Genomic DNA, 144179 nt, shown 5'->3' on the forward strand with positions numbered 1-144179 from the left:
CAATTTCCAGCATTAAAGTTAGGTAACAGCAGCCTGGGACAGATGTTATGATCTCCTGTGCTCACATTCAGAGCTTCAGCCTTGGCTGCTAGAGATTGCTGATGCCCAGCAATGACACATCTGTCTTGAGCTCGCATCTCTGGGAAGTCTATCACTTCATAGCGAGTGGATGTTATTTCTGTATTTCCCCCTATTTTTTATTTTGTAGGTGTGACGGATATGCTCCTTCCCCAGCTCATCCTGACTTCTCACACGTAGCCCTATTCAGGTGTTAACTACCACATTATCTGATCCTGGTAGTTGCCCCCCTGATTTCTTCCCCCACTCAGACATTAACCATCAATAATAGTCCTGATGGCTGCATCCTCATGGGGAGATAAGGCTAATTGTGTGTACACCAGCCAAGAGTCATTTCTGAATTTAAAGAATGACTATCAGTCAATCATCTTATCCCATAAATACAGGGACAGCCCAAGAGCCCATTGAGCTTTCCTTGCATGGCGGCGGGCTGCAGGCCAGGATCTCCCCTTGAGCAGGGACGCCTCTCAAGGATACTCCTTGAGGTTAAGAGATCCTTCCCACTACAGATTCGTGTCTTTGAGGTTGAGAGATCCTTCCCACTATAGATTTGTGGTAAATGACTATAGCGTGCCTTTCTCTTTCTGAATTTGTAAACCTTACTTTGTAACTGTGCATAAATCCCTTAGACATAAACCATTGACCAGGTCTGGGACTAGGACTGGATCCAGCTGCACCCAGACTCCTCTCAGAAGGAGTTTGGAAAGCAAGGGGGACCAATCTGAACCTCATGACCCAATGGGAGGGTGTCCTTGATAATTCTGTGTGTATCTTGAACCTCCATGCAGTAACTAATAAGTGACCTTGCCATAGAATCTTGTGAAGCCATTGCCATTATCAATAAAACCTATTCCTATTTCTTTCCCAAGAGTGAAGTGCATTGTGTCACTCACCCCCACCACCACTTGTTCTGTGACAGTAGGGGAGAGGGAGAAGCATAATTCATTCAAATCGTATGTTATATTGGAACAGAGGAGTGAAGTAAGTGACCATTTCCTCTTCATTTGATACCCAGGCCACTGTATTGCTTACACTGTTTTTTCCTTTAAGATATCTCCCATCCGCATTGTAGGAAAATCCTCTCTTGAATCAATATGAGTTTCAAGTGCCTGGAGGAAACTTTCCTATTTACACTAGTTTCTTTTTTTCCATGTCTTACGACAGCATTTTATTTTTCAACACTTCAAAAAATTTTTCTGGTTGAAACACACGGTTTCTAAGGGTGATCTCTCTTTTTGATTTTTGGATCCTATTTTATATGTGATTTCAAAGTGTCACAGAGATACTATGGATTTTGTTCATATTTTACACAAGGAAAAACTGAAAACATTCTCTGGTATTATGAGCTTCCATCACAGAACAGATATTTTTCACAGGCAGTATGGACACAGGATACATCAACAGTCACAGGGATAAATCTTCTGATGAATTCACACCTACCTTTTCCTTAAGTAGAAGAATACTATGTACTTTTATCAGTGACCAGAGAAAATTGTGTCCAAAAGTGTCAGAAAACCCAACACAAAACACTTACATATTTCTGTAAGCCTGTGGCAGACAACCAAGGAAGCTCTGACCTGCCAATATACCTCCTGGAGAGCAAGGCAAGTGCCGGACACTGCTTCTGGAAAACAGCTTCCAATGCTTGCATCTTGTGCCAAAAAAGGAAAGAATAGCATAGAATAATATAATACACTGGAACCTCACCTAAATATTTCTTTGTTACTAAAAGTACTCTATGAAAACATAGTAAACACTGGGAGGGGGAAAATATTTCTAAAGAAAAACTCAGGTGTTGCAGAGCAATGACTTGCCTACTATAAAAAAATGGACTTGGATTCTCCAGTATGTGTAGACCCACAAGTATTTTTTATTTTGCTTGTGTTAATTCAACTTCCAAACATTTCAACAAGCCAATGGTTCCTACAATGACTTGCTGTCTCCACTGAATATATTCCTAAAATGTGCTTTGGTTTATCTTCTGTGTTTTCCACCTACAGGAAAATATTATAATCTCTTTTCCCAGGCACTCACTCTGTGAACTAGAAAAGGCAGATCCGACACACCACCAAGTCAGTCAGATGCACTGAAAGGATTTTTTTTTTTAATTGAATCTTGAGGATTATTTTGAGAATGAGCCTCCTTGAGAAGACTAAGCAACCTTAATATATACTGGCTACACATAAAGCTACTGCAGCTAACTGAGCTGAAGAAGTAGCTGGGCTATGATAGTTCAGTTGTTACAACAGACTTGACCTTAATTTATTTTTAATTGGAAAACCATAATGTTTTTTAGCTTAGCAACTGAAGAACTATGTGTATGTATGCACATGCATGTATATGTATATAGTATACACACACATATACATGCTATATATGTGCATATACATACATATTTATCAGTTGTGTGTACACATATGTATGTATACTTTGCAAATACACACACTAAATAAATCCTCCACATGTGGAAGCCAACTGTGACATCTGATTTTTTTGTGTAATATGTGTAATTGTGTGTAATAATACATATATATATGCACATATATATGTGTATAAACTAGATATCACTCCATATTTACTTCAAACTTCCCTAAGAAGATTGTGACTCTCAGAGGTATCAAGTAAATGGCTGAGCTCCATACACCACGGAACTTTCACTGAGAAATTCAGTTCCAATACTAATACCTTGCAAATCTGTATCTTCATGCCCAAGTGCATACATCAGTATCTAAGATGCAATAACAATAAATCACTGTAGTCAAGAAGATAAATTTTAAATCCATTTTGAAAGGCACGAAGAGCTGAAGTCCTTTCCAAAACTCACTATAGTGAATTGTAGGTCTACTGACAGCAACAGGCATTAGAACATTCGTGGATTTTTTTAACTCATGTTCACAAAACAAGTTGCTACTAAAAAAAGGCCAGAAATTCTTGTAGTGAGAATCTATTGACTTTTCCTCTGCTGAGTCCAAGCTCTAGTTTTAAAGAGTAAATGTCAGTTAACAGAGTTCCTCATAACCGCTTCCAGACAATATCTGACACTTAGATAGTGATGTGATTTTCAGTGAGTGGTATGAGCGGAATGCTCAAGTTTCTGTATTCATCAATACGGGGGTTTCTCCACAGTTTGGCTGAAGAGCAGGACAAAGGGAGGGGAGACTGAGTGGAGCCATGAGCCGAGAAGGACAAAAAGAGTCATCTGCAAGGAGATGGGGGCCTTTACAAAGGAGGGAAATAGGGCAATTGCCCCACATTCTTCAGCAAGGGGGACAAAGGAGTTGGTGAGCTCAGGTGAGAACAGATGGCGGGAGGCCGGAGTTCGGTGTAGGCAGGCCGGGAAGGCTGTAACTTCTGAGTACCTTGGCCAATGGGGAAAAGGAGAGGGCGTCCCTCTGACGTTTCCCCTTGGTCGGGAAATTAGGATAAAAGGGGGGCTGCGTCCCCCAGCAATCTGAGAGACCCCACAGGGATATGCCCGGTGGACTCTCCCTTTATTCGAATAAAGTTTTAGGACTCCTCTGTCTCCTTTTTGGACATTCAGTTCTTGACAGCGAGATTTTCCGCACAGGTATTTTTTATCTGGCTGCAGATCAGCACTGTAGCACCTCACAGAGTTTATAGGGGCAGTAAACAGGAATATCTCCTCTGTTGATCATTCCTCTGGTAATACTCAAGTTTACAGCATTCATTTAACCTCTTAACTTAGAAGCAGTTGAAGGACTAGGAAAATATTCATAATTTCAGCTGAAAGATCCAAATAAGTTATGATTTTGAACCTACATTTTACTCTATCATCCTTGTATGTCAAATGAAGTGAGAAAGTGAAAGGATGTGAATTCAAACAAATTCTGGCTTGACAAAATGTTACATGGATAATAGTCTAAATCGCAGGTCACTAGGCTAAAATGTATGCACCATGGGATGATAGTCACTTACTAATAGTTTCTGGCTATTTGATCGTACAGGACACACTTCCCAAACCATTTGTCTTATTTTCCTCAGTGATCTTGACACAAAATATAGGATGCTAATGAAGGCTGGATCATGAGACAGAAGGACCAGAACACAGGAACAATTCGGCTAGAGTTGGAAGAGCAAAAAAACTCTGAAATGTAGTGGTACCAGGTGCAAACTCATCCATTTAATAACTAATAAGCTTATCTACTTTGAGTAGAGGTCCCTTCCAACCTGAATTACCTATATCTCAGGAGTTCATCAGCTAGAAAAAGCAGAAAAAACAGCTAGAAAAAAAACAGAACTGGGTAAAACTAGAATACCTCTATGGCTTTTGTATATCCTGCACTCTATACTAAGAATATGTGAGCATGTGAACATACTCCTGAGGATGTACCAGTGCCACTGAGGTGCACATAGCCCCTTACCTAGAATTATGGTAATATTTTTAGGATGATTCATTCACAAAAGACATGAAGCAGAGAGCTGTGAGGCTGATGATTAATAGAGGCAGACTGGAAGTTACAGAAAAAGCCTCAGTCAGAACAAGAGTTTTGAAGCAACCCTCCAGTAGGACCAATGCAGTGACTGTAACATTTACAAAGTGAAATCTAAACCTAAGCTATGGAGAAATCAGATAGGCTAGACATATTGAGATATTTTTGCCAGTCAAATGCATAATGTTAAAATTTTGATTCCTTTTGATGAAACTGAAATGTTTGGATGTTGTCACGGAACAAGTGGTGGTGGGGGGTGAGTGACACAATGCACTTCACTCGTGGGAAGGATCTCTTAACCTCGAGGAGTATCCTTGGGAGGCGTCCCTGCTCAAGGGGAGGCCCTGGCCCATAGCACGCTGCCATGCAAGGAGAGCTCAATGGGCTCTTGGGCTGTCTCCGTATTTATGGGATAAGATGATTGACTGACAGTCATTCTTTCAATTCAGAAATGACTGTTGGCTGGTGTACTCACAGTTAGCCTTATCTCTCCATCAGGATAGGGCCATCAGGACTGTTATTGACGGTTAATGTCTGGGTGGGGGAAGAAATCAGGGAGGCAACTACCAGGAATGTGGTAGTTAGCACCTGAACAGGGCTACAGTGAGAAGTCAGGATGAGCTGGGGAAGGAGCATATCCGTCACAGATGTAGAAGGAGAAAGTTTCTCACAAGTGAATGCATGAAAATGAAATATTCTGAAACTTCTGTATTTTTTCTGATGTAGAAGAATGCGTATATGTTACTTTATGCCACAATGAAGCTAAGTACCGTGATTTTCTATAAATCAGGAATTCTGGCTTTCTGCTGCTGCTGTTCATTGCGGTTGAGCTGTATTGGAGATGGAAATTTCTATGATCTGTAGAGTCATAAATAAGCATTGTGTGAAACAAAATCCAGATCTTGGAGGGAAAACACTGAACCTTGATAACGCTCAACAGAGGCCACTAACAAAGTAAGGTTGTAAAACCCGGATCCCTGAAGAAGAACGAAAAGCAACATGTTATCTAAACCAACAAAGATGTAGTTCAAAAGAAGCAGGAACTCCTGTTCAGGCTGATTTGCTGCCAGCCTGACTACAAACTGCTGTCTAAGGAAGTTTGAAGGCCAAAGTCACTGTGAGAACCAAACTGGGGGGATGAGACCCCCTTCTGGAATTTGTGCAGGTGCAGTCCTAGAAGGATGATATAACAGAAGGGCGGAGATTTACCCACCCCTGGGTGGCCTCCTGGCACGTACTGGCCCTACGTGACCAGACGCCTCAGGGAATAAAATACGAAGGGCAAATTTGGGGGACGGAGACTCCCAATATCGAGGCCAATGTTGTCTCCCATGGGGACGCCCGCTATGATTGAGAGCCTGCCAGCCCCTCCAGTCTGCTACCTTGGAGAAATGCGTGGTCTCGTAATTCTGCTGGCAAGTATTATTCAGTAAGTAACTTTTTCGTATTCACATGTACTAACCAATTTGTATTCGTATGTACTTGTATCTATGTTGTGTTAATTAAAGGCATCATTGCTATTAAGTCTATTTTTTGTCCTTGGATTGCCAAATCCTGAGCCCATCTGGCACACAAACGTCCTCAGGACTTGCTCTCTTTTGTTTCTGCTTCCCCGCAGAACACCTCCGAGAAGATGTCTCCCCTCAATCACAATACCATAAATCTTCTTGGGAAAGGTTTCTTGAACACTCACTTAAACTAGTATGCACTAGGGAAAGTGCCTAGTAACCTGCAGGTGTTTGAATCCTCAGTGATGCAGCACTCATAAATAAACACTCCAAGACTGGACAGTCTGAGTATGATGTTTCTAGGTTCCAGTGTCCACAAATGCAATCAATACTTGTTCACACGAGCAAAGTCCTTCCAACAACATCGAATAATCTGAATGACTTACTTGGGAGAGAAAATTCCACATTTCTCAGTTTTTTACTTCATACAGTAAGGCAGTGGGTATCTTCCAAGGGTCATCTCACAGGCTTCCAAACTCGCTTTAGGGGACAAATGTTTGCAGTCTGCTGGGCTGCCTGATATGGCAGAGGCTCAACTTGACCAGCAGCAGCTCAAGCACTGCTTCCCTCTGCCCTCCCATGGGGAAGGACACCACGTAAAAAGCACAACTGGGCAGTGGAAACACCCCTCAGGTGCAAGTACCCTTCGGGGAGATGCTCTTCCCTGTCATATGCTACACTGACAACTTGCAATTGCTCTAGCTACCACCAGTTCCGTAAAAAAAATTTATTTTGCCTTGAATGTCAAGCATATTACCAATCTCTGATAGTACGAAAACAGAAAAAACACAATTGGAAAAAAAAAGCCACTTTGCAAGCTTTGGTTAAGTTCAATACAGGATTCTGCATTAATTTAAGAAAACGATTTCAGATGCTAATGGGAACAGTGCCTTTGCTCTTTACGTAAAAGCAAGCAATACACCTTATTAGCAAAGCATACAATGAAAATTACACATAGCTCGCTTAAAATGAACAAGGAAACAGCAAAACAAACATTACAGCTAGTTAGCCAGCAGTTTGAGCTTTCCTGTAAACCTGCTTCCTCTGTGCTACAACTGCAATCCTTGGGGAGAAACAGTAAAGGGTATGGTATAACATAATCCAGAATTATGCTGTTTTGCTTTGGTGGTACAAACTTTTTTTTTAATTATTGTCAAATTATAGCTCCAAGCCAGGTATACCAGTTAAAAAAAATGCAATTTTCACATAAGCCAAATCACCCACATGGAATGATTTTTTTAGGTGAAAGTATCATCTTCTGTAAAATCCTGGCTCCGCTTAAACCTGTAGGAGTTCTACCCTTGAATTTCACCTTGATTTTAAACTAGGAGTTGCATGGCAAGGTAGGTGAAATCACTTCCATAGAAAGTTCCAACAACGCTTTTTCTTAATTTATAAAAATCTGATATATGCTGTCGCTAATGGAGCACTTTGAGCTAAGACATGTAAAAAAGTACACAAGCCAAGGAGATTCACACACATTTGAAGTAAAAGCCAGCCACATTCTTTCAAACCAAATACCGTGTAGGTAGGCTGCATGTGAAAATTTTCACAGTAATTTACACCTGACCAATAACTATTAATGCCTAACCCTGCTCCCACTGGAGTCACCAGATGCTTTGTAAAAGACTTCAGTGGTGGCAGGAATATGATAGGGCACTTAAATAGTAAACCTCAAATATTATAGGTAATTTTATTCCTATTAAGACTGATCTCTGTTTAAAACCACTTGAGATTCCATCAATGCAAGCCACAGAAAATTACTGGAGTTTCTTTTCAAAAGGAATGTACAACCTTTGGGATTCTTATTAATTTATAATATCCGAGGTACTTTTGTTCCTGTTTATGGGATTATTGCTGGTCACCTTCCTGAGACTTTAGAGACCATAAAAGACAAGCACCATACCTATTCTCTAATGTATCATATCACAAATTAATAGTTTGGTCCCTTTCTAAATGGATCTCTTCCCACAATGACACTAAAACACAGTGATGGATCACAGATTCCAGGTGGTCCGACCGGCCCCGGCATCCCAGGACTGCCACGATCTCCGTCTTTACCCGGCTGCCCACGTTCTCCAGGACGTCCTTCCTTGCTCATACCTGGGGGACCTTCAGGACCTTAAAAACACACATGCAATAAACAAATATGTTATGGAAGATGCATTAATATAAAAGCACAGGCAAATACAGACCCACAAAACCCCTGCTTTTTGGTGAAGAGCAGTATCCAGACAAAGAGAACTTTGTTCCACGGAAAAGACACTTCTTGTCACAAAGTGCTTATATGTTTGTATTATTAACATGTTACCTAATCAAGAATTTAAATTAAAAAACAAACATTGAGAAGACTTTGAATCCAACTAAAACTATATTTTAAAAGGCAGCATAAAAATCTGCTTTCACACACTCTTTAGACTGTCATTTAATGTGAAAGCCCGGAGCATGAATCAGAGTCCTCTGATTTCAATTCTTTCTCCAGCTTTGGATCAGGTCCTAACACTCAGCTCTGTATTCTGCAAGAACTCACTGCTGGTAGGAAGAGCCTTCACCGAGCAATGGTCACCAGTACATGCACATATCAGGATTCAGTTTTCAAATCAAACAGATAGTGCTTTGTCAAACAGCACCTGACCCAGTGTACTCAAAAATAGGAACTGCTGTTGACAATCTCTAGAAGACCTACCCTACATTAAATACTGTTCTACAACAATTTAAAAGACATATGAGAGACAGGTATTAGGCATTAAAAGGCAGAGGGTAATTAAGATGTGTATAACCTATTGCATTTTTTCCAAATTACATTAACAAATTTTATAAAATACACTTTTTAAAATATTCCAAATCACTGAATCTGCACAGCTAAACCAACCCTCACCTGGAGGACCAGGGGGACCTTGGATTCCAGGAAACCCAATTCCTTGACTGCCTTTTGCTCCATTTTTTCCTGGAAGGCCTGTGAATTAGCAAACACACACATGCATATCTTTGCACTCTAAGAATATTTTGTCTGAGAATTTAAGAAGTCAGCATTTGAGAAAAGTTATTGAATAAAAAATGTAATAATTCAAAAGCAAATCATGGTATCTAAAATAAGCATTTCCTTGTAATCTGTAGAGTATAACAGGCTTCTTAACTATCCCCATTTCTACTAAATTAAGAGTCAGTCAAAATGGCACCTATTAAGGAGATAGATAGATACTATACAGTGAAAGAGATGAGGGGAATTAATAAAGATTTTTGTTAAGTGTCTCTGTCTTTTCACTGGTAGAATCTTTAAGAAGTTCAGCACTGCAAAGTTTAAGAAGTATGAAGGAGTGTAAGATATTCACCACAACCACATGAAATACCAACTACAGAGACAATTTTCCCAAGTGTTCAGCTGGATTAAAGTCTCCACCAAAGAAGTGCTAAGGGAAGCTAAATCTGTTCTCTTTCACGCTAGTGCAACCCAATGAATTCAGTTTCTTTGTAGGAGCAGTAGCCAGAAAGATTATTCAGTATCTGTTCCAGAAAAAAATTATGGGGATGAAATAATGCAAAGAATACAGATAAATTATCATCAAACCCAGAGTGAATTTGACATTCTGAGTCACAGTTATTTACCAACTCTTTGCTGTCTACCTGTGGTATATTACTAGCTAGCAATGATTTCCTAATTACTTTAATGCTATAAAAAACATAGTGGCTGCTGGAGCCAGAGTTACCAAACTTCAGACTTTACTTGTTTTCCCTGTACAGTTCCAGACTGCATACGTATATTTAAGCTTTAACTTGCAAATAAACAGAAGTATTCCCACAGAAGTGGGAATGCTCATATGATTGATTTACCTAAAATCATCAACACTAGTTTAGTCATTGCTAATATTATTAAAAAGAAACCAAAATTTTTAAGAAAACCGTAAGGTAGAGGGCAAAAAGACTTGTCAATTAAAGGAGAGAAGGAGAAAACCCAAGGAAATTAGGCAGGCACTTGCTAGAAGTTAAGTTATAGAAGAGCACTGAGAAAAATCAGGACAATATAAAAGTATCACATGCCAGTATGAGCCTATAGGGCAAAACAGGCAGTAAACGACTGGTGAACAATACAATCATTATAAAATCCTTTAAAATAGCATAAAAAGGTAAGGTTAGGGAAAAAAAAAATAGAAATCATGGAAATGCATTTTGACCCATGCGTAAATAACCTATTTGATCCAAAAAAAAGAAAAGTTCCTGTGATGATTCATTCCCAGCCATTCCCACCATGGGCTCTCCCTCCATGCAAAGCCAGAAGTGAGGAACGGCACCAGGACCCAAGCAGACGGTACCTCTCATCCCACGAGCACCCGGGCGGCCTGGAACGCCGGTCAGACCCGGAACACCGTCATTTCCTGGCAAACCGGGAAAACCTCGAGGTCCTTCTGGGCCCCTTGGGCCTGGTGGCCCTGGGAGTCCTGGGGAAGCACTTTGGGACTGACAGTGATTGCAGTTCTGTAGCCTCCCGCTCTGCAGGATGGCAGGCAACTGGGCTGGGAAATCCAAACAAAAACTGCTTAGAGCCTCATGACACTCAAATGTCACAGAAAATGCAGAAGTATCAGTCCTCCAAAACAGTACAACAAAATCAGCTTCCTCTCTGTAGAGGAGATAATCCCCTTAGAAAACAAAACTGGTATGGAAACTGTGATACTGTAATATATGTAAATAGATAGATAGATAGATCAGTGATAAATCAACACTATTGATCTTACTTTCAAGAAAATATATTGATAGTTATCAGGAAGCCTCTTTAGCGCTTTAAGCTAGAAAGACCCGTAAAGAAACTGTGGAACTCACTTCTTAGTACATCTGAACACACCTGCCGAATAAATTCTTCTGAAAATTCTCGTGCCTGAATTGGACACAGAAGTGTTATAAAATTAGAGATCTTGCATTTGATTTTTTTTTTTAATGTTCTGAAAATGGTAAGTCTGATGTTCACACATACAGGTTTTCCATCAGATCCAGGTGGTCCTGGGGGTCCTCTGTCTCCTGGCTGACCTCTGAGACCAGGAGGTCCAACTAAGCCCTGGATACCAGATTCTCCTTTTTGTCCGTTGATGCCTCGAATGCCGGGATCTCCCTTCTCACCTTTCTGAAATCGAAACCAAGAAAAAGTCAATCGTGTCTTCCACAGGTCATTGGGAAGCCATGCAGCACCAAGCAAATAAGTTCTGAGAAAATCTGCATCGATCATGTTTATAAAATGAATACAATCAAGCTGTCATTGAAAATTAACTTGACACTGATTATTAGGACTATTTCACTAACATGTATTGAAGATGCCAGGTTATTTAATAACTATTTCCGATATTTGCCAAATATATCTAGAAATAAATAGTCATCATGGATAATTTTAAAAATCTTTAAATACCCAAAATTTAATCTTAATCCGATCGTTTTTGCTTATTAACTAATATAAAATAAATAAACAAACAAAAGTCCTTATACATATATAGTGAAGAAGGCTTTATTCACTTTTTCACATTGAATTATCTAAGTCATTACAGTCTATTAAAATTCTTAGAAGGTTGAAAAAATTACAAGTGAAATTCCAGCTCCACTGAAATCCTTGGCAAATCTCCCTTTTATTGTAATAGTCAAGAGATAAGTAATCAATAGACAAAAGGAAAAACACATTTCATAGCAATTAGATTTTTTTTTTCTCCTGACCTCAGTTACTCTCCATATGATTGTTAACAACTGCAGTTCATTTGATTTGCTGAAAAAGCTTAAAATAATGCTGGAAAACATTTTAGTATACCTTCAGTAAAAGCAATGATTTGTCAATATATAGAATTGCCCACTGTAATAGTTGATGTGGAACTCTTTCACTAACTTGGAGCCAACAAACTGCAGCACAACACAATCTGGTACAGGCTAGGTTAAAGTTAGTATACTATCTTTTCTCGCTGGTAATTTTTTTCCTTACATTTTTGCACAGCTTCTGCATGGTGTTATCAGCAGTTTTAATATTTTCCTTTATCCTTTCCAACTATTTTATATGGAACTATGGAAACAAGGCAACAGGATTACTGTACATAATAAAGAAAACTTATTGGGGCAAATTATGGAAGGGTAAGAAGGACTCAGGCACACATTCTTCATAGACTTACTCTGGATTTTAAATTATGTGATTTATATTATTATATTTCCAACTATCTATCTATGTGATTATTTCTAGAATTCATAGGTGGACATTTGGGCCAAGAAAATATTTCTAATAGTTACAGGTTACTATTTGTTTTTATTTTGTGTTTACAGATAAAAACTAAATTTACATACAGACATCTGACTTGCAAATTGTTTCATTTAAAATAAATATTTAAAAAGGTAGAAAATATTAAGAACCTTGACAATATTGGGAAAATGGCACATATTGTATAAAAATATTACAGGCAGGAAGCCAGTGTATATAAAAAAATCAGTACGAAATGCTGGAATCATCAATACAACTGCCTGGAGAACTTGCCAAAAAGCAAATGAAACGGCTGAGGGAACATTTTCTGGAGAATATTTTGATCTTTTAATGGTCAGTCCTGTGGGTGGCCTTGTTTGTCGACCCTACCTACTGGCTAAAGAAAATAAAAAAAGATTTCAGTAACTGCTGAGAGTTAAATACTAAATAAACATTTTATTGAGGAGTAGTTTATGGAATCTGATAAGTTAACACATGGCATGTTTTAGCATTTAGTAAGAATATTCTTAACAGGATTTTTCAGGAGAAATATCCTATGCTGATGATTACATTTAGAGGCGTTAGTGTAATGATGCAAAATTAATCTTTAAGTGATTTGGGCTATAATTAGTGAGGCACCTTAGACAAATGGTAATTTTAGGTATTCAGTAAAACCGCAGAGGCTTAGAGGACAATTTACGAAATTAAATGCAGAAACACATTTACTTATTTTTCTGAGTTGAGCTTCCAAGGAATATGCCCAGTTACTGATATATGACAATACATTATGAAAAATGAAAAATAATTGAACCTAGAAATCTCTACATAAAGTTGAAGCAGAATTACATTAATAGAACTGTATGCACCCTGATTTCACTTATGCTGGAATTAAAAAAAATAAGGAAATTAATCATTTAAATTCCAGCATTCTAACTACATGTAGCATGAAGATCAAAAAGTATATAAAATAAGAAGTTGAGCCTTGTAGAAGACTCTCAGAAACCAACAAATGTAGGTTCTGACAGGGGAGGATGCTCCAGATATGCTTCCCGTTATATGTAACCCTTCAAGTTTCATGCTGAGTTGAGTATAAACCTAATAAGGGAGCAAGAGCCCTGCGTGGGATTTTCTGAGTTGGTCTCACCAGACAGAATTCTCTAAAAAAAGATGTAAAGGCTTCACTGTATTCCTTTTTTTTTTTTTTTTTTTAAATTATCTATGAAATAAAAGCCAAAAACACTCAAATAGCACAGCTGTGGAAATCCTTCCCACAGGCTTTTCTGGAAACTGAAAGTGTAACATACCAGCATAGTTCAAAAAGAATTAGACAAGGTGATGAATGACATTAAATTCAATGCTTTGGATGTAGTCATTAGTGTAAATGTTCCTCCCCTGCTGACTGCTAAACCTAGTACAAAAGAGGAGGGATCTTCTTCAGGTGTCCCGTTCCTTACATTTGCATTCTAAGCTGTATTGAATGCTACTCATACTGGACTAGATGGGCCATTTTGATCAAATATTCAGTATTCTTCTATGAATTATTTCCTATTTTCAGTGAACTTAGAGCTTCCAGATTTTTAAAAATTCAATTACTTAGTTTCTTCAGCCAGCTCTTGTCTTTTTTATTCTTTTAAAAGGCAATGCTTGGCCTTAAAATTGCTTTTTTTAAAAATCTTGCATTTCATAAACAACATATACTTTATCTCTTTTTAACTCTTGGTTTTTCTCTGCTCTGATATTTGTCACGTCATTTCCCTTAGAGTGCAGAAATAAAACTATGAACATGTACTTTATAAATCATATAATCTGCAGGAAAAAATACAATACTGACGTAATTTTGTTATTACAGTCAAAATACATACCTCCCCTTGTTCTCCACGCAATCCTTTTGCTCCCTTTGGAAAGTAATACAAAAAAAATATTAACAAAGCTAGTTATGTGGAAACAAAAATATCATAGTTTGATATTTTTGTTTTTAAAAACAATCACGAGTGTTAATTTTAATGTCTCCACAATCCCTATTTCTACAAAAAAAAAAGCAAATTGTATGTAAGGATTTAAAAATATATCCTGATAAGTTAACACATTTGTAATACTTTTAATATCATATACTAAAGGATAAGTTGGGAATATATCGTACATTATATAAACTATATACTATAGTTAATATATAAGAAGTGAATAGAGAAAGTGTTATGAACTCAACAAAATACAAAAGAAATAAAATTCTGTGGTCTATCTAAAGGAGACTCTGGATTCTATTTTTTTAATATTGCATTACTAAGCAGAAATCAAGCTCAGAGCTTTTGAAACGCAGATGTAGCTTGTATGCCAGAGGCTGTATTTTGGCCAACAGCTCCAGTGTCCTTTCTGCCAACTAATTCAGTGGGGTCACTGATCTTTCAGATCCACAACAGGAAGGCAGCTCAGCTCAGGCTTTTTTTCACTTTTCTGATAGACTCTTATGGGCAAAGGAATCTGCATTACATCTTTGAGAAGTCTTGAAGCTTTCAGAAACTTGGGGAAGGACTCACAAATATCACTGTCTACCCAAACTATCTGAATGAATAATTTTTCTGGTTGTTGGCCAAACTAGATAAGTGTGGGGAAACAGTCTTAGATTAAATTCATAGTATTTTTTCAGCTTTCTCAAAAAAGCTAGAAATAACAATTCAGGTTGTATGATTCTACCTGAAAACAAAAAGTTCTTTCACTGTCATTTTATTTTACATTTAAAAAAATAAATATATGCAAATATGCTCACTATTCTCAAAATGAAAATAAAAATTGTCAAATGTCTGAGTAGGATGTTACATTTGGTTACAAAAAATTGTTGGCCTTTTAGTTTAGTTTATTAGTTTATTTATACTTAGTTTTTTCTTTTTTTTTTTGAAATTTTCTGCTCAGCTTTACCACCTGACATGTCAAGGTAGATGCCCCCGCGAGCAATAACGCCAGGCTAACACATGACATAGATGTTCTGCCCCTTCTTCACTGGAATTAGCCCCTCCTGGCTAGACTAGCAGCTGTATCACTGTCATAATTCTGAAAAGCATAACTGTGACTTCCTTCCAAGTCTAGCTTTAGCTATGTACCTCTAATAAATACTTTTCTGTTTAGACATGACATAGATTATGTAGTTAACAAGTATTTATAAATACTAACAGTTATTTTCTGCGGTGCAACCTCATAGCCAACTATGACACAATCAAAATACACTGGCCCAGAGTTAAAAGAAAGAGAAATAACTGGATCTCAATGTTGCAGCTGAAACAGGAAACATCCATAATTTACAAGCACAGAAGGTGTCAGCGATGCCTCCCACTACTACAGAAAGTAATTAAGTGTATAAAATTGTAGCAGGATGCATGCAAAACCTTAATATGTAGAGTTTAACTCATAACATTTTCACAAAAGGCACTCTGCACTGTTACATATTTTATGTTACTTGCAGTTGTTTCCCCCATGATGGATTTAATTACATAACGTAAGAAAATTCACTTTTGTTCTCCTTCTCAAAACATAATCTCCAATAACCAAAGAACCACGTTGGGTGGAAGGTACCTCCGAAGTTGATGCTCCTGCTCAGGGCTGATCCTGTTGCAGCAAGCTGCTCAGGGTCATCTCTAGTCGGGTTTCCAGTGTCTCCAAGGATGGAGACTCCACAGCCTCTCTGGACAGACGGCTCCAGTGTTTGACCCTACTCACGGCAAAATGTTTTCCCTTGCATCAAGCTGGAATTTCCTGCACTCCAGCTCGCATCCATTTCCTCTTGAACTGCCACCACACACCTCTATCTTCTCTACAAACTTGCTGTATTTGTTATTTTTAAAATATTCATTGTTTTAGTCAGATAAATACTTATGTTAAATACATTTTATCTGATGCAAACAACTATCCATGTTGATGGAAGCAATCTTATGAAACAAATCTGAATTTTGGCTCTCTTGAGCTATTTTAACAGTACCTGAAAGCCTGAGATTCCTTGTCTTCCTTTCTCTCCTTTCTGTCCCTTCAGGGAAAAAGAAAAAAAAAAGTCTTAAAACATACACTTATTTGGGAGGAATATTTAACCTATTGAAAACACAAAGAGGTAAATCCTCTAATCTCATTTTAAATTGAGCTCAATGAATCCACATGCTTATTTTCTTGAAGAGCTCAGAGTAGAAGAGAACCTGTGCTGGGAAGATGCAGTTTCCCTGAACACACAGAACAAGTTTAGCAGCCAAGCAGTGACAGGATACTCTCTTTTTCTTGCATTAATCATAGTTTAGATAATCACCTTTGATAGCAAGATAAATAATTCGAGAATATTTACATTTTGGAATAATTTGATAATATTCAGATTATTTTTGAGTATTTTAAAATATGTAGATAGTGCCCTTGGCTATAATGTCATAGGCAGGTGGAGGCAGAGTAGTTACTTGGGTTAGGAGAGCTTATAGGTGCAGCGAGCAGCCTGTCACCAGGCCAGCCCCAGATGGGGCAAAGTGACATCCCCATGTCCCGTGCAGCTGCATGGCCATAGCCATCTTCAACCATATCTTCCAAGCAGTTTCATTTTTAAAACTCTCTTGAATCAACCTTTATCACCTAAATTAACACTGTTGGCAAATTATTTTGATTAGACACATAGTTGGTATACCTGGATCCCGCTTTCTCCTTGGCTTCCTTTGTCCCCCTGTAAAACATTAGAAGAAAAGCCTCCACTGTAACATGGTTCATCCCACAGACTGGTTGTCTCTGCTCTAATTTAATTCAGTAATACAAGAGAAGCATCTAATAGCCTTTATTTATGCTGAACGAAAACAAACTACTTTATCCCTGTGTACACAACATGAAAGTCCTGAGTATTGTAATAAGAAAGAAATCTATTATCCAGAGAGCTGGTAATACTCACATACCAAGTTAAAATTAAAAATACAACAAATCCAGCCAGCGTTCATCCAATGATCGCATGAGAGTGTACATACGGAAGAAGAAGGTTAATTTTTGATGGATTAAATTTAGTTTGGCTGCAAAGCACTATGTATGCCTGCCTTTACCCCACAGAGAATGGTGTATAAATAATTTCTGTAACATTTACTACAAGCCCATTAAATGTCTAACTTATACTTTGCACAGTAAAGAAAAAAAAACAGATTTTTTTAAATCAGTAAAAAATATTTATATTTAATCAAAACTGTGCAATGACTAAGTTTTATTTTCAACCTGCTCCTTTTGACTTTAATAGAAATTTTTATTGTACTTAAACTTACTGGGGTGTTAAGCAATGGAATGGTGCAAATGGAACTTAAAAGTCATGCATCCAGGTTTACCTAATCGCCTGAATACCATTTAATTGTCAGTGGAAAGGAACAGACAGCTCTTGAAAAAAGTGCATTCCAATTAACAACAGACATGTAAAATACATGTGTGGCAGGTGCCAGTCTCTCCTTATTACTGAGAAGGAAGCTTAACATTATGACCTGACCTAACTTTGACATCTTAAATGAGTGTGGGTCTTAAAAAAGAGCAAACCCAGAAACAAGAGTTGGATCCATGGGGGCCATGCAAAATTGTTTCTCGAAAAGAAGCTGGGTGGATGTTTTGTTTTGTCAGTTATCTAAAAAGAACCAAATGTGTGTGGGGGGGGTTGTTTGTTTGTTTTAAGAGAGAATATTTAGTTAAAAGCAGAGACAAGATTTTTACAATGGCAAATATTTTCTTGATCAAAAGTACCTCAAGATAGGAAGGCATTTATGCCAACTGTATTTGGCTGTATTGTACTTGAATATAATTTACTTGTACTGGAATATATTTATATAATTGTACTTGAATATTATTTGGTTTTGTTAACATAAACTATAATCGAAGGGCTTCACTCTTATTGTCATATGCCTAAACTGTACTTTTTGAAACGTCAGTATTCATGAGTTGCAGCTTCAGTTAACCTGACTTGCATCCCCATATATGCTTTTTTTTCACAAAACACACCTTTCTCAATTTAAAGTTTAACGATATTTCACACAAAATCTCCCTTCTTAAAATTAGTGCATGCCCCTATCTGACCTCTAGATATTGAAACTGAGCATGTGTTGACAATGGAACTAATTAAACTATTGTTAAGATACTGGCTCAAATTCCATTGCTCTTCCAGTGGTTTCAGTGCATTGTGAAAGACCTCTGTTGGTGGCCACCAACAGCAACCCCCTGCACACACAGGGTCACCTACAGCACATGGCACAGGACTGCATCCAAGCGGGTTTTGAAGATCTCCAGAGAAGGAGACTCCACAACCTCTCTGGGCAGCCTGTTCCAGTGCTCTGTCACCCTCACTGTTAAGAAATTGTTCCTTAAGTTCCTGTGAAACTTTTGGTGTTTCAGTTTGTGGCCATTACCTCTAGTTCTGTTGGTGGCCACCAGCAAAAAGAAGCCAGCACCATCCTCCTCACTGCCTCCCTTGAGGTACTTATAAACACTGATTAGATCCCCTCTCAGCCTTCTCTTCTCCAGGCCCAGCTCCCTCAGTCTCTCCTCATAGGGCAGATGTTCCAGGTCCCTGATCATCCTTATAGCTCTGAGCTGGACTCTCTCCAGCAGCTCCACATCCCTCTTGTACTGTGGAGCCCAGAACTGGACACAATACTCCAGATGCGGCCTCACCAGGGCTGAGTAGAGGGGCAGGATCACCTCCCTCGACCTGCTGGAGATGCTCTTCTTAATGCACCCCAGGATCCCACTGGCCTACTTGGTCAGGAGGGCAAACTGCTGCCTCATGGTCAACTTGTCGTCCACCATGACACCCAGGTCCCTCTCTGCAGAGCTGCTCTCCAGAAGGTCGGTCCCCAGCCTGTACTGGTGTCTGGGGTTATTCCTCCCTAAGTGCAGAACCTTGCACTTGGCCTTGTTGAATTTCATGAGGTTTTTCACTGCCCAGTTGCCCAGTCTGTCCAGGTCCCTCTGGATGGCCGTGTACCCCTCTGGGGTATCAGCTATTCCTCCCAGTTTCCTATCATCAGCAAACTTGCTGACGGAGCACTCTGTGCCTTCATCCAGGTCATTGATGAATAAATTGAACAGGACTGGACTGAGGACTGACCCCTGAGGGACCCCGCTAGCTACAGGCCTCCAACTAGACTCTATACCGCTGATCACCACCCCCTGAGCTCTGCCATCCAGCCAATTCCTAATCCCCCTCACTGTCCACTCATCTATCTCACACTTCTGGAGCTTGCCCAGGAGGATGTTATGAGGGACGGTGTCAAAAGCCTTGGTGAGGTCGAGATAGACGACATCCACCACTCTCCCCTCATCTACCCAGCTGTTCATTCCATCATAGAAGGCTATCAGGTTAGTCAAGCAAGATTTCCCCTTGGTGAATCCATGCTGACTACTTGAGCACCTTCTTGTCCTCCATGTGCCTGGAGACAACAGCCAGTATGAGCCGTTCCATCACTTTTCTGGGGACGGAGGTAAGGCTCACTGGCCTGTAGTTGCTTGGATCCTCCTTCTTGCCTGTTTTGAAGGCTGGCCTGACATTGGATTTCTTTTTCTCCACAAAAGACTTTGTAGAACAGACTTTGCATATATAGTACTTGCTATAAGAAGATATAATACAAAGATCATATCATTATATGTGTATATATCATACACATATATACAATACCATTATACCACTATAATTAATAATGAAAAGTCCACTAACACCTACTTTATAACATTTTTATTTTAACTCTTTCTCTCTTTTGGTCTTTCTTTCTTCTCTATGAGGGGTGATTGGTTTTCTAGAGCACAAAACTTTCAAAATTGACTATTGTCCAATAATAATGTTTTATTAAAAAAAAAGGTTTTCCTTTAATAATGATCTCTTATAGGAAAAGCACTTCCAATAATACCTGTAATTAGTGTAAAACCATAAAAAAAACCCTCTTACCTTTATACCTTGTGTGCCTGGGATACCTGGGTAGCCTGGTTCTCCTGGAGCACCTGGTCCTCCTAGTTCTCCCTGAGTAATACAGTAACTCCGTAAGTATCAATGATGTCGTGTGTAAGAACAAAAATTGAATGTTTTTCAAGATCACTTCATATGTTTTGACTATAATATTCTTAAATTATAGAGTGTAGGATAATTAAAATGTCTGGAGAACTTGGGAAGGGATGCTGAATACAGATAAGCTCCTTATTACCACAAAAGATGATCCTAATTCTTCCCCTAGTATTCAAGTACCTATGTATTGTAACTAAGAAGTAAATCACACAAAAGTATTTACTTTCCATCTCTCTGTTAACTAGAATACTTCCAGATTCATACTTACCTTGGCTCCTGGTAATCCTGATTTGCCCTGTATTCCAGGTTCACCTTTATCACCCTATAAAACAACGTAAGAGAGCAGCTGATGCATCAGTATGTTTTGTCAAATGTGGTATGAACAGCGAACATAGACATGGATGGGAAATCTGCTCTTAAAAACAGCCACAGCAAGTGACCAGAACGATAAAGCTCAGTCCTCATTCTGTAAACCTGAACTTTCAGCCCTCTTTTAGGAAAGGCATAATGATGACAAAACAGATCTTGTCTCTGCTCCCTTCCCATTTTCTCTGCCCAGTCATGCCATATTTGTGTATACTGACTTCACATTTCCATCATCTCATTTAATAAAACTCTCAAAAACCTTGAATTTGTCTGAGCCAAAATATATGTTTACATTTTGCCTTTTATTGAAGTGTATGTATGTTTATATACACTTATATTTGCTTTTTATTTGTTGTGCATTTATCATTAGGTTTCAATAAAATCTAAGAATAATGGATTTTTTGACATTTTTCTGTAAGAATTATTTAAATACATCACTTTTTTGGTACAAAAGCATTATTCTTCCCAAAATATAATTTTTTGTTTATTTCATAAATGTTCAGTCTTCTTGACAATGGCAAATAATGGCAATAATGTTTCCTTCAGCATGCAATTTTAAATAAGCTTGTACTTTGAGATATAAAATGTGGTATGTGGAAAAGGAGATAGATGTAAATACAAAGTTTGGGAAATTGAATCTATTTTCATAAACATTCTCCAGGACATAAAATTCACTGCTTACTAGCCAAAACTCACCTCAGATTAAATTAAAAGGTTACACTAACAGATAAGGATTTATAGTGTCTATTCTAGTATCTTAACAGCAACTTAAATCTTGCTGTAGCTGCAGTGCAATCAATTATGTGACATCTGAAATACATTTGGCTCCTACAATGGAAAACGCAGCCCGTAACTTTATTTAACACAATTAAAATATAAATAAATGCAGCACAGGCCGAAAGTTCTGATGCGTACTGAGAACGCCCTGGCTGCTAGCATGGGAGAACATTTTCCAGGACCGTGCAGCTCAAACGAAATCTCACGACCATCTCTGGAGGAGTTGCAAGCTTCATGAGATGCCAGGCACCATTCACTAAGCTATATTAAGCTCTCTTGGGCATAGGTACTGAACTATCATATTACGTAATATATGGAAAACCACATGGTTACTTTCCAATATTCTATATACTGAATAACTAGCTGCAGAACTCAGAATCCTAACAGTTTGTCATCGACGAAGGCACAACAGAAACAGCACAAAAGCTCACCTTAGGCCCAGGAGTTCCAGGTAGGCCAAATGAGCCTTCTGGTCCCATCAAACCCTATTTATTTTTGAAAAGGCAGAGACATTTGTAAAACAAGCTAGAGGAACAATGGATTTAGTACAGTGTAAAAATATTATTTTTCATATATATGACTATAATGAAATAAACAGATAGGAAAGACAGTTTTGCACAGTACATAGGTAGGCCTTCAATGACCAAAGGAAGTGTAGTGACACTTCTGCATGAAGGGAAAAAAAAAAAAAACACCTAAGTTTAGTGCTTCCATAGCTATAATTGAAAGTGACACAAAAAAGAGCTGCTTAGTTTCCATTCTCAGTTCCTCAAAGCAATGCAAGAACAACTTGCATTTCAGGGCCCGCTTACAGCTTTCTGACAGTGCCCCTCTCAATTTTGTGAAGCCTTCACTCCATCTCCAAACTCTGGGGCTGTTTAAGGAGAGCAGTTAACTTGGGGGCCACACTGTCGCTCCATCTGCAGAGGCTTCAGAATTGAATCAGTTCCTGCCATTTCACATGACACACAACCCCTTGGACTCTTCTGATGGGCAGGTGTTGGTAAATGCACATTTAGCCATCTTTGGTCATACATAAACTAAGAACTAGAGGATATTAAATATCAAAAGCTTGGGTTTCTTTTTCCCTTTTTTTTTTTTTTCTGTTTAAAGTTACTTTCAAGTATACTTTAAAAAAGAGGTCATATTTTTAGTCATACTATCCAAGAAGGAATTCCCATTTTTATTATTTTGCACATCTGCTGTTAATATACGTCTCCCTCATCACTTCATCTCACTTCCTTTGACTCTAGAACTCCATGTGTCAACAAAAACAATGTACTATTATTGTTTTATTTGGATGTGCATATACACTATGAAACCCGATCTACTGTTAAAGTTTATACACTAAGATACAGCTTAAAATGCAAGCATACAGAAAGTCAAATATTTAAATAAGGCCATGAAGTTTAATTTGTTAGAGGTTAAGATTTATCAGTGCTTCTCGTCAGTATTTCCAAGAGCCACTGTTATTTTTATTATGTAACCTAATTTCTGCTTTCATATATATGTATACAAAAACTCCCACCTTCTATTTCATACGAAATGTCAGGAACTATTCAGAATATACCATCAATGACATTATCCCAGATCTTCTTCAAATGTTATGTGTGAGGAAAAATAAATAAAAATATAGTAATTTGTTACAAAGACTATATTTTTTTGCCAAAGTTTTGCCAAAAAATGAAAGAAAAACAAAATATTTGGAATATGAGGTAATTTGTTTTACAAGGGTTTTAATAAGTATTTCACCAGTTTCATCGTATTTCAACCATGAGGCAACACAGATAATTCAGGCTTCTTTCTTGCTGTGTTGCAAGAAGCTACTAGATACCGAAGTATTTACTTTCCATCAATAAAATGAGCAACTTGCTCTTGGGAACACAGATATAGGGTTGTGAGTGCACAGAAAAAAAAGTATCAACAACAAGACTAAAACTCAAGTAATTCTCTGCTAATTGTCCTGGGGTTCAGACTTTCCCATTCAGACAGTTATAAATGAAAACTCCATTGAAATGAAAACCTGGCAAATCAGAAAACAGACAGTATAACCAAGGCCAGGTATACATCTGCAGGAAAAGGAGAAATGAAACCCAGCTGTCCCAATTCCTTTCTTCACTTTAATTACTAGGCCATATTTAATGCATTTCATTTAAAATTTACAGTAAGACAGCTATATTGAATCAGCATCCAGCAAAAAGAAACTCTCTCATACAATATAGGAATAGCTTGAGAACATAATTTGAAACCTATGGCATACAAAATTGAGACAGAAGAGTATGTCGTGAACAAAAATAAATAAAAATGCAAGGACAGAAGTGTTACCTCCCCATTTTCCAGGACTATCATTATTTATGCATCAGATAAATTAACAAATTACTGAAGTTGGCAACATATTAAGGATACTTATTACTGAAGAAGAACTTGTTACTAGGGAATTTCCCTGAAGTATTAATAGTGCATCCACAAGCTTTCCATCTGTTTTTTTTTTCTGGAACCAACATACTCAGCGTGACTAACACAAGGAAAATCTCACTATCCTTTCTGGTTGAAACTCCCTCATGACATAAAAAATATTCATATATTCCATGCATCAATTTCCTACTTATTTTATCAGGTGACAAAAGATACATTAAAATGAGCTGATAGAAAACATTAATAAATTATTGCAAGTGTACTACAGAACCAGATGTTACTTATCTAAAGAATATATGAAGCTGAATGGTTGGTGAATTACTGACTAAATAGATATCCTTTGAAATCCCACAAGGTTCTATCGTATGTGCAGTCTCACTTTAAGTATTTTGTTCAGGTTTGCTCAGGAAGAAAAGGAGCAAATTTTTCCACTGATAGTCCAAAAAAAAAAAATCAGAGGTTAGAGACCAAATGTGCATCTGTTAACAGTAGAGAATGCTTATACTAAAGATATGGTGAAAGGTAGAGAGAGAAGGCATGCTTTGTATTGTTCCTCTCTCAGGTAATGTTTCTGCTAACAGTGATACAGAGAATTGTAGTAACTGGTTCTTGAGGAAATGTATTCTTCCCAGAGGTCTATAGATGGCAGGAAAAGTCCTCTAAGATCACAACCATACTTGCTTTATACAGACCAGATTTTGACAGTTGTCATGCAATGCTCGTGTATGGTAGAGGTGGGAGAGGAAGAGCTGATAAATGGAATCAGTGTAGATGAATTCCGTGAAGAAATGTAGATCGGCCCTCTTTCAGAGCGTCACTCACTGTCCTGCACTAGACCTTGGAGATATAGGCATGGATTTATGTCCAAAATAAGCCTTTCAGGGCCTTCCACTTCACAACTGGAAAGCAGCCATAGCAACCATCCTCTTTTGGAATGGAGGCAACCAGGCCTGACAGGTCGTGAGAGCAAAAGAAAACTCTCTATTGATGAAGCATCTTCAAGGGGAAAGGTCTTGAAAGAAGGTGAGACAGATAAATTAGAACACAGCAAAGTGATGGAAGCGAATAGGACAATCTCTGTTAGTGATCTCCAAAATTCAAGAATCATAGCAATATTCTCTCACCTGATGCCAAAATAGCAAGTGGCTTAAAGTGAGAGTAAAGGCAGCAGAGAGAACAGTTTGCACTCAAAATTTTCAAATCTCAAAGTTGACACAACTAACAATCTACATCTGCCATTTGACATCTGTTACTGATAGATATATAACAACTTCTAACATAACAGCTTCTAAGGATAGCTTCCTTATTCAGGGACAAAAAAAAAGTCAGTGCCATCTGCACCCACAAAGCAGACTTCCACTTCTAAGACACTCAGTCTCCTCTTCATATGCTTATTCCTAAGGATTTTTCTGAAGCTCTGTCCAGAGTATTTTCCCCTTGCTACTATTTAAGTCTCTTTGCTTAGTCCATTTTATTTTTATTGCTTCTTTTAATTTTCCTACCATTTCAGATAGACTGAATGACTAATGTTCTAAGAACAGTTTCTGCAAAATGTTTTATATCTTCATGTGCTAGCTCTGTGTTAATGTTTTAGTTTATGTGTTCACATGGTAGACTTACTTATCAAAATAATGCTATGAAAGTATTAATAGGAATCTTACACTTTTTATCCACTTAGACCTTAGAAAGCTGATCACCAGCATGACCAAAATAGAAATGACAGATACATTTGGACTCTACTTCCAAACAAGTATCTTTACCCCACTGTTGTCATGCATCAGAATACTTGCACATATCAGTGAGCTTTGAATCAAGAGCTACCTTATTTTTCCTACTGACAGGTTGTATTCATTCCGTATCCTGAATACAATGACATAAAATTATTTGCGCTTCCTGATCATAACAGCACCAACATTGCTTACAGTTTCCCCTGGAGATCCTTTTGCTCCTGGTTGTCCTGGTGGTCCAATTTCACCCTGTAAATATTTTTCAAAGTTTTAGAAGATTCATTTTGTTGTTTATTTTTGATTTTTTTTTTCACTAATGCATTCCTGGAATCACAAAAGTAAGAATAATGAGATATTTTCAAACATTGCCACTATGAATATTCTCCCTTCAAGGCAAGCAAAACCCATAATTTGGAAACAGCATATGCACTGTAATTGTGGTTTAAACTACTACTAATACCTTTTGTCCTTTTGCTCCTTGATTTCCAGGGATTCCAGGAATTCCCTGCAGGAAAAAAAAAAAAAGGAAAAAAGAAAAAAAGAAAATCTTTAAAGTATGTAGAATAGCTTCTCCATAAAACAATATAGTGACAAAAATATGTCCTTACGAATTTTAAATTTGTGGTTCAAAAATGGGCAGGAAATAGAAAAACATAAATAAAAATAAAAAGTTTCAGCTGCAAACATGCAAACCCAGGGGTACAGTAACCTGCCCAGGGTTTTCCTTCAACATGAAAGTAACAGATAGGAATAACATGACACTTATTTCTGTAAGAATCACACTTGTGCAACACTGGCTTGGAAAGGGTAGCACAGTTATTTTGCAGTTGACACCTGCCTTCCTGATACTAATGCCATCCATTAGAAAGAAACTGTGAGGTGTTCAGTGGCACATGATTGAGCAATGTCACGAGTCAGTGAAATTCCAGTTCTTTACTGAAAAATGAGATCAGAGGACATAACAAAATCAACCAAAAAAAGGCCTAATTTATGACTTTCACTCACATGTATAAAAAATCTTTTCACTAAACTACTGTTCTTCTGTCCAAACTCATATTAGATCTTTTGCACAAGCCCAGAGATAATCAATGGGGCAAAATAAAAATTTCTGAAATTGTAATACAACACTCTGAATTCCATATCTGCCAACAAAAATCTCCCAGAAGGCAGCAACCCTTTCTACTGAAGGGATGTACTAAAGCCATCTGTGGTTACATATCTGCGCTAGTTTCAGGGCAGACAGAAGACTACTTCACTCATACAATCCTGAGAATGATTTATGATCACATAAGTATGCCAAAGAGAAAAAATACAATGTTTTGCTGAGCTGTGTTGAATGTTCTTGCCTAAAAGGAATCACTGATACAATTCATTTAACTTTATCAACAGCAAAAAAGAATAAAATTCAAAGAATAGTAAAACTAAGCCACTAAACCAAACTTTCTTTTTTCTTTTGATTGATTCTGCTTAAGTGAACAGAATTTAGGCCCTTATTTCAGTGGGACCAGCTCCAGACCCTTAAAATTCTTGTATAGTTCACTGGTATTCACTCAGCTAAGAACGAACCTATCGCTTACACTAATCTGAGTGATTCCCAGAGTACATGGGGTGGAGATTTTCACAGTTATTCACCACATGCCATTTGGCACTGAAGAAGGAGAATGAAGTGGCTAATTTGGTCATAAAAAATGTTCTTTCCCCATGAGAGCTACTTTCCTGTATAGCTTCCATGGTTCAGCAATTGTAAAGACTAATTTCTGCAGGATCAAGTCCAGCATGCTTAAAAAAATAAATTAAATTTCCCTCTCAATATGTATTCCCAATCTATTACTTCCTTATATATGGTATAACACCTGGTCATGCCAATTAGAATTACTTGCACTTTTCCAAAGGAGAAGGCTAAAAAGTAGGTTAGCTATCCTGAGTTTCTTCCCTAACTCTAGGTTAAGCCAAATCAAGTTTTGGAAATGTATTAGAAACCTTGTCTCCAAACGGAGAGAGGTTACACATGGAGTACAAGTCTTCAGAATCTGAGCAGGCTTTTCTTTCCACCATGAGTAATAAAACACTTTTCACAGGAAGTTCTGTTTATTAGGGTGACATAGCACTAAATAAGCCATCAAAGAAACCTTACTATAATGATCAAAAGATGTATTCTTATTCTAACGCATGAGCTGAAACAGTTTTATTCCATTTGCAAAATAAAAATGTATTTTTTGTGAAGTGTATATTGTAACTCGAATTATCACAAATGCCTGTCTTTAATCAAAACTTAATACGAAACAGAACCATCATGCAATTTTTCTGCCATTAAGGGAAACACAATGCTTGGAGCTACTACAAATGGGAAAACTGCCACCCACTGGGAGTAACAGAATAAATGCTATGGAATAATTCATGATTCACTGGTCCAGGAAAAAAAAAAAATCTGCCTTTGGGGATGTCCCTTGCAAAACTATCAGGCAACATTTTGTTCATATGAAAGAAAAAAGGGGTGGCAGTTCTAGATTCTCTTTTCTTCCTCTGTTCAGAAAGCTTATTTTAAATGGTTCATATTTATCATAAATTCAGTTATAACACCAATAAGATTCAGCATTTAATTTGTAACCAGAATAGCTAAAAACCAAAGAATCCACTGAATTTTAATGATTTCTGTCATTATGCATGATTTAGACCACTTTATGCCTTCGAAACAGTTAATTTGTTGCTCCTCTTCTTCTACAAATTTCATATAAATATAAATGTTTATTCACTACTTTCCTTTTTTTTTTTAAGTTACATTTATTACAAGCCTGTCTAGTTCCTTAGCTTTTCCAGAGACATCAGCCTGACTTCCTCAGTTAACTCTCTCAATTATTTCATTTCCTTCAAATGCCTTCCTCTTTCTTCCGAACTTCTCCGCGGCTGAGGTTGTGCCTGGGAATTGCATGATCACGTAGCAGTCAGCCCACCAGCTAAGGAAGATCACTGGATTATTCAGACACCTCTGTCCTACCCGTCTGCCCTCCCCGCAGTACTTCCAGCCCAGCATCTCCCCCAGTCCTGCAGGCATCCACTGTAGGGACCTAAAGTGACACCTGAATGTCACAGAAACCAAAACAGCCACTTCAATAGCAACACATATACAATTGAGTATAAATATGTGGTTTTATCCCAACTTAAATAATTTAAATAAATCTTCCATTATTTGATAATACCTGGCAAATATTATGGATTTAACTGTAGAGGGAACATAGTTTCACAGTTCCTGGAAAATCTTTCTGTAGCTTTCACTAATAACGTTGTCTATTTTTGTTTTTGGATGATGTTAAACAGCTGGATTTTTTTCCACGCTCTTTTACAATAAATCCATTAAGTAGGCTGCCTGAAGCCTTATGTTTTCAAATCAACTAGATGTAAGCATTTTTATCTAAGGCACAGCTACATTTCTTAATATTTCTTTCCCACTTTTTCTAGCCAGGATTATAAATTATTTATATCTCCCCCTATGCTTAACTTTATGTCCATGAACAGTAGAAGAAACCATGCATAAAGACTTCTTCTGGAACAAAACAAAACAAAAACTATTTTATTCCCCAAATGGATATTTATTGGTCTATTAAGTTCTTTATTTTTTGCTACTCCATTTAATATCCCCAATCTTTTCAGTATCTGATAGTGCTTTATTTTTTTGTACTAGTGTAAGTGGAAATTTCTAGACTACAGCTAACAAATCAATTATCATAAAACTCTATCTCTGGAAGACAAAAAAAAATCATAGACAAGTTTCCAAAAGCTTTTCTGCTATGAGCAAGCTCTTTTACAAACAGCTCCCCAAGGAGACTGAGGCAGCATTAGTATAATTCTCTTCAAGGATCTTATTTTCTTATGGCAGGTATACAAAACCATACCCTTTTAGCATATTGCATTAAACCAGTTCTCACTGAATACAGCACATCTGGACTTATTTTGTAATGTGCCAGACATTTGACAAATAAGGTCTAGGACAAATCATTACAGGATAGATTTTCAAACCATCCATTCTTCTTTCAGCATCAATACAAAAATGCCTGAAATAATATCAGCTTTCTCAATTCAAAAGGACGTGATTTTAAAAGTTATTTTATGATGAAAGACAGTATCTGCTTTCACAGTTTATTTTAGTGAGAATGTTCTTCAAAGTTCTTTTTTAGTCACTCATTTAAATTATACTTATTTTCATACACAGATCCATTAACAGTGTTTAGAGACTTACACATTACAGTTGGCTGCCCATTTACACAAGGAAAACTGGATCACACAGACTCACAGAATGGTTGAGGTTGGACGGGACCTCTAGAGATCATCTAGTCCAACCCCCCTGCTCAAGTGCTGACCCCCAGCAGGGGCACCTGGAAGCTGGAGCCCACGTAACCCTAGCAAGGCACAAAGACATTGCGGGTTCGGCCTATAGAGCCCGCAGGCTTCCCGCGAAGGTTGCCCAAAAGGTGCTAATTTCACCCTGTTCTTTTTTCAACAGCTTTACTGTTATTCAGGGTCAGCCACAGTATTAGGCTTAAAACAAATGAGAGGCAAGTCTGCGGCTAAAAAGATGACTTTTCCACTTTATATGAGTTCCTTCAGTTATATTGTAGTTTACAGTTTTTCAGTTACATTGCTCCTTCCCCTCTGAAAAATCTGCAGAAAAATCTGATTCTGGGAGGACACTAACAGAGATTACATAAATTACATCAATACAATAAGGTTCTCAAAATATATCTATCTACCCAGATATTCCTATAATCCCTTTAAGCACCTGAAAGTGCCTGAAACATATGCCTGTTTATGCACGACTATTCTTTACTTGAACAAGCACTATTGATGCTACATGAGAGGTCTACTACCAGCACAGGAGTAAAAAAAAAAAAAAAAAAAGTACAAGTGGTATTTTGGATAAAAATATAAAGATACAAAAGTCCAGGTACTTTTTGCAGCAAATCTTTGATATTTCTAATATGATGAAAGAGAAAATCGCTGTGGATAATAGATAAATGAATACTCTTTCTCTGGAGAACAGCAAGATGTATGTTTAAGAAATATGATGAAGTTCCATTTGCTATTACCAAATAATTAGAATAGATAGCACTGAAGAAGAATTGCAAAAGCAGTCCTTTTTACATTTTTTTAATTTATAAAATTATGTAAGGGACATTTTAGAAACTGGCTAACATTTCTTCACTGCAATAAAACTCTGCATGTCAAAAGGGAGATTTTAAACTAGCGCAACATACTTGGTTATGCTTGGATCTATTACTATGCTTATAAACCAGCTGCAGCGGAGGAGGAATGCTGGTATGTAACCTCCACCAGCACGTGAATTAGTAAGAAAAGCACTAGCATATCCACAGAAAGGTCACTACAGCATACAAGCATAAAACAGACCACTTTAAGTACTGCTTGTAGCTATTTATAGTATATGCCATTTATGCCCATAATAGGCTTACAACAGCTCTTTAGAAGTCCCTTTCAAGTTTTTTTAGAAATCGCCTCCGTGAACAGAACATTTATAAGATAGTCTTTAATAAATATCAGTAGGGTATGCAACCTTTTTTCCTCTTGATTTTCCAGATTGAATTACCTGATTTGAAAAGTTACTAACTGCAAAATTGCTGAAAAATAAGAGATCCTAAGTCTCTGCAGGGAAAATAAAAATAAACAGATAGTATGTAATGACAGAATATGAATAATCTAGTTGCATGCTCTATGAAGATAGAAATTTTAAAATCAGAAATCAGGAGAGACAAAGTGAGAATTCATTGGGAGAGAACTGTTTGACCTTATAATTCTGAAATGCAGGAATTATCCAAGTTGCATTAGGTCAGTATGTCCAAGTCGTTACAGCATTTCTGTGGCACCTATCCAAACTGAATTTATTGGGAATCTTTCCACAGACTTCAAAAGACTTTGGATCAGCAACTATGTTGTCGTATCTTACATAATTTTCGTCATCTGGGAATAGTGGAGACTAGTCTGCCTGAAGTTTCAGAATTCTTGAATTACCTGTTTCTTTACGGTGTCATTCTCAAATTTATCTTCTAAAAAGCAATTAACTCTGCAGATAAGGTGTATGGAATTAATTTAATTAAAATAACTATCAGATAGAATGTTGAAGATGAGTTATGTTGCAAGTTAGTTATTTAAAAATATATACACCTAAGGCGAGCTTAAAAGTAATAACTGAGGGGAAACATCTGCATTTAGTCTAAAAAATGTAGTTAAGCTTACTACAATCACTGAGTAATTAAAGAAAGATTATTGAAACTATTGTGTGTCAAAGCTGTCATCACCCCCTTTCGCAGTTGGCAACAAAAACTAACAACACGTGTTATAGTAGCTCCAGAAACTAGAAAGTCATCAGAACTCTCCTGGTTTAGGGTAGGATTTGCAGGGAAAATATTAGTCCTTGTTGCTTCCCTCCTGACTGTGATGCTGCCACCTTTGAGGAGTAAGTTACTGGTGTTCAGAGGTCAGCAGCTACCTCTGACACATCTCAGATGAGCGGAAAGGCATGAAAATTAAACTTGAAGCTAAGAATTTTGACTGACTGAAACTAACCAGCTTGCTGAGTCTCCTGTGCTGATCACTTCTTTCTTTAGGATTTCCTGGAAGTCATTTCTTCTAAATGCATTACTTTGAAAGCGAGTGCTATTTCATAGTGGGCCCATTTAAGGAAATATAACATTTTATGAAATATTTTATACTCTACGAAGTATTTCCAAGAGTAGTATTAAATCTTACACAAGCCATGATCTGTTCAGCACTAACAGCCCTATTGCATATATGCATACTATAGAGTCTTCAATTTGTTTTCAACTGCAGGGTCAGAAGTATTTCATAACTATACAAACAGAAATAAAATACGAGTGTTGAATAAATGGTATCTTAATGGTCAGCTAAAACTGGTACAAAAGGACAGAGTATCTTATCTATATAAAGTGCATCAAGAAAAGGCTATCATAGTGATCACTGAAAAGCAGGTATGTGCATATGTGCAGTGTTAATATTTTACTTCCACTTATCTATCATTATACTTTTCAATCAGCATTAAAGCCGAGTGAATAACCATTGAAATATTAAGTAACTAGTGCTCCTTCTTTTATTTTTTAATGAGAAAGATAGGACTGACAAAGTAATCACACATGGTATCTTAAGTATATGTATATATATCTATCTTGAATATAGTCTTTGTCAGAAACAACTCAGCAAATAATTTTTGGTGACTTTGACCAATAAAAGCACAAAATTAGAACTACTGTACAAAAGACAAACTGAATAATACTTTTCTTTCTGAATAGCCCAGTATACCCTCAAAGCTGCTGTCTACTAATCTGTATAGTTAACATATAGTTAGCATCTCATAAAAAGTATTATTCTCTACACAGAATTCCTTTCATATTTCCACTGAGATGCAGTATAGTGTTAGGTCTTTCCCTCCTCAGGTTTATTCATTAGAATGTAGGGATAGAAGCATAACAGAATGCAACTAATGTGAAATAAAACTTGTTTCAGCAGATAAATAGATGCAGATCATTATTTTTCAGAATTTCCTCAAGTCTCAAAATATTTGCTCATTTATCTTTAAGTGAATTTAAGAAATGACCATCAATGATAAAATTTCTGCACATCTGTGCCTAAGAGGAAAGCTGCTCCATTAGCATCAGCTCTCTGTATTTCTTAGTAAGGAAGTACAGGTTACTGTTTCCTGCTATTACTATCAGGCTGGCAGGCATCTGTTCTGACAACAAGTTCTCTTAGGATTGCCTGTTCACAAGATAACTCCTTTGCTAGCAGTTTTGTAGTTGGTGTATGTTTTTTCACAGTCCCCTATGCAAAGACAGACAAGTGAGGCAAAACTGAACATAAAAAAGATTTAATTTAATTCTGAAGCACCTTGCCTCAAAAAGATGTTTCACAAGAGTCCTACTAAAGGGAATTCGATGGTAGGGAAGAGATGTGGAAAACTGTATATTAGGGATGAGGGGGCAATATTATATGGCACAGAAGAAAGAAAATGTTTTTTGTTCTTCATACTATCACACAGCTCAATCAAATACATTCCTTCCTCGGACACCTTTTCTACCAATCGCAGTACGGATACAGATTCTGTAGGATTACAAATCACTTAAGATGTGGCTTCCCAAAATACTGGCTACTTGGCTATATGACTTTGTATGTCCTATTTAAAAGATTTCTGCTTTTTAAAGCAAGTACAGTCACTTTTGTGGTATGAAGCTTTCCATATCACTAGTGTATTTGGAATAGGTGACTTAGAATTCTGCCCCAGCATAAGTTGCACATTTTGTTGACCTTAGAAAAACACTAGAAGTTGATCTAGATCCAGACTACCTAAGCATTTCAGAACAACCAAGTGCCATATGAGGAGGATCCGTGTAACAGCAGGAGATGGGTCAGAAGCTGCAAGTCAAGCTAACCTGTTGTCACTGTCACAAACAAGAGGCCACATGTGAGGCCCTGCGATGTGACCTAAAAATAAAGTTCAAACTCCACCACTTTTTAAGTGTTTGCAGCTGTATTTTGTTTGCAGCTGTATTTCTGGAGAAAAAAAAAAATGGGGGGGGAGTAAACTTTGACAGTTGCAAATGCTCAGACCTACTGCTTGTGGCAGAACAGCATAGACGAGGCATCGGCGAGGGCTACGGATCTCATGCGAACGGTGCCCAGAAGCACTCGGCTCAGAGCTCCCTTTGGCAGAACAGCAAATACGAGGAGCAAAGTCATCTAACTGCTGCCATTGAAAGTAAACTCCGACAAGATTCACTACCTACATGAAAAAGAAGAATCAGGCTGAAATTAAGCCCAAATGGATTTTGACTTTTTTTTTTTTCTATCATTTAGATAGCTGGCCTCTTTCTAATAAGGCTGTTATTTGTATTAGGAAACCTCAAAAAATTATTTACCTAAATGGTATGTCTTGCTAAAGACATACAGCTAGCCATCAATGACTGAAGTGACAATACAGCAGCACCTGGAACATGGCCCATTTTTGTCATTAGTAAGCTAACCCTGATTACTAGCTTGACTAAATGCAAAGTCAATTATTCTGCCCATGCTGTTTTTTGTGACCTAAAGTGGGCAGGAAAAAGAGGATGGTCTGCCTAGCTTCAGTTCCAGCTAGTACTTTTGAGGGAAAACAACCACATCATTTGGAATTACTTACTTAGCTCTACAACCTGTTTTTTCCTGCTCACAAATTTGGTGATTAATAAGAGCAGTAGTATACCAGAAAGTATGTTGGGCAGAATAACCAAGCTAAGAGGCGCAAAGCAATGTGAGATCAGCTGGGCTGCATGCTGCATTCTGGACAGTTGTCTCTTAATTGCTGTCTCAGGGTGCAATCGATTTGCAACCAGGGCTGCTCTGTTATTTGCTATGGCAAGAAAGATAGTCAGATTGCTATTTTTAAAAAGGCCAACTTTAAGAATTAGGCTATGGCTAACGTTCATGTGGCTGAAGGGAAGCAAGACTGCATGTATGTTTCTGTGGGCAGAAGTATCCATGGAATTCACTGAGAAGCCCCCTGTCCCAACAGGTGCAACAGCATCACCCCAGGTTTGTGTCCACCTTACGCAGCCTGTCTGGCTATAAAGGGTGAGGCAGATCAGAGATCAGACCATCTCTCCCACTCCCCTGGAGAAGACCCCACTGAATATCCAAGTGAGATATGGTGCTAGAAAACGGGCAGGAGGAAGTGCTGACACGTTCCCCATCAGAGACACAGAGGAACAGGGCTGCAAGTGACACCAGGCACCCCGCGCAGTCCCTACCACAGCACAAGGAAACACTTCTCAGCTCTGCTACAGACTTTTCCCTTTGACTTGCCAGCCTATTACACACTTCTTTCCGTATCGGCCCATGTCTCATGGCACGAAAGCCAACCAGTCCCTCCTTGGGCTGCAAATCCCAGCGGCTCAGTCTGAGGAGGGCTTTTCCCACGGCCCGAGCATGGCTGCACACAGATGTCCCTGCTCCTGCTCCAGGCAGATGGTGCCCACACTGCACACGTGATGTGGTGCCATGCCAGCACTGTGACACAGCATCGGACCGGGGGGCCAACAGCTCCTGCTGGCCACCCCTACACAGGCTTTGCACTCTTCTAAAGAAATCCCACCAACTATAAGTGAAGCCTCTGCAGTGCAATCTGCCTTGCCCACTTAGTACTCTGCAAATATGGTGTAGATTTTTACATATTGAAAGTCTTTCCCTATATTATTTTATGGTTATTTTAAACGACCCTGTAGTGATTTTAACATTTTAAAACTGCCACTTTGTTTCTCTTCAGAAAAGAAGTGTGTAATATAAATAATTTACATTTTGTTTAAATTGTATTATTAAGCATTATTATTAATTTTAAATCAAAATCTAACTCTTTAGATAAAACTCAGACTTAATCAAAACCATGCTGTTGAAGTATTAAATATTTAGCATACTCAAGCTTATAAATCCCTTCTTCCTATTTATTAAACTAATTTTTAAAAGTTAACTATGATTAACTAGCATTCTTTAATGAAAAGAAACATAAACAGACTATGTTGAAGAATACATGTCTTGCTACTGTCTTAACAAATTTGTAAAAAGCAGTATACTATAAAACCTTCACTTGCATTTTATTGCTTTTATTTAACATTTGCTTTCAGTTTTTATTACATGTGAAGATTTTATGAAGAGTGTAAAAGGTTAATACATCTTAGCACATCACATGGTTACTTGGAGCTTAAAGAGAAGAAAAAACAAAAGCCAAGTGAGGAATTATGTGTATTCTTCACTTAAGCCAGCCGAGTGGGAAGGAAACCTCTTAGGAATAATTGCCCAGTATTTTGCAGTGTATTCACAGTGTTCTTAGGAGGGTTTGGTGAATAAATAAATAAACTAAAGGAAAGAGCTTGAGCATACTTTAGTTTGGATTGCTATTTCCATCTCTGAGCCAGCAGAACACTCCACCAGGTTTCAGTACCAGATAATACATCTTGCTTTTCATAAGGTGTCACATTCAGTACTCCAGAAGTTCCTGAATGCATTTTCTCATCTTTTGGTGAGAAATGCAAGTCATCTGGAAGGCAGTGGTTCACCAACTGAGCTCCATTTACCACTCGTGGTCTACAGAACAGTTACTGGCGGTTTGGAGACAGCTGGCTCTTTCTCAGTGTTCCAAGATTTCAGCTGTTTCTACAGATATCTTGGCTCCGTTGCATAAAGCAAAGCGTAGTGGCCTGAAGGAACAGCTGGAAACAACGAGGACCCAGCCTAGCTACTACATACAAAGAAGATCTAAAAGGAGCTGCCCTGAAGAGCTGTCTGAGCACCCACAATGCCTTGGGAAACAAGCAAAACAAAAAGGCCAGCAGCATTTTCACCTGGTAAAACCAGAGAAGACCAAGACAGCATAGAGAGTGTGACAAGATGCAAGGAAGCAAATGGCCAAGAAAACTGGGCAAAGGGGAAAAAAGGATGGTAGTCCGTGAAGAAGACAACCCATAGCAATTGAGTAAAAGGATATATCCCATATTGCAGAAAGGAGAATTAAGAATACCCATAAGAAGGCAACAGTGGGATAACTTTATACTATATATGAAAAGTGGTATGTAACAGGAATATATTTGAAAATCTTTTCTTAAAAGGCACCTTTGACTTCAAACACTTCATTGCATTCTTTTACAAAATGAAAATTTAAAGATGAATAACAAGAAAGAAAAGCACAGTAATCAATTCAAAATCAGAATGAGTGAGATACGAAGTGCAGCATCCATTAACAACAAAACAATATGTAAGGGTATGTCAGCAATTTAATCACTTACAGGTTCTCCTCGATGTCCCTCTAGTCCTGGAGATCCAGGCTGTCCAACTTCTCCCTTTAAAATGAAAAAATACTGTTAATATGTTATAAAAAAATTCTTCCCATGAAAAAAATTGAATTCAAATAGTAAGTTTTTATTCAAAATAATATTCTAATAAAACGGAAAACAAACACGATAAGGGCTTCTTCAAAATCTCTTGAAATATTTTGGAATACGGTTTTGTCAATTCAAAATTTTCTCATATATTGTCCAACCAAAAGCTGTTAAACAGTTTGCAAAAACAGATCAAAGATCATTTTCTTTTGAAATCTGGGAAGAGTGGAAAGGCAGTAATTGGTTGAAGGGCAAATGACAGCAATAAAATGACAATATTAAAAAAGAAAAGTGTGGCAAGTGTGAATGGAAAATTATAGATTTTAACTCTGCTGGGAAATGAATCAAACTTTACTCTTTGAAGTAATAATAAATGGGAACAAAATGACTATAAAAGGACTAAGAATACTTCATCCTCTCAAAATTTTGGCATTTTGTGCAAAAATGTCAGGAGAGAAAAAAAATCTGCATAATTCTTAAAATCATGCCCAGAGATTTGGTTTCACGACAAAGCAAGCTATTGCTCTGTAGTCTTTATGCTTCAAATAAGGTTTAGCCAAAGTTTTGACAAATCTGTTTATAAGATAGGTTATTCTCAACTATCTAGTTTGCCCAAACTCTCAAACTAGTTTAAAATCATCATTACCAGAAAAATACCAGAAATTTGTGGTTAAATAGCAAACTAATCACAGAGTGCTTTGGTACTGGTCTATGACCATCCAATTCTGCTTAATGCTGAATGTTTTATATACATGGTTTTGCTCCATGCCAGCTTGCCCCTTCCAAGAAACGTCCAGGCGTAGGATACTTGAAGGATAGCCTAAGTAAGTCAGGCATTGATCTCTAAAGGTCATGTGAATGAGGCCACCTTATTTTAGAAGCAGAAGCCATGCTCTACTACCATTCTTCATGGGCAGTTTGTAGCGTTTTTTTGTTGTTGTTATTTTTTAATAACAGTAGATGTAACCAATGACACCATACAGTCTATTGTCCTAAGAGTTGGTACAACTAATAGTCTGAAAAATACTTCAAAACTCTTCAAAATTACAGTAGTACCAGACATGATCAAATCACTATGGTCTTACTCAAAATATACAGACCGTCCAAAAAAAAAAAAAAAAAGAAAAATTATAAAATAACTCCAGAGATGGAGTACATAAAAAATGGACAGATGAATGAATACATATAATAAACTGGAAATAATTCATTTAAAATAATAAACTGGTCTTGAAGCCACAATGGGTAGCTTCTGAGTTCAAAGCCACACTTTTTTTTCCCACATTCTTTCTCAGAACAAATACTGTAAGAGAATAGGAAAGCTCCAGGAGAAATTTCCTTTAAAGGCAGCCTGTTTGTTACTGCTTTGAATTTGATTTTGAAGCAATTGAAGCAGTTTTGAATTTGAAGCAATATTTTATAGCAAGCAGATGCTAAAGTCAAGCTGACAAAATATTTGAATGGAGAATACAGCTTCTGTTAACTACTGTATTGTAATGAGTATGGCATAGTTTTATACTACTGTATTTGAATTATGTAAAATAGTCAGGAGAAAAATCTTTAAGTTTGAATATAGACTCATGCAGCCAACAGACTATATAAATAACTCGATATGGTTTAAAAGGATAAATATAATTTAATATACCCTCCAAATTCATGCTTTATCAATGTAATACTCCATCACTGATAGTTGATACTGTCATTATTATATTAAGAAAAGCATCTAATATATCCAGTATAATAATTATATTATTATGATCAATATTATATTATTATGATCATATTATATAGTTGCTATTATTATTATTATCATATTACTATCACAAATCTAATATCTAATTCTTTTTCTTCTTCCATAAGTACCAGAGGAGGAACTTCTCCTTCCACTTAGCAGAGCTATCTGCACACAGACACAGGAAATAAAGACATTTAGATGACATGCAGGTGATCAGGCTCCCATAACAGCCTACAGTAATCTAGCCAACACAGTCTGTGGATCCTTGATCCATCTGCTAGGTCAGGAGCTCAATTCATTGCTCCCACACATGGGCATTTGATCATATTTGAGATACCCAAAGTTGGCCTCCACTCCCACTCCAGAAAGGTGCTGGTTTTCTGCAGCTCTTGTGTCAGATTTGGTAGCTCCTATAGGGTTGCTTTTGATGCTCTAAGACATCTCAAATGGCACTTCAAACCTGTCTACATAGACAACTGGGCCCTATGAGTCGTCTTTATCTGAGCTGAATTGCCCTCCAGACTCCACTGATTTGAAAGGTGATGTAGGTATTCGCTATACCCATAGGAACAGTAGAATTTGGGTGTTTAAGACTTCTCTGATTTCCATTCTGAGTATACAATGTATTCCAGATTTCAAACAGAATTTATTATTCCGAGTGCACTAGGATGTATTGTCTTCACTCGACGTATTTACATACCTTGAAACCAGGACTTCCCGGCAAGCCATCTTTTCCACTTCTGCCAGGGTCTCCCTGTGGCAATAATTAACAGTCATCAGTAGATGAACTAATAAATTAAAATTAAAGGCAAACTGCCTTTACAGAACTTACAGATCGCCCAGGCATTCCTGGAAATCCTGTATCACCTTTCTCTCCTTTTGAACCCTGAAAAATCAAACAAATCAAATGTTTACGTTGAGAACTCTTAGCACATTTAGTCAGTAATTCATATATGTTATTTCCTTGTTTTGGAAGTTTAATGAAGATATGTTTTGTTCTTTACACAGAAAGCAGTCTAATAATAATTATTATCTGTTACATAACTGTAAATATCTTCTAAAATATAGAAATGTGACCAGAGACCCTCTTTCAAATTGCCTTAGACTCTAGACCAATAAAAAAATGAAGAAAGTGTAAGGATTGGTAAAATTAAAGCCACACATTGGTCAACCTAAATATCATCTCTTATACATTGCTTTATATGTCATTTTTCATAACATATAAAACAATATATTTTTTCTAGCATGCTAACATTACTACAATCATATACTTCCTCTCCTTTCCCTCCCTTTCTTTCTCTCTCTCCCTCTTCTTTTTTATACAGTGCATGTACATGGCTATATATTAAAGAGCTCACACTTTTTTTAATATTCCAAGTATACAAGTTCCTTATTCATAAGGATCCATAAGCATATTTGTAATCAAAAAAATATATTTACAAGCAATTTGTATTAAATGGAATTATATAGATATGTTGACAGAAGAAAGAAAAACTTTCCAAGATATGTGTATAAGATGAGCAGGAGAGTCTAGTATTAGTAGTTAAAATATATGCATTGTCTTCAGTTTAAGTTTTTCTTAGTTAGGACTACAGAATCAAATTCTCTATGAATAAAATCTATTGTAAAATATGAATAATGTCAATAAAATGATGTCATTTTCTTTTTAAATTTTTTTACTTGCCTTTTTGCCATATATTCCCGGTACTCCTTGATCTCCTTTAGGACCTCGTTCTCCCTAAACAAAGTAATATGTGTGAATGAGTTAGTCTAAAAATATAACTATTCATATAAATATATATATATAAATATATATATATAAAATATAGAAGACCTAAAACAAACTGGGCAAAAAACACCATTTTATATTATAAATATATGCACAAGACATTAAATGCACATCTTGAATTTTCCAACCTCTCCTAAGGGAAGAGGCCAGAACAAAAGATGAGCCAAAGCACTTGGAATGCCTCACCACTTCATATAGGTAGACACATAAATTCAAATTTAGTTCTTTGAAAAGTACTGACTTCAAGAAAATTATATAATTAATCATTTCATGATTTTGATACATTATATATGATGAAGAAGATTTTATGCGGTATTAAAAAAAGTTTCAAATTCATAAAGACACTCACAAAGCAAGACAAAATGAAAAAAAGAGCAATTTACATTGCTATTGATAGATTGATTAAGGCCCATGTCTTGAATGACCTTTCAATTCCAATTCAGCATCAGATCAGATTTTACAGATACAGATTTCATCTGTTACAGATAATACACTAACATTATATAATATAATATAATATAATACTATTGTATAAACTTATTCTTTTTTAAAATTAAATTATAAAGCAAGGCAGATACATGAATACCATAGCAGAGTTATGTTATTTAATTTCAACCTTTGGTGCTGGCATCCCATGTAATCCAGGAAAACCAGGAAGTCCACGGTCACCCTAAAATAGCAAGCATATTTGAAAAAATTATATCTAAAATAACCATATTAGGATAACATTCATAACTCAAATGCTCAACAAATAGTGGAAACACAGTAAGTGTCAGCATATCCGGTATGCAACACTGGTAAACTGACTGAGGAGAGCTTGTTGGTCTTCAGGTAATTATCACCTTATTTGACTTTGAACATTCTGCAATCTCTAACATGTCACATGGAGCCTAGCCTTATTTTCCCAAATAGGATCTTAAGATACTTTTCCATGGATAAATGCTGGATTCTTAGCAGCTCATATGGCTACTACAAGTTCAAAACTAAGATTCTGTGATCTACTTTTCATCATAGACATCATAGAATGCTTAAGGTTGGAAGGGACCTCTAGAGGTCATCTAGTCCAACCCCCCTGCACACGCAGGGTCACCTAGAGCACATGGCACCGGGCTGCGTCCAAGCGAGTTTTGAAGATCTCCAGAGAAGGTGACTCCACAACCTCTCTGGGCAGCCTGTTCCAGTGCTCTGTCACCCTCACTGTCAGGCTTTTTGGAGTTGTGACATCTCTACCATCCATTTCTCATGTCTCAAGAGCAGGGAAATTCGCCAAGATCAGGATGTCTTTGCTTCTACCTCTTCCCCAAAACACCTCAGGCTTAGTGACCTTATCAAATTTCTCACCAGCTTACTCTAGATGAGTAATTTATTCAATATTAAGTACTTTTTCTAAAAATTGAACAAAATAAAACCAAAATAAATTATTAAACAACTTCAGGCACTTTGATAAATGAGTTCTCATTTCAGAAGAAAGCTTGCACTCTGTAAAAGCAGTTGACAATGGAAAACACAAACTGAAAAATCAACCCAATCCTTTTGGGAAGCTTCCAATAGCTATTAAAAATTAACAGATAGCTCTGTTTATAAGATCGGTCTTTCTATTCTCCTCAAAACTGTCAGTTGTCAGGAATCCCAAAGCTTTTGCTGTTGGTACTGGAGATATTTATCTAATGATTTGCCTTCAAACTCCCTTGAGCTATTATAGCAGAAGGCTAAATTATAATTTGGCACTACCTGGTTAGAAACAATAAAAGCAAGATAAGTTGCTCTTTTCAGTAAATGAATTTATTTCAGTCAGGACACAGGGTCAAACTCCAAATAATTTTAGCCAATCACAACAGTTTCTCTCTGTTAATATCTACTGAATTTTTATTGTGCAATAGTTTTCAATTTGTTTAGTATCTTTCAAACATAAGAAAAGAATATTAAGTTATGCTTAAGATTTTGTTTTTCAAGATCATATTTCAAGTTTTGGCCCAAAGGGCAACAGGTAAGACCCCTCAGCAGCATTTATCAAAATCATTCAATGCCCAAGCAGATTTGGAGGTCTGTCACATATTCACAGGAGACAGATACATGACCACAGAAATGACAGCTTGTCAGCTAATGCTGTGAGACATCTCGCTCAACAAGTAAGTTCTGCAAACAGCCAATGCAAATGGAATGTAATTCCAAAAGTCAGCAAAGTTTATTTATAAACTCGTCATGCTTCCGTTTCTCCTTATTGCAAGAAGAATGGAGCCCTGATTTCTGTTGCAAATGGTGGTATTGGACAGACTGAAACACTTGGCAATGGAAATAGTTTTAAATAGTTGCTATAGAAACTTTACAAGCAATGGGATGAAATTTAGAAAATTTAGGCTGAATCATCAGGAAAAAAATTCTAATGGTAAGACCTACTTTACCGTGGAAGTTTTCTAAAAAAGTGGTGGAACTCCCATTTCTTGGCACATTTTAAACAAGGCTGGACTACACATTAGGAAATATTCTATCTGTCAAATCCCTGCACTGCCAGAAGAATAGTGGTTTTCTTCATCAGTGATATCTTACTCTCTGCACATGGCCCAGTACTGACTGATCAATTAGATTAATGTAAGATTCCTAAAGCACTGGAACACATGAACACATTTTTCAGCTTTAATCATGCATTAGAAAATTCTGCTGAAAAGGCACGAATTTAAGGACCTGCCTTTAGGAACATCAGAGGAAGGAAATTCTACAGTAAAATTTGTTTGGAAAGCAAGCGTTTATTTTACAAAGAAGAAACAATAAACAAGATTGTATCAAAACGTACTTTAAACTTTTCTAAATATACTTTTCAAAGGGAAAAAGTGTAAGAGAGCATGAGGGAAGAGTGGGCATAGATAGTCACATGTCAAGGAGACCTGCCAACAGCCAGTGGCTAGTTTATACATTGTGTATATGGGAGATCCAGATTCAAGTTCATCCTTGATTACCAAAAGAGACTTATATATGAGCTTCCACATCTGTCTTCCACAAGAATTTTTCCAAAGAACACTCTGGTTTCAATTAGTCAGTATTTTCTGATGAAAAATGCCATCCAAAAATTGTTACATAGCTCATCTGGATGATCATTAATAAGGTCCAAAAGAGATAGAAAGTAACTATTCTGACAGATGTCTGTATCACCCTTCCAGGTAACAATATTTAGATACGCTTTCTAAATATAAATCATTCAGTGCAATAAAGGTGTAACTGGCAGTGCTAAAGCCTGCATAAACTTTATTAAATAAGGCAGACCAGATGCAGAATTCAAATAACACCCTAAATTTAGAATTCTTATAACCTCTTTATTAGCTTTCTAGCAAACAACTTTCACAGAAGCTTCATATGGAAACATGGAGACTCTTAATTGTACCATCCAAAAAATGACAAGAATAACATTTGTGTTTTTGTTGTTGTTGCTGTTTTATTTTTGTTTTCGTTTTTACCTTAGCCCCATCTTTCCCTGGCTCTCCCTTGATACCTGGTAAGCCACGTGGTCCCTAAAAGAGAAAAAAATGAAGAATGACTTCAAATACTAACAAACTTTGATAAGAAACAAGGCCACAAATCTAAGTATATGACAAAGACTGATGTGTCATTCTCAGTGACGAAGGGTGGAAATCAAGAGGGAATTCACAGGATTTGCTTTAGACTTCTAGACTCGAGGAATGAAACAGGAACTTACTTGAACTCCTGGTGTTCCTGGGATACCTGGATTTCCTGCTGATCCTTGATATCCCTAATGAAAGGAAATGAAGACTTGTAAGTTGTCATAAGTTATATTCACAAATACCCAACATCTATTTAAGGAAAAAAATAATCCTCCTAGTTATTAGAGAAACTGGCCTTTTAGGGCACAAAGTTTTCAATAGCTGCTATCAGAATCTTATATTTCAGATTTAGATTTCAGTTGAATGAAGCTTTCACCTCTGCATCTGAAATCTGCAGCCTCTATTTTTTATGCAAAGTGGTTTTTTTCAGGCAGCAAGAAAAATGCCTTTTTTATATTTCAGAATTGTTACATGAGAATGTAACAAATATATTGTTTTATTCTCCATTATAAGAAAAGAACAAATTGACCCACATACTTTTTTTTTTTTTGGATCTCCACAAAAATGACTAAGGAATGCCAGGGCTTTTAAAGGCTTATTTCGAGGTACAGGAATAAGCTTTAACAAACAGCGTATGTTCTAATACATTATGCAGCCAGTTTTATAATGTCTTTAAATAATAAGCATTCCATTCTGAATACCACAAACTTAGCTATGAACTTAAAGGCATGTAAGAGGCTACACAAACTGAAAAGTAATTTGAATCCCTGGGACTAGAAAAAGAAATAATTTGCAAGTTAAGGAGGGAATTTTAGGAACCCTTCACTAAAAATCAAGCAGAAAGAGAGAATTTTAACAGAACCTAAAATATATGCTGGTGAATTGCATAAATGTGTGTTCATCTTTGCAGGGAGTCATTTTTTTCTACACAAAATGAGCAGTGTTTTAGAGGAACCTTTTAATATGAGGAGGTGATTGAAGAAAAGGGGGGTTAGCAAACTCCATCAAAACACATATGACTCCAATGGACAAAATGAGCTACAAAGAAGTGTTATTTGTGTGTGTGAAAAAGACAAAAAATGAAAAAAATCCTATAAAATTCTGAGGGTATTTGGCTCAGACCCTTTAATAGGCAGCTCAAACTAAATGAAAACTTTATTTAATTTTATAAATGTCATAAAATGGACTATGCAATTTCAGGAATCCCAGAATTTTATTTGAACTGAAAGAATTAATAATTCCATTTTTAAATGAGTTTTCAGGCTTAAAGGAAAAAATAGTACAAAGCTTAATGGGCATTTCCACACTTGTACAAGCAGATAGCAGTACCATTTTATAAGGGAGGCAACTTGGATGCCTGGCTTGTTCCTTCTATCAGACCTGACTAGAAATAATAAATACAGCTAAAATTATTTGCCATGCCCTCTTCCCAGAAGACGTCTGAGCAGATGCCCGGAGAGGCAGCTGGTAATGTTTAGCACAGAAGTAAACAGAATTCTAGATCTCTGTCATACATGGATCCTTTATCAGGCATTTCACTCCTCCTGCCCAAGGCTGCTCTAGCAAAACCAGCTTTAGCTGTAAACGCAGTAGCATTCCCAGCTTGCTTATAAGCCTCTTGAGTAGCTGAAACAATCCACTAAGCCAAAAATGCCTTCTTAAAAGTTTGTCCTTTTATTTCTGCTCCAAAAAAAAGCAAAAAGTTTATACAACTTCCTGTAAGATATAGGCCTATATAAATAAAACTTCAGTTCACATTTTAGATCTCTGAAATGCAATTTCCCTTCCTTTTCCTTCTTACTGAGAAATGGCAGAAAGAGAGGAGGATAATCTCCTGGATGAACTGAATTTCAAAATTTGGCAGATGAATGGACAATGGCAGAAGAGTTTTCAGGTTACAAAACTGTCTATTTAGCTCTGAGCTAGATCTTGTAATGTGATTTTAGAGTAAGTCAAACACATTGTCAGTATGCTTGTGAAATGGAAAACCGGAACAGAGAAGATGCAAAAGGAAATTCCCCGAAACTTCAGAATCAACGTGACAGATAAAACCTGTTTTGACAAACTGAGAACACCTTTTATAAATGCTGACAACTCACGTTCATAAAAGCTAATCACCTCTTTGTATGATAACCCATTTGTCAGATTATCAATCAGGAGTGACATATTACTTCCTTGCTATCTATTTGCATAGCTTTCTTCTGTCCCCATAGATAACCTTCATTGTATACTTATCCATCACTCGATTTAAAAATAGTTACATCCTAAATTACAATAGTCTTTTGCAGACTGTCAGCCTACATGCTAAAGTCTGCTCTTTTTAAAGAAAAATCTGACAGTAAAGTCAGATTATGTCCTTTTAGCTCAATCTCAAAACCCTCAGCAGGAGTACATACATGACAGACCCCATCCGACCAGCTGTGCCACAGTATTTTATATTTTATGTAAAAGGGACAGAAGTGGAAATTCTTCGTCATCTGACACAGAGCCAGTTTGGGATTGTAGATTCACTTTCAGATAAGGTGCAATCATTTAATTTGTCACAAAATAGCTTATTTCACCCCCCTCCCCTTTTTTTTTTTAATTTGCTCTTGGTCTTCTCTCATGAACTTGTCAGACGGACATACAAAAGGTGTGAAAGTGTTAATAGTTAAGCCTGGATCTGATGATACCCAGTTCTGGATCCAGCTGCCTACGTTTTACACACATAGTGTGTAAGTGCTATGCAGTGCTAGGAGACACACAAAATCTGCAGGAGGAATTCACCTGTCTGAAGCAGCAGCTGGAGGCATGACAGGGCACCCTAGGGCATACAAAATGACACTAGTTGCCTATATTTAGGTAAATGAATCCCACCACTTCGGAGGTATATTTGATAAGTATCTATTAACTAATATAGGGACTAGACTATCAATACCTATGTAAACATGTAAACACTAAATGTAGGGATCTTAAACTTAATTCCGTATATAATGACTCAGAATGTCAATGATATACAACAAGAATCTGAGATGCTTGATTTTGTACCAAATGGTCAGGTATTCTAAAAAATAGAGGCAAAATTTAGAGTAATTTGGATATGTGAACAAAATGACAAAAATTTACAAATAACGGGGCAAAAAAAATGTAAAGATTATTTAGGCCAAAGAAATTATATAAAGAGCATAGACAATTTAGCAATACTAACATAGGCAGGGAAATAGAAGCATAGCTGGAAAACTGAGGTTGAACTATAGAGGGAAAAAATGAGCAAGAAAGACATATGACAAGTAATAATTCCAAAAAGCGTTAAGCTGCAGTAGTAGATTAAATCTCAGAAGTTTAGCTTTTTTACCCCTGCATGACTAAAGGATGGAATTCAGACGGCACTCATGGGTGAATCACATGAGAGAAATAAACAAAATAGAGATAAAAATAAAAATAAATAAAAATAAAAGAGGAGGTCCTGATAAGGTAGTGCCAGTTGTTCTGCTCACTTCCTTACTGAAAAGCTATCTACCAACACACACACATGATCCAAGGATGACAAGAGGGTTACTTGGGCAAGACTTATGAGGAAAAAGTAAACAAATGTAATTTGGCTAGGAGCAACCAAAGATCAACAGTAACAGTCTAAAGATATCTAAAGACTGTAAACACCAAGTAAACAGAACTATTTAGGGTGATGTAACTAAGTGTAATGGAATTCAACTGTGAAAGAAAATTCTGACTTGATGTTAGGGAAATATCCTAACAGAGAGGTTTATTGACTGCATCTGTGAAACAGTCTCTTGTGGAAAACGCTTAGTGCATTTAAAATTCAATTCTCTAATGCAAAAGAAGAGAACCTTTTCATACTTTGTTACGAAATACATTACACCTTTAAGGTTAGAAAGTCTTATAGTTGTTCACTGTTTATCCGTAACTCAAATGTATGGTCATGGTATATCCCTAATCCTCCTGGGCAATATTCCTACGGCAAATAAAATTATTCCTGTGAGGCTACAGAAATGTTAGCAAATGTCTGATGTTCTTGAATTTAGTATTTTAGCCTTTGTTGGAGAAACTGTGTATCACTGAACATCTTTGCCCTAGGTCTTGCTTCCTTCCTCCATCAAGAAGTTTCTTTTCTGCTCTCTCCCCGCAAAAACCCTCCTGAACACTTTTCCGTGCTTTCCGTACTCATCTGTCTACTGCTCTTTTATTCCTGTCCCTCTGGACACACTGAACAGACAGCTGGTACTCTCTTTAGACCATGTGCCTTCCTCATTTCTGCAGGGTTTTCTTCAAGTTCACAGTTCCACTGGTACCTCAGGAGACCAAGTGGCGGGTCATCTCCGCTCCCCTACATCTCTTACGTAGCAAAGGGCCAGTACAAGGACTTCTTATGTTCATCTACTTCCAGAGCATACCAGGACTGTCTCAGCAACGATGTCCCTACAGCTACATATATTAAAACATGAAAATGAGGGTCAGGTTCAGCAATGGATCACAAGGTTAAATGAACGCAGCTTTTGCCCTCCCACCTTCATTTGAGGGGAAGACTCCTGACCAAAGAATAGCTAACCCATGAACATTATTTTGGAATAGTACAGAAAATAGTTGCTTAGTGCCCTGGGTTCCCTTGGCTATTTTACTCTTCCCTTGGATTACATCTCCTTCCATTGGCCATTCCACCACGAGCCGAGGCTTTCATAACTCAGCTCTACCAACCCTGCCCTTTCCCTGAGCCCAACACTAACTGATAAACAGGCACATGGGTGCTAAACACACACAGAAGAAAAATCCCAACAAGATTATTTAACACAAGGCCATGAAGTATGTCTTCAAGAGGTTCGTTTTTGGTTTTTCCAGATCAGACAGCATCATTTAACAGTGCATTATCAACTGAAAGTTTCCTCAGAAATGTAACTGCAGAGCTTTTATCAAGTTAAGTCCCCATATAGATCATCCAATGGCCATAGGTAATGCATATGTGAAACTACTACTCATTTTTTTCTTCACTGTTGAAATGACTGGCTATTATACAAAGTTCATAAGAAAAGACTCAATCTTCATTCAGCCAACAAATATGAACAAACTCTAGGCAGCATAGCTATAAAATATTCTGCATTTTTTAAATAGGTATTGGAATAACCCAAAATTATTTTATTATGTGAGACTTTTGATATGTTTTGAACTGTCCATCTGGATATATCAGTAAAGTCAGTCTCACCACATTATTTTAAACTGTTTATTGCTCACAGACACTGTAAAGAAAAGGCAAATAGTTCTAAACTTACATGAATGAAACTAATGGTATACTGGAAAATTCCCCAGACTTGTCAGCCATGTGGTTCAAAACTGAAAAACATTTTTCATTTATTTCAACAAACTGATAATCTATCCCCCTAACCTATCCCCTACAAGTGATTGCTGCATTCCCTTTTTTTTTTTTTTTTAGAATTTTTCCTAGAGTTTTTCCTCAGTATGTCTAGAGTATCCTTTGGAATAAAAAATTGCTTTGTGACCACACAGTGAGGCCGCTGAGTATTCTCCAGGCCAGTAAACACGCCAGCTGTTGCTTTCTGATGAATAATGCCCATTAAAATAAGATCCCAATGAGATCCAAATACTATTTTTTTTTTTACCATTATCCTTATTTACCAGTGCTATTTCTGCTGACAGAACAACTTAATCATTTCAGGTCAGGACTGCAGTTTTTGACCAAGAGGAAATGTATTTGTATTATTGTTATTAAATTTCTAATTTCTCCAGCTATTTCAACAGATCCTTTGTATATATATCAAAGCATGTAAAACAGAGCTGGTGATTAAAGCAAAAAAAAAAAAACCCTAAAATCAAAACTTTTTTTTTAATTTAAGAAATATATGACTTTGATTCATGCTTTTGTTCATTTTTCCCAAACATTATGGCAAATGACTTTGCTTGGGGAACACGTAAAACAAGCAGAACAATTATTTTATGGTATTATTGATCATATTCATGGGAATTGGTTTAAATTTTTCCAAACTAAAACTAACTATAAGTGTTAGAAACATATAGCCAGCCCACAAGCAATAACCTTTTTTTTTCTTGTTCCTTTAAAAATCAATTGCATATAGTAATATGGGCAGCTATCCTGTTCAGAGAAAATGAATACCAGATAGGCAAACTGGAATAAATTTAGAGAAGAACATAAAAATGTTTTTGGGAACAGAAAAGACTCACTTTCCAGGAAAAGCTTTTCATGCAAAAGCCACTTGATCAACCAAGGCTGACTAGAGACAGCTACCTACAAGCCTGTGCTGTCTGAATTGATAGCTTTTTTTCCAGCATCCCCCAAGGGGATGTAGTTAAAGAGATTCAAATGAGTAAAGTCATCTCAAACAAGGAAAATCACTGACAGCATAGATAAACTGTAAAGTAGCATTAGCAAAAGAAAGTGTATGCAAAAGGTCTCTCCCATGGTTCATGGCTAAAAGCAACACTGGAAAGCACTCAAGAATCTACTGTAAGGAGCAATAATACACTGGCCCGAGCTGCAGATGATCTAATAGGTTTGCAATTACGTCCTTACAAAGAACAAGTGCAAAAAATCACATTTGATTTTTGAGAAAGATAAAACTAAAGGATTTAACCGGCAGTCCTTTAAAACAACATTACCTTCTGTTCAGCAAAGTTTAACATTTAACTTTAATCTCTCTCTCCACTAGCAGGGTGTGTTGATTCTAGTTGATTCTATTGTAACTGCCTGAGGTAGTTTTTTTAATCTTTTCCATGTTCGCAGAATGCTCATCTTTGCATACTATGACTCACTTGCAGGAAAACAAAGAAAAAATAAAAGGAACAAAAAAGAAAAAAAAACAAAATCAGAACTGGTAGACTATAAATATATAGAAAGCCTACAGAATTAATTTATTTCTTCTCTGTAATTCATGGTGTTATGTTTCTGTGCTTATGGGAAGACATGTGGCACTGAACTGGAAATCTGTTTTCATAAAAGTATGAAAAAGATTCCTTCTGAATAAGAGATTCCTTCTAAACAATAGACTCCTTCTAGAACAATTCCGATTGCATTGTTACTGGACACTTTGAAATAAAATCTTTATCTCTTCTTTTAGGAAAGTGATTGACACGTCTCTGCAAATAGCCAGGTGATTCTGGCTTCCTCAGACTACACATGGTATGTATACCATATAATTTATTTTTCACAGCACCAAAATTATCTGGATTGAACAAAGTTCTGCTATGCTTATCCATATTACAGCTCCACTTGTAACACTTCCCATGGTCAAACTGTGATGGCCAATGTCCCCCATGTCTCTGTACTGAAGGACTGTACTGTTCTTCTGAAATTTAAGTGCCGTCAATAAACAGCTGACTAAAAAAGTTATTCTGTTTGGATCACACTCCCCCAGCTCAGTTTCCACCTTTTCCCATTTTAAACCTGTGTTTTCATGATTGAACTGAGATTGCCAGTGCTATAAAATACTGATTCTGGCCAAAGACGGCTGTCTCTATCGCTGGTTCAAGAACACTTTAAAGGCAATGGCGACCAAAATCTGATTGGAACCAAAGCAAAAGAGTAAAAATTCTGAGTTCAGACATTTTAGATACTGGAGACGGAATTATACACTAGAGACCATAACAGGTCTCAATATACCAAGCCCTATCTTTTAAAATAGTATTATTTCTAAAAGAAGAAGAAGAAAAAGGTAAATTCCCTGATTCCAGTTGCTATTTTTCCCTCTCATACAAACTTTGCTTTCAAAAGGAACAGTCACAGTTAAATCAAGCATCTGCTGTCTATAAGAAAAGGCCAAAATGTAACTTATCAACAAAATAAGAGAAATGTGAACATTTTATAGCGTGCAGCATGGAGCTTTCTCTTTCTAACTGACAATATTTATTACTCTTAAAACATACGCACTTCCAAGTAAGCATAAATCTCACTGTTTCCATCTTTAGCTGACACAGAAACAGAATGTATGAAAAATTCTTAACAAAAATAGAATGTGAGGTGTTTTTATTAGGCCATCAAAATTGACAGGTGTTGCCTTTTTAGCAGGAGGAACTACTAACATTGGTAAGCAAGCACAGATTTGGGAAAGATCCATCATTAGCTACAACATCAATCTTTCCAGGGGACAGAACAATTACTAAAACAGAGAACTAGGCTGAAAGGTCCAGTCTAGCTCTTCGCTGCCCTTCTCTGAAGTCTGTCTAGTTTGTTAAGCATGATAAAATAGCTCCAAATAAGTGAACCCTGCTAAGTCTCACTAAAAAAACATGGGGTGTTAGTTCCCCTGTTCATCACCCATGGCTCTTGTCGAAATGATTGTTGTCTTCTCTGCACACTTCCACTTAAACTTTTGAGTGTTTTGGGTCATCTTGTTCAGGTTCCTCTCACCAAGAGCACTCCTAGAGAATGGCTCATGACCAAACTCATAGGCATATGCAGTTACTCACTTTCACTGCCTTTTTCTTTCTTTCTTTCGTTCTTTTTTTCAGCTCTCTACAGTCTGGTAAGATAAAAACATCCGAGGAACTCAAGCATATGATTTACTCCTCAAAATAAAAACAAAAAGGCTACAACAAAATAACAATTTTAAGTGTTTCTATGCACTTTTCTTTCCATATTTTGGTATTCATGTGCCCGGCATATAAATAGTCCTCTTTTTAGAAAGAAAGTTTGAATGCTGCCTGCTGTCTTTCACTTTTATTTTTTAATAAAGTGATACAGTCTAGTAAGTAGTAAGTCACAGAATACAGAGGCTGCAGGTTCTCAATCCAGCCTTGCCCAAGAGAGGAGTTGGTGGGGTCAACAGCTTAGCTGCTTCCAACAAGATCCAGAGATCTAATATATTTCTAAGTGAAAATGCTGACTATTCTTATATATGTATTTATTTTATTACAATTTTATCACAATGAAAACATGTTAGTCACGAAGGCCAGTCTAACCATTGCCAAATTGGTCATTTTTATTTCAGGGACATCTGTTACTCATCTACTTTCTTTTGGTCTTTATCATTCATACAAATTCAATGCCAGCTTAAAAAGCACAGTCTAGGGTGAGAGAAAGATAAAGACATTTTTATGACATGTTTTAGCACATAACGTGTAGTACTGCAAAATATTTGTATGTTTAACATTACATAGAGCTACATATTTTTATTGATTATTGCTATAGGACACAGAGCAAAAGAAATTAAATGATTAAGCCTAAATATGAGATGCAATCCTTAAAACAAAATGGTCAGGATTTTTCCTGTCCTAAACAGAAAAACCTAAATCAAAAAATCTAAGCAGTAAAAAGATCAGGTGATAACTGCTGTGAAATGACATAAGGACCAACAGGAGCACTCTGTTTTCTGCTTTAAAACAGTGCCTAATCTCTTGCAACCATATTCATGTATTTTTGACTGAAATAAAGAAATTGTTATCAACACGTTCACAGACTCATTACATTTAGATGGAGCTTAAACTACATGCATAGTTTCATAAATTGGCAACCTAATCATTTGAATTTGAGACTCTGATATGAATAATACATGTCTTTCTTCCTGTTAGTTTACAGTTTCAATATATGACTGAGTTTTTAGTACTCACAGGCTTACCATCTGGACCAGGCTGTCCAGGATAACCATGATTCCCAGGCTGCCCAGGGTCGCCCTATAAGGATATAATATATTAACAAAGGACATGAGACAGCAGTTTAACATTAGCATAGTGCTACCTTAATCATAATCCTAAAGCAAACTGTGGCTGCAAAGAGTTACCTGCCACTGTTCCTACAGCAAAAAGCAACTCATAACCAAAACCACCCGGGAAAGTCCTCCAGGATGCCTTGCACAGGACATGGAGACATGGGCCTGCACACAGGGTCACTCTTGCACATCGAGCCCTTGGGTTCACATGCTTTCAAGCTTTTCAGCATCCTCAACAAGAGAAGTAAAAACAGTTTTCACTAAAAAGGTGAAAAATTCTCTATTAAAACCTTGTTACTCTAGCAGTTCTCCTCTGAGCAAAACTTCCATCTCTTTACCAAGGATTTGGCAGAGTCTAGTTCTTACAGCCAAAAAAATGAGAAAGCAAGAGTTGGGATTCAAATCTGTTAATAACAAGCTCCTGACTGCGCATTTACTTCTTTGTTGTTTTTTTTTTTATTAAAAAAAAGGAAAAAAAAGGAAAAAAAGTAATTACTTTGTAATTCTTATAAGATTATTTTAGCAATTATATTGATAGGTGATGATCACACTAAAGGAAAACAAAACCCTGTTCCTGAGACATCATGTTTATGGTAAGAACATAGCTTCCTATTCAGTATATCCTCTTAGTGTATTTATGTCCTCTATGTTTAGTTAACATAAGGACTTAATTTGTGACCAAAAAAATCCAGCGAGATTTGACTCATAAGAGCCTTTTGCTTCTACAGGAGATTAAAGCCTGTTCTTCAGCCCAATCCATGATGAGGGGCTCAGCACCATTACAGCTTCAGAATCATCACAGCCAGGGAGGACACAGGAAGGGAACCACCAGACTGGCTCACGGGGTGACTTCACATACAAACCACAGATGATGTCTTATGATGAATGAAATGGGAAAGTATATGGAATAATGTCTCTTTACAAATGTCACAGAACATCAGCAGTTATTATAACTCCAGCCATACTAAAAGAACTAACTGTTTAGTTAGAAAGCCCGGAAACTTACTTTGGGGCCTGGAGGTCCTTGTTTTCCTGGCGGGCATATGCAGGGGGCAGGTGTTGAGCCTACATCACTAGGACCATTCATACACTACCAAGAGTGAGACCAATCATCAATACACATGCCAAAAATATACAGCAATTACAACATTACACCAAGCAGATCCTCCTTAGCTTGCACAGGTCTTGGCTTTCACACATTTGCTCTGCTGGAACTTCTGCTCATCTGAATGTTTCCCCCCTAACAACTTTGAACGCACAAATTCATCACTTTAATCCAGAAGAAAAATAAATAAATAATTAACTCTATTGGGTTGATTTCTGAAACTAGCTTTGTTCTTCCACAATTATTGTATTAAATTTTGGCAGTTTTCAACCTGCCAACATGCGAAACGGTTCTCCTAAACTAATAGACAGTTATCATTTGCTGGGTGACCAAAAATGCACGTATCACTATTTAAAACTTTTAAAAAGAACCTAATAAATGTTACTCAGAGCAAACTGACCACAACTGATACTGAGATCAGCATTTTATCACATGAGACAAGTCTAGAAAGAACTCAGAGCCCAGGTGTCCCACCTCCTGGACAAGTGTCCCTACCATTAAAGAAACAAGGGACATGGCTGCTGCTCTCACGCGCTCCCATCAGCTCCCAACCCCTGCCCAGAGCTGCCTCTCCTCCAAAAAGCATTAACTGACCTGACTCCAGTCTATAAACCCTAGCAAATAATAGCAGCAATAAACCTTGGCACACTGTCACCCTCTGCAGATATTTTTTTCTGAGGGATCTACTTCCCTCCATGGATGTCACAAGAAACTTGGGTGTTTTATGATAGTCATGAAGGGGGAGTGCAGAGAAGAAAATTGCTAAAGACAAGGAATTGAAGTCCCTTTTTATTTTGAGGTCGGGCACTCAAAATCTAGGTGCATCGGGACTGAATTTATACATCAAAGGTAGAATTACTGAATCCTCTTTCACACAGTAAGTGCTTAGAACTACGTAAAGGCAGAAAGTAAAGAATCTAGGGTGTAGAGAAGCAGATTTGTATTTATTTTCATATTCACTTTCTAGAACATTTTACTCGGATTTTCTATATGATGCAGACATTTTACAAGCTTCTCTGAATGCAACACAAACTCAGGGTCAAATAAGTGTTCAAAATACAAATTCATGTTTTATTTGAAACAGCACCAAGCAGGAGTGGAGTTACCAGAGTGGCTAAGAGAACTATTATATTAAACCTTCATATTAGGACCCATTCACAGGATTACATGACGCAGGAACAGCTACCTGACTCTGCATATCCCCATTCACTTTGCAATAGCATCCAGCCCTGCAAACAAGACCAGTTGAATTGAAAAAAAAAAGGACCATTTATGCTAACAAACATGGGTTTCTTCAGAAAACTGGGTTTGAATTTGCATATTAACTTGTGTTCAATTCATGAAACTCTAGAATTTTAAAATTTGGCAAACCTCTGTTCGTTTTTCAAAATAGAGCATATCTTCCCTATAATAAGCTTATTGAAAGTCAAATACTACCTTAAACTGAGTGAGCAGTTTAGAATTGAGCCTACCTCTCCATTCTGAAACAAGAAAAAACACAGTTTAAGAGAATAGCAATATTTGTAATAAGCAAAATACATTCATTTGCAAATGATACTAAAATCACACATAAATTTTGGGCTGTAACTGTCAAGCAATTATAACTCAAAATTTCTCACTTTCTCAAATGTATGTTGCACACTTAAGATTTTTTCAACAGGAGCCATCAGTAGCAATTTTAAAAGGAAAGGATAAAACTAAAAATAAAATTGAATGATGTAAGCATGTATACACTATATATTTAGATTTGTGTCAAGTTGTTTGCCAGGAGTAATCTCTCATCAATGAATTCCTCTGTTTATTCATTCATGTCCAAGAATGTACCATAACATGGTAAGCCAGAAAGGATGTAAAAAATCAAAATATAAGAAATGTACTATAACATTACAAAACTTTGTGATCTCAACCTGCATCCAGCATCTAGGAAAATACATGGCAACACAGAGGAATGGCTGTTTTTTTCCTGACTTGTTTCCTGTATGATTGTATGAAACTGCTATAAACTGAAGCCAGTTTTCTGGTATCTGCAATATCACAGAACGATGCGTCCCCAAATATTTCAGCATGCCTACCCTGAAATGGCCTTACTTATTTAGGAATCCCTTTACTTGCACCATGTACAGGAGACTGATGCAAAGAGTCACCATGGATTTCACACACAGCCAGTGGAGAGAGGCAGGTTCCTCTCCATCCCACCTACATATTAGGCAGCCTCTAGACATTATTTTCCTCCATTATTTTAGGGAGCTTAAGACAACTCTGCACCCTGGGACCCAGGTAGCAGGGGTGAATTAGGCCACATGTAGCACATACAGGCCCTGCTTAGTTTCAGAACTCTTGACACAAACATAGTCCCTCAGAATATAACCACAACCCATATATACCTTGCTGCTTTTTTACCTCCTCAGAGAGTATCCAACATATTTATTTTCTGAAGAATTTCAGCCCAGAATTTTCATGGGTGAAGGCCAAATTTAATTTACAACAGGAAACAAAATTCAAGTGGCAAAAGTCAACCTTTTTGCTCTGGCTTCTTGTCAAAATGCAGAAAATGACAGGGGGTTGAGTGTTTATTTTCTATAACCTCGTTTTTTTCATCTGTTTACTTTCCATATTCTATATGATATAGGATATCCTATAAAGATATGTGGGGCAGTCAATATGTGGGTCTTAATATGGGTACTATACTGTATGATTGATTATTATGGATAAACTGGTCCTCATTAAAAGGAAGCAAGACAGGTTGGTTCTGGATTTATGTAACAGTTGACAGAGAAGGAACTATCTGCATGGTGCAGACTCACAGGTTCTGCTGTCGAGCTCACAAAATCATCCTAATACTAGGCCAAGTCAAAACATGTAAATATGGTTTTACATACTAAGATACTGGTGTCCAATTATCTTTAATTCTGTTCTTTTCAGACACCACACAAAGGCATTTTCAAGGCAACTGCACATACAAAATAATTCTTTGTATTTTGAAAAGGCAGTTGACTACTTTTGAAAATCTGTTCACATGTGTTTTATATTTCATTGCATAATTGCAGGAAAAATGTTTCTGCTAAAATAAGGCTCAGAATAGACAAGTTCTAGGTCATTAGAATGATGTTGCACAGTAAAAAGCATTTATGTGCAGGAACTAAATCAATGTATTGTTACATATTTTAAAAATTCATTATCAATTTAGCTTTAAATAGTGATTTGGAAAAAAAGCCAACAAATCCTCAGAAAGTCATCTATCATACTCACAAATCCTGGGATCTCACAAACTGTTTCTCGGTTATTTTGCTCTGGGTCACAGTAGATTCGCAGTTTTTGTAAATCAAACTGTAATTTGAAACATAAAAGACTTTTTAAAAACATCTTAATTTGTCTTTAAAAACCTAACATCAACTACATTTAAGCTATACCCTTCTTAAATTGTCAGCAACAGGCATAAAAAATGAACAAGGAATAACAAAGCAAGAGAAACTGGAAGCTCTGTGAGTCCAGTAGAGTTAAATACCAATTCAAGATATAGAAGCATTTTTACTAATGCTCCTCATAATGATTCTTATATACAATAAATTACACTGTAACAAAAAATTTTAAAAGGAAAATAATCACTTCAAAGTTTTGTTTTCTGCAATAATGGAAATTAGTGGCCCTAATCCTTGCTAATAAAACAAAATATGCACAGCACAAAACATAAGTATATGCATAAGTTTATCATCGTTATACTGGAAAGCAGTTAAGCCTGCAAGATCCTAAATACTTAGAGAACACTTGCAAATTATCACTGGAAAACATCTGATCCAGAGCACTTGAAGACAACCAAAATTCACCACTTTTGAAGATTTTTTTTTATTACTGCAAATTGGTTTTTCTAGCCTATTATGAAATCTCAATTCTGTCAGATTCTTTGTATTGGATTCTTTGGATCCATCTCCAACATGAATTTCAAAATACCTTGTAACCTGAAAGGCGTCATACAGATTCATTACAATAACTGTTTAAATAGATATATGTTGGCAAATTTTGACGGTTAATGGCTCACAATGTGTGTCAGAGAGACTGAGAAACTGTAGAAATGAAATAACTTTTTTAGATTATAGAAATTATCATGAAATATAAAAATGCTCCCTGGTACAGATTTTCTAATTTTCTTCCAGGTCGCTGCCTGAAGTGGATCTTTTGCAATTCTACATTACTAAAATGTTTTCATTTTTAGTTTAGATAAAGTATTTTGATCATAACATTCCCTGAGAGGCAGAATTAATGGAAATCTAAAATTCCCATCTCACACCTACCTAAGGGGGTAGGAAAACAGAAACTGAACAACAACAAAAAAAACAAGAAACCACCACAAGCAGCCTAAAACCCTACCATGCACAAAGCTATTAAAATGCAGCACATGCGATAATTGTGCACTAATGAAAAGAATATATGAGTTGATTCATTACAATTCTGAAATCTCTGCTTGCCTTGAAACAAATGTCTGAAGGTCTGCAAGAAATCTGCCACAATACTTAACTTTTTTTTCTTGCAAAAAGATATTTTTGAGTACTAATTATGTTTCTACCGGACAGGCTGAGTAACAGAAAGTGTCACCCAAGCTTTCTGTGCACATAGAATATGATAATAATAGATCTGAAGCCTGGCTAAAACAAGCAAAATGAAGGAGTAACTGACTGAAGGCCGCTTACGAGAGTTAAAGACGATGATGAAAAACATATTAATTGACTCTAATGGCAGCAGGAAGCATTAAGAAATTTAACAGTAGAGAATGAAAAAAGTTTAGCTTTCAAAACACCTAAAAATAACACCCATTTAAGCAATTCTGTTATTTCTCAGTATTTCCTCAACGATTCTGATAATTACTAATGTCATTACTACATTGCTATAAACAAATCATAAGAAATTAAAACAAGGAAATATTTAGCATGTGTCTGGGACACTGTCAATGTTAGAGTCTTCATCACGTGCATTTTCCCATACAACCTGAAGATTTTACCAATTTTTTGGTGGCTCCATTAAGCGGAAGGCAAAGGGAGCTTAAGGTGCTCAGGAAGAGATATGAATTTCTGTAAGGACTCTTGCCAGGATCCCTTCCAGCACTGCAACCTCACACACAGCCACTGGCACACACCAAATATTGGCAGTTTGACAAAAATTGAATTTATATGCCTTGCACTTTCTTGATGGACAGTGATGAGACTGGTGCTTCTTGAAAATGCTGCTCTCTCACTAATGTCCCAGCATAACCCCATACACTGACACAAGGAAATGTGTGTGTGTCACGCAGAGAGCAGATCCCCTGTTTTGAGATACCATCCCCAAATTTAGGGAGGCACATGGCATGAAATTAATGATGTCACAGCACAAACAGATACGCCCTGAACCAGGCCAGACCAGTTCAGCACTCCAACTCCTCCTGACAATTCCCAGTAATTTGGAGAAATATATTTTCTTCCTTTCCGGTTAATTAGTAAAATGTTTTATATTCAATGTCCACTCACATTAGAAGAGTAAGTTCAGGAAAACATAAGGTTCCAATGACAAAGTTAACCTGCAGCAGGATTGCTGAATTAGTGAGATACTGAAACTCTCATGTTTTCAATGCATGCTTACCTGTACGGTTTCCTCCTTCCCAGAATATTTTCCAATCTGAGTTAGGCCACTGATGTAAATACCTAAAACAGGATGTAATGGCTCCCTTTGAATTTCTTGATCATCTATATATAAAGTTACAAATTCTTCTGTTACTAAGAGACGAATTTGATGCCAGCCTTCATCAAACAATGTCTAAGAAAAGTGAAGAAAATAGAAATGCTTGAAACAAAATATCTTCAATTTAAACTACTGTAAAACTTCATTCCAACTCTTAGTCTGCCTGACTGTGCTAGAGACAATCATGTTTCTGGCTCTATCATGCAAAAATATTCAACTGCATACACAAAATAAGGATTAGTCAGATAGATAGTTAAACCATAACTGAGAATAAAATAATTGCTAATATTTGGTCACTATTTCAGATATTTTTAACTAGCATGTATTTTTTAGCCTATGATCCTGAACATGTTAAAATCTGTATCTTGTTTTTCAGCAGTGTCACAGCATTTCATGCATTTGAGACCTTCAACCACAGTAAAAAGAGAACTTGAAACTCTTGAAACTCTTTCAAACCTAATCTGTTCTGGAAAAAAACTTATGATATTAGCAGAAAGAATCACAAATACTACAATAAAAAAAATCAAGTATCACAGTCATCCTACAGAACTTGTTCTCTTTAAAGATAAGATTTAGTCTAAACAAATAACCTAGCATGTCTATACAGGAGCAGAGAATAAGGGATATCTGTAGAGAAATGATCACCTGATCGACCATATGAATGAAACTCAGCATGGAAAGAAATGCCATCTTCTTGAACCTATTCATTAATTAAAAATAAAGTTTTTTAAATCTAGCGATTTTGTCCTGATACTTATCTTTCATATAGCTACACTGATTTGAAATTAATTCCATACAAGGTTGGTATACCTAAGAGTAGCTGAAACATACACATGCCCGTACATTTCATAATTTTTTCACCTTTTGTAGGCATAATTAGAAACTAATCTTACTTCCTGTACTTTAGTACACACTCTAAGATAATATCTCTGCCTCTATGTTATTTTGATTTGTAGACTGGTATTTTATGTATTTATAAATACATAAATAAGGGCCAATAAGGAGGGCCATTCATACCTCATTGTGAGGTAAAAATAAACAAACCAGAATATAAAACATTTTCCTAACAGAGTAGACGTGATAAATAATCATAAATGTTCAACAAAAAGGTTCATTAAAGTACTAGTGACATAATGTGTTTAGAGGGACATAGCCCTAAAAAGGGGTGAAGAATTATTTTTCTTCTCAGTAATCATACATCCAAACATGGAGAAACAGGATAGGGAAAGAAAAAAAAAAAAAAAAAAAGCAGGCTTCTTTGCAGGTTGAAGTTCATTGATACCTGGGACCACAGGAATAAAATTGATTTTTTTCACTGGGAAAACAAACAATTTCAGACTGACTTGAACCCAAAATTTCTCAGGATTTCTAGTAATTCAAATTAAAAAAAAAAAACTCACATCAAAAAATAAGGCAGAGGAAATTTTGAAAGAAAATTCTCTATTTGTTAAGCAAAGAAAATACCCCCTTTACCTAAAGCTGAGTATTTAAGATCTTCTCTGGGACAGCTGAGGACTTGCTAAAACTCCTTCAGCCTGATTTGAAGGAAACAAATCCAGGCCAATGTTTCCCAGAAACTAGAAACCACTTGGGACACGAAGTATTCTAGGGGTAAATTTTTCTCGTGCTTTTTTTCTGAATTGTGCCTCTTACTTCACTTAAAAAATACTCCCTAAGGTAGGAATGGGAAACTCCAGGCTCTGTATTCCTGTGCTGCTCTGTCCTCATGCTGCTGCTATAGACACAAGATTCCAGACACTCATTCTCCTTCCCTCTGCGTCTGTCCTGCAAGTGAGATAATCTTTCTCACAGAGTTGCACTACTTCATTATACTTCCCAGATAGGATGGGAACTTACAGATTGGGGAACCAAAATGTTTTGGACAAAGGAGGGAATCCCTCTGTCACTGGAGATGAGTTGAGAGAAGAAAAAAAAAAAAAAAAGAGTTGAAAAGAATTACTATTCCACAGAGCACTGGACAAACCCAGATCGAACTCTCACAAGCTGCTAACCTGCCTTCTAAAGAAGAAATTAGCTCCTTTCATCATGTTTTTGACTTTTTTTTTTCTTGATATGTATTTTTAAGGAATTTGGAAGCTTAATAAAACCTCTCTCAAAAAAACAAAATATTTTGATTCACATTTCCTGGTTTCTATATCAAGACAAATTATACTTTTCAGTTATGTACGCTTCAACGCATTATGTTGAGATATAAGCTGTGTGCAAACAACTGTGACCCTGCGTGTGCAGGGGGGTTGGACTAGATGATCTCTAGAGGTCCCTTCCAACCCTAAGCATTCTATGATTCTATGATTCTAACTCTAGGTCACCTTCACAGTTACCTGTCGAAAAACTGCTGAATAGAAAGCACCTGCAAAGAGTTTCCATGAATGAGCTCTGTGGACACTAAGGAAAAATGGATAAAACACCCAGCATCTAGCATCTGTATTTAAATGCCTAGGTAGCCAAGTATGAGATCATACTTAGGGAAAAAAAAAAAAAAAAGGAAAAATCTACAAGTATTCCAGCGGGATGTCAACCTACTCCTTACCTTCACACGAGGTTCAGCAAAAGTAATAACCTGAGTTCCATTTATTAAACTTGTTGTCGTGAACGACAGCGTTTTCTCTTCTCCATTGATGGTGACTGCTATCTGCGGTCTCTTATCCAGACTTAGAATTCTCCACAAATCCCATGTCTTTTTTACTTTAAACCTCTGAGTGGAAACAAATACATATGATGGAGGCAGACCTTCTGGAAACACATTCCTAAGGGAGAAGGAAGGGAGGGGAAAAGAAAAGATCACAGCTGTACATTTGTACAAATCTTAAAACACGTCTATCGTACTTTATACTAAACTTTGCACTTTTATTTATTTTTATTTAACTTCTATAAAGTTAAATACCTCGTCAATTCTGACAGATCAACACGTGAGGTTATTTCATAAGCTTTGGCATTGGTAGTTGGTATCTGAATTCTCTTTTTAACCTTTTTCTTCACACTGAGTCCTAGCAGAATGTCAAATCCTTTTTCATCTCGAGCTGCCACTGGAATTCTTGTTGGACATACAGACTCTACAAAGTAATAAAGGCAAGTGTAGTTCAAAGCATAATTAAAGCTTTCAAGAAAGTAACCCCATCTGTCTACTTTTTTTTTGTAGCTGACTTTTCAGAAAGAACTGCCAGTTAAGAGAGAAGAGATATGAAGAATCCTTAAGAAATATGAAGTCAGAATATTGAGAAGTTGTGATTTCCTGCACTTAGATTTACATACTATTTTGAATTGTGGCTAACTACTACAAAAAATACAATATAAAATATAGTATTGAATTCCTAAATACAGTCGCAAAATGCTACTAAACTCTAGCTTTCAATTTCCTTTATACACCAACAATTTGGCTTGATTCAGCCTCTCAAATGAGAAATCACACTGAAAGTGGAAAAAAGATAAAATTATTTACAACTTTTTTTGTCTTCTTTCACTCAAGATGGATTCTAATACATTTTTTCTATTATACTGTAATTCCCTTGAAGCTAGCCACACTGAACAAAGACCATGCGATACATTTTTTGTGGAAAGTAAAGTTGGCTGCACATTATCTCTGTTCAATTCTTTTTACCCATAAACAACACTAGGCAGTGGACTGAAAGAAAATGAAACTTAATGCTAAAGCCAACCTTAGTAATACCTTAGAGTAATAAATCAATGAAAGGAAAGCAAATAACTTCTCATTTTCTTAAAATTACATAAACTATTTACAGTAAGTACAATTCCACCATCCATTTCCCCTGTTTCTACAGAAAAGTCTCAGCTCAGATCGAGGACAAGGTTAGGAATACACCCAAAGACACAGTGGAGGGTTCTCTCATCTCCATGTGGAACAGCTGTGGGCTGGAAAACTCACATTTCAGTGCCAGGGAATTATCAAGGACAGTCCTGTACATTAAATGTGCAACACTGCTGCTCTTCCCTTCCTAGCTAAGCCAGAAACAGTCATGTTACTCTATTCTAGTAGGGGATACCCCAACTATGGGAAAACTCTGCTAAGGGTCCACCCAAACGGGAATGGCAATCCATCTCCATTTTCTTTTCATCACCTCAAAATGTCACCTGATGTCAAATTATAAAGATACATCAAATCTGGTACTGCAAGGGTAGACCTGCAAGAACTTGCCCTGTCTACATTATGGAAAATAAAGTATCTACCTTTCCAATGCTACAAGTATGAATAGGAAAATTCTTATTAAAAAAAAAACAATCTAACCTTTCTCACCTTACTCACATCAAAACACAGATTCAGGATTTAAGTCAGCATACTTCTTATATCAAGAAAGAATGATAATACTTTTTCAGGTTTCTTTCATGTAAATAATAAAAGCTTTCTTTCATGTAAATAATAAAAGGGACATGTAATAATATCAGAAGAATATTTTCTAAATTTATTTATTTCGAAGTTGGTCATGTTGCTATTAAGATGGATTAAAGACACTCATGTACAATAAGTCAAGGCAAGAATCTCTCTTCAGCTATCATATTAGAAATTTGGTATAACAACAAAAAATAAAAGCAGAAAGAGCATTGTTTGATGTGAGGGACATTATCCTGGATTAATGTTGAAGTAACTATTCCATCCTAATAAAAATAAGCATGAGTAAAACTAAAAATTACAAAACTATTCAAAGGGTGCATTGAAGAATTGAAGAACACTATAGAATCATAATGGTTGGAAAAGACCTTTAAGATCACTGAGTCCAACCATGGGCCCTTCAACACCATGCCTACTAAACCAGGTCCCTAAGCACCTCTATTAATCACAGCAAACTTCTAAATTGACATCTTGTTTCTTTTTCATATTTTATTTCTCCTTCTAGAATTCTGATGTGAAATCCCATTATCCAATGCAATTAACTTTTCTCAAAATCCTTCTCATATGCTTCCTTTTGAGTCCTATACTGACTATTGCTTTTAAATGCCTTCCTAACACACAACTCCTCTATATTTGACTAGAGAATATTAAAGCTAAAGAAGCCTTGGAGAGCAAAAATAAAGAAAAAAAATAAATACTTGCGGATTCCTCTAGACATTTTATTCTTTCAGATATTACTGTCCTTTCTTCACAGAATAACCAGCGTTTTTCATGCTACCATACTCTAAAATGAACAACAGTGTCCTCAAAAGAAAGACAATGGCCCTCTGTCTGCAAGGTCTTCCACATCAGTTCTAATTGCTACAAGAGTCCACAAATCTCAGTCTTCTTCTTCCAAAACAGAGTATTTCCACTCTGCTCTTATACTTATGTTAACTAAATTACAAATTTAACAACACCAAAGAGTAAAGGCTTAAAAAAAAAATCAAGTATGACCAAGACACAAGTACAAAACTTTCGGAAGTTTAATATGGTTGATCATAGGCAACTTACTGGTGCTTCAACCTTACAGAACTTCCTCTCACAAGCCAAAATGAAAGTTAACAATGTGCATAAAATAATCCACAACTCAGATATAAATTTTCCAGCTTGCTAGTCTTTGAATTCACCTGCTAATGACATTGTAGTTAGCAATGAGGCTGCCAATTGGTGCTGACTGCTCTTTGTGAGAGGCATCTCAAAATGCTAATGCTAGGAAAGAGCAGGGCATAGGAGAATAGATGCCAAGGGTCACTTAAAGTCAAATAGTAAGTATGTTTTTAAAAAAAAAATAAAAGAAATGCTATTTGGTATTTGTCATCAACTTTCACAGTTCACCGCTGGAAGAGTTGAGTTGGATGTGGAGCTGCTGGAGAGAGTCCAGTGCCAGGCTACAAGGATGATCAGGGGCCTGGAACATCTGCCCTATGAGGAGAGGCTGAGGGAGCTGGGCCTGTTCAGCCTGGAGAAGAGAAGGCTGAGAGGGGATCTGATCAGTGTATATAAATACCTCAAGGGAGGGAGTGCAGAGGACGGTGATGGTCTCTTTTCAGTGGTGGCCACTGATAGGACTAGAGGAAATGGCCGGAAACTGAAACACCAAAAATTCCATAGGAACTTAAGTAACAATTTCTTAACAGTGAGGGTGACAGAGCACTGGAACAGTCTGCCCAGAGAGGTTGTGGAGTCTCCTTCTCTGGAGATCTTCAAAATCCGCTTGGATGCAGTCCTGTGCCACGTGCTCTAGGTGTCCCTGCGTATACAGGGGGGTTGGACTAGATGATCTCTAGAGGTCCCTTCCAACCCTAAGCATTCTATGATTCTATGATTCTATGAGTCAGGGCAGGCGAATTGTAAAGATTTTTGCTGATTTTATTCTGAAAGCAAGAAACACATCCTGATGAAGTATTATGTCACTTCTTCTAAACTTTATTTAAATAAATTATTGTGCTTATTTTGAGAAATTTCTTCTAGCATGAGAGACTATTAAAAATTTAACTGAATTTAGCTGATTTCATTCTTGGAATGGTGTCTCTTTATTGTATCAGCTACACGGAATTAAACACTGCTAACCTCAACATAAATATCACCATACTTTATCGTAGAAGTCCCTGGTCAAAGTGAGAATAACTGAAAACTACTTTTCACTTTTTTGAGTGCAGAAATACAGTACAACTGAAATATGACTTGCATCAATTCTTGGTAGTAAAACAGGTACAAGATAACACTGACACATACATATTCACTGTATAACACAGTCCTTCTGAGTGACGTATTTGCTACTTTTTTTTTTTTTTTAGATAGGAAAGTCATTTCTTTACAAAGTTATCAAAAACTCAATGCAGTAATGCTGTTGGCATTCTAAAATTAAAAAGTCAAGTTTATGATGTTGGTCTTGGCTAATTCTTCGATAGAAGTCTTTCAAAAGAGAACATAACAGTTTGTTACTTTTCCAGGCACTTTTGCCAGAAGTCTCTCTTCTGGGTTTTTCAACACGTACTAGTGGAAGAACTGCTGTGCATAATGATAGGTTATCCTTCCCACTGACAAGAAGAAAAGATCAAATTGTGTTTGATTGTGCACAATTATCAGCTGCACCTGGGAAAAGGGCTAAAGTAAGCCCTATATTCTCACCACTATAAGAATTGTTCAACTGTTTCAAGTTTCAAAACTTTTTTTTTAAGGTGACTTAGGACAAACTTCCACATATTAAAATTAAACATGTACTATGTTAACTCACCCTATCTCCCCAAATGCACCTCTTTTTGTTTAACACAGAAGCTAACATTTTGGGAGAATTTCCACAAAGAACATCAAAATCAAGATGTGATCATAAAAAAAAAACATGCCAAGTGCTTTAGGTTACATTCACCAACGTGTCTGCTTGTGAAACAAAGAAATATGGGTACAGCACTACATGCTCCAAACTTATAAATACTTTATGATCATTTACTTACCTTCACAGAGTTTCTGCTTTATAACCTCTTTAATTCTGGATATTGCAATGTAATCTTCAACATAGAATACGTAGGTTGATGAAGGCTTGTTGGCAATAGCTTTAAGTTCATCCTCCTCTATTTCTGAGCCAACACCAATAGCAAATAAAGTGATTTTATTTTTCCTTGCTTCTGCTGCTACATCTTTGACTTCATCTTGAGATTTTCCATCAGTGAGAACAACTGCTATTTTTGTTAGAAATCTTGAAGATTTTGCAAAAAGATGGTCATAGGCAAACTGAATAGCTCTTCCTGTTTTTGTATTTCCTCCTAAATAATGTATGGATTCCATTTCCCTGATTAGATTTTCAGTGGATTCATGAGTTCCCAGAGGAATTTCAAGTACAGGGTAATCACTGTACTGGACAACTCCAACTTGAATAAACTTTGGCCCTATGTCAAAATTTTGTGTAATATTGACAAGCCATCTTTTGATTATTTCAAAGTTTTCTGGGCCAACACTGTAAGAGCCGTCTAAGATAAACACTAAATCTGCTGGAGCAGTTCTGCAACCTAGGAAAAATAAATAAATAAAAAATTCAATAAATAAATTTAATAAATAAATAAACCCAAACATATTTAAATGAATCCATCCATTTCAGGAAATTGTTTTTCGTATCAATTACTGAACGTGTCAGAGTCCGTACAAAACCACTGTACGTTCCATTAAAATAAATCAGCTGAGTTTATCAGCAAAAACAAGATTGTTTCACTAAGCCACACAGATTCAACTCCATATCTGAAAACCATGCCATTTTCTGGTTTTGACATTATCACCAGCAACAACTATGAAAAATTCCAGAATTTCATTCTTTAACTGGCAGTTACATTTTATGCTAGCAGCAGGGAGGAATACATATTTGTTTTTCTCGTATCTCTATTTGTCTGCAGAGGTGATAAACCCAAAACTTGTTTTTGTTAGCAAACCAAGCACACTAGGGAGGAAGACCATAATCAGAAAGAATGATCCAGAATTAAGCAGTAATATTCACTCCTGCTAACAAATATATTTTAACGGACTTCTACTACAGCTACACTGTACACACAGAACTAGTTATTATAGTATCATGAATCTCAGTTGAATGTGCTGGCACCATATTCTGTCAAAATATAAGATTATGTAATTACTTCACAAACATAATGCTCCCTCCTTAGAAAGAAGTGCATGGTGGCCTAGGCATGGATTCAGCTCACCTAACTGCAGCTGCCTAAAAATTGAGCTTTTAGACTGACTGGCCAACTATAGTCCTTGGAAGTACAGAGGCAAATCTACAGGATCGTCCTTTCCACCTTGCAGGCTCATCCTTTTCTGGAGGGAATACCTCTCTGGAAGAGCAAGTCCAAAAGGACTCTAAAAGGAACACACGTAAGTGGCACCCGTGATGCCGGTGAGACGGCGACCAACACAAGAGGTTAACTGGATCCACTGGCACATGAGGCCAGGGGTTCGGCCAAGTCCTGCTGTACATTCAGATTTGGTACAGGCTGCATCTCTGCAACTGAAAGTAGAGCCTGACTTCCTTACATATCCTCAAGCTATTCAAAACATCTTACTTCTGAAGAAAAAAGCAGTGAAAGCAATCAAGACAAAACTTTAGATCGACTGGAGTTTTCCAAGAGAATATGATCATGTTAGTCTTCTAAAGAAATAAAGATATTCCCTTCCTAAATGAGAAATAAGATACTGATGTTACTTCCACGCCACAGTGTTTTCTCCAGTACAATTATGCTGGAAACCAAATAAAAAATAATAATTAAAAAAAAGAGAGAAAACAATATACACATGGACCTGAAACTGGACACCACAAATTTAAAGCATGCTTTTTAAATTACCCTTATCTGGAATATAAACATTAAGACTTACTTGCTCTTGTTTCACCATCTTCTGCTGAGATGTAATCATGTAGTAGCAGAATTAAAAGCGTCTGAAAAAGTGTTATCATCTGTGCCATGTGTATTGTATTCTCAGAGTCTTGTGATTAGACTAGGAGGGGAACAAACGAAAAGAAAATGCAGTTACATTACCAACAAAACCCAAACTTTTCAAAACTCTATTTTAAAACAGAGGGCATGAATAACAGCCTTGAATTGAATCCAGCCCTGCCTGGACACAAGAGCAGACATGAGGCCAGCCCGCAGTTCAGCTCAGACACAAAACACGTCAGGCAGGCACCTACATCCAAAATTGGGATTTTTCACTCTCGCACCCAACAACATCCCTGTGGGAGCAGTTCCAGTTCCAGCAGTTCCAACATCCCTGCAGGACATTTTGCTGTTGTTCCCAAGGCACATGCTTCTCCGACGAGCCGTGCACACACGGAGGTTACGCTCCCGCTCACATCCACGTCACCCAACCACCAACTCACCAGCATCCTGTTCCTGCTCCTATGCCAAAATTTGGTGAGAATTCCTGCACCCAGCACTGGGAGATGTCACTGCAGCCTCAACCCACTCGCCTGCCTCCTTCATGCCAGGGAGTCTGGGACTGGTGCTAAAGGACCGCAGCCAGAAACTCAGCTCTCACGGTTCACCAGTCCCTTCCACTGCCCCCAGACCCACCATTGTGTCCCATGACCAGGATTCAGCCACATTTATAACTTATCCCATGTTTAGTTCATTAAAAATAGATTCATCATGGAAAGAGACATTTCTGGAGTATTGTTTTAGAGATCAAATTATTTCAAGACTCAGAAGAGGGAAAAAATATACTGAATCCCCATTGTATTATGTCTTCTGCTCCTTCAAGGCAACACGCTATTTTTCTGACTATATTTCATCCTCAGCTATGAACAGCCTCACAAAGGGAAAATTTACTATTCAGGTTGATTAAGTGTATTTCTATTAAGCTATGCAAGGCGGTGTATGTTCATGTAAGCTGTAGATTTGGTGCATCAGATGTCATGAAAATTACAGGGACAGAATTTAAGACTAACTGGCATATATTTTTTCATATTTTAATACCAACCTTTTACCCATCATTTTATTCGCTTTGCACTCGGAACAACATTGCCTTTGTGTTGCTTTTGCCAGGCAACTCACTCTCTTCAAATTTTATCTACCACATCTATGGGCTAATCTTTAAACCATGAACAACACACAGTTGGGTCAGTGAGCACCTAAGGAAACTTGATATCCACAAATCCATGGACCCTGATGGGATGCACCCCAGAGTGCTGCGGGAGCTGGCAGATGTCATAGCTAAGCCGCTCTCCATCATCTTTGAAAGATCCTGGAGAACAGGGGAGATGCGGGAGGACTGGAAGAAGGCCAGTGTCACTCCAGTCTTCAAAAAAGGCAAGAAGGAGGATCCAGGCAACTACAGGCCAGTGAGCCTCACCTCCGTCCCCAGAAAAGTGATGGAACGGCTCATACTGGCTGTTGTCTCCAGGCACATGGAGGACAAGAAGATGCTCAAGAGTAGTCAGCATGGATTCACCAAGGGGAAATCTTGCTTGACTAACCTGATAGCCCTCTATGATGGAATGACCAGCTGGATAGATGAGGGGAGAGCGCTGGATGTCATCTATCTCGACTTCACCAAGGCTTTTGACACCATCCCTCACAGCATCCTCCTGGGCAAGCTTTAGAAGTGTGGGATAGATGAGTGGACAGTGAGGTGAATTAGGAACTGGCTGGATAGCATTGCTCAGAGGGTGGTGATCAGCGGTGCAGAGTCTAGTTGGAGGCCTGTAGCTAGCGGGGTCCCTCAGGGGTCAGTCCTCAGTCCAGTCCTGTTCAATTTATTCATCAATGACCTGGATGAAGGCACAGAGTGCTCCCTCAGCAAGTTTGCTGATGACACGAAACTGGGAGGAGTAGCCGATACCCCAGAGGGCTGCGCTGCCATCCAGAGGGACCTGGACAGACTGGACAACTGGGCAGTGAAAAACCTCATGAAATTCAACAAGGCCAAGTGCAAGGTTCTGCACCTGGGGAGGAATAACCCCAGACACCAGTACAGGCTGGGGCCTGACCTTCTGGAGAGCAGCCCTGCAGAGAAAGACCTGGGTGTCATGGTGGACGACAAGTTGACCATGAGGCAGCAGTGTGCCCTCGTGGCCAAGAAGGCCAATGGGATCCTGGGGTGCGTTAAGAAGTGTCTCCAGCAGGTCGAGGGAGGTGATCCTGCCCCTCTACTCAGCCCTGGTGAGGCCACATCTGGAGTATTGTGTCCAGTTCTGGGCTCCACAGTACAAGAGGGATGTGGAGCTGCTGGAGAGAGTCCAGCGCAGGGCTACAAGGATGATCAGGGGCCTGGAACATCTGCCCTATGAGGAAAGACTGAAAGAGCTGGGCCTGTTCAGCCTGGAGAAGAGAAGGCTGAGAAGGGATCTAATCCGTGTCTAAGTACCTCAAGGGAGGCAGTGAGGAGGATGGTGCTGGCCTCTTTTCAGTGGTGGACACTGACAGAACTAGAGGAAATGGCCAGAAACTGAAGCATCAAAGTTCCACAGGAACTTAAGGAAAAATCTCTTAACATTGAGGGTGACAGAGCACTGGAACAGGTTGCCAAAAGAGGTTGTGGAGTCTCCTTCTCTGGAGATCTTCAAAACTTGCTTGGATGCAGTCCCATGCCACGTGCTCTAGGTGACCCTGCGTGTGCAGGGGGGTTGGACTAGATGACCTCTAGAGGTCCCTTCCAACCTTGAGCATTCTATGATTCTATGATAAATAAATAAATAAAATAAATAAGTAATTTAGGGCCAACTAAGGGCCAATTCTTTGCACCATCACTTAAAGTCTTATGTATTTAAGTATCTTGTATTTGGCTAAAAGACTTTTAACATTTCTCTCCTCAGCTTCTACTCTGTCAGTCAAGTTAGTCTTTATCACTAACATTCTTGCACTCTTTTTTTCAGTCTACTTCCTACAACTGAAATACTTTCCTTGAATAAGGACATGAATCTTACCCGTTTCATATCTTTTTATTCTAGTCATAAACTTTTATTTATACCCATAACAACCTTACCTACATATTCATTCAAAAGGTCAAATATATTTTAAAATATTTACTCTACAATAAAATGTGAATGTATGAGAGGGAGGGGGAGATATCAAGTTGTGTGTATTTACCCTTTTCTGTATGGCTAGCCTTTTTGAGTTCTTCAAAGCAGGCAAGTGGTCTACTACTATGTTACTAGTAGTACATGTTACTACTAGTTCCAAAACTCCTGAAATGCCAGAAAATAGTGTTCTCCAAAAGAGACATGCTCTGAATTTTGTTCTAGGCATACTTCTAGTGCCTCTTAGGAGAAGAAACAGGTAATTTCTCAAGAGCAGTCAAGGAGTAATGTGAAACAAATGCCATATATTTGCTGAACAGGCACTGAATGGGCATTCATCACTTTGCTGGCAAGCTGTTAGCTGTAACAACGTTCAAAAACACTTAAAGATAAACCCTTACTCCTAAAAATATAATGAGATAATAATAAACAGAACAGTAGCAATTTCAAAATCAATTCCTGGTAGGTTCTTGATCTGTTTTTCCCAAATAGAAGACGTGCCAGAAAAGCAGTATACCAATTTACTGTGGCTTTTCAGAGCTTGTTGTGCTTTTCCAACTGCTTAGAAAGTCCTTCCGTAAAGACAAGGAAATTCCTCACAAACAACTTAGGAGCTGTTTTCAGGTTCCAGGATATGCTACTACTAACTAAATGAGAAAATATTAATAATGCAAATGCATAACTATTATGCTACCAAATATCTCTTTTAGAGGGTCTAAGACCTTACTTTCTTGTTCATAGTAGCTTACAAATGGTTGAGAAACCAGCTGAAGAACTTGGGGTCTAAGGACGTTATGTCATACCGTTCCAAAATAGAAACAAGCAACCTACATAGAATCTGAGGTGACAATTTCATTCAGGTAGATTACATAGTAATTTTTCCATCCCAGATATTTGAAAAAAGATCTGTTTATACTATGAACTCAAATGTTTAAATTGCAGGCAGGTAAGGTTTAAAATATAGACGGTAAAGTAAGCGATTACATCGGAATAAGCTTTCGCTTGGCAAAAATCAGGCTCCAGCTCACACTTCTTCAGTAAAACAAAAAAGCCAGTAAAAGAATTAGCAGAACGTGCATGTCTGATATTCTCAATTAAACTCTATTCCCTCCACAAATCACTTTTTTTCCCATTTCTATTTGTGAGAGTATTTATGTATTTCATTAACAGCAAAACCTGAAAAAAAGAGATAGTAGACTTAAGAAGTTAATTATAGCTATGAAGCCAAATAATTATTCCGTTCTCCAAACCAGACTTGTTAACAAAAATCAAAATTAAAGGGATAAGCTCAAGGCTTAAGCCAGAAGCCTGTGAGGATTCCAGAAATTAGACAGTTTGCAATTTGCTCTGAAGAGAATTAATTATATAGCACTGACATTTGAGTGGTTTAGAGAGATGCCAAACCAACAACGCTAGAGACCAAACTTCTGCATCTTCTCTACCCAGTAGTTAGAGCAGAGGCGAAAGAAGAGTTATTGACACTGCTTACAGAAAACACTTGCCAAAGTGCTTCAGTGTTCCATAAAGGGGCCACCATCAATATGAGCCCAGGACTCCTCCATTCTGACTAAAGACAAAAATTCATCACTGTTGATCACATCCTTTCCCTTCCCATGGTTTCTAAGAGAAGAACAGAGAAACCTGCCCCTGCAGTGATCCACCAAAGTGCCCTCTGCTTCACTCTATGCCCCTGGGAGCTCGGCTGAGAAGCTGAGCTCCTCACACTGACTTTCTGTTGCTGGCATTGTACGGACAGTGGCACCAGCTTCCCGACCTGCTACAAGGCACGGGGACCCTAGGTTTCCCCAGCACTGAGCAGGGAGAGGGATGTGCTAAATTTAAACAGCTAAATTTAAAGCAGCCAGGATCTATCAGGTGCTCATTGAGACAGGATGTTGGGTTGGGTGGAGCTTCAGTCTGACTCAGTATGACCACTCTTCCAATCTCAACTGCAAGCTTTTTATCTTGCTATTTCACATGCCACTTTGACAGAAAAAAAGGATGCTTGGAATGAGTGAAAATGGCTCCCCTGGGTAAAATGGTCTGACTTGCTCAGGGGGATCCCTGAAGACTGAAGCAAGCAGAGCTAGCACACTGCTATTTCTCTCTCCTCACCAAAGGGACAAGAGAAGGAGGGTCACATCGAGCTCGCTCACACCAGCCAATACATTGGGAATACATGGTCAGAGACTGGTATGTTGGGAGTTTTTCCAATGCACGTTCAGTCTTTAACTGGAATAAAAGGAAACTTCACTGGGATTTGAAAATTAATGACTTCAACCCATTGACTGGATGGCTTCATCCTGCAACTGGATGGCTTTCTTGATGCACTTTTGGGTACCGTAAATCTGCAGTGCGGGAGTTTTTGTGCCAGCAAGGTCACCCAACAACTTAGACCGGGAAGGAGACAATTCAGTTCTCCACACAGTGGACACCTGGTGCAGTCACTAATGCAGCAAATGACCTCTATTGGGCTTTGCAGCATGCAACTCCCAAAATAGTATTGCTACCCAAAAATGCCTAGAGGTTGAAATGACAACAGTGCCACCTTTATGCGTGCACAGCAAAAGAATCTCACATCCAAATGAAGTGTTCAGTGGGAAATTAAGGTGCCTAAACAGCTGAAGAAGTATTTCCACTTTGCATTTAAGCAGCATCTTTTGTATCTCAAAAGGGAGTCTACCAATAAAGTCCTTCCACACCCAGCTGTCCAGTGCCCAGATGAGTGTATCACTTTACTCTTCCTAGAAATACTTTCTGAAGAAACTTTCCATTTACAGCAACTTGGAATCTTTCAGAATCAAAAATATTTGCTCTTCAGTGCAGTTTTGTCACTATCCAAAAACTGGAAAATGGACAGAGAGATTCCCCTTCTCTGAAATCTCTGGCTTCTCTTCGCAGCATAAAGATTGCTTGCTCAAGAACTACACGGAAGGGTGCCAGAGAAGGAGATCATTTCTCCTTTTCTCCCTCTTGCTAGCTACTGCCTAAGAAGGAAGCTGGGAAGGGCATGATTTTAACCTTTTCCAGCATTCCAAAAAACAACCAGACTAAAGGTTATGTATATCATCTTGTCGTCCAAGTATAAATTAACACTTCTCTCATATTACATCACTGTATAAACATCTCTTAAATCAGCTAGGAATCATTAGGCTTGGCCTACAAGGGAGCAAATATTAAAATGTTATAGTAATAATGATTGAAAAGGCATACTGGAGATTCTTTGCATTTCTTTACTTATGCAATAATATAGAAACTATAATGCAGGGGAAAAGCAATTTTAGAAATCCTGATTTACATGCATTAAATAACATGGAAAAGTAACACAATATTGCATCACCTTCTTCTTATATTCCATCTCTGTGTCTTCAAAATTACTGTATCTTACAAATAAAAGTTTGGGACAATGTATGTATCTGTTTATTCGTATTTCTGCCTAACACTATGAATCCTAAGCATTCAGCAAGTCTCTGAAGTTACTTCAAGTCAATTAGCTTTAACAAGTAATACAGCTGAATCTGTGCTTTTTTCCACTTGGATTTTGGTTCAACTTTACATTCACGTTTTCCAGGTATTGTTCCTCTTTTTCTTTGGGGGGGGGGGGGGGGTGAGCGGGCGGGCCACAACTGATGAGGTTACACTCGCTGTCATCTAAAAGAACAACAGCATTGCCCCAAATGGGTAAAACTGTGAAGCCATCATTTAATTTAGCCTTGATTTATACAAGCACAGACGTATAAAAGTGCATGCCTGTACATAAATTGAGAAAATGTCCCACAGTAACAAGTACATCAGCAATCCCCACACTGGTTCTTTCCATTTCTGTGTCAGAGTGAGCTATTTTGAGACAATCACTGGTATAATTACATTCTTCATAGAAGTCTTCTACTGCATTCAACATAGGATTACAGAGTATGTTTAGGTAAATTTTACCTCACAAGATCAGGCAAGGGGATTATGTCTTTAAGTCACATAAATTGAGAGTTTTCTTTCAGTTTTCATTGTGCTTGCTACAAGTGCAACAGGAAAGAAACGTAGCTGCAAAATGGTTCTGCTCTGGCTAGGCAGGATCTGCACTGATTTTATATTTGTGCACATGGCTATGCAAACGATGCACTTAAGAGTATGTAGTTAGAGAGATTTTATTCCCTTATGTTGGAATTGAGTGGATACCAACTATAAACAGGTTAATGGAGATTTCTTTTGCTCTCTTCCTCCCCCAGTTCCTTTGCTGCTTTTCCTTTCACCTCCCTCCTTCCATTACGAGACTCGGGCGGCCCAAGCACCTAAATACTGCATGATTCATGGACAGTAGTTTAAGAGAAAATATTTTGTAAGATAATTACTATTTCCACTGTTAGTAGTACTCAGCAAACAAAAACTAACCTCTTAGAAATGTATACTACATGGTTACATTACATGGTTAAGTTTATACTCCAGATTTATAGCGTTGATAATTGCTGCATAATATAATATTGATTAAATGGAGGATATAATTGAGGATAAAGGATTATAAGGGATAATAAATAATGTATTCATTTCTAAATAAAGGGGCAGAGAGGATTAAAGAAATTATCAAACTTTGGCTGGATTTCAGAAAGAAAGTTTTACACCAACAGGTTCTTCAGTACAAAAAAAAAGGGGGGGTTATTTCACATTAAGCTGGGTTTGAATATCACAAACGCACAGCACCAGAAAATAGGTGAGCCGATGTATTTCGTTAGAAACCAATGCTGCACATCAAAGACCAATGTAAGCAGCTGACAGCAATTTTAAAACAAGCAAAAAAGGCACGTATCTCTGAAACCAAAGAATTCTCTCAAGTGGGATGACTTGTTTATCTTCCATCTGAATCAGGAAAGCACATCAAACCCACAGACTCCTCCGGCCTCCTCCAGCAAAGAAAGTTTGTATTCATCCAGCCTCTGAAGCCCCAGACAGCCTGTATTTTCAAGCCCAGTTTATTCTGGCACTTTGCAGTTCCTTGGATTTGCTCCCACTCCAAGAAGATGCTGTGCCAGATGCTAGTAATTGGTTATTACGGGTTAAAGAAAAAAGAAGCCTTACCACAGCATGCGAGATGTGCGACTGATACATGCGAATGGCTGGAAAACTATATAGGATGGGCAACTTATGTAATTCGCCACAGTTGGCAGTTCAGCCTTCTGGCTGCAGCAAAGGAACTGCAGGTCTCCCTGGAAACCATGATTTCATCCAGGCTATGAAAAGCCCATGCTGTTATTTCACTCTTTATCAAGAAACTTGAGATTCCACAGAATTTTCCCTCCATGGCCTGCTCCAAGGAAAACAAAACAGCTAATCAATAGGATAAAATCTGACACTTAAACTGTACAGTTGCAACTAACCTAGCAGATGGTAACATGATTCTGAGTAACAAACATTCAAACTCGCTCCTTCTGTTGGAAATCCAGTATTTCCAACATTAAGCATACATATGTACACACATACATACACACACACAAATATGTATGTGCATCTGCATATTTATTTATTAAACAAACATAAAATAGAGAACAACTGAATCCAAATGACTACCTGGAACAGCCGTTCAGGAGAGCATTTTGTCTCCACTCAGGAAAGTAAACCTTAACTGGGCCAAAAACAATACTTGGTAAACAGAAGGAAAACAGTCATTGAGGACATTGTGTAATGATTGGAAATGAGAAAGAATTTATCAGTGAAAACACTATAGAAATTGGCTGAAGTCTGAGAGAAACAACAAATGCTGATAGATACCTGAAGAAGGTCTCTCTCACTAACTGAACCAATGCTAAGAAGACCATCTAACTTGACCATCCTACTTAGATGTCCAATAGGACCATGCCCAGCTGATGAGACACACGCGGGTCTGCTCATCCCTCGGGAAAGCAAGACGCTGCCATTGCCACCAAAATCTGCGATATTAGATATGCACGTGTGCCTTCAGTGCCTCACTCATCTCTTTCTCTTTCCTCAATATTTATTTTCTTTCCCTCTGTTTATTCTGCTCCCTGCTTTTCAAAAAAGGCAGGGTAGGACTGGCTTAGCTAAGGCAACATAATTTGCAATGTGATTACTGTAACCTTCTCTGTGTGAAGTAAGAAAGAAGAAAAAACACATCAGATGATTTGATGCTTTCTATATCAAGAAAAAAGTAACTCCATGAGCTTTTTCTGTCTGTCTTTTAAGAGTCAGCATTAGAAACAGAAGCTGTTTTTTGGATTTTTTTTTTGTTGTTGTTGTTGTTTTTTCTCTATGTTTTCCTATTTTTCTCTTCTCCTGTGCATGTCTTGTTTATCCATCAGAAAACTTTGGACTCCAGCATTAGGAACAACTGTCCATGTCCTCTATAGTTATTCACCATCTTTCTCCACAAATGGCAATTCTTTTGCTTTCAGTGTCAGCTGAAAAAATAGTGTCAAATGTTGAAATGGTAAGGATGGGTAAGGATGGTGCATCTTGCTTTAGCTGAAGATTTCAAACCTTTACCTGAAATCTTACCCCCTTTCATTTGTTTAACTGTCTTCCCTCTTCCTCCCTCATTTCTGGAAGCATTCAATAAAAGGCAAGCAGGTTTGTGTTTTAGCTGCAAACCACTGCCATAGGATAAAGGAGGCCAAAGTCTCTGTTCCATCTGCCCAATCATTTCCATCTGTCCAAAACTGATCTTCTTGTTTCATGCCAAACAATGAAAGTTGCTCTTAACATCTTTGACTTCCTTGCACCCTCATTCCATTGAAGCTCGTAAAACAGACGTTAGATTCTATATAAAGGGAAGTCAACTTCATATTCCTTTCAAAACATGTATCTTAACATTATGACAATTGTATCTTAACATTATGACAATTGTATATAAGCTCACTAACATTAAACAAAAAATAATCATAACAGGTAAGAAGGATTTTAGGTTTTCCAATTCTGTGATGTTTAAACCACACAGTTTTGTTTTAACAAAGTCTTACTTTTAGTGAAAACAATGGCAAGTCATTCAAAGGAGGCTGTGGCTGCTGAAGGACCAGAAATGATAGCAGTGGATTCTAGAGGAATTTAGCACTTCAACTTGAAAGCCTTGGAAAAACTTCAGTTGTTTTCTGTGGAGCTGAATCAGACTCTTAGCATTTTAAACATTGTTTTTGAGGGAAGAAAACAGAAATGTAGCACATTCATGTTCAAAGGTGAAAACATCTTTACAGCATAAATATTTGCTCTTCCAAGCATATCCAAAATGTGGTATTTTGAGAAGCTCAGGCAGTTACAGAGGAGATATGATACCCAACAAAGATTAAAACCATTCAAGATCTAAAAGCACGGCTGCTTTTCACCCTTCTTGCTTTCCCAAGAAGGCTAAAGACCTTCCAATGAGTATTTGAGCTCACTTCTCTAAAACATGGTGAATCTTACATGTACTATGCGAAGACAATTACTTTGTAAACTTGTACAAAGTATAAAATTCCTGGTCGTCTCCATATGTTTGTCCTTCTGTTCATCAGCAACTGAAAATGCAGTAGCTGCACGGTTCACCGCAGGTCCAGGAAGGCTCTGCAAAGGTGTAAACTCTGGGGAAAGCTCTGGGGAAAGGCCACTGCCACCCAGCAACATGCAACAGTGTTTCTGCACAATCCGGCCGCCCGCAAAATTCACGTGTATTCCATTTTGCTCTCACCTTTGATTCACATAGGCAAAGAATTTCAAGAAAAATAGAGCAAGTCGTTACATAGCATGCGAATCTCATCATGGATATTGCAAATCACCTTCTGATACAGCTTCAACACCAGTACTTCCCAAGTCCCAGACAGGCTATGAGGCCAAGCACCTGAACGAGGAGCTCCATTACATAAAAGCACAAATACTCAGAAGTGCTGTTTCAGTGTCTATATAGAGAAGTGAAAACTGATCTGCTTTGTCAAAGCCATTATGTGTGATCTCGCAGAGAGGAGTGATCATCCAGGATACTTTAGTTATTTGGTTTGACCCCCGTGTGCATGGGCTAAGAAACATTGACAGGAAACTGAGCTAAACTGTATTCTTTAGAAAAGTCTAAGTCTTTAGAAAATCTAAGTTAATTACTCAAGAGATGGCAAATATGTCCCTCCCTAATCTTTGCTATGGTTTAATCACTCTCACTTTCAGGAAACTGAATTTCAAACTTATTAGGAAACTTATTTCAAAGTTGAATGAGTCTGAACTTCCAGATGCTGTTCATGTCTCAGCATAACTCAAAAGCTCCCCCTATTCTTTTCTACATATAAGAATCTATACGTAATCCAAGCCATCACACAGTCATCTTTCATGTACTAAACAACTTCACCCTCTTAAGATTCATTCTTGAGACTGCCATGCTTGTTTTCCAAATTTCTTCTCCTTTCTGTGACTTTCCTTTGAACTCTGACATATGATTTTTGAGGGGCGGAACAGAACAGAGCACAATATTCTAGTATCCTTGTTATTATAAGATTGTTTCCCTGATTCTGCTCAGAAGCCTGTACTTCACACATGCAAACATATTAGTCCACTTTGCTACAGTAATGTAATAAGAGTGCACTTTGAAGCGGCCATCTATTTAGCAGTGGTAGACCAAAACTATCTCCAAAGTAACCTACAAGAAATAAACCTAAGACAAATTCAGTGGGGTCTCAGAAGCACTGCCATTCTCAGGTATGTCTAGGGAAACTAGGTATCTAAGAGTGAAATGAGAGGAAGGCAAGGCATATGGGTTCTGGAGAGGCTGCAGAAGTGCTGCAGCTTGAAGTGGGGTGGCAAATTTGTTAAGAGATGAATCCCATTGTCTTCCGGCTGATCCTCAGAGGTTAGAGAGACTGGGGGCAGCTGGATTCATCTCTTAATAGGGATATGAAATACTGTGGTAGCTATAGGCCGGACTGGCAGCACCAGATCCACAAACAGTCTTTCGACTGCAGTCCAACTGCCTTCAAAACAAGTAATCAAGTTCACAAATAGCGTGATTTATTCAAATGCAACATTTACAAAGCAGGTTGCAGATGTCAGTACAGGAAATGCTATACTACAGCATGGGGTTCATAGCTTGCTCCGATGTACGAAAGCACAACCATCACCCACCCCAGAAGATGGGAGAGGGCTCTCAGTCTCAAGAAGTCTCCTCAGGAGGCGTCCTGACCTGAAGCGAGGAAAGGGGTTCAGTCCACTGATCAATCCCAGAAGTTAAAATGGAGTCTTCCCTCCTTAGTTCACCTTTTTACATGTTTTTACTTTTAGGTGGAGCATGAGTGACCTGTAATCATACTTGCTTTTTTTATTGTTTGATGAAAAAGTCTCTCGCTTTCATTTAAAGGTATAGTTAATCAAAAATCTAGAGCGCATGCTCAGTGAGGAGTGGTCATACCTCGGAGGCAGGTAACTTTTTGGGATGAAGGTGTGTCTTGACATTATAATGAGCTTATAATGAGGAAAAGTTCAAGCAAAGTCATCTGAAAGGAGTGATTTGCCACCCTTGCTGGCTCGGCACCAGACGTGTTGTCGTGTATCTCCTGTTGGACAACTACTGTGCGGCTTATCAGTGGCCCGGCACAGGGAGAGCAACAGAGTTAGGCTGCGATGTCTTTTCTCCTCTCCTCCTCTGTTACTCATCTTTGCTGCTGCGAGGAGGGCAGGTTGTGTTACCTGCGGAACCATGGAGGAGCAGAGACCATGTGTACCAGCTATCCTGGAAGTGGGAACTGTGTATCACCCCAAGGAAGCTTCTGCAATGTCAAAACTTCTGTTGCCCCCCTCCCCTTTTTTTTTTTTCGAATTTTCCCTTTTTCAGTCAATTCTTCCACAAAAAGACAAGCGCAGACCTAGCAGTGAGCAGTATTGTCCTAGGGGCTGTGGGAGACTAAACGGGAAAGAAAAGTGAAATCATCTTCCTGAGCAGCTCCCTGGTCCATCTCACCAGGTGCCTGCACATGGGAAGGGAACAGACTCTGTCCTCCCACTCTGTGCCTGCAAAGAAATCTTCAACTTAAGGGCTAGAGTAACCTAGGCACCAGGGATGGGATGTGCAACCATATTCAGCAGTGATCCCAGAAAGTCACAAACTGGCTCCAGTGCAAACCTCACATTCCCCCATGATAGATCCAGAGGAAAGAAGACAGGGTTTTTATTCCCTCTTTGGAGCAATAATTGAATCTGCTTTTCTAGGTAACTAGCCCTCATGCCTACACATGAGCAATGAAAATCAGAAGCTATTACAATACATGGCTGAGTCATTTGACAACTGTTTTAAAACAGATTTTAATTGAATGTCCTCAATCAAACAGTTTATGAAAGACCAAATTCTTGATCACTGTGTAAGAGGTCTTAGCAACCTGAATGAGGAAACTATAACCCTGTCCTTCCCACGAAGCTAGTAAACGGCATGAACAGCATGCCTCACTATTACACTTTACTCTGTTTTAGTCCATGGGCAAAGTGGGAAGCCTAGATGTACTTTTTAAAACCCTTTACTGCAGACAGATTTTTCCAGAGTAATCACCCATCTCAAAATGCACAAAACATATGCAACTTTTTTTTCTGTAGAGTCCATTAAGTAATGTTTACTGCCACCAATGTAGATTCCAAAAGAAAGAATAAAAGAGTACAGCACATTTGCTAGGACCTGTTGTAAGTTGCTTACACTGCATATTGATGCTATTACATAAGCATGAACAAATTCCAGGCCATACTTTCTTGCATACATAGGTGTATAACACACTTTTCAGGGAGATCCCCAGAACTTAAAAAAGCATTTTTTATAGTGTCATAGATTCTACTATATGGTTTTCTAAAACGGTGAAAGGAATACAGTATGTTATTCATGCCAGAAAACTGACATTTTTAAAGATGCCAAATGCATTTTCAGAGTTTATTCAAGTTCAGGAGAGCTTTTTGTATTTTTTAAATGTCAAGCTGCTGCTCTTAGAAGAAAAAAAAAGAGAAAGAAAAAAAAGCTGAATTTATCTATAGGGGAAAATTCTAACATATTCTGTGTTCCCACTGCTATCCAAAATGCAAACTCCTGAGCATCCCAAACAGTTACAACTGTTTCCAACATTGATTCTGGCGCTTGAAACTGGGGATTATACAGTTGGACAAAAATACAGTGCATGCAGTCTTAGTGACTTCATATAAAGAAGGCTTGCGGAGATAAATTGATCTGTTAAATGTCAGTTCTAATTTGTCTTTTTTACAGTAAATGAAAAGTCATGGCTTAAAAGCATTATTAGCACAGGACCTTCAGAGCATGGTGTTCCACAGCCTCCCTCTCGGGAGCCATCCATCCAAATTAAATCCAATCCTTAGCTTTCTGCAAGCATGTCTAAGAGCTTGGCAATATACCACAGGCATGACCAAAGACCATGGAGGTAACAGCGGATTTTTACTTCTTTCTCCCTGTTAATCACATAGTCAATGCAAAGTATTCACTTCCAAGAGGAGGGGCTGCAAGTGCAACCTCCAAGGTGATCTGAGTTCAGTACCTACGCTCCACGTTTATACTACCAAATATTAACAAAATCATGATCTCTTTATTTATGCTCTGTAACCCACAAGATTCATGTTCATTTTATCGTGTTATTAGAAGGTATCTATTAGTTTTTAAATTGTGAGATTCATAAAACATTGAAAGTTTAGTAACCCTGCAGCACAAACAAGCATTGAACAGAGACAGGAGAAGATGAAAAGCACAACAAAAGTTCACAGCCAACTTTTTTACCCAACAGACAGCAATAAATAATTTATGTTAGCTGACAGGAACAAATTGAGATTAACATGAATCCAGGCACTCTAAAGTCTGTAACGCTGCTTGCTCAATAAGCTTCATAGACTGAGGTTCAGTAGAGTTAACTCAGAAGAACTAAAAAGTTTGAGCAATGCACTGAAGTATCACTTCCATATTATAGTCCCCTAATTCTCCAGTAGTAGAAACATGGGACAACTACTAGGCTTTGAGACTCCTGTACCAGAAAGCAACTTCATAGGGGCTGCACAGCACCTGCTTGGCTCTTGCCTGTAGGTGCTGCAGAGCATCACTGGTGAGCCAGAGACACTTCCCACTTCTGCCAAGAGCCTCCTTGGGGAGGGAAACCCTGCAAAGGCTACCAATCCTGCTCATTTTCAAAGCAGAATGAACAATGCATTCATATCCTTCACTTTCACAACTTTGTTTTTAATCCTACAATGCCCCACATTTGCCTTTACCCTTGATAAGAATAAACTATGCTTTTCAACCATCTTTCATCACTGTCTAGTGAGCACAATACCTACCAAAGCACACACATGTAAAGTTTATTTCATTTCAATGGAAATGACAAAGTCTTGCACTGAGTGATCATAGAATCATAGAATGCTTAAGGTTGGAAGGGACCTCTAGAGGTCATCTAGTCCATCCCCTCTGCACACGCAGGGTCACCTAGAGCACGTGGCACAGGGCTGCATCCAAGCAGGATTTGAAGATCTCCAGAGAAGGAGACTCCACAACCTCTCTGGGCAGCCTGTTCCAGTGCTCTGTCACACTCACTGTTAAGAAATTGTTACTTAAGTTCCTGTGGAACTTTTGATGCTTCAGTTTCCGGCCATTTCCTCTAGTTCTGCCGGTGGCCACCACTGAAAAGAGGCCAGCACCATCCTCCTCACTGCTTCCCTTGTGGTACTTATAGACACTGATCAGATCCCCTCTCAGCCTTCTCTTCTCCAGGCTGAACAGGCCCAGCTCCCTCAGTCTCTTCTCATAGGGCAGATGTTCCAGGCCCCTGATCATCCTTGTAGCCCTGCGCTGGACTCTCTCCAGCAGCTCCACATCCCTCTTATACTGTGGGGCCCAGAACTGGACACAATACTCCAGATAATGTGATATGGCTTTCTGTCAGAGGTCTATCACCCCAAACAAATTAGAGCTTTCTGGAGTTGGCGCATGGTTGTACATGCAGCCACAAGGTGGTAAAATGGGCTTGATACACAAAACATCCTCCATAACTACACCATGCCTCTTACTTCTCCCATCCTGATCTCAATATCCAGAAGTCCACTACTTAAGCATTTACCACAGATCTGCTGGTACAATTCAAATTGCTTCAGACTGAGGAAGGAACTAAACCCAGGTCTTCCTTATTCTGTCTAATGCTCGAACCACACGACATAAAGAATAAAAAACTTTCATTTAAGGTGCTTGTTCCAAAACATGTTTTAGAAACTCTTGCTGGCTCAGGATCCACAGATGAGACAGAGGAATGTCTACCTTGTAAATCTTTCTAGGAATCAGGCTTTTGTTAGGTCCATTCTGTGCTCTACAGCTCAGGGCATGCCTAGCATCAGATGTGTAGGTGTGCAGGAATTTTTATTGACAGAAGCCTGGGAATAATGACTTCAGTTACCTCTTGGGTTGCATAGAAGCAAATCAAGAGTCTAGATACTCTTTTAAATGTCTTTTAAATGTTGAATATAGGCAGCTAAAATAGAAGTCAAATATTTAAGTCCTTAACCCTTTGGGGAACCAGATAAGTCAACTCCTTTGCTGCAAATTGGGATGGCCTTTTTTAAATAAGCCAGAAAATATAGCTACACAAAATGCAGACATTGCGCAGTAGATTCTATGCTTCAAAACAGAGAAGTAGAATTTTCATTTGCTGAAGTTGCATTTCTAAAAATACTGATTTCAGTGCTTGCGCCATCTGAAGTTAATTGTTCCAATAATTTCTGTGTTTCCATGTGTCCCATGGAATTTTTAATACTGTGCCTTGGCAAGTATCATCCATTTACCTTCAGCTGCAGCATGGCTATGCTTCCTCACTGCCTGCCCACATTCATGACCAGTGTTTATAAAGTAGTGTAATCCTTCACCCAAACACTTCACCTGGTTTTAACTCTTGACAGATTTTGATGGTTCATTCATTACTAATTCAATAGTTCATCTAATTGGTTCATTCATTACATAACTAACTGAATAGTTAGATTACCTGCACCATCGTATACAGAAAAGTTAGTAAATACTAAATGGGAAATACTAGATAGGAAAATTCCTTTTCAGTACAGTGTAATCTATCATATAGCAAGGTATGTTCAAATATGTAAAATAAACATGCAAAACATATAGTTTTTACCCATAGGTCATAAAACTAGAAGCTATGGGTTTAAACCAAACCAGCCATTATGTAGGCACATACCATACCTGTTTCAGCTTAAAATGACTGGATGGTTCCTGATCCCACTCAAAAAAAAAGAAAACAAAACTGATTAGGGGTGAAGTCAACAGATCTTAAATTCTGCAACTGAACTGGATTTTTTTTTCATTCAGACCTAAAAGATTCCAAAGGGAAAGGAACTCCTCCCTACTTTACATGCTACAGCTTAAATTTTAAAATAATGGCTATTCTATTTCAAGTTACAGAATGTCTTGCAATACTCTTACCTCCACCTAGTACTTCCTCCCATGTTAAAGAAACAATTGCAGTTCAAGAAGTTTTCTTTGATATTCTATTCTGCCAATTTAAAAAAATATATATTTAAAAAACTATTATAATAATTAATATTATGAGAATAAAAACCTAATCCATTAAGGCATAATTTATAGAAGCCATATCTGACAGTGTACAATACAGGTATTACAGGAGTGAATTCTGTATGCCCTACACAACAAGCTAATTCATTTCATGAGTTTCACTGTCAATTCAGAATGACTTGGTATAAAAATGTTCTCTCCCCCAAAAACAAGAAAAAAAAAATCACTTAAGGAATCTGCTGAAGAGCACCTATTTCCAGAGCTGGTATGTTAGCATATAGTGCTCTTTCACTTAAAGAAACTGTTCCACTGTTCAACAAAAACAGTTTATCTTGCTTATTTCAAGATAGGTGTTTTTTATTCTCTGTTCATATATGGTCTGCATAATTCATCACGATTCACAATTAACATGCAAGTAACAGTATCAGCTACAAGATGAAAAAAAAAAGCACATGCACAGAGAGAAACATTTCCTTTTCAGCCAATACCAGATATTATAAACTGCACTTCTGTTACAGTGAAAATTCATTCAAAACACAAACCAATAAAAATATAGAAGCAAATATGATTAAAATATATTTGCCTCAGGAAAAAAAAAGTGACATAATGTGTATGTCACAAAAGACTATTATTATTATTAATATTTTCTAAGGTATCAAAATATTATCTACTTCTTGGACTATACATTTTCAGAAGAAAAAAGCTGCCTTCTGTTTGCTCAAACATGAAAATAACTTAAGAATTTGAAGTGTTTATAGACTTTTTCAGGAGTCAAACACTGGTGCTTGAGTTCTGTAATAGAGTTTTGAGTATGAAATCACAAAATAAAAGAATTTTTAAATCTTTTCCACTTCTGAACAAGACATTGCATATACTTGCTGATGAGGACAGTTCACCTTCTCAGAGGCTTTTTATAAATATATGTATGTCACAGATTGCACATGCATACTTCTGTATGAAGAAGAGATACGTATTAGCATTCCTATTAAAAAACAGACAAACAAACAAAAACAGGTAGAATGAACCATAAAATTAAGCCAAAACTGCATAAGAATTTCTGCAAAGTACCAAAATTTTTGAAAGAGAAATCTTTGTCATTGGACAGCTCCCAGAATAGTTCTGCTGAGTGCCTTTTTCCTGCTTTTGTCGGGTAGCATAAAAGCATAAACTAAGCACTGTCTATAGCAATTACTTAACGTAATGTATACGGGCATTAAAAAAAAAGAAAAGTTTCTCCTTTGCCAGCAACACCTCTTTCAAGGACTGATGGCTTATTTAAATCCTGGTCAAAAAATAAAAAAATAAAAGGAAATAAAAGCGGCGTTTTTCCCTGGTACAGGGTGCTTTCCTACAAGACGAACGTGGGCTCCTGCAGACTAGGTGCAGCCGCCCGCTCCTGCAAGCTCCTTGCTGCCCGGCTCCACGCTGCAGCTTCCCGCTCCCTCTGGCACAGGCAGCGAGGCCGGTTTGGGCCAAGTCAGCAGCGCGCCACAGCCGCGGGGCCCCTCGGCGCAGCAAGCAGACTGGATCACGGGGACACACAATTACATTCCTTTCTTCTCATTGCAAATTCATCAGGGAATAACACAGAAAAACCTCTATTGTCTGGTCTTTAAAAGAAAAAAATCTAATATTCCTATTCAACAAATGTTCCTCCCCCTCCCCAACGCCATTATTCTGCATGGTAGTAAAAAGTCATTGCTTTCTATTCTATTCTATTTCAGCACTATATTTTTCACAGTTTAATAGATTGCCAGCATTTGGAAACATTTTATCATCGATAATTTCTCATGATGTGTGCAACTTTCTTCTATACGGGACCTCAAAGATTCTTGATTTTACTTCTCACGGACAGCAAGAGTCTCCTGCATGTCTTTAACTGACATACTCTATTTCCCAATTCTTCTTTTTCTGACAACTTACAGGCAGAGCTCTACAAAAAAAAAAAAAAAAAACTATGTTATTTATTTGGTTCATTTATTTGGGGTTGTTTATTGATCCTCACTTTCAGCAAATGAGAGGATTTCCAAAGTGCAAAGCAGATTCCTTCTCAGCAGATGAAAGTGTTAGTGTCCTGTCAGTTAGTAAGAGTTTATATGTCTGAAAACACCCATAAATATATTAATACCTTTGGGGAATTCTTTCTAAAGTTTCCTCTATTTAAGTTGCCATGAAATGGGTAGCTGCATTCTTTACATACTGATAGCACCAATTTTCTTGGCATTACTTTTCCTCATTTCTCTATCTCCTGAGTTGACAACAAATTTCACACTGCGTCTCAGATATTTTCATCTTCTACTTCCACCTCCTCAGGTCTGCTTTTGTCCTAATGGAAACTTGAAACAAAATGTGATAATTATGTAGATACTGGTCCAGTTGTCAAGGAACTGGGTACCTTTCCTTCCCAAAATGCTGACATTCACTTCAACTCAGCTTTTATTCTTTCAAAATTAATCCGCATATTTATCTTTCAGTCATGTGTTATCAAGGCCAAGATTTTAAAAACTGGAGTCTCTCACGTCCATCTCCGATTGATAGGCAATACTCTGACTTAAAGAGCTCAATATTATGTAACTTTTCCCTGGATTTCTGAGTTGGACATAAATCCTGGTCTGGGAGGAGGTCTCCCCACAGAGTGCTTTTTGTCCAGAAACACTTCCTGCAGCTGAGGAAGAAATGCTTGCATGATCCTGATGATTTGCTCTCACTTTGCCTAACTTGAAGTCTTTTTTCGTGTTTTGCACAATTCATCCACTTGTTATTGCACCGGAGTGCCTCCTCTTCTCCACATATTACACTGTGGCTGCATTTAAACCATTTATACCATTTATTTTCTCTGTTGCTCCCTCCTTTTTTTTTTTTTTTTTTTAACTGGGAATATGATTTTATGTACTCTACTTGCAATGAGGAGAGGGAGAATACTGCGAAACAAGGGTCAGATTCCAAGTGCAAATAAGTATGAACATGCCAGAGCTCCAAAGGAGCCATTCAGAAGATCCCAGGACAGCTATGCTCAAAAACAGTCAAAATATATTTTTTTAAGAAATTATTACACTTGGAACATTCAAGGCAGCAGGTAACTTACTAATTGTACCTATATTTTAAACCTTTGAAGTGTTTGAGAAAAACAGTTAAAGTACCATTTCTGCACCTGCCGTGGCATGCATACAGGGCACTATTAGCTTATAAAAGCCACGCTGGGACGGGGTGGGCCCCCGAGCAGCACAGCAGAACTTCACGCCCCTTTGCACTGCAGTTAGGCAAGGGTTACGCTGCAAGATGTCAAACTGAGCTCCAGAATTTGATATTTTAATAAATCCTGCTGTTTTTAAAACTACAAAATGTTATCTTGACCTCTCCACATCAGACACTGGCAGCTGTTTTGGAACTGGGAACTAATGCAGTAAAAATTGCAATGTCTAGGAAGATCAGCAGAAGCACAAGGTACTCTTGGTCACAAAGACTTGCCAAGTGTCTGCTCAAGATGCAGCTCACGGGCACTTCTGCTACTAGAGCAAATGCAGCACTCCTCTTACATATGGCTTCACATCACCTTTGTACATGTGCTCAAAAATACACAAAGCAAAAATGCTCCAACAGCTATGACTAAAGATAAAGCTTTTGGAAATCATCAGTCCTACTTCAGGAAGAAAGTACAGATTGTTATAAAATATTTTGGAAAATGCAAGAAGGCATGTTTTAAAAATTGTTGGCTTACTCTCAAACTAGTGCTCAGGGTGTTTTTTTCTTAAGTTTCTGTTGATGTAGGAGATAAATGAGTTCAGGCAAGTTGGAACTTGTTTTATCATCACCACAGCTACATAGGTTTATACAAAAGAAAGGGGAGAAGAGCTACAAGTGGGTTTGGATAATGCAATCAACACTGTACATTTGAAAAGCTTGAAAAAATATATATAAAAAGAGCTTTGGGCATAATAAATGATCTTTGAAATATACACAAATGGTCTAAGCTAAGCAAATATAAGTGCTAATGCACACTCCAACTACAAGACTTGGGACACTCTTCATTACAGCTACTGAATCTCCCCCTTTCAAAGACAGCTTGGATAAGCATGTATTTCTAGCAGGATCCACAGATAAATCATTTCAAAAATTCTAAAAGTCAAGTTCTGTTGCACCAGGAAATATAGAGTGTGCTACAAGCCCTTCAGCTATGGATATTGCATGTTTGGACAGACACACTCAGAGCCATCCCAGAAAATCTTAACTTCCAAATTAAAACACACAGCACTCTAAGGACCACATCTTTGTCCAAGGTCTTCTACTCAGCCCTACACAGACATGTGCACAGATTAGCAGGCTGCAACGCCTGGCAGATTTTCCCTCTGTCTGAGATGATGGGGACAAAAGATGGACATCCCACATCACTGATTAGAACCTCCTCAACCACTGCATCCCTCTTCCATATGTCTTACCCACATCACTCAGGGCAGCAAGAAATGCAAATCTTCCTCTTCCATGTCACAGGAGAGCTGTCTTTGCCCCTGCACAGTCCTATAAGCTTTCCCCATTCCTCAGTTTCCTATCTTCCCCATGGTCAGAATGAACGACAGTCACAACCAGCCCTTTTCCCAAAGCCTTGGGAATGCAGCAGATTTTGGAGGGGCCAGAAGATTGGGAAGGAAAACTGATACTTGTGAAAAAGTGGATGGGTGCAGAGGTGACCACAGAGCAACAGGGGAGAAGAAGACAAGGAAAGCTGCTCTGGATGAAATGTGTGAAGGAACAAGGGAGATCCTGCTGTCACGCGAAGTTCCCCCACGCCCTCCCTGCCCTAACAATGTTCCAACCCTCCTAACGCCTGAAGATCCCTGTCCTTCCAGCCCCAGAGCTGCAGCCCTTCCAGCCACTTTCCAAGTCCTCCTGCCCTGGCACAGCAGCAATTTCTGCCAACCCATCCTCGTCTTCCCCTGCCATCTCCAGAGCCCACTCATGTTGCCACATCAACATTTACTTCTTTGCGCAGTCTCCAGCTTCTCCGTCTTTGTTATTAGTGTCTCCTGCCTCAAACCAGAACTTCTAACCAAGCTACTGGAACAAATCATGGCAGAGAGAAAAATCTTGGAATAAAGAGCATGAATTATAAAGGGGTCTTAAAGGAGGAAATTTAGATTTCCTATGTTCTAATGCAGAACTCTTTAAAGTGTTACTTTGAACCAACAAAGAATTCAAGGAAAATTTAAATCCCTTGTTGGCATGGATGATACAGTTTATTTTTTACCACATCAAGTTCAAACAAACTTCCCTGCAATCAGGGCATGTTCTTAGTTATAAAGAACATATCCCATTCCAATGCCTGTTTTATTTAGAGCAGCTATTAGCTTCTCTCTGCTTAAACCCTGCTTTATTACAGCATAAAACACACTGATAAAAAGATCAATCACTCGATCCAACATTGAAATTATTTAAATCACATAAAATTCCAAAAGGCTGACATGTATTTACTTTGTACTCTCATTTCCATTCATACTATTATTCAGTACCATCAACACTGCTCATCTCCCTGGTTTAAATCTGCTATTAGTCACCAATAGCGTGGCTGACTTCTACCCTGGAAAGCTAAATCCATCAGCACTGCTTTAAAACAATGTCTGCACAGATTAATGGGAACTTAGAAAGAAAAATTTCTTTTGTGACTCTCACGGTACCATAGAAATTAGACAGGGGAAAAAGCCTGTTAGGGCATTTTGTCCAAGCTCCTGTCAGTGTAAGTCTTCTCCTACCACATATTGCTTTTTTCCAGGGCCAGCCCTCTTCTCAGTGAAGCTTACCAGTGCTCAAGCCTACTTTGCCAGGCATGGGGAAATAAATGCCAAGCTTTATTTATTTCACTTAACAAAGCAATATTGTCCCAGTTTAAAATTTAGGGATGGCAGAAATTTGTTACTTCGGGTTGGTGGAGATGGCTGCTTACGAACAAGCCCTGGTTGGCAATGAATTCTGCAATGCAAAGAGCAGCACATGGCCAGTGCTACCACCTGGGGATACCGAAAGGCCATGTATTGGCCTACTGTGCTCATGAGCAGATTTCATTTTCAATTCACAGTGTCTTATCAGCAAAGCTTTCAACATGCCAGCACCGTGAGGGCCCCCTCAGCCCTGCCTGGCTCTGGTCTGGCCCCACTGGTAGCCTCAACACCAGCCCTAGGAGCCCCTGCACCCATGGAGCCCTGACATGCCATATGCAGCTCTGGAGAAAGACCCTCTAAGTCAATGGGGGTAAAGGGAGAGAAACAGCCACAGAAGTCTCATTCCAGACAGCAATGTAATTACCTACTGAAGTTGCTTCTGAGGCATCCACTTATGGACACTGTTGGAAAACAAACATTGGTCTGGGCAGAAAAATGTGTTTAATCCACCAGGATAAAGTAGACTCTTCAAAGTAGGTTTAAGAACTGAAATGTAATAGATGTAAGTTTAAAGACAGTGACCATAGCTACATAGAACTAGAGATAAACCCTAGTAGTCAGTTTCCCCATACACAATATCTGGGCCATACCTGCATTGCTGCGGACCACAAAAGAGCAACGTGATGGTTTACAAAACTGTATTTTTGAATTTAGCTAAAATTTTTTAACATCTACCAAGAAGACAGTTTACTGATTATGATAGTGCCAAACCAGGATGTTCTTCAAGTGATCATCCATCTTCAAGGATCGTTCTGAGAATTCCACTGTAAAGGTAGTTTGGAAGAAGAAAAACAAAATCACAAAATCTAGTATAAAAGTTGGTTAATTAAATCCAATACATGGAAAACTGCGCAGTATCCACCTTATAAAGCTGCCTTTGAAACACATGACAGCTACCAAGAGCCTGAGTTCATGGGATGACCTGCTGGTACCTCCACAGGCTGGGAGTCTCCGAGGGACCTGGAGGGGTCACGCAGTCACTCTCAGCCAGAGCACACAGTCACCTTTGCCCTACACATCTCTGGCTACGCTAAAAAATACTAGTTACATTCTGTTCTTAAAAGGATCCAGGAATAGAAATTCCCACCTAGAGAATCAACCCAAATGCTTAATCACTGTATGCAGTTATTGAGGACTGTCCCTAATGTTTAATCTAATCTCTCTTGCTGTAGTTTAGCATGCTCTTTCTTGCTACATCGCCAGTGAACATGGAGAGCACTTTATTTCCCGCCATGTCATTGCAACCACTTGTATATCTGAAGATAGTTATCGCATTTCTCATCACTATTTGCATCCCCGGACTATAAAAATCCATTTTTTCACTCTTTCCTATAATCATATTTTCTGACCACCTTTGTTACTCCCTTCCAGACCCTGCTGAATTGGATAAAACTCTGCTGGAACTGTGGTACCAAACTGACTTGCCACATGGAGGCCAAGTAAAGACCCTGAGGCCATAACTGCTGCAAGATGCTCCACGCTTCTCCTGTTACACACTCCTGCTATACATCTCACAGTGATAGCTGTCTTAATTTTTTTATCTATACATATCAATGCATATAGATATAGTATATGCATATAGATGTAGCATATGAATATACCATCCATGCACATGCATATGTTTTTAAAATTGTGTGGATTTTTTACTGACTCTTGTTCAGTTTGTGGCCCTAACTTTTTGACCTTCCTTTTGCAGAATGGCCACTTTGCTAGAGCTCACCTCACCTTGAGCTTATCAAGTTTATTACTATTATTACACAAATCACTCTCACACTGATCTTCAAAATGTCATATCCCACTGGAGACTTCATGCTGGAAAGCATTCCTAAGGAAGTCAAGCAATTTTTCAGCATGTTTCAAGTACATGTTTTAGGACCATTCTTTCATTCAGTATTACTGAGTATAGACTTGGAGAGACACATCCTAAGCACCAAAAGGCCTGGATAAACCTTCCAAGTAAAGTTACTAAGGAAGCCTAATAAACTCTAAAGCACGAGTGCCCCGCAAATCGAAAGGCTGCAAGGGAGGGTATTCCAGGCTCTGAAACCCTTATAAACAAGAGCAAATCCCTTCAGCACGCCCGACTACCATGCACGTCTAAGGATTACGTAACCCAACAGCAGGGACCACGACCATCGCACAGAGCAAACCTTGGGGAGCAGCAGAACCACCTGCAGCTGCAGCGTGGGTGAGCGCAGGGATGCAGCACCCGCTGCCATCGGGTGCGGGCTCCCGCACTCCACGCTCGCTCCCCGAGGGGCTACGGTGCACGGACATGCGCTCGGTAGCTCATCTCACCCACGGTGATAGGAAAAAAAAAAAAAAAAAAACGATTTCTGTAGCACCCTGCGGACCCCACAGCTCCCACCCCTGCTCCAGCCGCCAGCACCACCCCGGGGAGCCCGCCCGGCCCGGCCCGGCCCGGCCCATGGCGGCGCCGCTCACCTGCGAGCCGCCAGCGCAGCCCTCCGTCGGCCGCGGCGCCTTCCCGCGCGGGGCTGCTGCTCGCTGCGACGCCGCTCTGCCCCGCGGCGGAGGCGCCCCGGCCTCGGCCTCGGCCCCGGGCCCGCCCCGCGCCCGCCCCGCGCGGCACCGCGCCCGGCCCGGCCCGCCCGCCCCCGCCGCGGGACACCCGGCGCTCGCGGTCCCGGAGGAGTTGCCGCGTTGCCCTTCCATGGGTGTCCGTGTGACCCCCAGGAGTGCCCCCTGTCTCCTGCATGTACCCGTGCCACCCGTCACCACAGGGACTCTCTTTCCTCTGGGTAACACGCAAGGCGTTGCAAGGGAATAACGGACTAAATCCTGCAACTGCAGGCAGTGCTCACGTGCGCTTCTTTTCCCTGATGGAAAGGCGAGGCAGAAGGACTTGGCTAACCCTGACTGCAGAGGCAGCTTTTTCCAGGGCTCGGGTCCAGGCTGGTGGCACCACTTTGCCCTTGGGAAACGGGCTGACTAAGTGAAGTCCCCTCGTCTTGTTCACAAGGGTCTCATACTCTGTCATTTTCAGGAGCTGCGAAGAGCTTCTTCCCCATGCTGAGTGTGCTCGTCCCGAGGCACCAAGGGCACAGCTCGACCCATGAGCAGTTCACGTGTTTTACAGGCAAGGTAGACATTACTAGGAGACCTCAATTTCCCTCCTCCCACCATCCTTCCAGGCAAAACCTGTACTTGTGTTCAAGCTCGTATTCACACAATTCAGCCAGGGACAAATCTAGGTTCAAACATAACATCACCTGTGCATTTATGATGTTGCCCCCTTTGTGGGCTGCTGAGGAACAGCAGGTTTATGTGAAGACCAAGGCAGTAAGCGTCCACTTTACACACACCCCCTGGACACAGCAAAGGAGCAAAAGATACTTTCATTGAAAATCTTCTTCCAGATAAGCAATTCCTTGTTTCCTATCCTGGATTTGATGGCACATTTGGAAAACAAGTTAGCAAGGAGGCAACGTTATGACTCGGTGCTGCTGAGCGGACAAGATGAGGCTGCAGCCTGACGATGCTGATACTTTAGATGGTGTTTTTTTCTTGGGAATCTGTTCAGAAACAACATAAACTTATAGGCATAAACCTTGCATTTAGTAGGATACATAGTGATGTCCGAAAAATTACAGGGATAAAACAGTGGTCTCAATGAGAATTAGTTTTCATATGACTTAAATCCACCAGTGATCACCTGGGCTTCACTAATGCAGAGGTGTTTAACTTAATCATCTGTTTAACTTAATGCATCTGTTTAACTTAATCAAAAAAATGGAATGGGCAGGTAAGTCTCAGTAGCCCTTCGCCTAGTCATGTTAGAAGAAATTAACATGTGAAAGTAGATGTGGATACAGCCTCTACCCATAAGATATTTGTTCACTCATAAAAACTCTTCTACCATTAAATTATGAAACGATGAATTTTGATCAATATCAATATTTGACATTATTACCTAGCTGCTGAGTATTAACAGGAAGAAAAAAATAACAATCTTATGTAAACCATACAGAAAAGTATGGTACCTAGCATGAAGTGTCTAATGAAATACTGTGTATGAAATAGAAGTTAGTAATTTTGAAGTCTCTGCTACATTCCCATCTTGATTCAGGCAGTCATAATTTTGTTACCCCCTTCCCCCATTGTGAAAGATCTTCTTGTCTTTCTTTGTTCTTGGATTTTGTGGTTTCAAGTGAAGTTTCTGGTTATTTTACAAACAAGTTACAGTAGCCAAGTCTGTGTGGACAGAAAACTGTTTTCTTATAGGAACCCCAGGAGTTATATTAAACTAAACCCATGTTAGTTAAATATGTTTTAGATTTATGTTTTACTGAGGGACTTTTCAAAAAAATACTCTCCTATGCCTATTTTTTTCCCTGATACAGAAGTCACATTCTGTAGCCCTTAGTCAAAAATTTCTTAACAGGAAGGGTGACAGAGCACTGGAACAGGTTGCCAAGAGAGGTTGTGGAGTCTCCTTCTCCGAAGATCTTCAAAACCCACTTGGATACCACCCTGTGCCATGTGCTCTAGGTGACCCTGTGTCATGGGCGTTGGCCTAGATGATTTCTAAAGGTCCCTTCCAACCTTAAGGATTCCAAGATTCTATGATACTATTCCTTGCTCAAGCAACATTTTTAGTTTGTCTTTTTTTCCTTGGTAAAGATTTAACAGACTAAATATTACAAGGAGAGAGAGAAATATAGCTTTGTTCCTTCCATAGAAACATTTGGAGAAGATCAAAATGCAGATTAATATTCAGTTCTTGATTGTAAGTCTGCTTCTGTGGAGACTTTCACACTGGTAACTTTACTGGGAAGAATCACGTGGTGCGTGTATAAGTGTTTGCAGGGCATAATCTTGAGGATGTGAGTAATAGAGGTAGCATGACTCATCATTGTAGAAATCATATAAAGGTCAATTCTCCTAAGACCTGTCTCACCACGGACAAATTGTCCTTTTCCTTGTCCTCCTTCCATCACAGCAACAACCTATGGCCCTCTCCCATGCCCTTTGTTTGTGGGACAAATGGACACAAGAAGTGGTGGGGAACTGAAAGACTGGTCATGAAACAGCATCTCTTTAATTCGCCATATGCGTTGCACAATGATGGAAAAAATATCTTTAGATTTTTTCCCATGCCACAGAGTGTTATGACAGTGTAATCTAATTAGAGACCTTTATATAAGCTACTTTATTTCTTACATATGTAAAGCTACTCTTATTTCTTACATATGTACATAATCATATGTAAAATAGTGACATTTTAATGTACCTCAGGAGACTAGGCATATATTTAACATGTTCAAGCTTAACCTTTTCCACTAGTTTCAAGCATGGTTTCTAATTTGCAGATTCAGACAGCCTAAACTTGCAGTGAAACTCTGCGGTGATGATTCCTTTACTTTCGGACAGGCCTACAATCAGCAAGAAGCAATAGGACCCATATGTTTAGAGGTAAAAGCTGATGCTGTATGGGCTCAATATGCAGTCTGACATGGCAGATAATTTTAATGGCAACAATTCTACCTCTAGTAAATAACAACACTTCTACGGAGCTCAACAGATGCCTCGTAAATGAAGCATAGTTACCCTTCCAGTAAACTTGTGTTTGCCTGTGAATAGCAATATTTAGTAAGAGTTTAGACAATACTCAGGACATCAGAGTTACACGTTGCTCCGACAGCTGAGTGAGGCCCCTATGCCACTCCACTGCATTTTTGACATGTCACTTTAAACAATTTATGAACAATATATGAAATACAATATATTGAACAATATATTTAAACAATATATGAAATCCCAGTAGATAAAGAAGCCATAGCAATAAGGCCATTTAGACTTTACGCCGCAGAAAAGTAGATTTACTCAAATCTGCTGTCAGCAAGAACACCACATTCTTAAGTCATCTCTGGAAGATCAGATTATTTTTAAGGGATACAAGTTGACAACTTTATTGTATACAAGCATTTTTGTATTCGGTATCACTTTTCCAAAAATTTTCTTTGGTTTACCGTATTGGCATAGCCAAGATGGCAAAATGAATTCTGTATATCATGAGAGAGCAGGGCCTGGGGCTGGGAAAAGACAAACTAGAGCTAATGCATGAGAAATAAACAACTGGAAAATAGCAGTTGGAGCCCAGGATTTGCAGAACAGAAGTTTCCACAATCCCTGTCATTTAAGCCATTGCTTAAAAACACTCGATATTTGGAAAGTTGCATTTCCATGGTTAAAGTGATAACCCTTCATAATTTAATGATGATAATGCAGGCACTCTGTGCCATGGATACAGGCATGTAAGGTAGGTGTTCACTTCAGGAACCTTTCGCTGCATATAACCCACAGTGGAGAACATCTCAAGAGTAAGAATAAGAACACTTAGATTAAGATCTTATCCCTTATTAATCCTACAAGAAACTCAAACATGAAAGTTCCATAACATGAAGAACTGTCACTGATGAAATAGGTCTTCAAAAATCAGGTAGCACATTTGTTTTTTAGTAAAACTGGTAATTAATGCAGAAGACAAGAGTACTTTAAGTGCTTAGAAGCTTTCAGTTTTGGAAAAGCAAAGTCCTCGGGCTTTTCAAAATGTTACAGAAGTCATAGATTTCTATTCATAAAAGGGTGAATAAGAACTAGTTGTCCCACAGTCCCTTGCTTTGTAATGTGTACTAATTCATTAGACCCATTTAAACCTCTAGAACTTCTCAAAATATGATGGTCAACATGATTCAGGATACAGAATCTGACCTAACATATATCCATTCCATACAATCAGGACCTAATTAAATTGTCCCAGGTAAGATCACGCTGATATGCTGTTACTCCCACACACATACAAAAAAAAAGGAGATTTGTTACAGTTAGAAGACTGCACATAACAAGCACTAATATTCTGCTACATGGTACTGCATAGCTTGGGAAACTACTGGCTTCAGAGAGTGTCTTGTAACTTAGGTAGCCTGCAGACCTTATCATCACTTTCTCCTTTTGTGAATTATTACAATTCACATTAATCTGCTTAAGCTCAGGACTGAAACTAGAGTGACTGGCTGGACGATGGGAGAGTGGATGTTGTCTGCAGCAAGGCTTTCAACACCGTCTCCTGTAACATCCTCATAGGAAAGCTCAGGAAGCGTAGGTTAGATGAGTGGACAGTGAGGTGGATTGAGAACTGACTGGATGGCAGAGTTCGGAGGGTCGTGGTAAATGGGGCTGAGTCTAGTTGGAGGCCTGTGGCCATTGGTGTCCTCCAGAGCTCAGCACTGGGCCCAGTGCTGTTCAGATTGTTCAGTGACTTGGATGAGGGCACAGAGTGCACCCTCAGCAAGTTTGTAGATGATACCAAACTGGTTGGAGCGGCCGACACTCACCTGTGCTGCCATTCAGAGGGACCTGGACAGGATGGAGAGTGGGGCAGAGAGGAGCCTTATGAGGTTTAACAAGGACAAGTGCAGGGGCCTGCACCTGGAGAAGAATAACCCCAGGCACCAGTACAGATGAGGGGTCGACCTGCTAGAAAGCAGCTCCGTGGAGAGGGATTTGGGAGTCCTGGTGGACAACAAGTTAACCATGAGTCAGCAATGTGCCCTCAGCCAAGAAGGCCAATGGGATCCTGGCCTGCATCAGAAGCAGTGTTGCCAGCAGGTCGAGGGAGGTGATCCTGCCCGTCTCCTCAGCTCTGGTGAGGCTGCACCTGGAGTATTGTGTGCAGTTCTGGGCTCCTCAGTACAAGAGGAACATGGAGCTTCTAGAGAGGGTCCAGCGTAGAGTGACCAAGATGATTAAGCGACTAGAGCATCTATCTTATGAGGAGAGACTAAGCGAGCTGGGCCTGTTTAGCCTGAAGAAGAGAAGTGTTAGAGGGGATCTGATCAATATGTATAAGGACTTGAGGGGATAATATAAAGAGGATGGGGCCAAACTCTTCTTGGTGGTGGCCAGTGACAGGACAAGGGGTAATGGGTGCAAGTTGAAACACAGGAAGTTCCGTATGAGGAAGAACTTCTTTCCTGTGAGAGTGACAGAGCCCTGGAACAGGCTGCCCAGAGAGGTTGTGGCATCTCCTTCTCTGGAGATCTTCCAAGCCTGCCTGTCTGCAACCCTTTGCCACACGCTCTAGGTGTCCCTGCTGGAGCAGGGAGGTTGGAGTAGATGATATCTAGAGGTCCCTTCCAACCTCAACCCTTCTGTGATTCTGTGATCCTGTAGGGAAGAAGTGCTCCTAATACATTTAAATTGGTTCACACATGATATTTTGTCTGTAAAATGGTAATTAACTTACAGCAGTTCAATATTATGCCAGTCCCAAATATAATTTTGATTTTTTTTTAGTTATATAAGAATAATTCTGAGAAGCACCTCCACTGAGAAGTATTTCATTCTAGCAAGGAGTTTCTCTGTTGTTGCTCTGCATATAAAGAGAATGAGAAGGCAGTTATGTCCTGCTCCCAAATGATGAGGTTTACTTGCAGTATCCTAATAAATTCTTTGATTTCCATTCACAGCTGTACAGCTGCTGACTTCTGTAGGGAGGGTGGGGAAGAGTCACCAGCAAATTAGATCAGCCTAGGATTGCTGACCTAGCTTATTCAGGAAGAATCACAGAATCACAGAATGGCTGAGCTTGGAAGCGATGATCATCTAGTCCAATACCTCTGCTCAACCAGGTACACCTAGAGCATGTGGCACAAGAACTAAGACTGTAAGCAGCATTTAGAAAAATTTGTGAATAAGAGGTGTTTGTAACTATTAATCTCTTTTTAAATCTTAATTTTAGATACTTCTCAATATAAAAATGCCATTGCTTTAAGAATTGCCTTATTTGTCGTCTTTAGTCTAAGCAGATGGAAAGTTCTGTCCGAGGAATGACCTGAGTGTGATAAATTGCTGTGCTGCCTGTGGCACCAGTAGTTCAGAGAGGAACCTGTGCCCAAGGTCTCCAGAGCCTGAATGAAAAGTCAGAATTTTGACAGAAATTTTATGACTTCCTGATGAAGAAAGAGAGCACCACACATAAAATGATGGTCCAGGTTACAAGCAATGAGCAGAAGCTGGTATGGAGATTTCACTGAAGTACTTTTTTTTTTTTTTTTTTTTTTTTTTCCCCCCTTAAGGGGCAAAATATGTGGTTGCCAAGATAGTGGGAGAATACTGAAGGACTTCAAGGAAATCTCTCAAAAAATTCACTGTTCAGATGAAAGAAAAATTCTTTACTTCACTGGTTTCAATCCACATGATATTTACAGGTGAAGAGTCATTAAAAGGCAGAAGTCCTTATGTTAAAGAACTTCACCTTATAGCAAAAGAAAAATCTGGCATTACTAAAGCACTGGTGGCAGCTTTTAGAAGGATCTGAGTAATATCAGAGCTATCAACTCCAAGAATCAGAGCAGGCTTCTTGAAGCACTTTTCTACAGACATCCAGGGCTGGGCAGTGACTAGAATGGTTCTAGACCTTCAGAAAAGAAACTATGCTGAAGGAAGAGAACTTAGTGTTAATCCTCTGCCAGTATAGACAAGACAAATGCACCTTACCTTTCATGTACCTTACCTTTCACAATACGTTTTTTGGAGTTGCCATGATACTAAAATCTCTAATCAAAGCATTTTGGTAGTGAATTTCATCCAAGTCATAAGAATTCCACTAACAGAACAAGTGGGTATTTGGCAGCTTGATGGGAAGAACTGTGATAAGAAGCAAAGGTCTTGCTTACAGGTTGACAAAGAGACCATTCTCATTAATTTCCTTTGGAGCAATGGCCCAGAATACAGTTAGAAATTAAATCCTCCTAGAAAAGGATCTGCAATGTTAAGAATAACTGTCTGAGCCTGGGACTGCTGTTTTGCGGAACTTCAACCTAGATGATGGGATGAGTTTTAAGAGAAAGTGATGACTAGGAGGAAATGCAGCTAAAGGAAAAAAAGTCAAATTATGAGGGGAGTGACAATGGAACTGGAGCTTCTGAATTTCCAAGAAAGACAGAATTGGAAGACTGTAAAGCAACCCTGAGGTCAAGTCTAGGAGCTGACTCAACAGAAAGAGCTACAGAAAGCAATGAAAGGAAGTGAACAGAGTGCATTTCTTTTTGTACTTTGTGTCCTCCAAGTGTAATGAATAGCTGGTACATATGATCAGGAGTAGCAGTGAAGCATAACTCCTGCAATATTCCTGGAAGGCAGTCGTCTTCCCTGTCACTGGATTTTCTAGCATATCACATAGTAGTTAAAAAATTAAATTTCATGGTAGAAGATGGCTTGAAGCAACAATCACCATGATCTTCCCCAGATGTCATTGTATTAAAACCATGAGAGAGACATGAAGGTGAATAAAAATTTCTTTTTAAAGAAGACTTAATTCACAGAGATGCCAAGAGTACCATTTTATTATACATGAGACACTTCAATACAAATGGAGGAATAAAATATTTTCATAGTTTTGTTCATCCAAAATGTGGATATCCTCCAAATCAAGTATGACTCCAGGACAGAAGAGGGGGAAGAGAAGGCGTGTGGAAACAGCCGTTATCATAACCTATGAGTTGCTTCAGTGCAGCTGAATGCCTTTTAGACTCCTGAATGCACCAGGGAAATTTCAGATGTTTGTAAAGAGTATAACCCAAGTCCTGAGGAGCAAAATCATCCTCACATACTTAGATGACTTCATCTGTTCCTATAAAACATGGGTGGAACATCTGGTAGAAGTGGAAAGGACTCCAAAACTTTAAGAGCCAGGATTTAAATTTGTAAGAAATAATGCTCATTTATGAAGAATCACACAATTTTCCTGGGACAAAAAGTCTGTGATGGTGGGCTACAGTGTTGAGTCCAAAAACACAAGAAGTTAAAATAAAATGGAGAGTTCCAGCAAATGTGAGGAGGTGCACACATTTCTACAGGAGTTTTTTATGCTTTTTTCCCCTCTTTTTTACAGAGTATAAAGTATAAGCTACTCTTTTGGACCAAGAAATACTCAAAAGATTAATCCTGAGAAGGACTGGACTTCTGGCCGTGCTAGAGCCATCCCAACTGCTTGTCACAAACCTAGATAACTCCAAGGTTTTGGGGAATTTTATTCGCAGTACAAAATTGATAAAAAAAAGTGATTGAGTTCAGAGGGCATAGGACAGAAATTGCTGAAGGCCAAGAATTAAAGAGCGCCACAGAAGTTCATTTGTTTAGCTACTGTGGAGATCCTCCAGTGTTATCTAACTACTGTTACTAAACACATACTATACTTACTTACAGGCACATAGACCCGCATCCTTGTAGTGACTTCGCAGACAATTGTGAACTCCCAGTCTGCCTATATATGCATTCAAAGAACACCACAATTCTGGAAAGTGAAAAGCGATTGTTACTATTTTCTGCTAAAGATCTAGTGAGAATATCCTCATCCTGAACTTGGCATGACTTCTAGGAACCACACTGACAGTCTGAATAATGAATAGTTCAACAGGGATTAGTCTGGGTACCAGCTGCTGTTTTTTAAAGTAAGCAGAATGATTTAGGCCATTGAAGCACTACAGGAACCTCCTTGGCATAAAAAGGAAGCTAAAAGAGAAGATCACTTAGCTCATGTTCAGTCTTTGAGATCAAGGTATATTTGGATGGTATATAATGAAGCTGCACACACTGAGCACTCCCCACAGTAAATGACTGTTTCCGGATCTTACAAATGTTTGGCTTCCTACTAATTCACAGCGGGGTCCCACATATCAGTCATGGCCTTGGGATACTGCCAAGCCTTTGCCACATCAAATTTCCAGGTGGTGCTTAGGAATAGGTATATCCGCACCCCAGTGCCAAACTCTCTCCCTAAGTGACCTTCCAGAGGCACTGGAGAAGCCTTTTAGTTGATGAAGTCAGATGTGCTACCTGAGTAGTTGCACTATGTCTGTATGTTGCACAAATGTCCACATTTCAGTCCCTGCCATGTACCATAACATACTCCCCAGAAGGCTGTATGTACATTTACTTTCTACCCCAAATATATAATAGATATTTACATAAATATACATAAAATAATGCAACCCTTGTTATTTCTAGTAGCATAGCTAATAGTGTTGGGAATTATCCAAGGTTTACATTGGTTTTCAATAGAGTATTTTATAACCAGCACACAAGCTTTTTATTTATTTTGATTCCTGTGTTCTAACATCTACCCGGTTTTCATTGTGTTCTCTTCCCACCTGCTCCAAGAAATACCTACTGTAAGTGCATTTTACACCGAATATTTATAACTATTTGCTAGCCATTTGCTTGCAGTACTATGAAGATAAAACTGGGAGGGGTGGCTGATGGTTGTTGCTACTGAGAGGGACCTCAACAGGCTAGAGAAACAGACAAACAGGAACCTCATGAAGCTCAACAAAGTCAAGTGCTAAGTCCTGTTCCTGGGGAGAGGAATAACCTGAGGCACAAGGATAGGCAGGGGTGCTGACCTGCTGGAGAGCAGCTCTGTATAAAAGGACTAACAGTCCTGGTGGACACCAAGTGGGACGTGAGCCAGCAGTGGGTCACTGTGACAAAGAAGGCAACAAGCTCCTGGACTGATTCAAGAGCAGAGCATTGCCATCAGGTCAAGGGACCTTCCCTTCTAAACATCTTTGGTGAGGCTACATCTGGCTTCCATGTGTAAGATACATGTGGACATACTGAAGCAAGATGATGAAAGGATTGGAGCATCTGACTTGCAAGGACAGGCTGAGGGAGCTGGTACCATTCATCTTGAAGATGAGGAGGCTCAGGGAGGATCTTAATAGTGGTATTTATACAAGAGATGGGTAACAAGACCAAGCCAGACTCTTCTCAGTCATGCCCTGTAACAGAACTAGAGGCAATGAGCGCAACTTGAAATATAGGAATATAGGAATAAAAACTTGACTGGGAGGACGATCTACCACTGGAACAGTGGAGAACAGGAGTCTCAATCTTTGGATATATTCAAAAGCTGTCTGGACAAGACCTGGGCAACCTGCTCTAGATGACCTTGCTTGAGCAGGAGCCTGGACTGGATGATCTCTAGAGGTTCAACCTGAACCATTCTGTAATTCTAGTAACATGAATATATCTGGAAAATGAGATATATAAAGAAATAACTGTGTTGCAAAAACTAGATAAGGGAGGTTTTTGTAAAAGTATATTATAAATTTCAATCAATTAGAAATATTGAAGACTGTCTCGAGATTCAAGAGAGATTTTCAACAAAGATTCCTAGAACAGCTTCATGATATCAGAGTAGTGGAATCTCCAGAAACGGTTATTTTTCCTTCTCAGTCTGCCTAATACACACACAAATTCCCTTTAAGCAGATGGATTATTCCCCCAGTTCTCCTGAAGAGCTCAAATATAAACATACAGCCAGGAAAACAAGGGGGATGGGAGGGAAGGAAAGAGGTTTAAAAAAAAAATCAGAAAAGAATAAATAAAATTGAACTGCAATTGAAGAAATTCAAACTTCCAGCCAGCCTACTGACTCAGTGCTGCAAAGCTTGCCCAGCTCCCCAGCAGCTCACTGCAATGTCTCACAGATCCTTTTTAGTTCTAGTGGACCTGACTATTCCTGAGAACAGCCATGACCTTTCTTCCCTCTTCTAAAGTTTTAAGAGCTATTGCTCTAAGCATAATCCAGTCCATCCTGTCATTACAGAAGGTTAGGCAAGAAACTGATGCAATAAAATAGTGATTCTACCATACACGCTCATCCCAATGTCTTTGGGGACCTGATTTCTGGAAACTTCGCAAGCAAAATTACTTATAATAAGGAAAATAATATTTTCCTTAAAGATTAACAAATTTGAATATTCTTGTAACCATGACTAGTTTCTCCCCTTTGACGTGTGGGAAAGAAATGACACAGATCATGCTGTGTGACACTCATTCTGTGTATTTTTGCTTGGTAGTGCCTGAATCGTGGTGACATTGAATTGGCATCAAATAGTTACAGCGGTGAGGGATGAGAAGTCAAAACATATTTGAAGAAACTTGAGAAAAATGAAAATGAATGATAGAGAAGAAGTGAGCATAAACTTCCCTTTTTGTAAGGGTATAATTTAATATCACAAGACACTGAAATCTACTTTATCCCAATGAAAGGGAGGGACAAGACAAGGTGGGGAGGTGGGATTACAGAGTCATCCCCAGGCTGATTTTCTGAAAGGTCAGTGGGGAATGGGACAGTGACCAAGCAGCATTAGCCAGTTGCTCCGTGAGTTAACATTTCCCCCCACCTCCACCCTCTCGTGCTTTTTTTCTCAGCTCTCACTCAGCCAGTCCTTCCACTCAACATTTTTTATTTGGAAAATTTTGGTTATTTCCTTAGGAAACATATATGCTCGAGTTAATAGAAGCAATTTGGTAAACCAGCACAGTTGCAAAGCCTTTGGTGACCACATGCAAAATCATTAGGGCCATAATCTCTCATGGGAAAATGGCATTAGTACTCTGCTAATAGCCTGAGTTCTCCATACATCTTCTGCATAAATTAATGACATTCCATTATTTTAGACATTCCATTCCAGAAAACTACCTTATTTTAAATCTAACATAAGGATATATAGGCAAATAGAAAAAGTAACTTTTTCCCCATTTGTGCCAGACTATTGTTGTTCCATTATTGAAAAATACATATATTTGCACATATCATATGTTTTTGCATAGCAATTACTTTTATTTACTAATCTTTACTTATCTTCAAATGCAGATAAAGTATATTGGGTATAAAAATCATATTGGATACCGAACACACTATTTTGTGTATTCCACTGTGCCTATTCAGTTGTATCATATCATTAGATTTAACTCCAAGCTAAGATAAATTATAGCTATAAACATTTTTAAAAAATCTAAAAGTATATACTGTATGGTTCAGAAAAACGCTTAAACTTGTGTACATCCAGCAGTGATGTTTTAAGTGGAATAATTCTGCTATAAGTTGTTAGTCAAAAAAAAAAGACCTAAGACCCACGCCAGAACAAGATCCAACAGTTTGTTTCTTTCATGCAATTCATTGCAGAGATTTGAAAGTATGATGTCAAATAGTGTGGACCTGATATATATGCCCTCATTTTCATTACTATGTTCTGGCTGTTTTTGTCCTCTGAAGAAAAAAATCTAGAAATATGAGATCGGGGACTATCATTAAATTCCAACAGTTTAAATTAAATGCAGTTGAAGTTAATCACCATACATAAATGTAGGTATAATCTGCTAGGCTGAGCTCCAGCCCCTTCCAGCAATATTCTTCCCAGCTGTTAGACAGTACTTTAAGATAGTCACAACTTCACAGCCTCAGAATAATAAATAATAATAAAAAATCATATACACTTATTTCAATAGAGCAAAAAAAAATCAGAATGAAGAGGACCAACTGTGCTGTGGGTTTAAGCACTATGAAGATTATCAGCTCCCCTCTGTGTTTCTTCACTACTCACCAACTGCTCCAGGCTCTCTACCGAGCTGGCAAATCTGCCTTTAGTTACAGACCAGGCAAGACACAGAGGTGACCACTGCTAAGAGCAATTAAATAAAGCACCCAGGTCCCCTGCGGATCCCCATTCATCCCCATTTGGGATGAAATCTTTTCATCCTCAGTACTGACAGTTTCTTAGATACATCAAGAGTGGAGCAGGAGAAAAACTAAGGTGCATCCCAGCGTCATTTTTTGAAACTGCAAGTTCCTGTGTGAGGAAGGTCTGGGAAAACAGCAGCTCAGGCAGAGGGAGCAATGGATCTTTTTGGCTTCAGCAGCAGCTTTTCTCTGCCAAAAGGTGTGGGAAGACAACATGAGAGGCTGCACTAGACCCTCTCCCTCTCTGGAAATGCTCTCCTGCAGCCGCTGAGGGGGAAAAAGGTTGAGAACACCAGGAAGCAGAAGTTTATTTCTGCTTACATATAGAAAGAGGAAAAGAGTAAACAAGCCCTTTCCAATTTATCATCTCGAGAGATATAAGTTATTTTCAAATATGTACAACCCAGGTGGAAAATCCATATAGCGCTGCTACAAAATAATTTAAATTGTGGCTAATTTTATATGTCCCTATGATATTCCTTATGTATGGATAATCTTTTTTTTTTTTCTGATGCACTTCTGCCACCCAGTGGATAGCTTATATAAAAACTCATTTTAGTGTATATTTTAAAAGATGCCCTAGAAAATGCATCTTCTTGTTTATGTGATTGCGAGTGCATATCTTCTTATACCAGTATTTCAGTGATCAGCCCCCAGCTGTCAGCTTTCTGTTCTGAATACCAGATTTAAGGTCCGATTAATATAACAGGGAGAACATTGTATAACATTAAGTACTCTGAAATTTAAATTCAGCAGAATAAAATAAAATAAAATAAAATAAAATAAAATAAAATAAAATAAAATAAAATAAAATAAAATAAAATAAAATAAAATAAAAAGTGGCTTTTTTGACCATGGCCCCTTTGTGCCTCAGTTTCACATCTGCAAAGGAGAGATTAAATCATTCCTTTATCATACAGTGTACTGTCAAATGAACATAACTCAACTTTGTGAGACACACAAGACATTTGAGCAATAGCTACCCAATAAAAGAGCTTTAGAAGCTACAATGATATTTTTTCTAGAAGCAGCTCAGTTATCATAAAGTCAGAATTGTTAGAGCCATGTATTGAAGACAGCAAAAGACTGAAAAGTTGTTTCTAAGGGAGCACCATCTCTTCTGTGATTTAAGTGATTAATTAAAGTAAAGCTGTATTATAATAAATATAATTAGGCCTGAAGATAATTTGAACTCAACTCTTCCCCGGATTAGAAAAATTGACTTTATAACCTGGAAAATAGTATTGTGAGGGATTTTTAATTAAAATTATGAACTAAATTCCACCTAAAAGTTTTTTTTTTTAATGGTCACCCCTCAGGAGAGGGGCTGACTGAATAGGTTGGTGGCTACAGGCTACCTTCTGGTTTGGTTTCTCCAGATCTTGTGTCTTGTTCTGCTGTTACCCATCAGGAGATGCTGAAGAGAGTGGAGAAAGGAAGTGCACCTCACAACCAAGGGGCAACCTTGTCATTGGGTGAGCTTTTTCATCCCTCACCAAGATCAGAGCAAAGAGGCTGAGCAGGTTTCCAAAGACCACTCGAAACAGCAGCTCTGATACAGCCCATGGCAAGGCAAGAGAAAATAATGAAGGAAAAGAAAAGGAAAGGAAGGGAGAGAGAGAAGATACATAATTCAAACAAGAAGGAACTCTAGCTGAGGAATGCAAATTAGGGACAGAAATTATCAGTTCTACTGGAGATAGAAGAATATTTTATCAAATATATACATATTTTCCTGTACCTTAAAGTTTTCCCTACAGTTGTAACTGAGAGTAAAACGATTACAGAAGTGCTCTGGGAAAGCAATCTTTTTGTAATTCTATCTCATTTTTCTTGTGAAGACCCATAAGAATGGATTAAAATAAATTTAATTTAATTTTAATTTTATAGATAAGGAGTGGGAGGCCAAAAACTGGTACCAAGCTGCATAAAGTTGTACAGCTGTACAAGTGTACAAGTCTGTTCATTTCCTTAGTCATTACCAGAGCCTTCTTTGAGCCTCTTTGCAGTTAGAGATCCTCTTTCTTAAACATGAATGAATTGCACATATTATTCCAAGTGATGCCTTGGTATACATTTGTACAATGTCAAGAATTCTTCCTGATTGGTAAATATGATCCCACTTCTCAGAGCATTTTTTCGAATTGATTTGAAGCATATATCAAATGCATATATCTTTACCAAATGTAAAATTGTATGTACAAATTGTAATTTTGTATCATTTGTAATATTTTTCAACCTTGATTATTTAGAAAATTTCCTGAGTGAATTCCAGAAAGAGGGTTAAGTCTAGAAGTTAGCATTTCTCTATATTAATACATATTTCTTTCTTACTTATTTTCTATTTTGACACGATGTTCTAGAAGCAGCTGCAACTATGAAATTGTTTATGAGCAACTCATCATTCTGCACTCATTAATTCACAATGTTAAGAGATAAAAGTGGCATTTTTAAGTACTCTCTGCAAAATCAAGATTTTTAAGAGTGATCACATTATGAATAAACAAAACTGAACAATTCCTTGTTCCCCATTTAAATGATTTGGAGCATGCCCCACTTTACATATATCTAGAAGACTTTTAATTCCTGGCTATCCTGTCAAACCTGGCTGTTTGATATCCTGGTGGAACTGGTGGGCCTGGCAGTCCATCAAGAGCTACTCTACATCTCCCACATTCACTTTAGGAAACTGGTAAAGAAAATATATTTTGTGTCATCTATCGATACATTTTAATTAATAATGGAAACTACTGAGTTATCAGATGCACCACCCTTGGATGGTTGGTGATGCACTATGGTGGTTCACCTTTAAGCTTTGGATTAAAGAACTAAAGTTCAGTTAAACTGAAGGTTCCCAGTTATATCAAGGGATTCAGCTCCTATTTAAAGTGTCAAATTTACACACTGAAATTTATATTCATACTACTTATGCAAGATTAGTTACTACCTCTAAGTAGGGTTTACAGTGAAGGTTGTGGAGAAGAACAGATGCTTGAAGAGATGGGACACCTCTCTGGAGTCCATTGATCATTTCTAGGCACTAAAGAAATGTTTATGTACTGAGTACTTTGTTAAAAAAGCCCTATGACTTTTGTCTCAATTCTTTTCAAAGAAGCAAAACCTGTAGAGTCTTTACCCTGTTGAAGTACATCAGGCAGATCCATCAGTGTTGACAATCTTTACAATTTTTTCACAAGTCATAAAGTTTTAGCTGGGATCAGTCTGGAAAAAGACCTCTTATGGGTGCCAAGGATACCTGCATCCATCAGGTTAGATGTCCCACTGCTCTGTTCCCAAAGAAGAAAAGCCAGTCAGTGATACTGCTGGAAGCTCTCGGAACTCTCCCAACCTGGCCCTTAGGAGATCACAGAAAAGTATGGCAGAAAATAAATTGCCACACAAGGTAACCCTCACTTCTCTTTTTTTTTTTTTTAAGAATTGGGAAGAAAATTTAATTCTTTCCCACTGACATCACTGCAGGAAAAAAAAGAAGAAAAGAAAAGAAAAGAAAAGAAAAGAAAAGAAAAGAAAAGAAAAGAAAAGAAAAGAAAAGAAAAGAAAAGAAAAGAAAAGAAAAGAAAAGAAAAGAAAAGAAAAGAAAAGAAAAGAAAAGAAAAGAAAAGAGAAAAAAGAAAAGAAAAGAAAAGAAAAGAAAAGAAAAGAAAAGAAAAGAAAAGAAAAGAAAAGAAAAGAAAAGAGAAAAAAGAAAAGAAAAGAAAAGAAAAGAAAAGAAAAGAAAAGAAAAGAAAAGAAAAGAAAAGAGAAAAGAAAAAAGAAAAAAGAAAAGAAAAGAAAAGAAAAGAAAAGAAAAGAAAAGAAAAGAAAAGAAAAGAAAAGAAAAGAGAACCTGGGAAGGGGCAAAAAAGTTAGAAAGTCATTGTCTTCTGCAGCATGATCCCCTATACAAGGAAGCAGGAGAAGGGGCCGGTGATACAGACACTGTGGAAGAAGCCATGATCCCTGGAAAGAGTAGAGAAGAGCAAGAAAAGGGGATTTTTCAAGTTTCTCTTAATTCCTTTTTGTTGTTTAATTCCAGTCTGTAATATCAAATAAAATATAGTGAGCGTAACAATGAACAATGGTGGAAAGGAAAAACAAGTCCAAGTATTCAATTAGAAAAAAACAAAGCCGTGATCTCATCTTGGATAGAAACACAGCTTCTTGTGTGTCTTTGTATATGAATTAGAATCTCTGAGAAGATTCTTTCCTTTACCCGGAATCCATAGTAAAAATAAAGAAAAATAATCTCAGAAACCTACAGAACTTAATAGAGGAAATTCCTAATGTGGTTAGTTATAGTTGTGAGCGCCAAGAATATTTGTTCTTGATAATGATTATGTGCAAGCAAGGGCCAAAGCACCTACTAATGCCTGCTGTACTAGGAGAAGTGTTCAGAGTTAGCTGACGTGGCTCTGACCACAGCTTACCTTCCCGTGGATGGGGACAAGTCACACACAGCATGGATGGCAGAGAGACAGTCTGGGACAGCACATTTTCCTCATGTGTTAGGAGCAGAACTGTGCTCCTGCAGACCAAACAACAGCGGTTTGCATCACATTCCAGCCTGATTATGTGCTAAATGCTATTTTTAACAATATTATTTCTCAGCAAAATGACATGAAGGTCATAGGAAATCTGGGAGAGGAATAGTTATCTTACAAGTTGAATTTGAAAAGTGAAGCTAGGAAGGAGTAGAGATGTAGTGGGGCTTCTCCCAAAGAAGAAGGCAAGAAGGGAGCATGCTGAGGCGGAAGGTGAAGAGGGAAGGCTAAAAATAGCTGAAGAAAATCAAAGGGATTAGAAAGGCAAAGCTTAGACCAAAGAAATAGCATAGAATGAAGTAATTCAAGCTTGTTTAAAAAAGCAAAACCAATAAACAATAACAAAAACCTAGATGTGCACTTTGGAGCAGAGATAGAAAGCAAACTGAGATGACACTGTGTGCTTTTAGTTTAGCACTGTAGTCTACACATACCGAAATGTGCATTACTGGAGTCAGGGCAAGGAGGGAAGGAGAGGTATAGACAAGTACTTCAGGCATTAGAAAATTATTTTTAATTAAGTTAGTTTATTAACATATTATGTCCTTATTAATTGATAACCTAAAATTTTCTAAGAAGTGAAACAGGCTTACTTTTGCCTTTTCTCCAAACCTGGCTTGCCATTTATTATCAGTTCATGCTACTCTCAGAAGAGTGTTTTGTCTGTCTTTGGAAAGCAGGCCTAAAAATAGCTCATCATATCATATTTGAAAATAAATCTGTCTTTATTTAGATTTCTGGACATCATAGGTAGTCACCCTAGGTGCTGCTAACTGTTTAAACCCTCCCTGTTCTTTGATATCATGCAATATTAGGCTTTGATTGTGGCACAGTAATATTACAATTCCAATGAAAGTTTTACTTTGGACACTACTTTTTTGTAGGACTCTTTACTGTAGGTTCTAGAAAATACTAGTCAAGTATACATAATGAAATTATGTTCCCTCAAAAGATAAGACCTTTAGAACAGCGGGAGGTAAACACTTGGGCTATGAGTCACATTGTGGTTTTAGAGCTGTTGAGAATAATGATAGCATTAAAGCTTTAAAACTGTTTCATATCATTTGGGACTTTTTTTTAAGAAGTAGTTTATTACATTATTGTTGGATTTGTAATAGCATTAAAACAGATTTATCTAATCATATACCATAACTTCACTACATGTTTCTTTAAGCTCAAGATAAAATAATAATGATCTCAAATTCTTGTTTGCAGCATCTTATGTTGTTTTTTTAGTATTCTAACTTCTTCCATAGCTACCCTATACTTGTTTTCCCTGCAAAAAAAACATGTTCCTCTGATTCCTACTAAGTTAATGGAAAACTCATTTTGGCTTGAGTTCAGTGAGAACAAAATCAACTACAATATTACCACAAAGAAAGTCTTTTCTGTTCCTTGCATTTCATGTTCCATATCACTTAGTGCTTCAGCTGCATTTAGATTTGCAAAACTGGCCTATTTTTCTCTCCCACTACACTCCCCTCCTGCCCAAGGTATCTAGAAATACTGTTAGGTCCTCAAAAGCTCCTAGGCACATTCCAATAGACATGTTTTCTGTTTCAATATTTTTTGCAAATATTGAAATTTGCTCTTAGAATATTCATTTGCATGCTTTCCTTGCACAAATTGCTGGGAAAGGTAGTATGAAGAAACAACTCCATCAATAGCAAATCCCACTGAAACTCCTCCTAAGTTTCCTGTAATTATCTAGGTAACAATGTTTGGCTGTAGAGCTAGGCCAGTATCCAGCTAAGGCTAGAATGACATTTATAGTCCAAAAAATCAAACAAGATTTTTTTTTTAAAACATGGCTTTTACAAAAAATAAGGATTTTTTTTTACAGGAAAATATCTATCATGTTATCAGTTTGGACTAGTTTCCTCATAAAGTTAAGTTCAGTGAGCCAGGAGTCTTCCCTAATGCATTTTCATTGACCTGCAGAATCATCTTCTGCCCTTTTGTTCAAAACCTGATCCTTCTAATGTGGGGGACTCCTACTGCGTCAGCTCGGTTTCATGCATCTTCTCCTTCTCCTAAATACTTGTTAACTTGCATGATACTTCAGCTCAAAAAGAACAGCAAAAAGCCTCAGAGAAGGCCCAGAGGCGCCCGCAATGCCAGTGGGCTCTGGGGACACCTTTCTGCCCGGGCTGGCCTTGGGCTCCAGTCTGTCCTGCTGGACTTCTTTTACCCTTGGCACCCTCAAGCCTGGGCAGTCCTTTGTTTCCTTTCTTAAACAAATATTTGACTTCTGGTAGCACTTTGTAAATTATAGTTTGCCATTATACCCTCTAAACAGTTATTTAGCCCTTCCTGGCTTTTTAAAATTATTTTCACGAGGAGTTCAGATAAGAGATGCAGGAGTAGTAGGGAGAAAAGAACAAATGGATCCAAAGTATTTTTTTACTTCCAGTTCCTTTTGGTTCTTTAAAATCTTAATTACTTCAACTTTTTCCACTTCAATGGTGTGTTCTTCTGCCCTGCTATTTACTATAACTATCTCAATGGCATTTATTTGCTATGAATTCTGACACAGTACATTTTCCTAACATCTCAATAAACCAAATACCTAGCTCTTAATTGGCAAATTAATTATCTCAACACTTTAACAGGATGGCAAATAGATTTATTCCCATTATACATACGAGAAAAACACAAGTCACAGGATATATCGTTAACTTAGCCCTACTTATTCTTAATTAGTAGTTCAGTGGCAGACATCCAGAATTATCAGGTCTGTTCCATAATTTCTAGGTTCAGCACTATTTACACAAATGTTTTCAAAGGACAAATGCTGAGCACAGATATAAATGGACTAAAAATGAGTTAAACAGACTGTTAAATACTTAGTATTACATTACTCAAAATAGAAAGGTATCAGTCATCCTTAGGTAACAGAATAACATCTTAAAATTAGTAAGTTAACAAGAAAATATAGCAATTATTAGTTAGGAGTGGTATTAAAAAGCTGCTATTTATTTAAATATCCATAAAGATAGTGGGTACATGTGGGTGCAGCAGTCATTTTTAAGAGGACAGGCCCATCTGTTTAGTGATCCAGCTGGGCAGAAACCATGAGTTTTATTGCTCAGAAAGAAGCAGTTTCGTTTTATCTTCAGCCTCATGTCTACAGGCATACTAGATTCATCAATTCAAGTAAAATGAAGCTCTCCACAACTCTCTTCTCCTGCAGCTTTCAACTGAGTCTTCCACACTTGCCTTAGTCAGAAAAGCCAGAATCCCACTGAATACATGTATGAATACATGTATATACTAGCATCAGAAGTATTGTATGCAGACAGCATGTTACTCATGCATTTACCAGAATTTCTGCAGAAAAAAAATCAGAGAAAATTTTGATGTGCTGAATGTTTCTGAATCTCTGTTTTATTCCATTTCTTTTCTTGTTATCGTAAGGTAAATAATAAAGCAAGTGTGTTGGTCATTTACAGTCCAGATCTGTGTCATTTCTACATATATTTGTTGAGCAATGGGAGAAGTAAGAAGGTTTTTCCTCGACTGGTCCATAAAAGAGCCAGGAAAATACACAGCCCTGGTGTATGAGCAGCACCTCAGCTCCACAGGAGCACATCACACCCCAAAGGAGGTCAGACCAACTGCTTCTGTTTACCTGCCAGCAACACTCCTTTCCACGCTCCATAAAGCAGCAGTGAGCACTGCCAGCTTTCCCATGCTCCGGGGAGCAGCAGAGTTCCTTCCAAAACATGCACAATGCTGTGGGGTGGGTTGTCCATAAATAGTACAACATAATCACAGCACTGGAAGAGTTTCACTTAGGTTCCAGCCATATTCGTTCAATAACACCATGATATGTTTCAAATTAATAAAAAAAAATCTTCAACACTGCCTTGCATATTTTATGTTTTTTTTTTTTCCCCTCTAGCTACAGCCGCACACATTTACGGTTAGAATTTGCACATATTTCCCACTATCCTCTAATTTGTTGCCCATTTCTGACTATCTCCAAAACACATTTCCTTTTCACTTTAACCTTAATTGCCCTTTGTAATACAGTAATTAAAATCTAAAAAAAAAAAAAAAAAAATCTAATCCTCTGTTTAAAACAAAGCCTCCAGAGAAAGTATCAGTAACAGAAAGTATCAGTACATGCTATATGTAAGATCCTAGTCCTACATAACCATGTAAACCTGTAAAGAACAATACAACAAAATGCTGGTGATGCATCTTAGCAATGCAATGGTTATCTGTGCTAAGATAAACTTCAATTGTCATGTCCATTAGTGTTGAATACAAAAGTGTAACAAAAAACAGTGTAATTTAAACTAGCAGCAGCACCAGGAAGATCAGGAAAGCCTGGACTTACAGGAATTCCTGCAGTTCTTTCTAGACCAGTTGCCAGAAAACATTGTATTTGCCAATCTCTTTCTCACCTCTATTACAATCGGTACCAAAGGAAGAAAAACAGCAAGCTATACTTTAGCACCTTCAAGTACAATTCCCCTAGTGTGATCTCATTTACAAGGATTTTGTGGTATATTCTACACTGCCAACAACCACCATACGAACCACAACAAGCATTTGCTTCTTGCCATCCCTCTCCACCTTTCTCCTAGAGGACATTTAGAAGAGCTGTCCCTGCAAGCACTTTCAGAGTCCAGTAGCCACCTCGCCTGAGTAGAGTTGTGCTGTTAGCAAGGTCCACAAATCCCTCTAGCCAAACAGAGCACAGAATCAGGCTGACCAGCTATCCTGTATCTGCTGGCACATGTACAAAGAACGCAGTTATCAAGATGTTATTGTGCCCCTCTACTCTCCAGTTCACGGTATATGTTATACAGTCTAGAAGTTACAATCTTTGTCCTCAAAAATCTCTAAGATCTAAATCAAGTCTAGATTAAAAGAAAAATAGACTAATGCATGCCTTCTGTGAAAACAAAACTATTTCAGAAAGGATAATGCTGCATAGATCACAATAAAACATCTCCAAGTTGCTCCCTGCTGCTGCCATGGGCCTGGTTTCAGTCCCTGATCAAGCAACATCGTTTATGCAGGACCCTTCCAATACACCCCTAAACCTGTCACCCACCCTCTCCCTTCAGACACAGGGTGGACGATTCTCCTTCTCTCAGCAGTGGTGTGAGGTGGGTGCATGCATATTCCTTGTCCCTTTCTCTGCCTATTAGGTTAATTGATCAATTAACCAATTGGGTTAATTGATATTCCATTTTGAGTTGTTTTATTTCTGTCTAGGATATTCCTGACAGAGATACACTTGGATATATGTGCGTGAGTACAATGTGCACATATATGTATATGAATTCCTATATTTAAATGTAAATATTTATGTTTGAGATGCATATGCACTTATATATGTACTTCATGCCTGGGCAAGTCCAGTGCTTTTAGACAACATAGACCTGCTGAGTGCAGACAGGTCTATACATGCAATCCAAATGTGATGCTGTTTATATCTGATACATGTACAATGCAAAGTTACCTGAGCTCACAGCAGCTGAGGGACAGTGACACAGCAAGAGCTTTGCCTAGGCTGTAGCTGTCAGAGGAAGATGGCATTGAAAAAGGAAGATATGTCTGAATGAACAGGGGTGTTATTTCCTCTATTTTGGAGTTATTCTTTGTGTATGGATTTATTGATATCTAAGCTACACATCAAAATACTTAGAGGACTGCTAGAAGGATGTCATTAACTTTTAGTATAACTTACTGCTTTGTAGTGAGTATTATACATTTCAGTATAAAATTTTAGTACCTTCATAGCTTAGAATCCCCAAACTCCCATAAACCCAATTTCTCCTTAATCTCCCTAAGAGATTGAATAACTTTCAATATTAGATACAGATGTGTTAACCTTCCATAGAAATCTACATCAGTAATGTATGCATTGCTGTAAAGACTTCAGTGTGATTCACATATCTTTACATTCCTAGACCATTTTTTATGTTACCTGTTGGGTTTTCAGATTCATACACGGGCAAAAAATGCAGCTGTATGTGGAGTGAACTGGCAATACTGCACTGAAATTGGGCAGAAGCTGGTAGGGGCATGAAAAATGCTTCTATAATGAAAGTTAGAGGTAATTTTAATCAGACTAAAGTGACTTATTTTTCAATTTAGCTGACTTGTTTTTTTCCACATATCAGACCTTTGAAAACACACTGCACAGAAATGCTATACGAACCTACTTATCAAATAGCCCTCTCAGACCTTTCTCACCTTTAACACCCAGTAGGTCCTGAGGCAGAAATACTGTCTGTTCTCAGGAAAGTCAGAGCAAAACCTTAGGGGAGAGTTGGAAAATAAAAATCTATGAGAATAACACAATTGCGCCATCCTGTCCAGCGCTATGCAGCATGCTGTCTTAACAAAGAGTATTTGTATGGTTTCACTTTAAGTGACTTTTTTTATGGCAGATTATTTCTGAAATGAGTATTCTGGCATCCACAGGTCTTTCCATTCACATCACTGTGACACTCTGTATGTTTGACTTTTACATCATTGCTCACAAGTTTTTTTTAATGCAAATGTGGAGAATATGTGCCATGTCTAAACAGTATATTCTCCAGTTACTGTCTTCTTAACTTCAATAATGATTCTTGCAAAGGCATATATCCAAAGGCTACAAAGTCTGGCAAACATGGCAACTCAATATAAGAGTTTTTAAACCATGTGCACAAAACATAATGGCACAACAGAAATGAGGTCACATAATGAAGCAGAACCTACTATGACAGCAGTGATTAAAACCTCTCAGCTACCTTCATGTACTTTTGGATTGGGCTTCTAGAGACATCACTCACTCGAGAGCGACAACAGAAACCTTCAGTTTGGGATTTTTTCTTTTCAGACAAGTGTAGGTATATGCTCCTTTCTTAAAAATCATCAAAATCTCAAATCCCAGAATACATGTTCTCAACAGTTCATGTCCCCTGCCTCCACAAGGTCTTAGAGGAGCCAAACAAGTCATAACAAGCCCAAGTTTTGAAAATCCAGGTGCTTTTCCATAGCCAGAAGAGAGAGGTTTGGAAGCCGTTTTTAGTCTAAAACGAGATCATACTTTGCAGGCAATCCAAAATCCATGCCGACCACCAGACCACTCTTAAAGGGAGCCAAAAAACTATACTTAATAGAGCCCTACACAGATGAAAAGAACTTAAGCCTTGGCGGTAGTGCTCTTTCTTCACACCATAACCACTTCAAACTGATTTGGCTGCAGAGGAATACCCATGCAGGCTACACACAGGAATGACAGTATCTTGCTTTAATATTAGAACTAAAGCATACAGTTACAATATTTCTAACTCTGCCAGACTGACCTCTTTGCCCTTCATGGTCATAATTAAAGAAAAAGCGGGTGTGGAAGCAGCATTCCCACACAGACTTGAAAAGCCCATCATGGACAGCAAGCTGCGTTGCAAGGCCAGTGGCCCATCGCTCCACATCCTCCGTATCTCCCATGGGCACATTCACCCAACAGGTTCTAAGCTGTGGTTTCAGCAGTCAACTCTAGTCAACTGCATTGTGCCCTGGTCATAAAATGCAATTTTCATTTCACTGCATGAGGCATCATGATGCTGTTTTTCTGAGAGAGGCTGTAAAAATCAGTCTTGGGAAACGCAGAGAATGCAATCACATAAAAGTTATGGGGCTCCTGTATCTTCCACATCAAACAGGACCTCTTCAGTGCCTGCTGGCTGGGCACCACACACCCTTGGAGGCAGCCTACACACCAGGCTGGCTCACAGGCACAGAGCTCTGACCATTCCCAGCTAGCAGATCCCTTCTGAAGTCTCCTCACAGACAACTCATCACTGAACATCGGCCTCATTACTTTAGCAGAAACCAGCGCATTTGCCAAATCTTCCTGCCTGCTATGCCAGAGGCCAAGAGACCATGGAGAGCCAACCTTCACTGTAGATAACCCCTTTTCAGCTACTGGGTCCATGATGATACTTTGCATTTTCAGGCAATGCAGAGAACTAAAGGGAACGAGAAAGTCAGTGCTAGAGAAATCATCGATGAAAGTAACCATGAGAGGAAACAGATAGGATTCCGGGTAGGTTTTACCTGCATTACAGTCTATTTCAAGTTGCTTTAAGACTACCTGACAGGCAAAAGAACTTCCAGACTATCTCAGTAGACACTATTTAGTGTAGTTGACCCAAATATACGGGTCAAGTAAACCCTTAAGGCAGACTTCTGTAGATGTTTGCCACTCATCACTGTGCAAGCAAAGCAATTGCTGTGTCCATCAGGCTTGCAAACGTTCCTTTTTTTAACAGCATCTCAGATACTTGCCAGTGGTTTTCCCCCACCTCTCCATTTCTCTGCAGCAATCCCTCTCCCAATTTACTTTGAAATTTAAATTTTGAAGCTCAACTCTGTCTGAAGAGTTGTCAGGTTTGGGAAAAGAGAGAGAGGAGCAGATAACAACCAAGAGGCCCCACCACCTCTTCTCCATCCTGGCTTTCTCTCCCTTCTCCTTTTCCTAGCAGTCTTCCCAGGTGATCCTTATATCCTCACCTCTCTATCTTTACCACAACCTTCCCAGGTGCTGCTTATATCTCACCAAGTGTTCCTTGTTAACCTCTAATGGTTGGCCTCAGAAAATCCATCAAGCATCCATCAAGCAATCAGCATTATTACTTTCATCCCTGGCCAACCTTTCCTCCTGTTCCTTATTCCTACAGTCAGGAATAACACTGCTTGCACTAAAAATCCGCCATTTAATTTTCATCTAACTAGCTTCTCCTTAATTTCTTCATTTTAGAGTCTAAAAAAGTATTCGAATGAATACAGTAAAATCTAGAACAAAAGTTGCACTTGGTTAGTAACCGCAGTATCGTATTTACACACAGAAAGGATGTCACCATGCAGAATTCTGTGACCTGTCAACATGTAACAACCATGAAAACTTCAGTTCTTTGTCGGCCCTTTGGTTCCCACTAGAGGGAGGTGTTGCTAAAAGAATACTGTTTAATTCCATTAGTTAGAAAAATACTGAACGTTTGCAAATGGCTCTTAGAGCCATAACTATATAATTTTTAAAAAAAACACTTTGGAACAATTAGAAGTTCTTTGTTTTCTGCCTCTAAAAAGCAATTTTGTATCTGATTTCAGCAGGATCAATAAATAAGAAAAAAATCTATTTAAAGGATATTTAAATTTTTCAATTAAAGTGAAAAGTACAAATGGAAGAACTGCTTTTGACAGACTTACAAACAAAAAAAAGGATACTAGCTGTAATTTTTCACAAATACATGCTTTAGGACACTACACAAAGTACTGTTAACATCAGGAATGATGTGCAGAAAAATGTGCAATTGCAAAGAGTTTATTTAGTAGAAAAAGGTAGGATATACACTCATAAAAATAATCCCTTAATGAGTCTCACCAGCAAGGCTCACTGGTAAAGCCAATCAATCAGCTCTATGGCACATAGGAGCACCAAAGGAGATAGAGACTGATACACCCGACTGAGCCACCTACTAAAACATAGGACTCATCAGTTGATGCTTTCAGTGGTGAAAGATATTTATTTCTTAAAATATTTCTTCCATTGCTTATTAGGATTGACCTGACCTCTTGAAAAACATGCAAAAATTTTGCATTATTTTGCTTCATGTTCAGTGCTGTCTTGTACCCATAACCATCAAAACTTTGTTCACCTTGTTGTCCTGAACATGGTAAAGAAGAGATCTGCAGATTGCCTCTCTGTTGGGATACAAATGCCGACTTAGTCTTTGCCATCAGAATCACTACTTTGTAACAAATCCCATCTGTGTTGTGGACTGCCTTTCACAACCTTAAGGTCTCAATGAGGGAATATGACCAAGGAAAGCCTTTCGAATGAGCCAGACTTTTGAATATGGAAAAGATCTGTTCAATAAATCACTTTCCTAATGATTTTCACATAGCTATTTTAATGACCCTACAATGTAGCCAGGAGACCCACATCAAGAGATGCTGAGGAATTGGCTACATGAAGTTTCCTGATATTAATTAACCATGCGGCTGGGGACTTCAAAGAAGAAAAGGTCACAAACTACACTTTTATCTCCAGCAAACGTGTGCTGGAACCAGCAGCACGGCCCTGCGGTGCTCTTGTGTAGCCTTCAGCAGTGCTCTGCACTGCACAGCTGCCCCATGTCAGATCCAATGCACAGGTCACACCTGGATCAGGCCTTCCAGATGGGCATCACTGTTGGCTAAAACCTTCAGATCAATACCAGTAGAGCTAAAATCTTACACATTCTCTCATTCAAACTTTTTAGTCTGGTGTACTTAAAAAAAAAAAAAAAAAAAGTTTAATTTATAGCTTACCTAGCGTTTTTTCCTGCTGTATGTAGCAGGCTAGAGATCCCAGGTTTGATACTTCAGCTATGCCTATCTCATTTGCTTCTGATAATCCAAGTTCCTGAAGAAGCTCAAACATTGTGGTACGAAAATATTTTTAGTAGTCTAATTTGATACGGCTCCACAAAAATGGGCATTTGGTAGAAATTTCTCTCCACTGATGGTTGCTCCTTAGAGATAGCTGCTATCTAGAAACACCAGCCTTGTTAATACCGTCAACAGAAAATATGCTTTTTGTAAGTATTTATAGGCTTGATATTTTCAGATCATCAGGTTTAGTCCTTGGCAGCTCAAGGGAGGGAAGATGCTGCCCTGCATTCAAGCAGGCCTGTATGGTAAGAGTACACAGGACCAAGGTGCTGAGAGTTTGCAAAAGGGAATTGGCTCTAGAAGCAGGAGCACAGAAGCATAATGAAATGTAATGATAGGCTCATTTCCTCACCGCTTACTGAAAACTGGCAGGTTGTGATGGTCTGGAGCAGAGAATATGCAATCCCAGCTGCTGCACCAATGTGCACCTCAACCACATCATTTGCTTTTTTTCCTGTAAGGAAGCCTAGTATAATTTTTATTTGTTTCCTTGTTTTGGTTACCTGATGCAGTTTACAATAAATGCATTTTCAAAATGAAAGACTAGTTGGAAGGAATGAGACATTTCCTTCCCCCTGCCTAACAATGACTTGTTACCCTGGGAAAAAGTAGCTGCTCTTCACAACACATATTCATAGGTAACTAGGAATAAAAAGCGAGGGCTTTGTCAGGAAATGTGTTTCTTATCCAGCTCCACAAAATACAATGGCATCCCCTTGCTGGCTTCTCAAGCAGGCTTCACTTAGGTCGGCCTCGCCGAGATGACAGCTCTCACTGCGCCTGCTCTAGCAATGGTGAAGCCAAGTATGCTCAGGATGTGTTTCCATACAGACATTCAAAATGTTATACCAGCTAGAGGAGGTCTAGTATCTCCAAATAAATTGGAAGACTTTCTCAGAAATGTACAACTTCCTATTTGGCAGCTTACCTCCTACATTTATATATATATTCAGTTCACAAGGAAGGACAGAATTTTAAGCTTAATGTTAAAGTGCACCCCAAATGGAGGTGTAGGTATTATTCTAGCTCTGTGCAGGTCCAAATGAAATACACTCACACACCTACTTCTGAGTATCTTGCAAAAAAAAAAAAAAAAAAAAAAAGTGGACCTATTACAACAAAAGAAGAGATCATTTACAATTTCTGTCAGAAAAAAACAATGTTTTTCTTTCACACTGTAAAGAGAATAAACTATGAAGAAAAAGTGAAGAAGTGTTTACTTCTTTTTTTTTTTATTCTAACATTTTTATGTAATAAAACAAAAATATATTTTCAATCAACTCTGAATTATCAACTGTGAGGATAAAAGGATTAAAAAACAGTACATTTATGTACACATACTTGTACTATTGGTTAAACCTAGGCACAGTGATCTGAAGCATTATGTTTTCAGTGATTTTTACACAAAAAATACACGCATTAAAAAAAAAAAAGTTGGTATCCTTAGGGATGATTCTTATTTTATTTTATCAGGAGTCACTCTGACTCTGCACTGAACAAAACAAGTGTAAGTGAAGGTGATGTCAGTATTCCCTTACTACATAAATTCAGGGCCTGAAGATACGAACTGCAAAGCGTTTGAAGATTAAAGAATTTGTTAAACTCATCCATCCAGGTCTGCTTCAAGAAAAGCAAACTTTTGCTTCCCTTAGGACCTCAGGGAAGGAAAGATCAGACCCCAGTTCAAATGTTTTAAGGTCAAAGAGTTGCGCAGAACCCAGTGATCAATCATTCCTCTTCCATCCAATTCTAACACTATTAGTGGCCACGTGCAACTTCCCTCCACAGACTTGTGCTGAATGCAGTCCTCACCACAGAGGGCTTACATAATATTTGTATACGATTGCACCTCTAGAACAGAATAAGAATGACTAAGTAATCAGTTCAGTGAGTATCTCCCAAAATCTTCTTGGAGATGATGCAAAACAAGATCCTTCTTCCAAAGCCAAAAAGGTTTGGCATGTTCCCAAACAGTTAATGTGCACTTTATATTTGTATACTGTTCTTGTTTACTGTCCAATCTGCAATTGCTGGGTTTGCAGCAACCAGCCTGCATTTTCATCTGCCACATCAGCCTGGCCATAAATAGAAAAAACGCTGAGGAGTAAAGGGATGTGTAGGTACTGACAGAAACAAATGCTTGTCAGAACAAGGATTAACATGCTATTACGATGTTGCATGAGCAATACACTTTGGGAACCCAGTACCTTGATCACTGATATTCAAACAAATAACTTCACTTCTATCAGAAAAATCATTTCCTAAAACAAAGATCAAAGAACTGGATCTCCAGGGCCATCTTTCAAAGCCTTGCTTAAGATGTTCAATTAGCACACACTGCTACTTTTATATCTATGCACTCAACACAGGCAGATGTATATTGAATCACCTCGTAGTTATAAGCCAATTGATACTTTCTGTATTCTGGTTATTCTGAATATAATCACATATTTTAAAATGGGGAAGGAGAGGAAGTCAAAGTAAAAGTTCCTTAAACACAGGAGACTGTAGCCTAGACTCCCATAGCAGGCAAGAACAGCCACAGAGGCCCTCCGTGAGAGCCACCCTATGTTGCCAATACACGACAAAAAATTTCCGAACAGAAGCAAGAAAAAAACAAGAAAACAGAGAACTCTGACAAGGAGGCAATGTTGCCACGGGAAGCGGAAGTCTAAGCACATACCTGGCACACACATGGAAGCAGAAGAAAATACATAAAAGCTGCAAATGAAAACACAGCTGTAAAGATCCCTCGCACCAAATGTCTCCTCAGGTCCTTCTTACCTTTGGCTACCTTTTTGCTTCCTACTGTAGTACCCACACACTTGACTTTCCCACAGGCTAGTTCTTTTTCTGAGGTTTGGCTCCTCTTTGTCAGGTCCCTTCTCAAGCAGAGTTGCCTGTAAAGACCCATCAAGGCTGAAAGATATTCCTGCACTGCTCCTCTCCCTTCTGCCCAGGCGCTTTCAAATAGCGGACCCGTTACTAGCAGGGCAGGGTAAGCAGACTTTGTTAATGCCTACGGACTGCTCAACCTGCCTACCAGAGGCTCACAATTTCTCAGTTTTCTACTCTCCTTTCGAAGATACTCATTTTTAACTTGGTTTACATGAAGTTAGGGTAGGTTTATAATAAATGGGGATATATTTCATGAAATCAGCACAACACTTGTAGTCCAGTATTTTTCACCACACATTGCACTGTAGGATGAGGTCTTAATATGTATGTCCCTTTGAATATTAGTATTTATTATCACTATCACTATTAGTATTTATTATCACTATCACAATCTTCATGAAAGTAACTATTATTTAATATAAAAAATTATTTGGTCTTAATAACCTTCAAGATCATCGTTTAGTCCAGTGTACATATGATAGGTCAGCTGAGGAATTATCACTGAAACAATCAAGTAATGAATAAGTATATTTTCACTACCCTAAGGCTTTAGGATAGAGGGATTGGAAACCATGAGGCTGACATTGAAATGAACTCAGAAATAGGCCATTTATGTCCCCTTTTGGTGTCATAACCATGACATTCTAAATGTCACATGCTAAATGTCACAGTTAAATAATGCTTTATGCTTTATTTACATGAATACATGGAAACTGAACATTTGCTATTAATCCAAAACATCATTTCTTTGAGTCCCCTGGGTTATACTGCATCTGAGTATGCAACAGCTGCAGCAGCTGTGCAGTGGGTAACTCTCCCTGGTACCCAGGTTTCCTGTGCTCAAGCAATACATCTCCATGCTCACTGCTATAATAAGTTCCAGGAAATGCATGTGATAGCAATCACTGTCAGCATCCATCAAGACTTAAAATGCTGAAAATTTCTTTTTAATCCATGTGCTTTCTTCCTAGTATACCAGATACTTAAACATGTGGCTAGAGTACGAGTGTCTTGGGAATGTGCTTTCTGTGATCATGGCCCTCTCTTCCCATACAAGGCAGCAGTATTTGACCATAAAATTCATTAGAAGAATCTCATATTAGTTCTCTCCATATTCTGTCATCTAAAGCAGCAATCTCCCTCTTACCCTAAGCAAACTTAATGATATTTTCTTAGATACCCTCTACATCGAAATATAAAATCATGAAACACAGCGAGCAGAGAATCGTTATGCTGAACAAAATTAATGCCACATTGAGACTTCTGATGTACAAGCTTGAATTTTGAGTCCTTGCCTGCCTATTGTAACCTTGGCAGCTGCACAGCCACAATATGATTTCCATTAATTTCTTGACTTGAAACAGTATAATTAACAACATTTCTTTTTTTGGAACATTTCTTTTTCATCCATAGGATTGTTATTTTGTCTTCTCTTTAATGATAAGATAATCGTGTCTTTTTTATTTCTCTTAAAATTATCAGCCAAGACTTCAGCCTCAGTCTACATTTCGAAGCTTGCTATAGATTTCATGAAATTTTTATTACAGAAGTGAGTACAATACATTTTCAACAGAGTTCTTAGTATCTTAGACCGAGTACCCCTCCTTGCAGAAAGTTATCAATAGCAAACAACATCATTTGGCAAAAGTAGTCAAGTAAAACTGAATCGGGGAAGTACTGTCATGCACTGCTTTGATTATCAGCTGGGATAAATTGAATTGGTAGGCATCACCAAATGGAGATTTCAACCAAAGTCAGTTCAGTAACAATCGTTCCAACTGTAATAGGAACTGCTAATTGCACAACCACTAAAAAAAAACAAGGCATGTTCATACAAGGAGAGTTACTACAACGTTTCAGGCTTTCCTTGGGCTTTGGTTGTCATGTGGTTGGTTGGTACTGCTTGCTAATAATCACAACTTGTTCCCTGAGCTGAAAATAAACAGATTAATCTTTCTTGTTCGCACTTCTACATTCTCTGCCTCATACTGAAATGGCAGAACAAAATCAGCAATGATAATAATCACACCTAAACCCAACAACTGCTCCTTGCAGTCACAATTCAAGTGTGTCAGGGCTCTCCTTTACAGGGAGAGAAACCTACTGACCACTGAAGCATGGTTCCTAAGGAATTCCACTGCACCATCATGAGTTAATTCCAAAAGGTTCTGTTGCACAGGAAAATGGCCAACATGCATTAATGAATATTTATTCAAACTATATTAAAGGCCTAGTCTTCACAAATTCTGCTCCTTGTGTCCATGTTATTCTCTTACTACTTTTACTTCTTGGCAAATACCTGTCTCTCTTTCTCCCCTTTCTGGTGAATTCTTTCTCCATCAACTCCAGCAAATGCTGCATCTTTCCACTTGCATAAAATGGGGCAAACTCCTTACACAAAACCATAGTGCTTCCTTCTAGTCGTGCTTCCCTGCTTCAAAGCCATATTAAGCAATGTTCCCTCCCACCGCCATGAGTTGCTTTCTCCCCTCAGGCTCCCGAGATGTCTCATGTGCTCCCTTGGGCCACCTCCACCCCTTCCCTGCCGTGCGTGAGGCTTCTTTGCCCTGTGGCCAACTGCAAGAGGTGCTTTAAGGACATTCACTTAAACATCGCCCATGTATCTTAATAATAAATGCTTCTAGATAAAACACAGATACTAATCCTCTATCCAAGGAATAAAGATAAGTGGCACAAAGTTGCTGACGAATAAATTACAAGGCCAACATGTCATTTTGAGTAAAAACAAAAGCTATATACAATACCTAACTAGAAATCCAGCCACTGGAATAGATCCAGCTCAGTAAAAGTCTTGCAAATTCCTCATATTCATAGATCGTAGATGACGAGTAGGGAAAGAAGAAAAACTTCCCTATTTTCAGGTGTAGTTTTTTTGTTTTGTTTTGTTTGTTTGTTTTTACGTTTAGGAAGGTTATAAAAACCTACTCCTGTATTGTTCTGCCATTTGTGCTAGAGCGCAAACCTGTCCACAGTCTGAGCACACTGTGAGTTCAGACTTTCCCCTCACCATTGGCAGCTCACTAGTTTCCCAAGTAGAGCCTTTGCATTTTCCAGTTTAAAACATACTATCTAATTTCTACCTCAGCTAAGACGAAGTGCCTCTACATGCTTGATGTCAAATCATCTCAACGTCACACATGCTAGCATGGGATTTTCTCTCCTTGGCCCATTGGAGGGCAGCAAAATATTTACTAAAGAGATTTCTCATTTCATGGCCTCCTCACCAAGTTGTCCCAACAAAAGGTTTTATCAAAACTTGGAAGAGTTCAGAACTTCTTTGCTTGGCTTGTAAGAATTTATGTATTTATTTATTTTAGTTAGAACTAAGTTTTTCGAATACTTCAGACAATTTTTCACATCAGAGATTATGCCTTAAAACTAACAAGGCTTCCTGTATAAATAATTCCGTGGTGTTCCCACTCTTTCCAGAGCTAATGACATCCATATTAGGAGGAGGAGGGTAGTAATGTTTTACTAGAAGCCAGTTAGGCTGCTCTCCTCTGAAAACCTTGGATAAATATATTAGTGGTTTAAATCCAGCTGTGTATCTCCAGCTCATCAGTATTGGCATACTGATCATCTTGCATCATCCATTTGCTATGAGGACATATTATCTTAGCTTTTAGTTTATTATAAAGGGGAATCAGCAGTACTAACAGAATATCTTGGAGTCCCTGACTTAGGTTGCAAGCCAAGTTGAAAAAGGAAAAATATTTTAATGTATCTGTTAGTGGAATTTTCTACAATTCTCTTCTGTAAATTCTGAATATCAAATGCATCAAGTTTCCGCTGATGTTCCAGGCAAAGCTACTGATATTAGCCTTGTATATAAGAACAGACTGACTGCAGAAAGATGACCGAGAATAAAATACACAGTGTCAAAATGTCTTCAGTCTAAATCCTAGCCACTGTAAAGAGTCTTTAACCAAGGACCATACATGTGTTTTATAGTCTGTAAAAAACTCAGCCCCTTTATCGAATGTTTCGGGCATTCTCCTGGAAATGAGATTTCCTACTGCTTTTTACCATGACAATACAGCATAAGGCAGAACAAAGAGGCACGACGTGATGCTCTACAGCGAGGCCAGGAGCAAAGCCGGGCTGTGCTCTGCCCCGCAGCTGCTCGGGTTTTAGCCCGGTCCGGGAATACCTGTGCCCAGACGGGCTCCAGCAGGGACGTTCCCACTGGCGGGGGGCAGCAGATGCCATCATGCCCGGGGGACAGTCTGGGGGCTTCTGTGGCTGAACTTCAGTCTGCAGCTCAGGGACTTGCTGAGCAGGGCAGTGAAGCAGCACCCACTGCGAACGACGCAAAGCCAAAGGGGTGAGAAATCTGAATCATGCCAGTGCCATTTTTTTTTTTTTTTGTATGCGTGTGTGAAAGTTGACAAAATCCAATGTTTTAAATTATAAGCCACAAAAGGAGCTATTATTATGTTACTGAGTGCAGGTCTATGTCCAGGGGTGTTTAACAATACAGTGGATGCACTGGAGAAACCTTCCCATCCCACAAAATATGGAAACACAAAGAAATTATTCCCTTCATTAACCCAGCAAAACCAGAACCCAGTAGTCTGTGCAAATCTATCAGCTGGCAGTAGAAGGGTTTTTTTTTTATTATTAAGTTTCTCATTAGCAGCTGCTGGTACTTGCACATACTAGATTGCAGACAGTAAAGGTACAGAAAATTGTCACACAGCAGAACTGCATTGCAAGCTACAAAGAGCAAGAACAGCAGCTGAGGGATATGGCAAGAGAGAGAAGCTTTCCTGTAGCTTTCCCATGCAACAACTCCAGATTATGTGCAGCTGATTCTTTACAGTAGGTAAAATTCATTATTGTTCCCTCAAAATACAAAAGAGACACAAGTGAGAGCTGGATTTCAAAGAAAAGGGAAAGCAGTGATATGAGGGCAGAATTATCTGCAGAGTTATTCATAAGCAAACTCCTCAAGTAGGCAATATCATAATATAAAATGAATTAGCAGCTTCCTATTGGAGCTGGATGACTATCCATAAGAAATACTCACCTAGACAGGATGTAACTGCATATAAACATCTTGACTGGTTACAATGCATGACACTGGCTGTGCATACATATAAATTCAAATTCACGCTTGCGTGTGGTTCTGATACATTATTTTCATTGACATACCATAGTAAACGTAATTACGGAAAACATAGTGCCCATAAAGTATGCACTGGCACCTGAATGGAAATCTTGCAAAAGAAAACTACTCTGCTTTACAGTATGCAGAGTGGCAGCACAGTTGTCACTGGTCATGGACTTTTAGAAGGTCCCATAGTCATTCTAATGAGCAAGAGTAAAACCAGTGCAAGTTCCATCCCAAGCCTTTGTTCTAAGGTGGAAAACACTGATATTACTTGTACAACATATGGAGCTGTCTTCAGCAGTTGTTTACGAACGTATTAATTGCTGCAGAGCCTGATCGGATGGAGATGTTGAAAGGAACAGAGCCGGAAAAGGGAAACAATAGCAAAGATGAGGAGTAGCCCAGTGCACACAATAACCAGGTTACAGCTGCCAGAAAGCACCTCCTGGACAGAACTGTTTCATCAAGATCATCAGATACCAATGCAAACACTTGAGCTGATCTTTCCTTTCCAGGTTAACCTCCCCTTTGGGCTGCAGGAAACTCCCCATCCTGCTCACAGAATATTCCCTCTGGCTCTACCATGAGGGTCCTGCTAGCATCACTGCTTCCTTAAATCTGCCCGCTTTTTAGCACCACGTACCTCTAAAGTTTCAGTAGGTGTTACTCATCCTTGACAAAAACATTTAATAACAACAAGAGCCTCAATATAAAGTTTCGCCCCTGCTGGAGCCCTGGCTATTGTATATTATAGTGTTCCCTTTCTTGGCTGCTGTCCAGCCTTATTCTCTGAAGCCTTCCTAAGCTTAAAACTCTAAAACTCCTCCCTCTTATGCAAGAATCTGGATAAGAGCAGTAATCCCTTCTGCTCTCCTAGCCCCTAGGCCCCACCTCTGCAGCTGACCGAGATTCATCGCTTTCTGCTTAAGAGTCTAATATTCTGTCCAATATTTTTGTCAGAAACAACATGTAGCTCAGTTGAAACAACAGCCCCAGCTTAAGGATATAGCAAATTGACTCTGCATGTGCTATAAAGTTTACCGGGGAGCATGCAGCAAGTCTGGCAGGCCCAGAACACAAAAGCAAATTCTGTATGCATTAAACATTGTATGTAATCGTCATGACATAACGGACTGCATCTCTATTTATACCTGGGATTTCCAGGCACAAAAACAGAATCTCTTCTAAGAGTCTCTCAGGTGCAACTATCCTATAACTGTGGCTGCAGAAAACAAAACAGAACATAAGTAATATCAGAGGCAGTATGAGCGTGATTTATACTCTTTTCCTGCAGTGAGAAATTAAGACCACTGAAAAAATGTGCTAGGTGCAGCTGTGACTTTATAATAAACAGTTCACAGAGAGCCAAGAGACAAACAACAAATAGTAAATAAGGCACAAATAAGACACATCCTGCATTTTTTTTTATGACTAAGCAATAATAACAAATTCACCCTTATGGCAGACTGAGGCCTGGAGGGTCCAGAGGGTTCAAGGACAGGAAGGTCTCACCAAGGCAAGGAAGGTGACCAGAGCTCATGCCGTGGCCAGGGCAGCAGCTTCTTGCCATGGACTAGATTTCCTGAATTATAAGCAGGAGTGGCAAAAGCGGCAGCTGGGGAGAAGAAAGGCAGTATGCCAAGCACGAGAGTGAACCATGGCTGCACGGGAGGCACCTTGCAGCTGGGACAGACAATCTGTGCACATGGAGGAAACGGACAAGCCAGGAGCCCGGAGGAAGGGCGAGCAGCAGGATGGCACACAAGGCAGGCACTGCCGGGGGCAAGTGTGCTCAGTTATGTCTGGATCTCACTGCCTTTGAATAGGCTGGCAGCTCCAACTGCAGAATGGCTCCTTTGTCCTGCCCCCTTGCTGAGGCTAAAAGCCCCAGGGACACAGGGCCAGATGGCCAGGGCACTCAGAGGACTCAGAGGAAAGAAAAGAGGGAAAGCTTCATTCCCTAAATCTGTATCCCTGAGGCTTACAGGGCAGAATTCCAGGGAGTACACAGCCTAAGGGGATGATACAGGAATTAAGGTTCTCAGCTAGGAGGCACTTGTGAATATGGAGCAGAGACATGGATGTACCTACCCATGTGACAAGTAAGGTCTCAGGCTGCTTCCATCTGCTTTGTGAGACGTGCCCGATTTCAAAGTGCAGCCAGTGTGTGCGAGTGGGGGGAATCTCCACTCACTCTACATGCCATGTGCATACATGGAACACTATAGTATTAAAAGAAAGCCCAATAAACTAAGAGTGCCCTGAGAACAGTCACTCAGGGAGCTTTTGGAAATGGAGGCTGCATGGTGGGTCTCCAGAGGCAGCAAGGCAATCTAAGAGAGTGGATGAAAAACAAGTGCTGAGCAACGGAGTTTTATTTTTGTATTAACCCTGCCAAATGAGTTATTTATATCCTAATCTTCTCAGTTGATAAGACTGAGCTCGTGAATGAAAATTGCAGCTATCTCCTCTCCGTATTCCATGAAGCAGATAAATTTCACCTCAGAGCAGCTCTGCAGCCTCTGACTGCCTCCAGAGCATACGTATTCCAGGGTAATTTTTGCAGAAAATGGCAGTTTATAATTAGGTATTCTTGGGATGATGAGGATGGCCCAGACGCTAAGCAGCCCTTACGCAGCGACATGACATCACGTCCTGAAGGAGCCTACCTGCTGGAGAAGTGAGGACCCTGGCCTGGGAAGCAGTGCAGATCTGCCCCAGGGATCTTTGCTGCCCAGCGAAGGTCCCTGAAAGGCTGGCAAAGGCTTCGCATTCATATCACTGGAGAACAAATAAAACAGAAAGAATAGGGACTTGTGAAGTCACCCTGCAAGCTTCAAGGCAAGATAGCTTGAGCGGCAGTATCTGACCAGCAGCATCCACACAGCCAGAGCTAACACCAACCTCCACCTTAGGCCTGCCTTCAGTTGCCTCCTTTTGCAAAGGCCCTAAGGCCCCTCTCTGATTGCCCGCACTGTGCAACTGCAGAGTAACCATCATGAGACAAGTCTTTTCCTCGTTAGCTCCATTCATATTATGGTGGAAGAACTTGTCCTCTAGCAGCCCCTCAAGAGGCTCACTACAGCTCACCACCAAGCCAAATCATTCCCATCAAAATTCAGGTATATTAACACACACACGTATATATATATATATATGTGTATTCACACATATTTACACATAATTCCAGTGATTGGATCCTGATGTTACCATCCCTCAGCACTTAGCTTTCTTTAACATCAGAACATTTAACTTTTTCTAGAGTTTAACAGAAATATCCCTAACACTTATTCTAGCTCATTGCTTCTTGCGCTTTCCCCACTGAAACAGAGAGCAGTTTATTCCCTTCCTCCCTGGCTCATCTTTTTAAAATATTTTAAGACTGCTATCACGCCTCTCCTCAGTCTTCTTTTCCCTAGACTAAACAACCCCAGTGCCTTCAACTCCTAGGGCATGATTTTTTAAAGCTCTGTCATTCTTATTGCTTGCCTCTGGACTTTGTTCCACTGGACCACATCTATCTTGTAGGGAAGTGTCTGCATCTGAAACTTTACTATTACTTTAAAAAAGTTTAAAAGTTACTTCAAAGATATAATATAGCACTCCTGATGTAATATCTTAGTGTTGAACGTATTCTCTATGTATTCTTTTTGTCTGTTTTTTTAAGACTATTCCCAGGGAGAAGTACCAAGGTAGATGAAAGATACATGTAGCGTAGGCTCCCAAGGGAGGTACGGGGTTCATCATAGGATGGTTCTACACAGGATACCAGATCTGGGATAAACTTTGGCAAAGAGGTGTTATTTCACCTACTATGTGGTATAGACTGAATAGTGAAGTTTAGGTTATTCAGAGTCATGTATACCATTGCTCTAGCACAACAATTTTACTACATCATGAGTGGCAAATGAGAGTATTTTTCTTGTAGTTAGTACAAGAGTTTGGGGTCCCCCCCCTTTTTTTTTGGTCCATATCTTTCTTTTCAACTGCTTCTTGACACGTTTTTAAAAATTGTGCCAAGGGAAAGGATAATAAGGAAGAATTACGAATAAAATTACTTATACACACACGAATATATCCTAGAAAAGATGTCCTGACACCCCGCAACCACTATGTAAGGAAAACACAAGTGCTTTTCAAGACTGTGAAACAACTGTCACCACAACTGTTAAAGAGCAGATAACAATGCAATACTTGAGTTAAAAATAAAGCATAATTGCTTGTTCTGATGAATTATCTAGTGACCTGTGGGAAGATCTCCAAAAAAAAAACTTCACTTAAATACCCTCCTTGAATCCTGAGATCTGCAAAATTGCTCCACAGCTTGCAGTTTGGTCTATTGCTTTCAATTTGGCACATTCAGCATCCAATTATATTTTTTCTAAGTCTATCTTAGGATTGGCATTTTTTCCTCAGCACTGTATCTGTTTTGCACTGAACAACCTTGGTCAGAGTTCCTCCAAAACTGGATGTTTCTCTCAACCATCTCCACTCTGTGATAGCAGCTCTGAAGGTTTCCTCCTTTTCTTTCTTCCCCTCCAACCTCACTTTCTGGGGATACAGGAATCTGCAGCAATCTGTAGCAATATAAAATACCTTGTCTGTTCTTGCTCACTGTGCTGCAGGCTGTCAAACAAATCCTGTGCTACAATTTCAGCAACATTCAGAAAGTTATCTACATTTCACTCCTCCTTAGAGGGGAAAAGGCAGATCATCTCCTTGAACAGCCAAATTTTGGAATATTTCCACCACAGCCTTAAGTTTCTACATTTTCTGGTTCGCCGTGTGTGCCCCTACATCTCAGTTCCTTTTATATTTGTACTACTTTCTTTCTGGCCTCGTTGGACATTAATAAGAAGCCTGAGTCAGTGTTTATTAGTAAACAGGTGGGTTAAGCAAAACTGAAGCAAGATCCTTGTGCGAGGGATTAGTCATTAGTAACAGCATTAGTCATTAGTAACAGCATTAGTCATGCTGTTAACATCACAACTAATTTGCACCTATCTACTCCAGGAGCGAGTTTGAATTCAATTTTTTAAATGATCACATATAAAAACCTCTCATTTTCCTTCAAATTTTATGTAGGACGCCAGACATACTGAGAAGCAGATATCTTAATTGAACAGGCTGGAATTTTATCTTCCAGAAGTCAGAGCACATATTTTCAAGCCTCCTCTAAAGTTTTTATATAGTGGAAATAAACTTTAGCTCATGGAATGAGATGCTGCTACCCAGGCAGCGTGTGCCTGCTAGGATCAGCGTGCAGCTGACATGCAGAAGCTCACGGTGCTGGCGGAGCCGGAGTCAGAGGCAGCCCCTCCAGCAAGGCTCTGTCCGTGTCACTGCTCCTGGCTGCCAGGGCACCCGAGCCAAGCCCTGAGTGCTGAACCCTCTGAATGGAGCCCTCCCCGGCTCAGCAGGCACTGGCTCGGGGAGGACAAGGCTGTTCGCGCTGCCCACAGAGGAGCTGGTTTGGCACATGCCTCAGTAGATCTCAAATCCTTCTCCCCAGAGGTCCCGTGGATGCGACGTGCTGCCTGGGAAGCTCAGGCCTGCAGCCAGCTCAGGGTTTATTAGCTTGATTGGCACAACACTAACAGAACTGAAGTGCTTCAGGGCCAAAAGGGATCCTGGAAGCAGGGCGGACGCTCTCTGTACCACCACATCTGCCTAAGAAGTTCCTGGCAAGGCAGGAGCTCCGAGCTCCAAGTTAAGGCAGTTTGAGTAGCTGTATCAACAGGAAAATTCAAAAACTCCCACTAACACAGCCCCACCCGGATAATGAAAGATGCAAGCAGTGCCATAGGATGCACAGTCAGACCATCTCCCAGCTTGAAATTTAACGTTTCTACCCAGCTGCTGGTTGGTAGGACAGCCCACAATCCCAGAGGTATTCTACTGTTTAAGCACAAAGCAGAATTACATTCAGTCCTGCGATCCAAACTCTTCGTTATTCTTGGAAAATACCCCAGCACACCACAGGAGCAGCTGTTCTGATTGCTTCCTTTCATTACCATCTATGGGTGCCTCTGTCAAGCTAACCTCCTTCACTGACTGGGCTGCTTTACAGCTCTTGACCTTGAGCCTCGAGAGAGGGTTTGAGACACCAGCTACATTGTCTATTTCCCCATCATCTGTTTTTTTCCCATATCTGCACTTCTTGCTCATTCGTGGAAGTTGTTCTTTTCCAAGACTCACCCTGTTGCACAGCCTGAAATGCAGATTTTCTGAACTGCAGTCCTGACAGGATTATTTGTCGCTTCCAAAAGCTTCGTGGCTACAGTTCAGCTTTACATGTACTTTTTTTTTTTTGATGGATAGCCTGGATTCATGGTACTCTTCTAAGTTTCTATATGGAAAATATCATCTTTGTTGTGATGTAGGAGTGGCAGAGAAATCACCAAGATCCTAAAAGCTTTCCCAGTAGTCCATATTGCTCTTACCAGTAATCAGTATCTAAACAATGTCTAGCAACCTATCTATGGCACCTGTGGTGGAAAATCACTCCTCATGCAATAGCACTAGAAATGGCCCTGGAGCACAGGACCGTTTACTGAACACAGACCTAAGTTCAACAAGAACTGCTTTTTCTAGACTTTGCAGTTGCCAGTAATTAATAATTACCAATAACACTGTGAGCAGGTTCCAGCAGAGAGGATACAGCACTCGCATCGCTTGTGCTGGTGATTCCTTCATCACAAAATTATTTTCTTGGTGCATCAGCTCTCAGCTGGACAATTCTGCCTCAGTCCTATGGATGCCAAGAGAAAAGTGGCAAAGTCTTTCAAGGAGGCAGATACTTCAACTTCATGACCAGTGAATTTTTGCTTAGGAGAGTCTTTTTGACATTTTAGAACTGCTCTCCGGCTGTAACAGGCACTTAACACAAACCAATTATTTGCTGGACACTGTGCAGAACAACTAGTGCATACACAGGCAGAACCCGACTCCTTTTAACATCTTTGAATAGAGAAAATATAAATAACAGAAAATAACCACAACTGTTCTGGACTGCTAGAGGACTTCCAGCTGCCCTTAGCACCTGGAAATAATAGCGTGGCCTTTTTGTAATGCTAGAGGCTTTTTAGCTCAGATGGGAATCACACCAGAGCAGCATAAACAGAAGAAGCACTGACCTGAAAAACAAAAATAAGAAAGAAAGGTAAAAAATGAATTACATTTATGAAGAAAACTCCAGAACTGGAACAAAATTTGTTAGAGGTTCCATAAAACTCTTCATCTTGCAGGTTGCAAAAAAAGGGAAAATTCTTCTTACATGAGGGAAAGCAGAAGGAACTAAAAGGGCTGAAGGTGAATTTGAATCATAAACGAGTATGTCCCCAAAAAACAAAAGTAAGTTTCTTCTAGGCAAGTATTTCCATTGCTTAGCTTGTGGAAAAATGTTCTATAATTAGAAAAAGAATGTACTAGTATGCAATAATTGTTTTTTTTTCTGATAAGAACATCTGAGACTTGAAAATTGCTGTTATTATTTACAGATTTGCTGAGCAAAATAACCTAATTAAAGTATTATAAAAGTATTAAAAAAATATACGGATAAAGCTGAAAAGCCAGGTGATCTTGCAGAGCTGACACTCCAATGGACAGCTTGATATGAAGTATGAAATCAAATATCCAGAAGAACAACTCTAAGGGCTAAACTATTTGTTTTTTTAGGGGGGTGAAAAATAGAAGCAGATAATTGCAAAAGTTTGGCAGGTTGAAATCATACACAGATAGTTGTGTATAAGATCTGTTGTGTAATGCACCATATGTTGCTGTAATCTATCTGTTGTATAATACCAACATATACATGTATGTATATACATATAACAACTCCTATGTAGTTGTGGTGTGTAATATCTGCTGTGTAATATACCATTTTTCTCCATGTAGTATTTTTCTCCATGGATCTTAAGCTTAAAGACATATATATGTATCACAGATTGCCATTTTACCAATGCCAAGGGTATTGGTGAAACTGTGACCTGCGGAGGCCACATCCAATCCACTACATGGTTAAGAGCCAGGAGAAGAAAAAGAGGCTTTGCAATCCCCCTCTGAAGTGAAATTTAGTTAAATTTAGGCAAGTAAGTTAGGTGGAAAGCATCTGCCTATAGAGGCCTATAAAGGTAGCTGCTTCTGTCTCTATCCGAATTGGGAACACCAAGTCTGTGAGCAGCACGTACAGGCCACAACCACAGCGAAATGAGCCATAGGCTTCTATAGGGGCAGAAGAGCACTGTGCGTATCAGCAGGTTTTTGGGAAAAAAAAAAAAAAAAAAAAGGAAAAGAAAAAAAAAACAGCATCTTGATATGGGAAAACACATCACTCTCCAGTCAAAATGTAAATAAAACTGTAAAAAGGAAATATGGGTCACTCAGGTATTGGTGGGAGATGTGTTAGGATTTTTGAGATGTTATTTAGAAAGAAAACACACAAGTAAAACTTTTCACCCAACAATAGCCATAACTTGGTATCTAGCAAAATCTCCTGCACTGGGTGTCAAGCTCCTTGGTACTGCTTTGCGCCGAGTGGTACCTTCTCCCATGCTCGGGCCAGTCAGCGTGGACTGACTCACACCCACAGCCCTGTCCAGAACAGGGAGGCTACCCCCAAAACAGCTCTTAGCACGGGACACTGCTCCCAAACTCTGCCCGGAAACTGTTTAAGAGAGTCAAAGCAGATTCATAAAGTTGGCCAGAGACAACACTGCGGACAGCTGGGTACCAGCGCCCAGGAACATTTTTAGGCACTGCGTAATTCCCTTGTTTAAACACAGCTAGAGACTCTCAGCAGGAGCCCCATTCCTGTCCTGCACTGTATATGCTACAGTTCATCTATATAACCAGCTATATACAAAGATTACATAAATCTTTCCTGGGAGCTGTTATGTAGGGACTAACACTGTTCTGTGACGGTAACAACAGAATTCAGCTACTGCATAGAGCAGTGTCAGGAGTACAAAGAAAGCAGCAAGGGTTAAAAGCTTTCTGTGACTTGAAGAATTACAAACCAGTAAATTTGGCCTCCACACTTGAGAAATTAGTAGAAATTAGAGCAAGAAATAGAATCAGCAGACACTCTGCCAAACATGAGAGCCTGAGGAAGATGTTTCTAGAGAAAAGGAAGTCACATCTCACAAAACTACTAGAGCTACTTCAAGAGTGACAGAGTTGAAGCAGTTTCCTTGGATTTCCAGAAAGCTTTTGAAAAGGTTCCTCACAAGACCCCTAATAAAACCAACCTGACATTACATAAAAAGAAAAACCCTTTATGGTTTAATATTTGTTAAGGCAGGGAAGAAAAACAATAGAAATAAAATGTCATCTTCACAGTGGCAGTTATATTCTTGAAGGAGTTTGTGCCTCCCAGTGTATTCAGAGATGGTATAGAAAATGGGAAAGCTTTATGCAAACAACTGAAGAGTAGTGAGGATATCACATAACTCAGTGATAGGACAATAAATACAATGAAAGATGGGGCTTGACATTCAAAAGACAAAGGGTGTCAGGGACACAGTTTCCAGGAAGCAAAAACCTTACAATCCACAATTAATGCTAAGCAGCATTATGAGGTGCTGATAAATAAAATTATCAAATACCCAGATAAATTCTGTTCTTATTTCTACTATTCCTGAGCAGAAGGCAGCAGCAGCAGCAGCACACAGCTATACTCTCAAATCAAATACTTTTCTCTGTTACCCTGTAAGATACAGCTGGAAAAAATAAGTTATAAACTGACAACATAACTAATTTTATTTGTATTCTGTTGTCAAAATACAATGCTTAAGAACATCAGCAGTTATGGAAAGCTCTTTACGAGACCTACCTCTGCCCTGTTTTATTAGCTACATCACTGACAATAATAAAAAGCTTTTCGTGGCTTTATTTTATTAAATTCACTGATGAGAGTGAGATTTTAATCCTCTTCCTTTGTACTGTACTCTGGAAACATGGGCACATTACATGCTCTTATCTCCTTATTTCCCATTATATTTTTGATCCTACTTTTTCCAACTTCTGTTTCATTTCCACAGTCTCTCTTTCCTACCTTGGCCGTATCTTACAAAGCAATATTAAATGCTGTTCCTTCTCTATCATCTTTGTAACAAGGAAAGACTTTCTTATTTACAGGAAACACGACTTCCTAATGGAAAATGATTGTCCCAGGCATTTTTAGGTAACAAAGGTAGTCCACCCATTCAGATGGGAAATAGGAAGCACGTTCTCTTCAATTTTAAGATGTTTACTTTACAACATCTTCAAGCTAAGTGGATTCCACAGATGCCTAAAATCCCAACTGCAAGACCAAATACAGAACTTTGATTTCTACAAGTGTTATTTCTGAAGTCCGTTGACATTCAGAACTTCATTGCTAGAAATTACTAAGGTCATATTAAAACCATAGAATCAGAGCAGCCCATCTTGGATGATTTGCAGCTGGATCCCCTTGTTCTTACAAACAGCTGGATCCTTGTACCCCTTGAAATCAGCAAGCTTAAACTACACCCATGAAACACACTTAGAGTTATGACTACAGAACCTGGCAGGAGACTGAAATTTTAAATGCCACCTGCATCGTTTATGCGAAAGTGCAAAGAGAGATATGTTAGCTATCAGAGATTCATTCCAGGATAGGAAGATACACAAAGCACAAAAATGTAGGAAGAAAAAGAACATTTTCCATTGGCAATCTGAAAACAAGTGTTTTCTGTTGCCACAGGATCCGGCTTGGGCTAGTTCATGCTACATTCCTGGAGGGCGTGCGCTGCAGCAGCATGTCAGATATCAGATCTAGGCACGAACCCATGAAAACAAACACTTGCCACAGGTGTTATAAATTCTTAGTTTTTTGTGTTCCAAGGATATATTCTTTCCAGTTTACTGATAAATATTGTCTGACAATGCCTGAAATTTAAAACCCTCCTCTCGCAGAAGACTGACACCGAGGGAGGCCGTGTAGGCCACAGCGGTGTGGAGACCTCCTCACGTCCCGGCCTGAGCGCCAGACCCAGCTGGCATCTGGGCTGATGTGCCTGACCATGCTGTCATGTAGTGATAATTGGCAATTTGCCTTTTGTCCCACAGAATCTGCACCGAGACCAGCAAAACATTTAGCAAAAGGAATAGAGTAACTACTTTATCTGCTCTATACTCGGCCTGTTCAGTGCATGCCGAAGGGCACTGTGATCAGCATTCACTGCCTGAGGAATCTGGGTAGTTCAGTTAAGTCTTCAGCATTCAGCACCCTCCCCGCCCCCCGCCCGCCAATCACGGGGGAGGGGAAAAAATGTGAGAAGAGCAGCTATCCTGCATGCCAGGGAGGGCAGCACATTCCCCTAGTTTATACCTCCCAAAAGAACGGATCAGGGATTAGAAAACACCTCTGCATGTAAAAGCAAGATGCGAGATGGGTGTCGAGCACAAGAAAAATCATTGTTAAAATTTGACATGACAGATAAACGCAGGAGGCATCAACAACAGCCATTTTTTTCATAGCCTGCCTAGATCCCTTGGATAAGAACAGACACATGACTAACCTAAAATCCTAGCCAATAGCCTGATGTTATTTCAGCATTTTTAAATGCTTCAACCAGAACCTTGTCAAAATAAATGGTGGATTTTTGCAGTATGTGCTTATATGGCAAGGCTGATCCACTCTGATACTATTACAATGTTGTAAAGCATAAAAACTAGTTAATGGTTTCTGCCAAACCATGAATCAGTTACAAAATAATGACCTGA

General features: G+C 38.7%; 1 protein-coding gene across 1 annotated transcript; it reads right to left on the reverse strand.

The window, feature by feature from the left end:
* Positions 1-7394: 7394 nt before the first annotated feature.
* COL21A1 (collagen type XXI alpha 1 chain) lies at positions 7395-70432 on the reverse strand. The gene is made up of 29 exons (XM_010222404.2): positions 70297-70432; positions 68394-68945; positions 63937-64105; positions 63583-63799; positions 60933-61106; positions 58572-58649; positions 56795-56803; positions 55224-55307; positions 54120-54182; positions 44684-44737; positions 44445-44498; positions 41612-41665; positions 40891-40944; positions 40039-40092; positions 39907-39960; positions 37382-37435; positions 26011-26055; positions 25746-25799; positions 21840-21893; positions 20534-20587; positions 20152-20223; positions 16882-16917; positions 16204-16248; positions 14099-14131; positions 11007-11153; positions 10856-10910; positions 10348-10548; positions 8916-8993; positions 7395-8158 (listed from the first exon to the last, which is right to left on the reverse strand). The coding sequence occupies exons 1-29, from the start codon at positions 70382-70384 to the stop codon at positions 7971-7973; spliced, it is 2874 nt and encodes a 957-aa protein (XP_010220706.2). The 5' UTR covers positions 70385-70432; the 3' UTR covers positions 7395-7970.
* Positions 70433-144179: the final 73747 nt, after the last annotated feature.

Source organism: Tinamus guttatus, unplaced genomic scaffold (assembly GCF_059628265.1).
Source record: "Tinamus guttatus ecotype Peru unplaced genomic scaffold, ASM5962826v1 Tinamus_guttatus_pri_ptg000383l, whole genome shotgun sequence".
Classification (NCBI taxonomy): domain Eukaryota; kingdom Metazoa; phylum Chordata; class Aves; order Tinamiformes; family Tinamidae; genus Tinamus; species Tinamus guttatus.

What these genes read in the sequence shown, in the direction of transcription:
- COL21A1 (XM_010222404.2), bottom strand. Translation starts at nt 70,384, where the DNA reads ATGGCACAGATGATAACACTTTTTCAGACGCTTTTAATTCTGCTACTA. An exon ending in ATGGGATGCCAGCACCAAAG is followed by an intron (nt 40,945 to 41,611) that starts GTTGAAATTAAA and finishes TACTTTGTTTAG; the next exon opens with GGAGAACGAGGTCCTAAAGG. An exon ending in CAGGATTACCAGGAGCCAAG is followed by an intron (nt 20,224 to 20,533) that starts GTAAGTATGAAT and finishes TGTATTACTCAG; the next exon opens with GGAGAACTAGGAGGACCAGG.